We start from the raw sequence: 144,179 nt of genomic DNA, 5'->3' as shown, positions 1-144,179 counted from the left end.
ATGGATTGTCATCAGTACACTGATGAAACCCAGCTCTATATCCTCAGGGATGGCCACCCAGACCCCCCTCCCCCGGATCCTTTCGCCAGATGTTTGGAAGCCATGGTTGAATGGCTCGAGTAGAGTTGCCTGAAACTCAACCTCTCCAAGATGGAGGTCCTGTAGCTGGGATGTAGGGGGGCGGAAGGAGGAAGCGCATTTACTCTCCCTGGTGGGGGCGCAACTTAAGATCGTGCCCCAGGCCAGTAATTAGGGGGTGACCATTGATGCCTCACTAACTCTCGAGGCACACGTCAAGAGGGTAGCTAGCCAGGCATTTTTCCACCTTCACCAGGCTCAGCTACTAGCACCCTACCTGTCCTCCAAGCACTTGGCCACAGTGATCCATGCAACTGTCACCTAAAGAATAGATTTCTGTAATTTGCTCTACACTGGCCTTCCTATGGGCTTGATTGGGAAATTGCAGTGGGTGCAAAATGCACCTGCTAGGGTCCTCACAGGGACACCATGCAGGGCCCACATCCAGCCTGTGCTGAGGCAGCTGCACTGGCTCCAAGTTGTCATCCGGATCAGATTCAAGGTTCTGGTTTTGACCTTCAAGGCCATGTGTGGTCTGGGCCCAGCATATCCGAGGGACTGCCTCTTGCCCTGCAGGGCTTTACGTTCTGCAGGTACTAATCTACTGGCCGTTCCTGGCCCCAGGGAAGCGCGCCTGGCCGCAAACAGGGCCCTGACCTGGTGGAATGAACTCATGGAGGAGCTTGCAGGCCCTGGGGGAACTTTTGACATTCCGTAGGGCCTGCAAAACGGAGCTCTTCCACCAGGTCTATAGTTGAGGCCGGGCAGCAAAGAAGATCATGCCCCCCCTATAGGAGTGGCGGTAGCAATTTCTACCTGCACCCTTTGCTCACACTTCCCCTCCCTAACGCATTATGGGGATTGTTAGAACTGGGATAAGTTTTTTTGCCATAGCATCTTATCATGGGGCTTTGAATTTATGTCTGTTTTAAGGGGTTTTATTGGGCATTTATCCAGATATTGTAACCCACCTCAAGCCTTCAGGGAGAGGTGGGCAACATATTTAAATAATAAATAAATAAAATAAATACCCCAAAGTGATCTACAGTGGCTTTTCTTTCTGCTTCAACTACTCGGGGCAACTCTAAGATACATATCCCAATGGTAGCAGTCACTCTGCTTGCCAGGCCCAGGGAAGTGTACACAGGGCCCTGGAACTGGAAGGTCTTATTTGTTTCTCTTAAATTTCTGCCCTGATTGTGTGTGCTGACTGAAGCCTGTGCTATTACCATTCTGAACTTCTCAATTCACTCCAAGGGAAGTAACCCTTTACCCTGCAGAGAATCAACTTAGTAGTTTCCTTATTTTTTTATGGTCAGCAAAGTCTCATAAGTCTTAGAAGAGAACAAATTTGAGCCTTCAGAGGGAAGATCTTCAATCTTGCACTTTGTCTCGAAGGGCAAAGCTGTGGAATGCAACCAGGAATGACGGCGAAGAATCGTAGAGTTGGATCCAGGGTGTCACTAGATACTAACAGTTGGTCAGGTTTGGGTTTCGCCTTCCTTCCCTTTGCTTTTTTTGCAAGCGGCTCAGAAGATACCCGTTGCTCATGAGGAGACTTCGATACTGCCTGGGTTCGAGCAGACATTGAACTTGGGGGCGGGGCTGACTTCATGGAACCCGATGCTTTTGACGACCCCATTTTGGAGTGAGGATCAGAAGCCTGTAAGGCTTTCTCCCACAACACTGCCCAGAGCTTGAAAGCTCAATCCCCTATAGCTTTAGAGGTAAACTTTTGGCAGATCTTACAGGTGAGAACAGAATGCTCTTCCCCCAGACAGAACAGACTGACAATTGGTACACGATGCGAAAACGGGGTTTCACTTACCTGTAACCATTGTTCATTGAGGTCTTGTGTGCAGACACATATTGGGACTGCGCAAACGCAGGCCAGCCACGGAAGTCTTTTCCAGCTTTAGCCCTATAGGGGGCGCTACCACACTAACACGGTGTGCATGTGTGCAGCTTCCTGCCAGAATGCACATGTGATATGGGTGGAGTGCCCCCTCTTCCCTCAGTTCTGAACTGCCACTACAAGCCTAGGCCGGAACCTCACAGACAAGATCTCAAGACAAAAGCTCATAGCAGGTATGGAGGGAGGGAATGTGTGTCTGCACACAAGACAACAATGAACAACAGGTACAGGTAAGTGAAAACCCATTTTCATTTTCAGTCTTGTTGTGCAGCCCCACATTGGGACCTTCACAAGCTATTACCCTGATGGCGGGATGAGCCCTTAGGAGAACAAGAACACCGCTCTGCCAAACTCCAAATCTCTTCTGTCTTGGAGGTTGATGGCATAATGCTTTGCAAACATTTCTTCTCTTGCCCAGGTAGCTGCATGGCAGATGTCCACCAGAGGAACCTTCCTGTGAAAGGCAGCTTATGAACCCATGGCCCAAAGGGAATGAGCTCGTACACCAAGAGAGCAAGGAAACTTTGCAGCCAAATAAGCAGACTTGATGGCCAAAACCATCCATCTAGACACTGTATTTGGAGAGGCCCTGTTTCCCTTATTGTGACCCCAATAAAATACGAATAAAGAATTTGATTTTTCTAAATCCTTTTGTCCTGTCTAAGTAGTATAGCAGTGCCCATCTAACATCCAATGAATGGAGGGACCTCTCGGAGTTGGAGGCTGGGTTGGGAAAGAAACTTGGTAGGGTAATAACCTGGACCAAGTGAAAACTAGAGACCACCATCTGGAGAAATTGTGGATCAGGATGGAGGGTGACCTTAGTCGGGAAAACTTGCAGGAAATGAGAGTCAGCTCTCACAGTGCTGTAGGGGGTTTGGTGGTGTCTTCCATCCACACTCCTCTGGCAGCCCTTTCAGCCTTCCATGAAGAGGTTCAGGGAATTTCTCTATTTGCCCATAAGCTATCCCAGCATTTTCTTAAGGGCTTAACTAATTTGTTTCCCTCCACACTGAGAGTGACCCCTCAGTGGTCCTTATCACTGGTTCTGGCCACCCTCGTGCTTTTGAGCCTCTAGGGACAGCTTTCACAGTAGAAGAGACGGTCCTTGAAGTAAGCTGGCCTCAAATTTGGTAGGGCTTTAAATGTCAAAACCAACACTGAATGAATCCTGGACAGTGGTAGCCGATGCAGGGCCCAAAACAGGAATAATATACTCCCAATCACAAGCTGTAATCAACAGGAAAGCCATCCTGTTTGACACCAATTAGTGTATTTCCAGGGTATTCTTTGAGACCACCCCCAAAAGCATTGTTTACTGTAGGCGTCCATACAAATCAAGGAATTTCTCCAAACGCGGGCGGTAAATGCAATGAAACAGAAGGTATTTTATCTGGTATTCAAATAAATGTGCAAGATTAAATAATCGTCCTCAACTCTATACAGAAGTGGTCAAATCTAAACCCCACCCCATGAAAAGCAGGAAGAGCAATCTGTCAAAACTTTACTAACCAAAACTTTACTAATCATCCAACTTGCCTAGACTCAGCTTCAGTTTTATTCCCACGTCTCCACTATCAACAGAAACACATTTTAAAATGCATTCCAAAGCCATTTTGCTACTGCTTCCCTCTAAGGAACTTCATCTTACCTGCCGTATGCTCTGAAAAGCACCTGACCTCTAACAGAAACTTCAGTCCCAGAATGCCTTGAGGAAAACCATGACAATCAAGGCAATTTAAGTAGTGCACTGCAAACTTAAGAATAATGTTCTTTCATTTATTTCAGGAAGTAAATTATGAATGCCTCCCTCCAACCCTTTACATCAAGCTGGAGCAGTCACACTGGCCTCCAAACAGGTTCTAGACAGCAAGGCCAAACAGACACTGGAAGAACTTACAGATGCATTATTGAAGATAATCAATAATGTAACTGCAACATCCATCCTAATATAGCATGCACAGAATACAGTGAACCACCGACTTGAAGACAGATTAAGGTGGGTCACTGTCTTGATCTGAAGCAATAGAACAAAGCTTGAGTCAAGTAGCACCTTTTAGACTAAGAAAGTTTAATTCTGGGTACAAGCTTTTGTGAGCATGCACACTTCTTTGCATGTATCCTCAGAATTAAACTTTGTTGGTATTAAAGGTGCCACTCGACTGAAACTTTGCACCATCTTTAAGGTCACAGAACAATTCAGGACATGATATGTTTTACATGCCACACATACATGGGAATGTAACCCCCCCCCCCCCAAGCTGTTGCCAGTGTTGACAACCTATGATGAGTTTTCAGGATTCATTCCCTCCTTGCCCCTGGGCACTGCATGAGTGCTGAGCTGTCCATAATTTTTAGAAGAACAGTAACGTGCGCATGAAGGCAGAATTGAAGACCAGTGGCTGGGCACTAAGAGAAACCTCATATTTCTATAGACTGAAGGTGAAGGGCAGGCGGACACTGAGCAAAAGGTAAAATAAAGGCAGTGAAGAGATGAACTGGGCCTGGCTTGCTCAGCAGCTGTGGCTTATTTATTACATTTCTATTCTGCCTTTCATCATACAACACTGTCCACTGTATGCAGATTTTAAGGAAGTTTCCTATCCAGGATATGGCAATAGCCACACCTGATTAGCTTCAGGAAGGCTGCTGTATCACATGCTTTCCAACCATATCCAGATACGTTGAAACATTGACAGCATTATATTTATGTTAGAGGCTGAAGGAAAGCCAACATGAATGAAGTGGGGGGGGGGTGGGAACTTGCCTTCTGAATGGGAAGAACTAAGAAGAGAAGTAATCGGGGAACAACCTTGAAATATTAACTTTTGGACGGAAATTATTCCAAGCGGACTTGGTTGAGGAAAGTGAATGGTTTGCAGGGGAAAAGAAAATGTAAAGAAAGAAAATATTTTATGCATGTGGGTCAGATTTACATAAGAATCTAAAGATCCTACCAGCATGAGCAATCAAGAGCTGTCTAGTCCAGCTGTCTGTTTGCAACAAGAAAAGCTGAATCAAGGCATTTAATTTCTTTTTGTTTCCTCCAAAGCAATCAGGACAGTGCACATGTCTTGTGTTCCTCCAAACCAATCAGGACAGCCCACCCCTATATTATTTATTTATTTATTAGACTTGTATCCCACCGCTTTCTGAAGAACTGTGGCGGCTCACAATATAAAACCCCAATAAAACCCACATAAAACTCATTATCCCCAGGGCTCTAAGCTCTCTATAACAAAAAAAATTGGCAATTTTAAATCCTTCCCCCAAGCAGACCAACCTAGAGGTGGGCCTCAAACAAAGACCTGGAGGAAGAGCTCTATCTTACAGGCTCTGCGGAACTGTGATGGCTCCACCAGGGCCCTCAGCTCTTCCAGGAGTTCATTCCACTAGTTTGGGAAAATGTTCAGGAAATGGAGGGAAGGACAGAGCTCTAAAGAAGAGTACCTACAGGTTACTAGGCAACTCTGCTCTAACCATCCAGCAACAGCTTCCAAACATCTGGCAAATGAAATTGGGAGTCTGTGTGGCTGTCCATGAAGAGATAGAGCTGGGTGTCATCTGCATACTGGTGACAGCCAAGTCTATAGCTCTGGACCAACTGCACTAGAGGGCACATGAAGATGTTAAATAGTGTGGAGAAAAAAAACGTGACTTGGGAAACCCCACAAGGGAGCTGCTAAGAGTGCGACGATTCCTCCCCCACCGCCACCTTTTGTGTCTGGTTCCAGAGAAAGCAGCACGGCCACTGAAGGGATATCCCCCAAATTCCGGTGAGGAGGCAAGGCAACAACTGATGGTCAACCACATAAAACGCGGCCACCAAATCAAACATCACAAAAATGGCCAAGCCGCTCTGATACAGTTGGCCCTGGAGGTCATCCACCAAGTCAACCAACATCATCTCCATCCCATGACCAGGATGGAACCCCAACTGGTATGGGTTGAAGACCAAAGCTTCCTCCAAGTATGCCAGGAGCTGGTTCGCCATGGCCCTTTCAACTACCTTACCCAGGAACACAAGATGCAAAACTGGGTAATAGCTGACCAGGTGCCATAGATCCAACGATGGCTTCTTCAGTAGGGGTGAACCACTACTTCCTTTAGTGCCTCCAGAAATTCCCTCCTGGATAGGGAGAGGTTGATGATCTCTCCTAGAGGGCCTCTTATCCACTGGTCGCCCAATCTGAGCAACCATGATGGACATGGATACAAGGGGCAAGTGGTTGTCCTCAATGACCCTAGCAACTTGTCCACTTCAATTTCTGAGAGCCACCTGAAGCCATCAAACATATAACCCTGCATCGGCCAACGGGCCTCTAGTTCACTCTCTGTATTAAAGATGGCAGGAACATCCTGGCGGAGCGACAAGACCATATTCAGAAAAAGCTCGCTAAGCCCTCGCAGCCAAGTTCCAATTGAGTACTAATTTGGCAACCCTCCTCATGAGCAGTCAAAGACTGAACTACCCTAAATAACTGGGCTGGGCAATAGCTCGCATATGTAATAGCGACAGCATAATAGCGACAGCGCCGCAGGCGTGGCACCTCCGCACCTGCGCGTTTGTGCCTACGCCTCCCTCTCCCCCTCCGGTCCCCAGGCCTCCCTCTCGCCCCCCGGTCCCCAACCCGAAAAAATTTGGGGACCACTGGTGTACTGAATACCAACATCATAACAAGACACCAAATTCAAAATTGAAGATAATTACTCGTCGTATCTTCCTCAATTCCTCTTCTCCACAAAAAGTATTTCATTCTTCACTGCTGCAGCAGTATTCGAATAGCGTGGCTCAAACCAATATCGCCAGGCATGCTTCTGAATTAATTTCCTCCCAGAAAGCTACAAGGAGAAAATTCTCACTGGGTGATAAATTAAGTTGCCAAATGAAATGGATTAGCAATCAGCAATAGACTGTCAGATCAATTTCAGATTTAAATTCCTCCTCTCCTCTCACCTGTTCATTAAACCCCAGATTCATGGCAACTCCAGTGACTGATTACGCATTAACAAGCTGTTCATGTGTGGAGGTGTATCCCAGTTAGTCAACAGGCTACACTAACACATTCATTTACACATAATTCATGGGTAATATATTCCATTCACAGTTCCAATATATAAACACAGTACCCTTACCTTGAAGTTTAATTTTGGTCTGACAGCAATGTGATGCTTCATAAAATTAAGTTGCAGCAAAGCAAACCAGAAAGTCCCTCAAGGTCAACTGAAGCAACAGAAGTTAAGCAGTATAAATTACTGTTGTGTACGCTTTAAAATAGCAGCAAGAAAGAGAATATTTCACTCTGTATGTATAAAAGTTATTTCTTAATCCTCTACTTTAACGCCAGGAAATTTTATGCATTAGTACTACAATTACTTTTCTTATGAAATCCTTGATTATTGGGAAAAACAGCATTTGAGCTATAGACAGACGTTACGTGTAGGTATTGCAGAAACCATTTCTCTACTAGTTATTACTTTATCTCTTGACATGAGAATAGATTCTAATATGATATAAGAATAATGAAAGACGGTGTAATCACAGAACCAAACAGAGAGAAAAAGACCAGTTGGAGATGAACTGGGTGTGATTGTACCTTCTCCCTCTACCTTCCAAAACCATGTAAGTGGCACTACAGAGGTTGGCCTGGACTTCCCAATACAGTCTTTCATTTGAATGTATTCCATTACTAGTAGTTTTTGACTAGAATCCATTAGACTGTATATGCATACAGTATGTAACTCTGTATATTTTTATTTATTTATATGAAAATTCACTTCAACCTTTCAAGGGTTACTAAGGTGGGCTTTAGTCCTAAAAAGCTGTTCTAATTTTCTCTATGATGTTACAGAAGAAAACCACTAATGGAAAGAAAGAACTTGGGAGAGGGGAAGATCCTAAATATGACAGTCTCATCTTGTTTACTGCATGTGCAGGATGACTTTCAGAGAACTGAGTCACGTTTTCTGGGATCTACAGAACACGGGACTCCAATTTATGCTGTTCATGATGATATGGGAGGGATGAAGATGTCTTCTTTTTCCCTGCAGAGCAGAGCCCTTCACAGTGAGATTCAATGGTCATTTTCCCTCTGAGGGCCAAGGTTGAGATGGCTAGAGCAAGTGTGGAAGAAAACTCACAAAGAAGCTAAAAGAACATCTTATCTCATGCTTATGAGATGGTGGCTGTCCGGGCCCGCCCAGGAGGCCGGGTGGGAGTCCAGACGTTTCAAGCCCAAGAGCCCCTCCCCCATTCCCGCAAGCTGAAAAGCAGAACCCCATACAGATTGCAGAAGTCGATGCCCGGCCACCTCAAGAGCAAGCGGCTGTAGAGCCCGCACCGCAGCCACAACTCCTGCACCGAGACAGCCTACAAGGGAGGGATGAGTCACTGCCCCTCCCGACAGCCAAGGACTCCAGTGAACCCAACCCTGAGGGAGACGAATCAGCCATACTCCCACAGGGGCCTGGGAGAGCCCGCAGTAGACCAGAGGGACGCCCATGCTGGTTCGCGCAGCACGTCCAGACAGCAGAGAAGCCGAGGGATGGGGCTGATGAAGCCTCGGGGGCGGGGAAGGGAAAGGGGAACTGGGATAAAAGGCGGCAGGGAAAGGGGGCGGGGGTCGAACGAAGGAGAGAGGAGGAGAGGACGACTGTAAACAAATAAAGGATTGAATAGCAAAGGAACGTGTGTGAGTGTGACGGGGAGGGGGAATTGAGACGGAGCCTCTCTGCGCCTAAGGCTGACGGCACCACAGCTAAGTAGGAGGCCAAAGGTGGGTCTGACTCCAACAGCTCGGGTCCAGAGTGGGATAACCCCTCACCCCTGCCTCTCCGGCGGGGTGACTCCGATACCCTAGACGAAGCCCGAGCAGAGGGGCCGACATCAGGCACAGGAGCAGCGGGCACCAGCGCATCCGGGCCTGACAGTGGTGAAGGTAGAAAAACTGGAGTTTTCGTCACCTCTATTTTGTCTGCAAGCTCTCACCCAGCACAATTGTTTAGGGTGATTGGATCCCTTACCACTCTCGAGGAAGAGCACCAAAATAGTAGCAAATTGGATTTGAGCTGTAAGGCATTAGCGAGCTTTTTTGTTGATAAAGTCTTGTTGCTTCACCATGACCTTCCTACCACAATTCATACAGAATGTGAATTGGCCTCACAGCTCAAATCGCAGGGAAGGGTGTTTGATGGCTTCAGGCGATTCTCGTTAACCAAAGTGCTGAGGTAGCTACATTGGTTGCCAACTGCATTCCAAATCAAGTTCAAGGTTTTGGTATTAACTTTTAAGGCCATTTGCAGTCTGGGCCCTGCATATCTGAGAAACCACCTGCCTCCTTATGCCCCCCATGGGCCCTTCGCTCTCCGGGTTTGAATCTGCTGGTGGGCCCTGACAGAGCTGATGCAGTCCCACGGGGCCTGCAAGATGGAGCTCTTCCACCAGACATTTGGCTGAAGCCGGGCCACAGAACATCTAGGGTCCCTCCTCAGGATTCCTGGTACACCTAAGGCAAGAGGTGCTCCCTCTCCCTGAGGATGGCTGGGCAGGGAGTGTAGGCGGCCAGCAGTTTCAACCCACACTGCACTGGTGGGTTGGGAGGGATTTTATTATATTTTATTGTATTTTATGGAGGTTCTATTGTAAACCGCCAAAAGGTGACTTGGTCCGGGAGTGGCAGTCAATAAATTAAATCAATCAATAAAATAAGAACATCTTCTAGAACCTCCTGAAACTGTCCCTTCTGTGGGTAGGATCATCATCATGAGTAATTTGCTCTAAGGCTCTTCTTCCAAAATCTGTTTAAGACACACTGTAGGAATTAACCTTGTAGTGTTTAATAAATGTCGATATGGAGGACCATGTAACCACTTTGCGTATGTCCTCTATGGACACTCTGCTTCCTAGCACACCATTAGTTACCGCAGGGGCTGGAAGAGACTGAGGGGTGGCTTAGGCTCAGGGATTCCGGCGCAACCTTGACTGCCCCCTGGCTGCGATACTGTGGGTGGAGAACTGGAAGACTGGGAAAGGCCAGTTGCTGTCCTTAACAGCCTAGCCGGACTTCTGCAGGCCTCTCTGTGGCCTGCTCTAATCTAAACCAGCAGCGGAAGGCCCAAGAAATGGCCACCCACCAGACAAAAACACTGCAGGAGCTCTAAGAAGCCTATTTGGAACTTCAAGAGGAACTAAGAAAGAAAAGGGAAATGTTCAGAAAATAGAGGGAAGGAAGAGTACCTACAGGTTACTAGGCACTGTAGATCAATCAACAGAAAGGCCAAAGCTGAGAGTGAGCTAAGATTGGCCAGGGAAGCCCATTGTAACAAGAAAAGATCTTTCAGTTACATGAGGAGCAAACGTAAAGTAAAGGAGGCAATAGGCCCACTGTTGGGTGCAGATGGACAAATTCTAATGGAGGATGCAGAGAAAGCAGAAAGGCTCAGCGCCTATTTTATATCCGTTTTTCCCACAGGTCAAAGGGTTTAGGCACATCTAGAGAGGGCAGTAGCCAAGGGATAGTGTCTAGGTGGCAGATTGACATGGACAGAGAGGTTGTCGAGAGGCATTTAGCTGCTCTGGATGAGTTCAAATCCCCTGGGCCGGATGAAATACACCCAAGAGTGCTCAAAGAACTTTCCAGAGAACTTGCACAACCCTTGTCCATCATCTTCGGGACGTCTTTAACGGCTGGAGATGTCCCGGAGGACTGGAAGAGAGCAAACGTTATTCTGATCTTCAAAAAAGGGAGGAAGGATGACCCGGGAAACTACAGACCAGTGAGTCTGACCTGTGTTGTGGGGAAGATAATGGAGCAGATATTAAAGGGAGCGATATGCAAACATCTGGAGGACAATTTGGTGATCCAAGGAAGTCAGCCTGGATTTGTCTCCAACAGGCCTTGTCAGACCAACCTTGTTTCCTTTTTTTGACCAAGTAATAGGTTTGCTGGATCATGGAAATTTGGTTGATGTCATTTACTTGGATTTTAGTAAAGCTTTTGATAAGGTTCCCCATGATGTTCTGATGGATAAATTGAAGGACTGCAATCTGGATTTTCAGATAGTTAAGTGGATAGGGAATTGGTTAGAGAACTGCACTCAAAGAGTTGTTGTCAATGGTGTTTCATCACACTGGACAGAGGTGAGTAGCGGGGTACCTCAGGGCTCGGTGCTCAGTCCGGTCCTTTTAAACATATTTATTAATCATCTAGATGAGGGGGTGGAGGAACTACTCATCAAGTTTGCAGATGACACCAAATTGGGAGGACTGGTAAATACTCTGGAAGATAGAGATAGAGTTCAACGAGTGGGTCTAAACTACAAGTACAACGATATAGGCTAAATATCAGGAAAAGAAATTTGAAGTCAGAGTAGTTCAGCAGTGGAATAGGCTGCCTAGGGAGGTCCCCCTCACTGGCAGTCTTCAAGCAAAGGTTGGATACACACTTTTCTTGGATGCTTTAGGATGCTTTGGGCTGATCCTGCATTGAGCAGCGGGTTGAACTAGATGGCTTGCATGGCCCCTTCCAACTCTATCATTCTGTGATTCTATGTGGAGGGCTCACCATAGCTCTCCTGGCCCTGGGCTGCTGTGGAAGGACCTGGAAAGGCCCTCTGCAGGACCTATGACCCAGGGTTTGCTGCAGAGGCTTTAGCACATCATCCCCAGTTCTGGGAGCATCCTATAGTGAGAGACCTATGGACCTGCAAATGGTCTGGAAACAGGGGGCCTGAAAGGCTGCCCGAAGGAATCATAGGGCTCTGGGGTGCTCCTCCACATGCCCTAACAGGGTGGGATAGAAGGAATCTTCCTTCCTTTCTCTTTCACTCCCTTCCCCTCTTTTTCACTCCCCCTCCCTTTCCTTTCTGGCAGTCTGTATTGTGTTCTTCCTGTCCTTTTCTTTCTTTTTCTCTGCCTGCCTGCCTTGCCTGCCTTTCCTCCTTTTCCCACCAGGTGAGGTCCTAGCACCCATTCTATATGTGGATAGAAGGGGCTTTCCCCCTAGTTTTTCATAACACACAAGCCATCAGTTGCAAAAAAAAGTGAGAGTACAGCCTGCCAAAGGAAAAGGTCAGCCTTTTTAATACTTCAGCAGAGAGATTTGAGTTCCTATAGGCAAAGGATTTTCTTTCCTTACAGTTTCCAAATTAATTCCAGATAGCACTATATTAGCACCATCATTTTTAATAACAATAGTGTAAGACCACCTCTGGAATAAGGATTAGGCTCACCATGATTTAAATATTCTTGCCAATGTAATAACATAGTCACTAGTCTTAATGAATGGGTAAACACTCATGGATAATGGATTGAGCATACACGCTTTATAATCTAGCCTCCTTTACCTAGCTGGGCCTAAAATACAAAGACGCTTTCCAAGCTACTGCAGAACGTAGTTTGCTTAATATACTTGCAGAATGGTGTCCATTCTACAACTGTGCATAAAAGCAGGAATACCAACAAAATTGCACTGACCACAGAACATGGTACCTTGGGAATCTCTGATTCAAGAGGGAAAAAGTCTTGATCCTTATAACAACAAAAATAAAGACTTTATAGAACAGTTTAAAGATTAAGCAGGCTTAATATGTTTTAGAATTGTAATTTGAATATAAGCCATAGTTTGGCAGTTAGAATATAACAGAAGGCAGGAATCTCAAATCAGCTGGCTACATGCAAGGGGATGAGTTAAAGTATGCCTCAGACTTGTTAACAAAGGAACAAACCATGGCTTCCTGTTCTGTCTGTGTGGCCAATTCCCAGATGTGCTATTTGCAGATGAATCAATGCTTCCATTCTTTTCTACGATTTAGACCCCATGCAATTTTTCCTCAGAAACCACTGGATCACTGATTATTGGGAGGCATAAAAAGTAACTAAAGATGCACTGAACTGTAAGAACCTTCCAGATCCCAACACAAGATACACAGCTAATCCTCAAAAGACTGTCTTGAAAACCTTCAATTAGAGATTAACCACATATTTTTAATGAAACACACTAATAAATACACATGCAGAAGAATCCTGCCTAAACATACACTCCTCCCTATGGTACTAGCTTAAGAGTGAAATCTTTTCTGACCTGTAACACAAAATGTAATGTTGACACTACCTGATAAAACTGGAAGCAGTGGAAGGTTCAATATTATTTCTATGCTTAAAAAGAAAAAATGTCAAGCAATGTGTACTGGTAACATTTCACTTTTCTCAACACACAGTCTTCATATAGAAGCACACGTCACTTGTTTCATTTGCCTTTCTACAGCTGGGAACAGGATCAGTGTTTTGTTGGACAAGTAATAATTTAAAAGTTCAGCGTCAGACGAAATATTTTATACCTACCTGCATTAACTATGGCATCAACCTCAAGCAATGTAATATCACCTCTGTAGAGGGAGACCTTTTCACTTAGATTTTTCTTCATGGGCAAAGCTTCTTTAGTATTCTCATCTGTAAGGAAAAAAGACAACATTCAGAGTTCGTACACACCATGGAAAATGAAGATGGATTCAGTTGGGTAGCCATCCTGGTCTGAAGCAGCAGAACAAAGCTGGAGTCCAGGGACAGCTTTTAAGACCAACCAAGTTTTATTCAAAGTATAAACTTTCATGTGCAGGCAGAGTTCTTCAGACACCAAACTGCCATCTAGTCTCATACGACTGTCCATAACTCTGTGGAGCCTCTACCAGAGGATTTTCCCAGTATACCACTTTTTTTTCTTTTTCATAGAATCACAGAATCATAGAATCACAGAGTTGGAAGGGGCCATACAGGCCATCTAGTCCAACCCCCTGCTCAACGCAGGATCAGCCCAAAGCATCCTAAAGTATCCACAATAGTGACTGCAGGTTTGTTGACTGGCTTAACCAATATATTGGACATTGAGAGCATGTAACTTTGTACATACACAAGAGGTGGAGTTTTGGGGGCAACTTACTGGGGTTTTGTTCTCAGTCCTGTAGAACAGTGGTCCCCAACCTTTATTAGGCTGGGGACCAGCAGGGCATCGGGCCGCGCCCGTGGGGACCGCGCCTGCGCGGGCCACGCCCATGCATCGGGCCGCGCCCGCGGATCGGGCCGCGCCCGCAGGCCACGCCCGCGGATCGGGCCGCGCCCGCAAGCCACGCCCACGGATCGGGCCGCACCCACGAGCCGCGCCCGCGGATCGGGCTGCACCCGCGGGCCGCGCCCGCGGATCGGGCCACACCCGCGGGCCGCGCGGGCGCGGCGCGGCCCTGATTCCCTCTCCCCGCCCTCCCCGCAGTAAGAAGCTTCCTGGGCCGCAAGCTTGCGGCCTGGGAAGTTTTTTACTGCGGTGGGGGGGGGGCGTGGAGAGGGAGCCGCGGCCCGGCGCCATGGCCTTTGCGGCCCGGCGCCGGGCCGCAGCCCGCAGGTTGGGGACCACTGCTGTAGAAGAAGCCAAGATAGTGTAGACATAGAAATAATAGCTAGCAAGACTGTAGTTATTTTTCTCTCCCATGTAACTTTTTCCTTGTTATCTTTTAGTAAACCTCTTTATAGAAGCTAAGCACACTGGTCTCATGTATTCCTACAATTTTTCCAAAACTAAGCCCACATGTTTAAGAAAGCAACAGCTTTTGTAAGGAAAAATGAGGGAGGGGCAGGGTCTCCTGACATGACTTGGAATAACAAAGACTATCACGGGACTTGTTTCAGAAAATGTTCTGTTGGTCAATATGTTAGCAGCCAGGCCACCCCTCACAAGGCAGGCTAGTTGCTCCACAAACACTATCTAGCCTCAATTACCTACACTCAGCTGGTATCCTGCCTAGCAATGACATTTTGCTAACAGAAATGTTCAAATAAAATACAAAAATACACTCATGCAGAAAGTGTAGCCCGATGCCATGTGCTCCAGTAGCTGGCTGGAAAATCCTCAAGTCCAGGACATGCTGCTGCTGTCATTTCTCTTCCACCCCTAGAGGTAACTGCAATTTGTAGGTCAATACAGCACCGGAGGACACTACCTTTCACACCCTCTGAATACTCATCCCTTCTCATAACATCTAAGGGATCCCATCTTTCTTCTGGAATTCACTCAGCCAGAGGAGCTGTCCATCTTTGCTGTTCCTTAGAATCATAGAATCATAGAGTTGGAAGGGACCTCATGGGTTATCTAGTCCAACCCCCTGCACTATGCAGGACACTCACATCCCAATCGCTCATCTACTGTAACTTGCCACCCCCTTGAGCCTTCACAGAATCAGCCTTCTAATGGACTTCTCTTCAGAACAATAATTATAACTTTCCTTGTTCTCTCAACTTCAGGTTAGCTTCTGAAATGCACCAAGACAGCACATAGAACTGCAAGTCAGGTTGGGGGACCCTTGACCCAACATATTTTATCCCTTGCATAGCTAGACCCTTCAAGTATTACATTGCTTTGTCATATGACTTGCCTGGCTCAAGTCGATTAATTATTTTCTTACATCTGAAGTTGTATTCCTCAGAAGTGTTCCTCCCTATCTGCCACATCCGACTCTTCCCAGCAATCTGCATTTCAGAAGCTCTCAGTGGTGCAAATGCTAGTTCCCTGCTTGCTTCTCAGCACCTGGGTGTTAGCTAGACAAACCGTCTCCTATTTTCAGGCTGTAGCAAATCAAATGAAAATAATGTGGGAATGGGACTTCATGCCCAAAATCTGGGAGTGTGGGGTCTGAAGGTATAACTAGCTTGGTTTTCTTTTGTAACTTGTCTTTGACAATCCTTGCCTGCCTAATCTCTTCCTTTGAATGCTGCCTGTTTTTGTCAATAAAGACGAAACAGTTTATCAATGTCTGGGATTCCTGCATGTTTGTTATAAGAGAATTCTGTGGATTGCACTCCTGGGGTCATGACAGTTTGAAGGCAAGTTATTCTTCTGTTTTTCTCCCTGTATTTACTCTGTCATCACATCATGCCACTTCCACATTCACAGCACTGTAAAAATACAGCCCTTCCTCTCTGCCCCCACAGTAAAAACATAAAAATGTATGCAGAGCCTTTTCCTCCGTGGCCCCAACCTGTTTGAATACAGTCCCTAAAGAGATCAAGGCCTGAGAGGAACTCAAACAGCTCCACAGGGCATACAAAATGGAGCTCTTCCACCAGGTTTTTTGAGAAGACCGACAACGAGGATCCAGATCTGACACAACCACGAGGAAACTACACCACCAATGACCAAATGTTCCCATCAATTAGACCATTCTCTGTGATTTGTTATCAGTTATATTTCTGTCTCCCCATTCCCTGCTTCACCCGCACAGACAGCCACGGGTGAGTGGTGGGCCGCGCCACCTTCTCCCGGCCGGCGGAGCGGCCTCGCTGCGTTGTAGACGCAGCGAGGACGCTCCGCCAGCCGGGAGACAGCTCGAGAGAGCCTCGGGGGTGGGGGGGCCTGGAAGCCTTCTCCTGGGCGGCGGGGCGGCCTCGCTGCGTTGTAGACGCAGCGAGGCCGCTCCGCCGCCCGGGAGACGGCTCGAGAGAGCCTCAGGGGGCGGGGAGGCTTGGAAGCCTTCTCCCGGGCGGCGGAGCGGCCTCGCTGCGTCGCAGCGAGGCCACTCCGTCGCCCGGGAGATGGCTCGAGAGAGCCTCGGGGGGCGGGGAGGCTTGGAAGCCTTCTCCCGGGCGGCGGAGCGGCCTCGCTGCGTCGTAGACGCAGCGAGTCCGCTCCGCCGCTCGGGAGACGGCTCCAGAGAGCCTCGGGGGGCGGGGGGCCCTGGAAGCCTTCTTCCGACGGAGCAACGAAAATGGCCGCCGACGGAACCGCCAGCCAGCCGAGGATGCCCCGCCGCTGCCGCCCGCCACCGCCCGCCCTTAAAGACGGCTCCGGTAAGTTTCGCTCCCTTCCTACCTCCTGCCCTGTCCTTCCCATTCTAGCGCCCATTGTATTTGGGTTACAATGGGCTCTTTTCCTAGTTATTATTATATTTCATTTGGATTTTATTGACCTCTGAGGAAGATTTGCATAGGTCAAAATGCGTTAGGTCTTTGGATGTTAGGCTATAACTACCTTATATATGTGTGACCTATGAAAAAGTGGTACTCCCTGTTATTTTTATTACTTTTATATATTTGAGCTCCATCAATAAAATTCAAATGAAATACATTTATATTATTTAAAGGTGCAGTTTTCTTAGCCTTTTTAGGATCTGCAGTCAGAGCCTGGAGATGGCACAGTTTGGGTAAGGATTAGGAGCAAAGTAGGGATTAGATGCCATGGACTACCCTCCAAAGATGCCATTTTCTCCAGGGGGAAATGATCTTTGCAGTATAGAGAACAGTTAGAAATTCGGGGTAACTCCAGGCCCTTCTGGAAAATAGGCATCCCAATACAGAAGTCCCACAACCAAAATCAGCTTTTTATCAGCTACAAGGGAACATCTAAAAAAGACACTAAACCATACAACAGCTGCTGCAAACATCCAGGATGCCAACTCTGTGTCATGAACCCCTGGTTCCTGCCCCCCACTACTCTCTTCTTAGTCACTGGATCTCCAGGGTTCTCCTGGAAAACTCCTGCAGCTCCTGCCCCACTCAGCTCAGGCTGAGGAGTACTTCCGCCCTCCCTTTTTCCCAGCTAGGCATTTCAAAAGGCCCTTTCGGTTTTCACTTCTCTCCTATATCCTCCTTCACACTCCCCCCCCCCCTTTTTTATCCAAAGCTTTTCTAATCCTGCTTTCCCACGGTCCAGGTATAAAGGGTGACCACCCTGTTTCCCCAAGTGTCTCTGTCAAAGACCCTGTCTGTGAGCATATGCCAAGTATGGACTCTGAATGCTGACTCCTATAATAAAAGACTTTTGCTTAAAGTTTCGACTTGAAGTCCAATAGTGATGTCTTGGATGTGAGTTTGCTGGGTCTCTACGGCCTTGGTTCCTGACACTATGTCTCCAGAGACAAGCAAGCAACACTGTCCGAGATCTGTTGTTTATCCTCTAGTGCAGCCAGTTTTAGACAAAGCAAAATGAAGCGGTAATATTCTAAGATGGCAAAATTCAGATTATTGGAGAAGTGAGTTTAAGTAATCCCACATATACCAATTCTGCAAATGGATAATCGGATCAGAATTCAAAGTTCTACCTCAGCTTTTTACATGTAACAGACTTCCACTCACAAGGAATATTGAACACAGGTGGACACTGAAAAACATCATCTGTCACTCACAGTCTGAAGTGGTACAGTCAGTTCTGCCACCCAAGTGCTCTGCCACCTCATTCTGCTGCATGTGTGGACCAGCCCTGTCAGTAAAGCCCTTCTGCTCTCTATATCAGAGAGAAAAAGGTCAATTTCTACAGAAACATAGATTCGTCTGCCATTAAAACTACAGGATTCAGAAGCCAGCGCAAGAACATCTCAATCTCCCTAGACATGTTCAGTGATGTAAATGTCCCAATTTTCCAAACAAAAGAACTTCAAAAAGAAACTCTAACACAACTACATTGAATTAGATCTTTCACACCTCCCTCCCTCCCAGGCTTGAGCAGGTGCTTTGGATTTATAGCCCACAGGTTGTGGGCTGTAAATTATAGTTGTTAGCTGAAGACTGATCAAGATGGGTAGCCCTGTTTGTTTGTAGCAGGAGAAAAGAGCAAGAGTACAGAAACACTTTAAGAACTAACAACATTTGTGGCAGGGGAAACGTTTTTGCGCATCACTGCTCAGCACTGACTCATGAAAGCTCATGTCCTATCACAAATTTTGTTCATCTTTAAGGTGCTACTGGACTCTTGCTCCATTTTATGTTATATAGTTTGCCATAATTTACAATCTTTTTCATAACAATGACATTGCTATCTGGACTTCTTGTAATCTCATGTAATCTCATCTTTCCCTTCTCCATAATTCATTAAGGGCTAAGTGGGCGAGACCAGTGCGGGTGAGGACAGCAGTTCTGACCAGTGGAACAAAAAATCATTTCAGCAGTCCATGCAACAAATCTTTCCCATCAATAATAGCCTCACCTAGGATCATGCTATAGCTGCTTCAGAAATTCTATCTATTAATTCGGTGTGAATTTCTAGGACAGACTTACTCCATAGTAAACAGCAACTAAAAACATTCTAATAAAGATCTCAAAACACTTCTAGACAGCTAGAAGGCTAAAATGCCACCTTTTGGAGAGTGCTTCACCTTTCTCTTTTCAATTACACAAATACCCACCAAAAGGAAACAACTCTGCAAACCAGCATTTCTCGAATCTAACTGAAATTTAACTAGAGCAAAGGGCATTCTTCTCAATGCAGACCCAATAACACTAGATTCTGATCCCTCTAGTGGCTTGGGTGAAAGGGACACTGCTGGCTCTATGTAAACAGGGTTGGAATTTGGAGTTACTTCAAAACCAAACCTCACTATTTCCATCTAACCCAAAAGGGTTAGCCAGCCATACTGAACAAACAGGTATAAACTGTGATGATCAGTGTGATTTTATTACTGCTGAAGTTAAACTTACAAATGAAAATGAGAGTGAACCTTAATATAATCTCCACATTAATAGTCTAAAGTTCCCGGTGTCTCTACAAAGCTCCTCATGAGCTTATTTCAATCACCACAGTGTGTAACCCTATTCAATACTTTTGTCTTTTAGGAGCATCAGCCCTAGGCACCTTGACCCAGAATGAGGGACACCTGTCCTGGAATGGAGAGAGTCCCCGCCCTCTGTCCTGGACTCAGGGCGGCACTGTGCCCACTTGCGAGGCGGGGGTGGGGGTGGGGAAGCAGTGTGCCAGCAGCTGCAACAACCCACACCAGGGCAGAAGGGGGGAACAGGGAGAGAGCTGGTGAGGACTGTGGTGCTGTGATGGCCTTGGGGTGGTTTCCCACAGAGAGAACCATCAGCCCGGGAGAGGTGGCGGCCAACGCAGCTACGTCCAGGCTGATGGCGCTCCTAAGGAGTATTAGGAGTGCCAAGGGGGAACCCCAGGATTGGGGCCAGGAAGGGGGGAATGAGGGGTGCTGGTAGGAGACATGGAACTCCCAGGACTTATCTGCTCGGGGGGGGGGGGTGACAGCTCCAGTTGGGTACCCAGGTTGGGCAGGGACCCAGCCGGGTTAAGGAGCTGACACAGTGACATGGTTTTGCCAGCCCAGCCATGGCGGTGAGGAGGGCCCAGACGATTGCAGCACTCCAGCCTCCCACAACCCAACAGAGGGGCCAGCCAAGAAGGGACTGGTCCAGAAAGACCAGCATCAGTCTGAAAGAGAAGGGGGTAGGCAGCAATCATCTGCAGGGAGCTAGGATGCTGAGAGACCAGAAGAAGAGGAAAGAAGAGGAAAGGAAGGCACGTGAGGGGAACAGGGAAGGGATAAAAAGGAGGGAGTTAGGCACAGTGTTGGTGTGTGTGTGTAGGAGCAGTGGCACAGAGGGCGAATGAGTGGGAGAACACAAGCTGAACTGAACACTAAAACAATAAAGGGAGAATCCATCCTTGTCTTAATCACCTGGCTTTGGGGAATGTGGTCAGAGACCACAACAGCAGATGGCAGGAGCAAGATGAAGATTGCCCCTAGTGGCACCACAGCACCTCAAATCAAGAGCATGGAGCTACTTCACTGTTCCTATAACTACTAAACAGAGAACACAAAAATAGGAACCAACTAATAATGCACGCATGTCCAACTGCCATGGAGATCAAACTATGTGAACTGATAAGCAACACTTCCTGTGAAATATGTACCACCCCTGCCTTCCCTGTGCCATCTTCACAGCACACACACCAATCGAGCAACTTGAAAATCCTAAATTATTGAACTCCAAATCAAGAAGTTGGTTTTTACAGAAGTGATCTGCAATTCAATTGCATTTCTAATCCTGTCAGCTTCATAAGGTAAGGGAACAGCTTGCCCCAAGAGATACATGCAAGAGGAATGACTGTACATCATGATTGGTGGACAACAAGATAGTTGCCAGGGACGTTGTGGGACTGACTGCTGGCACTGTGGCTAGGGCTTGTTTTCTGGCATAACTTTGCTGCCAAGTTTGGTGTAGTGGTTAGGAGTACGGACTTCTAATCTGGCATGCCAGGTTCGATTCTGCGCTCCCCAACATGCATCCAGCTGGGTGACCTTGGGCTCACCACGGCACTGATAAAACTGTTCTGACCGAGCAGTGATATCAGGGCTCTCTCAGCCTCACCTACCCCACAGGGTGTCTGTTGTGGGGAGAGGGAAGGGGACTGTAAGCCACTTTGAACCTCCTTCGGATAGAGAAAAGCGGCATATAAGAACCAACTCTTCTTCTTCATCATATATTTTATTTATATCCCATTTTTATTATATTATGTCTGAAGCTTAATGACTCCAATGAGCACACAAAAGTTACTGAATAAATGGTCATTGTTGGGAGGTCCATAACACCAAACACTGTAACTGTAGTTCACCAGGAGTGGTGGGCAGCAGCAGCAGCAGCAACAACAGTAGTAGTAGTAGTAGTAGTAGTAGTAGTAGTAGTAGTAGTAGTAGTAGTAGTAGTAGTAGTAGTAGTAGTAGTAGTAGCAGCAGGTTGAATCCAAGGGAGCATTTCCACAGACAAAAAGATTTCTACCCACAGAAGCACAATAAAATCAGAGTCCAGGAGCACCTTTAAGACCAACAAAGATTTATTCAAGGCGTGAGCTTTCGAGTGCAAGCACCCTTCCTCAGACTATGAACTGACCATCATGACAATGGGAATATATAAGCATGCAATATAAGAAGGTTAACTTTGTTGCATCCCACTGCAGCCCAAGATATTAAATTGCTGTTTCCAAGAACAAGAGACTTGACTGCTCTACAGCAGGATTTCTAAACCAGGGTTTTGTGAAACCCTGCGGTTCCATGACAGCCCTGAAAGGGTTTCCCAAATGGGTGGGAACTAATCAATTTTTAATATACTTTAATTTGTTACATTTATTGGGCGATATGACCATATATGGTCGTGTTGAGCTGTTTCCCCCCCCCCCCATGGCCAATGATGGGCCTGGAGGGGATGGGAAAGTGGAGGGGCCCTGGGTGGGCATGTACATTGCTATGTTTCCCAACCATATGCTTCACAATTGTGCCACTTCTGAGGTTTCTTGAAGCCTAAGGAATGTTTCAGGGGTTTCTCAACAGTAGACAAACAGATAAATTTATTTGCATATAGCCATATAGCCATAGGCCTTTACAAAATATGTTGTTGTTATTGTTTTTAGTTGCAAAGTCGTGTCCCCATGGACAATGATCCTCCAGGCCTTCCTGTCCTCTACCATTCTACCAGTCCATTTAAGCTCACACCGACTGGTTCAGTGACTCCGTCCAGCCACCTCATTCTCTGTCGTCCCCTTCTTCTTTTGCCCTCAGTCGCTCTCAGCATTAGGCTCTTCTCCAGTTACAAAATATAAGATACACATTTATAGAAAATAAAATAGAATAAAAGTAACTGTATAAAAATATAAAATTTAAGACCAAAGAACTACGAAAGAGCATACAAAGCTATAGAGATGCAAGAGTATTAAGAGTCTGCCATAACGTTAACAACATCGGCTCTTATTTTCCTTGTTGACAAAGCAAATAGTGAGGTATTTCTCAACAGTAAAAAAAAATGTTGAGAAAGGCTGTACTAGAGAGAAAAGGGAGAGGCTCAATTCACACTTATGGAATAATTACTCCTACTTGAACAAGAAGATGCATGAAGTACACTGAAATAATTTTTGAAACCATGCAATGGCCTGTCTCCTTAATACCGCCTTTCATATTAAAAGGGCTGCCCATTTCTGACAGTACCTCCCTATGCCTTTCAGAACTTATCAGTCAAGTTATTTGACTGTTCCAAATTAATGTGGACAAGTCAGGAAGGAAAAGGTAAACTCTAATGTGACAGGGGACTATTACAGAAGAATTAAACCTTCTTACTTTTACAAGCAGACCACTAGAGGGAGTGTTCATCAAGAAAATGAAGGAAAAGGATATACCTATTAAGAAAGCAATCCCTCTTAGTATTCTAAAAAGAAGAGAATATGGCATCATCATCATCATCAAATTTATATCCTGACACTTCTCCAAAGATTCATGGCAAGTTACAGAATAAAAACTGTTTAAAACTCATTCAACAGCAACAATTACCCCCCCCCCCCCCATGGAACAAGAAGATAGATGGAAAACTGACTCCAAAAAGTCACCCTAGATGGGTTTCCCAGATGGTAGTGCACGAACCTCATCCCAAGGAGGGGCCCGAATGATCTTAGGTCCTGGCCTCACCCAAAAATGTGGGGGGGGGGGACCTCCATTTTACAGGCCCCGTGAAACCATGCAAGCTCCGACAGGGCCCTCAGCTCTTCCGGAAGCTCATTCCATGAGGTAGGGGCCACAACCAAAAAGGCCCTGGCCCGGGATGAGACCAGGCAAACTACTCTAGGGCCAGGGACCTCCAACAGATTAGCACCTGCAGAGTGAAGACACCTGCAAGGGGCACAAGAAGACAACCGGTCCCTCAGATAGGTAGGGCCCAAGCCATTAATGGCCTTAAATATTAACACCAAAACCTTGAACTTGATCCAAGCCAGAACTGGTAACCAATGAAGTGGCCTCAGCACAGGCTAGATATGGGCCCTCCAAGGTGTCCCTGTTAGGACCATAGCAGCTGTGTTCTGCATCAGCTGGAGTTTCTGGATCAAGAACACGGGCAGGCCAACATAGTCAAGTCACAGAAATCCAGCCTAGAGGTGACGTCATGTGGATCACCATGGCCAGACAGTCTGGGGACAAATAGGGAATTAGTAGCCTTAATGGGTAAAGATGGACAAACGCTATATGGGCTAGTCCTGCGACCTGGGACTGCAGAGAAATGAAGACATCCAGAATCATCCCCAGATTCCTTGTGAGATAGTGAGCTGAACCCTGGCCAAGGTAGATAAACGTGCTTCCTGACCCACCCCTTTCCTGCTCAGCCACAAGACCTCCATGTTGGAGAGGTTGTGTTTCAGGTGACTCTGCTCTATCCAGCAACAGCTTCCAAACAAATGACAAATGTAGTAAAGGGGAGTCCAGAAGGAGATAGAGCTGGGTGTCATCCGCATATTGATGACAGCCCAGCCTATAGCTCTGGACCAGCTGAGCCAGAGGGTGCTTCAAGATGTTAAAAAGCATGGGGGAGAGTACTGCCCGTGTGGGACCCTGCAATGGAGTCAATAGGGGCGCAATAATACCTCCCCCATGGCAACCCACTCTATCCAGTTCTGGAAAAAGGAGTGCAGCCCCTGGAGCGCTGTCCCCTGAATCCCTGTCCCAGCAAAGCAGTAGGCTAACTACTCTTGGTCAACCATGTCAAAAACTGCCAATAAATCTAATAATACAAAGATAGTCAAACTGTCTTGAACCAGTCGGTGCTGGAGACCATCCATCAAGGTGACCAGCACTGTCTCCACCCCATGGAAAGGACGGAAGCCCAACTGGTATGAGTCAAGTACCAAAGCATCATCCAAAAATGACAGAAGCTGATCCATGGCAGCCTGCTCAACTACCTTTCCCAAAAACGCAAGATGTGAGACTGGGTATTAGTTGGCAGGGGCACGCAACGGTTTCTTCAGCAGGGGGGAAACCACCACTGCCTTCAACCCCCCAGGGAACTTCCCAGATGTCCTGGAGAGATTTATAATATCTCTCAGGGGGGCTACTATCCACTGGTCTCTCAATTTGAGCAACCAGGATGGGCAGGGACCGAGTGGGCAGGTGGTCACCCTCACTGACCCCAGCACTCGTCCACTTCGGTTTCCAAGAGCTGCCTGAAGCCATCAATGTATCCCCCCCTTAGCAGCCAACGGCTCCCTTGTTCCCATTCTGTAATAAAGGTGGCAGGAAAGTCCTAGCGGAGCAACAAGACCTTATTTGCAAAAATAGCTTACTAATGCCTCACAGCCAAGTGCCAGTCGTCTAGTATTTTGGTACCCCTCTTTTATGGTGGTCAAAAATCAAACTACACTAAATAATTAGGCTGGGCAAGAGCTTGTGGACGTTATAGAGGCATCATAAAACTCACGTTTAACCAACCTAACCAATATATGCCCTCATAAGTATGTGATAAGATGTTCTTGCTGCTTAATAGCAAGTTTTCCTCCACACTTGCTCTAGCTGTCTCACTTCCTCTTTCTTAGCTCCTCTGTATACCAGGGAGCCAGTTTGAGGCAAAGGCTGAAATGGCACCAGTAAGCAATCTCATCAATGGCAGTAGTCAAGCGGTACTGCCAGTCCTCCCACAAACATTGCCAGCAAGTTGCTAGGAGGCATCAGATCCTGCAGAGCATTCAGTAATCCAATCCATGTCTCCGCAAGCGGGCTACACAGGGAGGTGGTGGGATGCTGAGTTGGGCCTTCAGGGCATATTTTTCCAACAATGGGATGGGGTCAACCCCCATGAGATCCACTTATATCCCAGAACCGAAGCAGATCAACTGTGTGTGGGTGAGTGAGTCAAGTAACAAACTGGGAGAACCCTAGCGTTGTCATGGCTCACACTGTCACAAACCGTGGCTGACCCACTCAATCAGAAGCAACCACCTCAAATAGAACTGCTCTGAACACAGGTGGTGCTAAGAAGCTACTCTTTATTGAAAGGATACATAAGATGATGCGAAGTACAGCATGGTAGGTGCAGGGGATACACTGACAGAGACAGGGATGGGTCACCCCCGTAGGGGCATTTATAGGAGGGTAATTCAGGCGGGAAGAGAAGTTCACTTAGGAAGAGGCTTCTGATCTAAAACAGCGTGAATAGCTGGAGACATCTGGTCTGCCCTTACAGTTGTTCTCAACAGTAAATTTCCAGCATCCCCCAAACACATTAAGGACAGTGGGGTGATAAGACAGAGTTCTCACAGCGGGGGAGGGAGAGCCTCCCTGAGCAATAAAGTCTGGCCAAAAGACAAGAGAAAGTTCAAAGAAAGACCTGGAATCTCACCCGGGGAGTGGGGGTGGAGCTCAATAAACTTCTAACTCAACTCTCCTGGATCCAGCAGAAGAGTGGATATGACAGACACTAGATCCGAACCCAATCCGGAAGCCGGCAATCCACCATGAACATTGAAGTCCTCCAGGATTAAAAGCCTCGGGTACTGCAAAGCCCAGGCTGTCACCACCTCCTGGAAGATCTGGTTAAGAACGGAATAACTTTTAAATGGAAAGAAATAGAATGAATCTCCTTCAACCGTAAGACAACAAAATATAGACTGACAACTTTACAACTGGCAAAAGAATTTTGGCAGAAATTTGAAAGACTTATCAAAAGGAGAGGAAGAAAAGACGGAAGAGGAAAATCAAGAATTGGGAAGATAAGACTTAAAATGTACAATTTTGTTATCTTAAATATTGAGTGATGAGTTATAGAATTTGGTCTTAGAACATTAATGCTTTAAATATACTATAGAAAAGCAAAAAAGTTTGTTATTACTTGAAGAACCAAAAGGAGACATCATATGTTTGTTAGAGACACATATTAGGAAGAATAATAATTTGTGAATTAATAAATTGTTGAGGAAGAAGAAGAGTTGATTCTTATATGCTACTTTTCTCAGAACATCTGTATCAGTGCTGTGGTGAGCCCAAGGTCAACCAGATAGTTGCATGTTGCGGAGCATGGAATAAAACCTGGCTGGCCAGATTAGAAGTCCACACTCCAAGCTGATGAATTTATAGCTTCAAATAATTTTTAAAAGGATGGCATTGTGATGTATATTAATCCATTATTATCTCCACAAAAATTATTAAGGATGACAAAGGAAGATATTTAGCGGTGGTCTCAGCATATCTGAGGGACCACCTGTCGCCCTATGCCCCCCACAGGACATTACGTTCTGCAGGTGCTAATTTATTGGTCGTACCCGGCCCCAAGGAGGTGTGCCTGGCCTCGACCCAGGTCAGGGCCTTTTCAGTCCTGACCCCAACCTGGTGGAATGAGCTCCTGGAGGAGCTGCGGGCCCTGCAGGAGCTTCCATCTTTCCGCAGGGCCTGTGAAACGGAGCTCTTTCTCCAGGTTGTTGGTTGAGGCCGGGCACAAGGGAAATCCGGGCCACCTTATGGGATCGAAGTAGCAGTAGTGAATGCCAACAGCGCCCACTTTCTCCCTCCCAGTTTGGTGTAGTGGTTAGGAGAGAGCCAGATTAGTGTAGTGGTTAAGAGTGCGGATTTCTAATCTGGCATGCCAGGTTCGATTTTGTGCTCCCCCACATGCAACCAGCTGGGTGACCTTGGGCTCACCACGGCACTGATAAAACTGTTCTGACCGAGCAGTGATATCAGGGCTCTCTCAGCCTCACCCACCCCACAGGGTGTCTGTTGTGGGGAGAGGAATGGGAAGGCGACTGTAAGCCGCTTTGAACCTCCTTCGGGTAGGGAAAAGCAGCATATAAGAACCAACTCTTCTTCATCTTCCCCCCCAGTGCAGCTTCTTCGGGGTGGATTGTATTTCGTTACTGTTTTTACTGGCACAGCTTTGTATTATGTTTTATTGTGTATGTGGATTTTTATTGGTTTTTTTATGTGGATTTTTATTGTAACTCGCCTCGAGCCTTTGGGGAGAGGCAACTAATAAATTTAATAAATAATAATAATAATTTAAAGATTAGCTGAATAGCTATGAAGGCAATATTGTTAGCAATATATGTGCCAAATAAGAGAAAATAGAAATTTGATCATGACTTAACATAAATAATCAGAAATCTACAATTTTGGCTCTCAATATGCAAAATAAGGATCAAATGGCTTTAGAGACAAGAACTAGTATTAAAATACAGAAGAAAATTAGGTACTTAGGAGTAGTAATTTCTGGTAAAAATAATACATAATTTGATTATAATTATAGAAAAACCTCATTTGATAAAAAAGGGATTTGGATAAATTGAGGAATATATCACTGTCCCAGTTACGTAGAATTGCAGCTGTTAAAATGAGTATTTTACCTAGGATATTATTTTTATTTCAAGTAATCCCTATAATATCCTATGAGAAAACATTTAGAAACTGGCAAAAAACTATCAAATTTTATTTGGCAGGGAAGGGAATCAAGGATAAAGTTATCAAATGTGTTTGATAGTAAAGAAAAAGGAGGGTTGAATTTGCCAAATTTAGAATTGTATTATTATGCTGCAAGTTTTGTTTGGATCAAGCACTGGTTAACGCTAAGAAATAATTATATTTTGAAGTTAGAAGGCCAAATCGAAAATTTGGTCATTTATATCTTCAGTATCGGAAAGCAGACATACACCAAACATTTAAGAACCGTTCTGTTTAGAGTTTGGTCTATATATAGGAATTAATTGTGGCCCAAAATTCCATAATGGATATCGTCACATGAGCATTATACAGAAGAGAACAATGGCATTCAAAGGATTATTTAAAATATAAAGATCTGTTAGATTACTCTGAACAGCAAATAAAATTAAAACAGAGGGAAGGTATAGCAGTAGCAAGTAGTACCTGTAACTGGTTACTATATAGACAATTATATGAACTAGATGTAAAGCCCATTGTATATAGAAATACAATGGGCACTAGCATGAGTGCTGGTGGCGCTGGTGGCCTTACAAGGCTCCTGTCAGGCCCCTCCGCTGCGCTGGACCTACCGCCTCCCCCCCCCCCCCCGAGGACCAGGCTTCGGCGCGGTGAAAGGAGCAGGCCCTGCTTCTCTCCACACGACAAAGCCTTTCTTTCCCCCCTCCCCCCCCCAAGGTCCCGGCTTCGGCGTGGCGAAAGGAGCAAGCCCACCGCATCTTTGACAAGGTGGCCCTGCTCCTTTCCCGGCAGCGAAGCCTCTTTCCCCGGCGCCCTAATCTCTGAGTCCAGGACGGCTCCCAATTGGCCCCTTCGAGTTTTTATCACCGACTCGGCCCGCCCCTTTCTCTTCCCACAATGCTGTTACTGAATTATTCTTACCACTCTGTGGAGCGGTTTAAAGATATTTAAGATTAGAATCATAGAATCACAGAGTTGGAAGCAACCTCCTGTATCATCTAGTTCAACCCCCACAACTCTGCAGGATACTCACAACCCTATCACTCATCCACTGTAACCTGCCACCCCCTTGAGCCTTCACAAAATCAGCCTCTCTGTCAGATGGCTATCTAGCCTCTGTTTAAAAATGTTCAAAGATGGTGAGAACACACAACCTCCCTAGGAAGTCTGTTCCACTTAGAAACCTCTCTGTCAGGAACTTCTTCCAGATGTTTAGATGGAATTTCTTTTGAAATAATTTCATCCCATTGGATCTTTTCCATCCCTCTGGGGCAACAGAAAACAAACAAATACTGTGAGGCGCTCTTGGGACCCCCTCCTGGCTTCCTCTTTCTCTGCCGTGATGTGGGCCTTTCTTCATCGCTTTTGGTAAAGACACGCAGCTCACACAGCTCTCCACAGCAACAGTTTATTTGGCATCAGTTCACACACCCAAGTGTTTCCTCCAAACTGCACGAGCCAGCACCCTTTCCTTTTCCCCTCCTTATATTCCCCTGTGCTGACTCCACCCCTTATTTAGTCACCCTCACTCCCTTCTGACCTCTCTCACCTGGCTCTAAGCCCCACTGTGTGTCTTTCCCTCAGCTGTGTTCACCCTTTCTTTCCCCTCTAGCAGTCTTCTTTCTCCTGCTGGTCATTCAGGTAAGTTAATTTTACTGTCTTCCAGGTTCCATCGCACTCAGGACCTCGGTCTGGCCCTTTGCGAGAGTGGCAGAGCTGGGGGGTCTACTGTAGTTTTCTCCAGCTCTTCAACCTGCTTGTGGGCTCTTCCCAAGCCTTCCTACAGCTCTCCAGAACAGCCTGTTTCCCTTGGTAAGTATTCTGTGCTCTGCTTTTATCTCTCTCTCTCCCTCATTCTCCCTCTTAGTCTTCCCAACTTCCCCTATATCTGTCTCTTTGAGTACGGGAGGCCTTTGGAGCTTTGGTTGCACAATGGAGTTTTTCTCTCTGGCTACACCTGTCCCACCCAGACATACCCCCCCCCCCCTTAGAGGTGTCATCAGGCTGTCTTTGTCTTCAAAAAGTCTGGATAGGAAATCCACATTTGCACTCAACTTCCCCGGTCGATGGACCACCTGGAATGAGAAAGGTGCAAGAGACATATACCATCTCATAATATGGGCATTGTGATCCTTGGCCTTGTCCATCCACTTCAACGGCTCATGATCTGTCACCAACACGAATGGATTGTCCGTCAAGTAGAATTTTAAGGAGCCTACAGCCCAAAATACGGCTAACACTTCTCGTTCTATCGTGGAGTATTTAGATTCAGCCGCTGTCAGCTTCCGACTTAAGAACCAGATGGGTCTTTCTTCTCCGTCCTGTTCTTGTGCCAAAACTGCTCCTAAACCCGAACTGGAAGCATCCGTTTGTACAATAAAAGATTTATCAAAATCTGGATTGTGAAGAACAGCCCCATGCGACAAACAGGCACACAAATCTCTAAAGGCCTCTTCTCTCCGTTTAGTCCATAGAATAGTATTGGGTTGAGTCTTAGCCAGCGTATCTATCAAAGGAGCTGCTCTGCTTGAAAAGTGGGGTACAAATCTCTAATAATAGCCCACAAAACCTAGAAATTGCCTCATCTGGCATTTGTTTTTAGGTTTGCCATACGTTTCTAGTTTTACCACCTTTTCAGGTATTGGCTGGAGTTGTCTATTACCGACAATAAATCCTAAGTATTTTAGGTTTTTGAATCCCAACTTACTCTTTTTTGGATTCACCACTAACCCGGCCTCTGTTAACGCATAAAATACTGCTGACAAATGGCGCACATGGGTCTCCCAATCAACTACAAATGATTATATCATCTATAGAAGGTGAAGGCAAAATCGGAATACCTATCCAATGCAATATCTACCAAACGTTGAAATTTTGCAGCAGCTCCATGAAGTCCAAATGGCATGACCGTAAATTGATACAACCCCCTAGGAGTCGCAAAGGCTGTCTTCTCCCTGTCTTCTTTCCTGAGGGGTACCTGCCAAAAACCTTTGGTTGTCTAAGGCAGATATTACTTGGGCTTTGTCTAATTGGTTAACTAAATATTCAGCTCTTGGCATTGGATACGCCTCAAACTTTGCCTTTTGATTCACTGCCCTAAAGTCTACACAAAATCTTACAGACCCATCTGGTTTTGGGACCTTCACAATAGGACTTCGCCAGCCACTTCTAGAGGGTTCAATGACCCCTAACGACAACATCTCTTCTACCTCCTTTTGAACCACTGGCCACTTCTTAAAAGGTATAAGCCACCAAGGGACTCCGACTACCTCTCCCGGTTCAGTAACAATAGCATGCTCTAACAAGTGGGTCTTCCCTGGTACGTTGTCAAACAGCTTAGGGCATTGTTGGATTAACTTTTCTAAGTCTCATTTTTGCTTGTCTGTCAAGGAGGGGTCCATAGGAGGATTTTCCCTTCTCCTTTTTCTCCTTCCACAGGGGACTCCCATCTGATAATTGTTCAGCATCCATTTCTAACGCACACTCCTCTCCCTCCTGGACATACCAGGGTTTTAAATGATTCACATGAATCTTCCGGGGATTACCTCTGCCCAAGGAAGAAGTTACTTCAAAGGTTACCGGCCCCAAAACTCTCTTGATCTTATAAAGGTCTTCGCCACCTATCCCCTCCAGACGCCTCTAGCCCCCGTCTATGGATCAACACTAAATCCTCCTCTTTAAAGTATCTTTCCCTAGTCTTCTGGTCGTAATACTGTTTTTGATATTGATGTGCCGCTGACAAACTATTACGCGCTTCCTCTCTCATAGCGGCCAATTGATTCTGTAACCCCTGTAGGGTTACAAGAACCCTCTTGGCCTGCTCTTGGAATCTCCTGCACCCACTTTTGCCCTATCAAATCTACCACTCCCCGGTGTTGCCGACCAGATACTAACTCAAAGGAGGAATACCCAGTAGACGTCTGCCTTGTTTCTCGTACTGCAAATAAAAGGGGATCCACATACAAGTCCCATGTTTTTGGTTTTCTGTATGCTAGGGCTCTTAGCTTATACTTTAAGGTCTGATTCATCCTCTCTGTCGGCCCATCAGTTTGAGGGTGATAAACTGTCGTGAACACTTGAGCAATCCCTAGGGTTTGGCAGACCTTCTGCATACAGTTGGAAGTGAATGGAGACCCTTGGTCTGTTAAAATTTCTTTTGGTAACCCGACCTGACCAAAGAACTGCATGAGTGGCCAAGCTACCCCTTCACTTTTCATAGTCCGCATAGGAATAGCTTCCAGGTAACGAGTGGAATAGTCCATGATGACTAACACATAACGGAACCCTCGGGGGGTACGCGGTAAGTCCATTCCAATTCTCTCGAATGGGGTCACAATGAGGGGCAGAGGCTGCAACGGGGCCTTAGGAGGGGCCACGCCTGTAGTACGTTGACAGGCTTCGAATGAGCGGCAGTGGTTTAGAACGTCCTTAGCCACATTAGGCCAAAAAAGCCTCCGCAAAACCCGCTTCAGAGTGGCTTTACTCCCCTGGTGTTCCGCCCAGGGATGCTCATGAGCTGTCTCTAGCACTTCCCTATTGTAGACCTTTGGTACCACCAACTGCCCTATTAGTCTCCCTTTATCTTTCTGGTACCGGAACCAGATCCCTCCTTCTTTGATTATTTGAGGCCATCTGAGGCTTCTACGAGAGTCTCTTACCTCCCCTTCCACCACAGCTACTCGGGATCGTGGTTCCTCCAGGGAGTCGTCATCTTCTTGTAGCGTGAGGATTTCAGGGTCATTTTGTAGGTTTTCCTGTAAATCTCCACTGGGATCCACCGACCTTCCTCCCTCCTGAGTGTTCTCCTGCTGCTCCGCTGGACACCCGACATTACCGGTACTTCTCATGACCCATACTAGTGCTCCCTGGAATTGGGCTGCATCCCTTCCCAACAGGGGTGCATAAATTAGGCACCCGAGCCATTTCGAGTTCCCAGCATCTTCCTAGGTAACTAATGGTTACTGTTACCACCGGAAACTGCTCAACATGCCCATGACAACAGGTAATTCTCACCCATCATAGTACCTTCCTAACCCCTGGCAAAGAGCCTCTTGTGGCGCAGAGTGGTAAGGCAGCCGTCTGAAAGCTTTGCCCATGAGGCTGGGAGTTCAATCCCAGCAGCCGGCTCAAGGTTGACTCAGCCTTCCATCCTTCCGAGGTCAGTAAAATAAGTACCCAGCTTGCTTGCTGATCCCTGGACTATTATTTAATTTATTTATAATCACATTTATTTTCTGCCCTCTCTCCGAGATCTCAGGGCGGATCACAGCCGAATACAGTTACACAGATAAAATACAAAATTAGGAATTTTCTCTACTAGGAGTCTCAAACAGTAATGACTGGGGAAGGCACTGGCAAACCACCCCGTATTGAGTCTGCCATGAAAACGCTAGAGGGCGTCACCCCAAGGGTCAGACATGACTCGGTGCTTGCACAGGGGAGACCTTTACCTTTAACCCCTGGCAACTGATTCCCTTTTATCATCGAAATGGAGCTTCCACTATCTACTAAGGCTCCTCTCTCTCTTCCTTACACTATAACAGGCAACAATATAGGCGACCTCGATTTTGAGGGTACCGTCCCTTGCATGGCGATATCCCACCCAGGGTCACACTCCATGAGGGGGAAATCTCGACTAAAATACCCCCACTTGTCTACAAGTCAAACAAGGCCCCTTATCGGCTCCGTCTCGCGATTTACACTCCGTCTTATTCCCTCCAGGATTGGTGGGAACTGGGTGTGAAGGTGTCGTCCCAGGGCTACCCCATGCTTCCCAGCCACCCTTACAGGTCCACAAAGGTCTTGGGGAAGGGTTGGCCGAGCTCAGCCCAGTTTGGAATTCTGATTTCCTGTGCTCATGGACCCTGGAGTAGGGGACCTACCTGTAGTTACTAATGCTCGGCTTCCCACCCTCCTTCGTCCCTCCTGGTGTCCCACAGCTATAAAGGCCTCCAATAACTCTGTGGCCTGAGCAAAGGACGTAGGCTTTTGGCACGCTAACCAATGCCTAGTACGCCCTGGCTGTCATGGCCCCGTCTCCAGAGAGTGCCTCTGCACCACTGCCTGAGCTCATTTTGCCAGCTCCCTTGGAGGAAGAAGTGAAGGAGCTGGAGCAAAGCAGCAGGGTGCTGCTCAGAGAGGCAAGTCCCGATGGGGAGCCACAACCAGGTCCCAGCCAGACAAGCACCATGCCCTCTGCACCAACATTACCTCAGCCTGCAGCAACACCCCTGAACAGCCCAGACTCATCTCCAGAGCGCAGGAGGGAATGCAGGAGGACAAAGTTGGCAACACGCAGGCAAAGTGCTCGGCTTAGATTACAGCAACAGGCTAGGTTGGGCTCATTCATCGGAGGACGGCTGTGCCAGGTGTAGCCACTTGGTGTGACAGTTCAGCTTGTTCTTAAGCACAGCCGAACTGCTTCCCAGTGTGGCTGCAATTTTGTGCACATGGCCACCCGTTGCCTTGACAGGTTTCCTGCTCCCCGACGCTTCGGCGAAGCTCTGTTTGACTGATTCCCGGCTTGACCTTGGTAAAGATAAATGACACCTCTTTCGGTTCTCCTTTGGACTTCGTTAATTTTTTTTTAATTTTTTTTAATTTCTTTGGACTTCGTTAGCTAACAATTCCTGATAAGACCCGGACTGGACTTTTGACTACTCTTTGCTTTGAACTTGCTTGACTTGGTAACTGTGCTTGCCCTTGCACTAACCCTGCATGTGCCCGGCTAGGGCAGCACACTGGCAATATCTGGAATAAGTGTTCCAAAACGACCTATTCCATTAAATTCCTTTCTCCTTCAGTTGTAGGGAGCAGCCACCTCTTGACAGTGTCTCTTAGCTTGTTCACAATCACTCGTGGATGAATCCTTGGAGTAAAGGTAACAGCCCAAAACGTTTGCCTATACGTTTCAGGAGAAATCGCAAACCTATCCAAAATGGCCTTTTTTAAAACATCATAATCAGCCGACTCCTCCTTCGCCATATCTTTGAGTGCGGCTTGAGCTTCTCCGGTAAGATAAGGCCCAATAATATATGACCATTGGTCTCGTGGTCACTGAGCCACTTCGACAGTTCTTTCGAAAGCATCTAAGTAGGCTTCCACGTCGTCATCATTCTCCAATTTTGCCAAGGACGGCCACAGAACACTCCCCAGGGGATTCGCCTCAGGTCTAGAGCCCCCTCCTCCAGGTCTCTCCTCCCAGGCGCGCCGCATTTCTTGCATACACTCCTGTGTGGCTGCCTGCCAATCCATTACCTCTTGCCAGGCACAGGACTGGTGTTTGACCAACCACTTTCCAAATTGCTCGAGGTCCATTTTGCCCTCTTCTGACTTCCTCTCCACCATGGACCCTGTATAAGAGGTGTCAGAGATTTCCTCTTCAGAGCTGCTTAAGGGTAGCAGGGAGGCAGGGACAACCGGGCTGCTGCGGTATCTCACAGGCGGCGTCAAACCAGGCGGGGTTGACAATGAAGGCGCACTGCCCGCATTGCCCCATTCTCCACCACTGTGAGGCGCTCTTGGGACCCCCTCCCGGCTTCCTCTTTCTCTGCCGTGATGTGGGCCTTTCTTCGTCGCTTTTGGTAAAGACACGCAGCTCACACAAGTCTCCACAGCAACAGTTTATTTGGCATCAGTTCACGCACCCAAGTGTTTCCTCCAAACTGCACCAGCCAGCACCCTTTCCTTTCCCCCACCTTATATTCCCCTATACTGACACCACCCCTTATTTAGTCACCCTTCTGACCTCTCGCACCTGGCTCTAAGCCCCACTGTGTGTCTTTCCAGCTGTGTTCACCCTTTCTTTCTCCTCTAGCAGTCTTCTCTCTCCTGCTGGGCATTCAGGTAAGTTAATTTTACTGTCTTTACTGCACTTGGGACCTCGGTCTGGCTCTTTGCGAGAGTGGAAGAGCTGGGGGGTCTACTGTAGTTTTCTCTAGCTCTTCACCCTGCTTGTGGGCTAACGGAGAAACCTCTTCCCAAGCTTTCCTACAGCTCTCTAGAACAGCCTGTTTCCCTTGGTAAGTATCCTTTGCTCTGCCTTTATCTCTCTCTCCCTCATTCTCCCTCTTAGCCTTCCCAACTTCAACTCTATCTGACTCTTTGAATCCGGGCAGGCTTTGGAGCTTTGGTTGCACAATGGGGTTTTTCTCTCTGGCTATGCCCGTCCCGCCCAGACAAATACTTGAAGATCCAGCAAGGTAGTCACTTTCTCAAAAAAAAAAAAGAGATAAAGTTGGTCTAACATGACTTGTTCTTGAGATACCCATGCTGACTCTTAGAAATCACAGCTCTCAGTTCCAACTGCTCAAGGACCAAGTGTTTGATTATTAAATTATTGGTTAAATTATTAAATGTTGCCAGCTACAGATGTCAAGCTGATGGGTCGATAATTACCTGGATCCTTTTTCCCTTTCTTGAAGATGGAGACAACAGTTGCCCGCCTCCAATCATTTAGCACCTCACCCGTTCTCAAAGAAGTGTCAAAATAATAAACAGAGATGTCTATTAGATAGAGATGACATCTAATAGATAGAGATGACATCTGCAAGTTCTTTTAGTACCCTTGGATGCAGTTCACCTGGCCCAGAAGATTTTGTTTCATTTAAAGAAACTAGGTATTTGTGGACTGTTCCAACAGTGATCCTAGGCCACCATTCCCATCCCCCTGTGTTGTGTTACATTTTTGCCACATTGATCACTATTTCCCTCACAAGAGAAGACTGAGGAGGAACAGGAGTTAAGCAGTTCAGCCCTCTCTTCATCATCTGTACACCGCCCGTGGCGCCGCGGGCGCCACGGACTAAATAAAACAGTAAGGGGTTCTGGGGCGGGATGTGTCCGGGATGAGGAAGGGTCCGGATTGGACCCTTCCTCATGACAGACAACCGGAGGGACCAAACGGCAGGCGCGAAGCGCCTGCCGATTGGTCCCTCCGATTCCCAGCCCCAGCAACTGCGAGCCGCGCTCAGCGCGGCTCGCAGTTGCTCCCGGCCTGACGTGGTGAGAGGCGCGAAGCGTCTCTCACCGCGTCAGGCCGGCCCCAAGGAAGCCCCCGCCGCAAACACAACACAAGACTCCAGCCGCCGAGAAGCTGCAGAAAAAAAAGAAACACCCCCGGAGGAGCCTTTCGCCGCTAGCGCGACGAGAGGCAGCAGAAAAAAAAAACCCTGTAGGAGCTCCAAGCCGCCGCGCCGACGAGAGGCAGCAGAAAAAAATTAACCCTGTAGGAGCCTTTCGCAGCTCCACGCAGCAGGAAAAAAAACCCTGTAGGAGCCTTTCGCAGATCCAAGCAGCAGAAAACAAAACCCTGAAGGAGCCTTTCCCAGCTCCAAGCAGCAGAAAAAAAAAACCCTGTAGGAGCTCCAAGCCGGCACGCCCACGAGAGCTAGCAGAAAAAAAAAACCCTGCAGGAGCCTTTCACAGCTCCAAGCAGCAGAAAAAAAAACCCTGTAGGAGCCTTTCGCAGATCCAAGCAGCAGAAAACAAAACCCTGAAGGAGCCTTTCCCAGCTCCAAGCAGCAGGAAAAAAAAACCCTGTAGGAGCTCCAAGCCGGCACGCCCACGAGAGCTAGCAGAAAAAAAAAACCCTGTAGGAGCCTTTCACAGCTCCAAGCAGCAGGAAAAAAAACCCTGTAGGAGCCTTTCGCAGATCCAAGCAGCAGAAAAAAAAACCCTGTAGGAGCCTTTCGCAGATCCAAGCAGCAGAAAAAAAAACCCTGTAGGAGCCTTTCGCAGATCCAAGCAGCAGAAAACAAAACCCTGAAGGAGCCTTTCCCAGCTCCAAGCAGCAGGAAAAAAAACCCCTGTAGGAGCTCCAAGCCGGCACGCCCACGAGAGCTAGCAGAAAAAAAAAACCCTGCAGGAGCCTTTCACAGCTCCAAGCAGCAGAAAAAAAAACCCTGTAGGAGCCTTTCGCAGATCCAAGCAGCAGAAAACAAAACCCTGTAGGAGCCTTTCCCAGCTCCAAGCAGCAGAAAAAAAAAAAACCCTGTAGGAGCCTTTCACAGCTCCACGCAGCAGGAAAAAAAAGCACCTCCTGGTGTCCCCTGGGTCCTAGCGCCCATTGCATTCCTGGTTGCAATGGGCTTTCTTGCTAGTCTGTTATAATTTCACTTTTTTGTCCTCGCAGTTTCTATGGTATCCCTATTCTTTTTCTTGCTTAAAATATAACTAAAGAAGCCTTTTTTGTTCTGTTTAGCATTTCTTGCTAGCCTAAGTTCATATTGAGCATTAGCTTTTCTAACACTCCCCCTACAATTATTGGTTATTTGTGTATACTCATCCTTGGTAATAAGGCCTTCCATTTCCTAAATGACTCTTTTTTATACCTCAATTCTTTTGACAACTGCTTATCGAGCCAACTTGTCTTGCTTAGGTTCCTTCCATCTTTTGTTCTCTAGGGAATTGTTTGTGATTGAGCTGTGCTAAGTCTTAGAAATCACAGATCTCAGTTACAGCTGTTCAAGGACCAAGTGTTTGATCAGTTGTTCAAAATTTTACAAGCTACAGATGTCAAGCTGATGGGTAGATAATTACCCGGATCCTCCTTTTTCCCTTTCTTGAAGATGGGGACAACATTTGCCCGGCTCCAATCGTCGGGCACCTCACCCATTCTCCAAGAAGTGTCAAAAATAATGGACAGAGGTTCAGAAAGGACATCTGCAAGTTCTTTTAGTACCCTTGGATGCAGTTCATCTGAAGACTTCGTTTCATTTAAAGAAACTAGGTGTTTGTGGACTGCTCCACCAGTGATCCTAGGCCAGCATTCCCATCCCCTGTGTTGTGTTACATGTTTGCCATATCAATCACTATTTCCCTCACAAGAGAAGACTGCGAACATGAAACAGAAACTTGATAACAAACATGGGTGAGGAAATGATGGGAAGTGTCAGGATCAGTCCCTGCTCTCTGCCATGATTGATGTTCAGTGAACCTGTCTGACTCCATCTTGTATGCTGTGTCTGTGCTGTGCCTTTGCTGGAACGTTCCCATGTAACCAAAACGTTCCCATGTATCCAAAACCCCTGCTTGTAGTTTTCCTTTGATTCCCCATTGCTTTGATCCTTGCATTTTTACACTGCATATTCCCCCTACTGTGAAACAATGTTACCCGGTTCCTGTAAACGGCTTATCAGCTAGCCTGAGGCGCTGGCCTGACCAAGGCTGCGCTAACTTCAACACCTTGGCAGGAAGCCTGGGATGGCACCTGGGTGAGGGGTTACCCCTTCCCTTGGGAACGCTTAAGTTCTGGGCAGGAGAAAAGTATTGATAAGTGCCTGCTGTTCTTGTATCAAACAGATTTGACTTCAAATGTTATGGTGTTCTAATCTACTGCCAATTAAAGCTTTCTTCTTATAGAAGTTTTGGTTGTGAGTTTTGTCAGCGCTTGACAGTAAGTCAAATCTCACAATGCCTTTCCTTCTACATGATGGCTGTGCACGGAGGAGGCACGTTCCTAAGCGAAATTCAGGACGAGGAGGACGAGACTGCCGGTGGCACCGAGGTAAACCTTGGGATGCTTGATCCACTCGACCTAGGGGACTCCTCAGCCCGAGGAGGCCAGATGCTGACGCTCCTGGGCACCAGAGCCCGATCTACCACACACACGCTGGTGTAATCCGGAATGACTAAGGCGCTGGGAAATTTCAGTCCCGCGCCCCAGTTTTTCCTAGAACGGCATGTCACCGAGTGACGGCGGATGTCCCGATTTGATGACCCTACGGGCCGGGAACAATGGGCCCCGATGCTGCCAAGAGAGCCGCAACATGGCTGACGCGCTGGAGGTGCTGGATCTACGTGACCAAATGGGTCGCATGGGAGCCTGTCTCACGACCGTGACCAGCGAGCTGGAGGAAGACTCCCAGCGGATGGCTCGCTGTTTCCTGGCGGAGCTCCGAATTACCTCTGCTCTCCCCGTGGAGAGGGCAGCTATCGCCCAACCGGCACCCCCGCTGCGGAAAGAGCAAGGGTGGGCCGCAGAGGCAACAAGTGGTGCAGACAAACCCCTATTCCGGGACCCACCAGGAACGGGGGGCGAGGAGCCGCATGAGCCGGAACCACTGGCAGGCGGTGAAGAGAACCCCGGGGTCCCAGGCCAGACCTGGGAGCAGGAGAAAGGCCCGAGTCCCAGACCCGCGCACGCAGAGACAGACCCGAGGGGGCGCCCGCGCCCTCGCGGCCCGGCCGAGGAGTGGATGGAGACGTCCGCTGGCAGACAACAATTGCCACCACAAGTGCGAGGAGCTGAAATTCGCAGCCTCTACCAATTCAAGACCCGCTTCACCAGCGACCCCGAAACCTTCCCTGGCTTCCTGGTGCACCTGCAAGCCCACATGATGGAAGTTGGATTTACTTTCCAGGATGATGCGGAGCGCATTCATTTCGTGGGCGACTGCATGGATGGCAAAGCGGCCAAATGGTTCATAGACCTGTAACGGTATGCCCCCACGGAGGTGCGCAACTACGACCGGTTCACGCGCTGCATGAGAGCGCGGTTTGAAGACCCCTTTGAATGCAAGACGGCAGAGGCGGGCCTGAAATCCATCAAGCAGGGTTCCATGTCGGTGAGCCAGTACACCCGGGAGTTCCGGAAACAGGCGCCGTTGGTTCCCCGCTGGACCCGAGCCCCAATGTGTCCATGCCATGTGAAGGGATGAATGACAGCCTGGCCCGAAAATGCCTGCATCTGGATGATCCGGAAACGGTAATGGACTGGGTCCGCCTGGCAGGAGAAGTGGAGCGGCGGCTGAGGGCGGCTTTGGAGCTGGGTGGTGGGAAAAACAAACCGCCCCAGAAGACATCAACCCCAAGAAAGACAGCCGTCTCCAAGGCGCCCAAGACTGACACGGCAGAACGCACCCGGCGTAGAGAGAAGGGTCTTTGCTTGGGCTGTGGTAAGCAAGGCCACTTCCTGGCATAGTCCCCTTCGAAGAAACAGCCACAGGTGGCAGGAGACAAGGCTCCCAGCAACCCGCCCGCTACGATGGCCAAATCAACCTCCGGGGCCCCAAAGCGTAAAGGAACCACCAAGAAAACTGTGCGTTCGCTACTCGCCCCGCTCGGAGGAGCCGTGCCAGGATCTGGGGTCAGCGACAGTGGGACGGAAGAGGACGCGTCCTCCAACGAGCTGTTGGGAAACAAGGACGACCTGCTGTGAAGAAGCCCCGCCAGCAGGTCCCGGGCAGGGGCAAACGTTCGATGAGCACTCCCCCTTTAGTCTTCCTCTCTGTGACTTTGACTGTGCCCAAATCGGGGAAGCAGGTAGGGGGTTAGTGTATCATGGACTCTGGATGTAACAAGACTTTAATTAACCCCCCATTGGCCAAGTCGTTGGGGGTAGGGGAGGTCTCGTTGGCCAAACCTCTCCGCATCGCCCAGTTGGATGGGAAATGTGATCTGGGGAGGAGACGGTGAGCAAGACGTTCCCGCTGTAAATGGACATTGCTGAACACTGGGAGAAGATACAACCAGTGGCGGCGCCCAGTTCGGCGTTCCCGTGTGTTCTAGGGCTGGACTGGCTGCGCAAACACGACCCGTTGGTAAGCTGGAGCAAGGGCACGGTCAATTTCCTGGCGCAAGGGTGAGAGTCGCACTGACGCGGCAAGCTACGCAAGCCCCCTGAAATAGCTGCGGTGGCTAACACGGGACCTGAGGGTTTGCCCAAGGTGTACTGAGATTTACAAGATGTTTTTGCAGAAAGGGAGTGTGATCAATTGCCCATAAAACTGATTGTGCAATTGAACTCAAGCCTGGTGAGCCGCTCCCTAGGGCTAAACTTTATTCTATGAGCCCTCGAGAAATGCAGGAGCTGAGAGCTTTCTTGGACAAGAATTTGGTGTGCGGGTTCATCTGCCCCGCCACCTCGTCCCTGGCTGCCCCCGTTCTATTTGTGAAAAAGGATGGCTCCCTGCGCCTTTGTACAGATTACATAGGGCTGAATGCAGTCTCTACCTGCAATGCTTACCCATTGCCTTTGATTAAAGACTTGTTGGGACACTTGGGGAGGGCCCGCATTTTTACAAAGCTAGATTTGAGGGAAGCCTACTACCGAGTACGAATCAAGAAGTGGCACGAGTATTTGACGGTGTTCAACACCCCCTTGGGACAATTTGAGTATACTGTTATGCCGTTCGGCCTCACCGGCGCTCCGGGCATGTTCATGAACATGATTAACGAAGTCATGCATAACCTACTGCACAAGGGAGCCCTGGTTTATCTGGATGATATTTTGGTGTATTCAGAGGACCCAACTGAACACGTGTCGTTGGTCCGTGAAGTGCTGTGCCGGCTGCGGGCGCACCACCTGTACGCTAAGCTTTCTAAATTCGAGTTCCACCAGGAGGCAGTGGAATTCCTGGGCTTCCGCATCTCCCATAGCGGGATTGAAATGGACCCTGGGAAAGTCTGGGACTTATTGGCTTGGGAACCCCCTCGAACGAGAAAAGAGCTCCAAAGTTTCTTGGGGTTCACAGTTTCTTAGGGTTTTACCGTTCCTTCATTCCCAACTTTACAAAAGTTGCCCTCCCTCTGACTGATCTTCTAAAGACGAAAGGGGGGGGGGGAGATGGCGGCGCGTCCCGGCGCACCTTTGGTGTGGTCACCGGACTGCCAAGCGGCTTTCGACAAACTGAAGGCGCTGTTCACCTCGGAACCAGGGCTGGCCCACGCAGACCCCCAAAAGCAATTCACTGTGCAAGTGGATTCCTCGGATGTAGCCATGGGGGAAGTTATCCTCCAGGAGGGGGAAGATAGCAAACTGCACCCCCTTGCCTACATTTTGAGAAAATTCTCAGGCCCAGAAAAGAAATGGGCAATTTGGGAAAAAGAGGCAGCGGCAGTCAAATTGGCTTTGGTGACTTGGAAGCATTGGCTGGAGGGAGCGATCCACCTGTTCATAGTTTGGATGGATCATAAAAACTTGCAAGCGCTCAAACAGCCCCGCTCTCTATCCACCAAACAGATGCGATAGGCGGAGTTTTTCTCCCGGTTCAACTTCACCCTCAAGTATCTACCAGGCAAAATGAACTTTCTTGCTGACGCTCTCTTGCGCCTCCCCCAATATGACTGCAAACGTGACCAATTGGTCGACATGGTGTTCACCCTGCCCAACTCGGTCTGACGGTCATGACACGTAGCAAGGTGAAGGGCGGGGGGCCGTACCCAGGGGGCTGGGTCCAGAAAGACGTCAGGCTAGACACAGAGTTCAAATGACTCCGCCCCTCCCTGGTTGAGAAAGAAGGGTTGTTTTTTAAGGAGGATCGTTTGTTTGTCCCCTTTGCCGCTCGTAAGGAAGTGCTGAAACTCTGCCATGACTCTAAACCCGCTGGGCACTTTGGGTTTCTAAAGACTCTCCACCTGGCCCAGTGGCATTATTGGTGGCCGTCTCTGCGGAAAGATGTGGAACTTTATGTTCAAGGTTGCCCTGTGTGTCTGACCGCTAAGCCCATGGGGGGGGAAAAGAAGGGTCTTCTGCAGCCCTTGCCTACCCTATCACGACCGTGGACAGATGTTACCATGGACTTTATTACGGACCTTCCCCTCAGTCAAGGGAAGATTGTGATTTGGGTGGTGGTAGATGCTTTCTCTAAGCAAGCCCATTTTGTCCCCTGCACCGGGGTTCCCTTGGCGGTGAAACTGGCTTCTTTGTTCATCACCCACGTATATCACCTGCACGGGATCCCAAGCAGGCTGCTCACGGATCAGGGCCCCCAGTTCGTTGCCAAGTTCTGACAGGAGCTTTTGGGGGTAGAGCAAGCTCTCACGTCCGATTACCACCCAGAGACTAATGGACAAACTGAGAGGGTGAACCAAATCCTGGAGCAGTACCTCCACTGCTTTATCAACCATTAGCAGGACGATTGGGTCTCCCTCCTCCCCCTGGCCGAATTCGCATACAACAACGGGGTGCATGGGTCTACGGGGGTGACTCCCTTCAAAGCTGTCTATGGGGCTGATTTATCTGCTGTGCCCACCTGGGACATTTCTTCCCCAGACGCCCCTGACGTCCAAAAATGGGCAAGCGGAATTTCCCGGGCATGGCCCTCCATTGTTGATTGCAATATATGTGGCAGTGTGTCCAGGCTATTTACAACCAAATAGACAAGAGTCCGTTTTACTGTACAGTCAGTAAAACAAGACCAGAAGCCGATTGTGGTTCAGATCATCAGCTTCTTGTTGCAAAATTTAGGCTTAAATTGAAGAAAGTAGGGGAAAGCATTAGGCCACTCAGGTATGAACTAAATCATATCCCTGACGAATGTACAGTAGAGGTGAAAAATAGATTTAAGGAATTAGATCTGATAGACAGAGTGCCTGAGGAACAATGGACAGAAGTTGTGGCAAGTTCTTAAAGAGATGGGAATACCAGCGCATCTTATCTGTCTCTTGAGAAACCTATATGCAGGTCAAGAAGCAACAGTGAGAACTGGGCATGGAATCACTGATTGGTTCAAAATTGAGAAAGGAGTTCAGCAAGGCTGCATACTGTCGCCTTGCCTATTTAACTTATATGCAAAACACATCATGAGAAAGATGAGTCACAAATTGGGATCAAGATTGCAGGGAGAAATATCAATAACCTCAGATATGCAGATGATACCACTCTAATGGCAGAAAGCGAAGAGGAACTAAAGAGCCTCTTGATGCGGGTGAAGGAGGAGAGTGCAAAAGTTGGCTTGAAACTCAACATCAAGAAAGCTATGGCAAATCTAGACAGCATCCTAAAAAGCAGAGACATCACCCTGCCAACAGAAGTGCGTCTAGTCAAGGCTATGGTCTTCCCAGTTGTAATGTTAAGAAGAAGAAGAAGAGGAAGAGGAAGAAGGAGAGTTGGTTCTTATATGCCGCTTTTCACTACCCGAACGAGGCTCAAAGCGGCTTACAGTCACCTTCCCATTCCTCTCCCCACAACAGACACCCTGTGGGGTGGGTGAGGCTGAGAGAGCACTGATATCACTGCTCGGTCAGAACAGTTTTATCAGTGCGTGGCGAGCCCAAGGTCACCCAGCTAGTTTCATGTGGGAAGCGCAGAATCGAACCTGGCATGCCAGATTAGAATCCATATTCCTAACCAATATACCAAACTGGCTCTCTTTGAAAGTTGGACCATAAGGAAGGCCGAGCGTCAAAAAATTGAGGCTGTTGAACTCTTGTGCTGGAGAAGACTCTTGCAAGCCCCTTGGACTGCAAAGCAAACAAACCAGTCAGTCCTAGCAGAGCTCAGCCCTGACTGCTCCTTAGAAGGTCAGATCCTGAGGATGAAGATGAAGGACTTCCTGGAGAAGAGCCTAATACTGGGAGTGATTGAGGGCAAAAGAAGAAGGGGACGACAGAGAATGAGGTGGCCGGATAGAGTCACTGAAGCAATTGGTGTGAGCTTAAATGGAATGGTGGCCTGGAGGATCATTGTCCATGGAGTCGCGATGGGTCGGACACAACTTCGCACCTAACAACAACACCATATTGCATTTTCTGCTCATATTTAATATACAGTCCACAAGTACCCCAAGATCTCATTCACACATACAGCTACCAAGAACTGTGTCTCCTATTCAATATGCATGCTCCTCAATTTTGTGACCCAGATAGAGAATTCTACACTTAGGGAATTCAATCTCGATCTCATTTGCCCACTTTTCCACCATGTTTAGATCTCACTGAATTCGAACTTTGGGGTTGCAGCAGAGAACACATTCCTTTGCAAACTACCAGAATACATTTCAGAAAAAAGCACCGCCTTTAACATTCTTAAGACACAGTAGGTATCTTTCTGGACATCATACTTCTATTCATTTAAGTTACTCTAAGGAGCACTCCTACAGAAGAACACTAGAAGCTGTCCCAAGTAAACCAGTTAGTTCTAAGTTACATACACATTTATTTATTATATTTATATATACTGCCCTCCCCTCGTGGCTCAGGGCAGTTTACAGAAAACTTGGAAATTATAATACATTTAAACATTTGTAAACCGCTCCATGGGAGTGGTAAAAATAAAACGGTAAGGGCTATGTGGGAGGAGAAAGGGGCAGGGCGGTTCCGGGATAAAAATTTGTGGCTCCCGATTAGCCCCATCCGAATGTCAGTCCAGGGCCAAGGGGCCAATCATGAGCCTCGATTGACCCCTTGGCCCATCCCAGACGTCTCCGACGTGGCGGGCCTGCTCCTTTCCCCGCACCGAAGTCGGGGCCTCGGGGGGGAGGGAGGCGGGGGAACAGCTTCAACATGCAGAAAGCAGCAGGCCCGCCGCGTCAGAGACATGGCGGGCCTGCTCCTTTCCCCACACCGAGCTCGGGGGGAGGGGGCTGGGGTCAGCGGGGTGAGAGGGCTGGCAGGTGGGCTGCAAGGGGGCTGGGGACAGGAGACAGCGTGCTAGTGCCCATTGTATTTAAGAATTTAAGAATACAATGGGCTTTAAATCTAGCAGTTCAATAACTATAACAGGACAACAGTAGTAATAGTGGGTGATAATTATTTTTTTCTTAATTGGAACATTAACGATAACATTTCCAGCTAACTGAAACCCATAGGTTGGTTTGTCCAGGGTTGCCCTTTGTTTGTTCTAGGAGGGGTTCTAGGAGCCCAGTAGCTGCTGTTGCTTCTGTTGGACCTCAACCAAATGCCTGGCAGAAGAGCTCCATTTTGCATGCAGGCCCTGTGGAGTTTGTTTCCAAGACCATCCTAACTCATTTGTAAAATCATATAACTCATTAAATCCTATTGTTGAAGTCTACAGGCCAGATCTGTTATATCTACAATATTTGCACACAAACAAACTTACCTTAATTTGAACATGTCCTTATGGAATATTATTACTGAACATGGAGAAAATTAACAAGGAATGATTCATCAAGCATAAGCAATCTGCCATTGCCTTAAATTCCATTTTGGCTGTTTGCCCCAATTCTATTCTCAATAGTAAGGAAGAACTATATGCAGAACAAAGCTACGTTCTAGTTGCTGACCAAAGATAGACAACCTAGTTGAAATCCTAAAAAGTGCTTCATAAAAATGTATCTTTAGCAATAGTATCTTCTCTTCTTTATGCTCCCACCCTAAGACAGCCACATGACAAACTGTTTACAAATCGAGGGGATTTTCCAAAAAAGTAACTAGTTCAACACACCAGCTAGCTTAACCATTTTGTAGCAACAGAACATAATACATTTTTCATATATTACATTCCAGCTCAATACATATGTGAGAACCCCACATCTTTAAACCGCTCCGGCGGAGCAGATTAAATAAAAGGGTAAGGGCTGTCTGGGAGGAGTTAGGGCGGGCCCTGTCTGGGATAAAAACTCGGAGGGCCCAATCAGGAGCCTGGAAGGGCCCGGGGCATACGAGGCCCGCGTGTGGGCGTCGGAGACGGGCCGGCAGGGCGCCTTCCCCGCTCAGTCCTCCGCGCAGCAAGCCGGTGTCCAGGAGACGCCGCTGCGGGGACACGGTCCCAGGGAGCGGAGTTATCCCGGCAGGGCAAGGACCCAGGAGCTGCTCCGCCGCCTACCTGGAGAGTCCTCAGCGTGGTGAGGCAGTCTCCAGAAGACGCGCAGAGGGAACACGGTCCCAGGGAGTGGCGCCATCCGGGCGCACCGGCTGATGCGAGGCAGAGCCGCGGCGGCAAGGTGGATGCGATCCATGCAGGAACAGCAGGTCCGTGTTGAGGGCGGAGCAAGCTTTGTGCGCCTCCTGATTGGGCCGTTGGAGGCGGACTGACAAGCGGAGTGGCCAATTGCTTCGCGGTTCCCAATTGGCCTCTCCACTTGTCAGTCCGGGGGCAAGGGGCCAATCTGGGAGTTTTGACCCTGGACTTGGCCCACTCCAATCCCTCTTACTGTTTTATTAAGAGGGACGGATTATTCTTCTGTATGATATCCTGAGGCTATGGCATGGTATAAATGCAAAAATAATTAATTAATTAATACCTTGCTTTCTACCCAATGGGGACCTAAAGTGACTTAGATTATTCTTCATTTTATCCCTGTGAGGAAGGTAAAGCGACAGTACGTGACTGCCTCAAGGTCATCCAGTAAGGTTCAATGGCAGAGTACAGGGTTGGGTCTCCCTAGACCTCCAATCTAACCACTATACCACACTGACCCTCAAGTGCAGAAACATTGTATAATGCAGTAATTTGCTATGTATTCCAACTCAAAGCTGATGGCACGCAGAGCTAAGTTAAGCACACTGGTAAACTATCACATCTTGAACACTAATGATTCAAGCAACTATAATAATTACATGTGGTATTTCAGGAATTCTTGCACACACAAGACTTTGTTCCCAATGCATACGTTCAGTTACAAATTTAAATGCAATATAAAATTGACTTACCATCATTTTGACTCTTATTCATTTCTTCCATCCATGTTGGGATATCCTTCAGCAAAACATACTCCCGTAAGTATTCTTTACGCCTTTCTTCCAGTGCCATCTTCAATAAGCGTTCTATTTTAAAAGCATGTGTTAATATTAGTAGCGCTATGCCACATCTGCAGGACTGCAGTATTAACATTTATTTTTTTCAAAGATGCAGGTGACACAATACAAATGTGGGGGAGGCTTCGGCGAGGCCCTCGGAGCGGGCCCACCATGGTGCCCCTGAGCCAAGGGCCACGCTGAAGCTGGGGAATCGTGGGGGAGGGGGTGGGCAGGGGAAGCTTCAGCGTGGCCCTTGGAGTGGGCCGCACCGAAGCTGGGGAGTCCCAGGGGAGGCAGGCGGCTGGGGGAGGCCTTGGCGGGGAGCAGGGGAGAGCACTTCAGCGCAGGGAAAGGAGTTGGGCCACTGCATCCAAGACGCGGCAGCCCAGCTCCTTTCCCTGCGCCGAAGCTGGGGCGTCGGCCGGGCGGAAGGCCCTGCCTCGGATGGGAAGGGTCTCGGGGGGAGCGGCCGGCAGGGATGCCAAGAGTGCTGCTAGTGCCTGCTGTATTTTGGTTACAGCGGGCTTACATTCTAGTGATTTAATGAGCTGGAAAGAGGGTGATAGACCCATGAAGTACACATCTACAGAAAGAGGCTGGTCTCCCTCAAAAGCTGTCACTGGATGATATTCTAACACAACAGAAGGTAAATGACATGTGCACTAAGCAACAACTTTACTGAATTGCATGAGCCAAATAGTATATTGACTTCACATCTACTCTTCCCCCCTCATATAAACATACACACACACACAGAAAAGACTTCAGTAGCAGCCAGGACAGCTCTCTGGATGCATAGTTAATTCTGTTATACGGTTGCAAGTCCCAAAATATTCCTAGCAGCAGCTGGCACCAACAAGGAAAACCTTCAAGCACAGGAAGCAGCTCACGTTGTGAGAAGCCCTCATGCACTATGGGCAGAGCCCTGCAGAAGTTTTTCTAGTGACATCCACAATTCAAGAGTCAGTCTAAAGATTCTGCCTCAATTTTTAGAGTTCCGGAGTATTCATACTGACTTGCTTTGATTGGTGATGAAATTGAAAGGGGCATCTTAGCTAAGAAGCCACCAGCTGCCAAGGTTTGTGTAGTCAATCTGTAATAATTTGATTTTCCACAAGCATTTGCAGGGAAACATTTAAAGATTATACATAGAGACTAAGTGTGTGCATTCAGTATACCTGAGAGAGAAAAACAGCCAAAAGATACCCTGTCAGTATTTTCCGGCAATTCTTTCAGCCAGATATAGACTGGGGCTGAATTATGCCTATCCAAAATGGATAAACATCTCAAAGATATTCTAAAACATCTCAAGGATATTCTGGGATTTTTCAGGGCAGCCATAAAGTTGAATTTAAAGAGATTGTAGTCCCTTTAATGCCCTTAAAATTCACTTCCAGGTGAACGCTGTTTGTGTTTAAAGGAACAGTGAGCTTACAGCTTGCAAAAGGCATTTAAATGGATTACACACCCTTTAAATCCTTTTTTTCCACCATCCATTAAAAGCAACAGAGGATGGAAGCACCTTCTTTGGAGGCGCATAGAACTGGACCCCCTGGTCCAATCTTTTTTGAAACTTGGAGGTAGGGGTTTGAGAAGAGGCACCAGTAGCTATGCTGCAATTTTTTTGCCTCTACCTCAAAAAACAGCCTCCCCCCAAATAGCCCAATACCCCCAGATTTATTCTCCATTGTATCTTATGGGGACCATTGACTATAATGATCCCCATTTGTATAACGAGTAAAAAATCCCTCAGGATTCCCAACTATTTATGAAAATTTGAATACTATACAGTATAGGGATATGAGAATATCAAGAAATACCAATATTTTCCCGGTTCAACACACCTGAACCCAAAAAAATACCAAGGTTTTTTGTTTTGTTTTGCAGACCCCTAATCACGATCAGGCAGGCAGGTTTTGAACCATGGGCGTATTGTTAAGGAGACCTGAATTAGATACACTCCCAATTACAAAATAACAGGTGTGTGGCAAATTTAGACATGAGATTCATTAAAGCACTTATTTTTGGGTTTACAGGTTTTCAAAAGTAAACTAGGTAAGATTAGCCTGCCTGGTCTTACAAATAACTTACATTTCAGAAAACTGTGCCAAGTTTTGTTGAGGGGAAGAGAACTGGTTTTGCACTGCTATTTGGAATCCTCATCTGCCTAAAATCTAAGAATCCATGAAAGAAACTTCAGTGCAATTTTAGCAGCCAGAGGACAATCAGTAGAAGAACAGGTGCTTCCAACACTGACCTAAAAACAATGTTACAGTAGTGAGAAAGCAATGCTGAATATTCCTAACACACTCCTGCCTAGTTTAGTAATGAAAGAATATAAAACCTGCACATGTACAGACGTCAACTTCATTGCTAGTGAAACTTGCTTCAGAACTTCTGCCCTGAGGAGGTGTGGCTAAAGATGTCGTCCTGAGAGGGTGGCAGGGCATCTGCTCTGCTATCTCTGAAGCCTGACAGGGGTCAATTGTGCAAGCAATTGGCAGAAAAGAGGAGGGGTACGCAAACCCCACCTCACCTTTCTACCCAGGAAGTTCTTGGGGCCGTCTCCAATCCTTTAGGGAGTATATCTCCCTGGATTATAGGCTGTCAGCGTTCCAGGTCCAGAGGACAACTGCCATTTTCTCTCGGACTTTCTTTTCTTTCTTTAATCTTAAAGTATCTGCTTCAACCCTACACGATGATTTACCACAAATGAACGTTTTGAACTGAGGGGAGGACATCGGCTGAGTTCCAAAACATCATTTACTGCAAGTATCTCTCGTTTTTTTTTTCTCCGTCTCTCTTCCTGCATCAAAGCCCTTTGTTTCCCCCCTCCTCTTACTCTGCTCTGCCCGAAGCCACCTCGTTATGAGGCAGGCTAATTCTCCTAACTAAGCAGAAGAAGGACTCAAATCAACTCGAATTAATTGGCAAAAGCTCTTATTGTAATTGTTTTGGTTTTCGGAGATAAGAGATAAGAGCTGTGAATGGGAAGATCTCATGAGAACTCTGTGCCAGCACGAGAATATCTGCCTTAACTGACTTCAATACGTCACATGCCAGAGGATAAAACAGAGGACCTCTACTGGCCACTTGTAAAATTGTTTGAGGCCGGGTTTTTTTTAAAGTCAAAAACATGTCTATGTTAAAAAGATTGGCTCATCTAATAGAGATACAAACCCAAGATTTCAAAGTATTTATAGATGGATTGGTCAAAAATATCTCCAAGGAGATCCAAGATGGCAAGGAAGAAGTCTCCAATAGGAACGATGGATCAATAACAGTGGCTGATGACAGCTTTAAACAAGGTGGAAAACCAACAGCAGAAGAGAAATCTGAAATTCATATCTTCAAGGAGATCCAAGATGCCAAGGAAGAAGTCTTTAACAGGAATGATGGATCAATAACAGTGGCTGATGACAGCTCTAAACAAGGTGGAAAACCAACAGTAGAAGAGAAATCTGAAATTCTGGAGACGGAAAAGGGGATGCCGGAGTTCTGCAGCCCAGATAAGGACACCCTTTTTAAAAAGACATACAGCCATCTCAAAGCAACAGTGTACAAAAATCAATCAAAAGAAATATGGATCTGCAGTGAAAGTAACCGATTTAAAGGAGCTCTTTGGGGGAAAAAATTGTATTGATACTGGAGTCCAGGAGGTGCAACAGCCTCAAGATTTATCGATGCATATTCTGCGGGAAAGAGTAAAACTGCACTTTCTACGCCAAAGGCCAATGGGACAGAATATAAGTCTACGGGAATGACAAGATGTAGCAAGCCTCGAGATGAGACCCCCTTAAGAAGACCGAAAGCTCATATTGTTTTATGTTTAATGTTATACTGTATTCTATATTTCTATTTTTATGAAAAAGGGGAAGCAGTGTCTCTTTCTCTCTTGTTTCTTTTCCTTTGTAGGCATATAGGTAATATAATCATTAGTGTTGGAAATATAAAATGGGGTTCTCCCCCCTTATTTTTTCTTTCTTCTATTAGTGTATTGTTCTAGGGCCAAAGCCTACACTGACCTGTAGAAAATGTTTAATGTTAAGCTTTCAACTTAAATCTGAAAATATACCTGTCAGGATGGCTCTTAGAATGGGTCAAGTATAAATTGTTTTGTAGATGTATCAGAATTAAGGATAAGGAGAAGCTATAGAAGACTGAAAGCTTATATTGTTCTATGTTTAATGTTAAGCATTTAATCTAAACCTGGAAATCTTATTATTCTCTGTATTAACAACATATACTGTATCCTACATTGCTATTTTTATGAAAAAGGGGAAGCAGTGCCTTTTTTCTCTCTTGTTTCTTTTCCTTAGTAGGCATATAGGTAATATAATCGTTAGTGTTGGAAATATAAAATGGGGCTTTCCCCTCTTTTTTTTTTTTATTGGTGTATTGTTATAGGGCCAAAGCTCATATTGATCTGTAGAAAATGCAAAGCTCTCAACTTATACCTGTCAGGATGGCTCTTAGAATGGGTCAAGTATAAATGGTTTTGTAGATGTATCTGTATTAAGGATAAGGAGAAATTATGAAAACCTTTTGTAATTTTTTTTCTTTGTACATCTTTAAGGCAAAGCCCTACTTTCCTCTCCCTTCATCAGGGTATTGATACAGGGCCAAAACTCATACTGTTCTATAAGAAATGTTTAATGTTAAGCATCTAACTTAAACCTAGAAATATCTGCCAGGATAGCTCTTAGATTGTATCAAGCAGTTAACGTGAGGTCTACGATCTCTCAAGTAAGTTGATTAATAATAACTTTTCTTTTGTATATCTAAACAGGCCTTCTTTTTGTATATCTAAACAGGCCTTCTTTTTTTTTAATGTAGTGGAAATGTGGATGGCTCTTAGACTCATGGCTCTTAGAGTTTGTGGAGTCAATGTGGGGTCGTATATTTTCAAATGATTATATTTTATTTACTGCTTTTTGTATCAATAACTCGTGTTGCATCCTATATTTCTATCTTTATGAAAATAAAAAAAATCATTACAATAAAAAAAAGAACTTCTGCCCTGAAGTCTTAAATTCTAGTTTTGTAGACCTCTTTTTTCCTTATGTGTGTGCCACTGCAGCTTCATCAATTACTAGGGGCCAAGTCTGCTGCATTCAGGAATACAATGGGCACTAGATTAGGGGGGTGGAGTGGAAGAACTCTGCAGATGGCCTCCTCTCCTCAGGACTGCAAATCCAGAGCTGCCTGCTATGGAACTCAACCAGCAGGGGCAGCTCTCACACTGTGGGGATCTACAGCCTCCAAGCCTAAGAGGGAAGTGGAAGGAGGAAGGGATGGGGGACGTAAGGCAATTGGCTGGCCACTGGGCAGACAGGCAAGCCAGTTGGAGGAGAAGGCACAGGGGCGGGACATCTGAGCCAGTTTGGTGTACTGGTTAGGAGTGCGGACTTCTAATCTGGCAAGCCGGGTTCGATTCTGTACTCCCCCACATGCAGCCAGCTGGGTGACCTTGGGCTCACCATGGCACTGATAAAACTGTTCTGACCGAGCATGATGTCAGGGCTCTCTCAGCCTCACCCACCTCACAGGGTGTCTGTTGTGAGGAGAGGAACAGGAAGGCGACTGTAAGCCACTTTGAGTCTCCTTCGGGTAGAGAAAAGCGGCATATAAGAACTCTTCTTCTTCAGCGCTGAGTGGCACTTAAGCCATGAGACACGCTCCTCCTCCAAGGCTTTACCAGAAATATATAGTGGAACAGATTGGCAAAATTAGATCCAAGGCAAATGCTATAACTAATCTGTCTGCATGCATAACTAATCTGTCTGTTCATCAAATCAACACTGAAGTTTTGAATTATGGCAGAAACATGAAGACTGAATCCCATGTAAACAGCAGTGGGTTTTTTATCACCAATACATACATTTCTTAGCTGTTTCCCAAGTGTCTTATCTTCAAGCTGAATTAGATTGCCAGCCAGATCCTATCTATGTTTACCGAGAAACAGGACAGCATTAGCTTTAAGAACAAACTTAAAAAGCCAGGCTACACCTACCAGAAGAACACAGCAAGAAGTCTTCCTTTAGTAAATCTAAGAAGGAATTTCTTTAAAATTAACACACTGTCAAACTGCTAATGGATTCCGGGTGAACAGGACTCATGAACTATGAAGTACATTTATTTCATTATCCCCTGTTGGAAATCTCAAAAAGTAAAGAAATATCATTCATAAATTATAGATCACATGTAACATAAAACAATCTGCTTAACTTAAAAAAAAACCTAACTTCACAGCAATGAATTAGCAGACTCATAACGTTCCCGGAGCCTAACCCTGACACAACCTAGTGTGGCCACTATTTGCATCTGTGGCTTTAAAGTATTTTTTCCACACTGCACTTCAGTCAGGAGATAGATACAGACTACCCCATGCCAACTTTCCCTGCTCTTAAAGAGTTAACCCCGTGCCTCTGTTATCAACATTAGTGCCAAGAGGCAGGATAAGACATTTGTGGTATCAAACTTGTACTAGACAATATTGGGAGTTGATTTTCTGCCAGCAGAAGAAACTGATGGCACCTTACACATTTCAGTCTGAAGGGTTTAGCAATGGGCTAAACTACATAATACTTGGTTCAAAGTATTTCCTTTAGGAGAAGCTCCAGAAGAGTACTGTTGTTTAACTTCAGTTATCTTCCCAGTCCACTGCCCTAGGACTTGCTTCAGAGTCTACCTTTCTATTTGTTTTAGTCTGCAAGGTTTAAAGCCTGATGTTGCAAGCAAGAAGCAAGGCTCTAATCCACACTTTCGTTTCCTAATTGGCACAGACAAATGACAGTTCAAGTCTCAGCAGGTAATTCCTTTTAAAAAATATGTTTTAAAATCAGGTTTCTTGCAATTGTTTTTTTTTTAAATATATGTGCATGCACTCCTCCATACCTTGTATGGCAACCTGCAGAAAGGCATGATAGAAATATTTTAATTGATTAACAAATAATTAGTCTACAGATCTGTCCTGTAGAAGAATTGACAGATACATACAGAGATGAGCCAGGAGAAATTGGGGTGTGGGTGGAGTGAGCAGGAGACTCACACCCGCAAAAGTATGACCAGGCAGGAACAACTGGAGACAGGCACCTCCAAAGAAAGGCACCTCCAAAGAAAGCTGCCATGGACTCTTGCTCTTTTCTTCTGCTACAGACAAACCCAGCTACCCATGTTGATCTTTCTCCATGGCTGCAACCCTAAGCACCCTTATGTAAACAGTCAAGTCCCCTGTAAGTACACCAGGGACTGCACTAACAAAAGGAGGCAACCTGATGTGGAGGTGAGGACACAAGCCCCAAGGGACAGGGAAATGAGGAAGCACAGTTAACAGTAGAGTGCAGCAGCACCTTAAGAGACCCATGAGACTTTCAGGGTGAAAGCATTTGAGAGTCCCCCCAAGCTAATGAGGTAATCAAAGTTCTCTCAGAACTCTCTGAGCCCTACTTGCCTCCCAAGGTGCCTGCTGTGGGAGAGGAAGGGCAGGCGATTGTCAGCCACTTTTCTCTACCTAATGGTAGTGAAAAGTGAGGTATAAAAGCCAGCACTTATTCTTGCAGTTTAAAGGAGACAAGAATCCAGCACAGCAGTGAAGATTAATGAAATTTGTGGCAGGGAGCTTTTGTGAGCCGCTGCTCACTTCTTCGGACAGACCCTCCTTCCGCTTCTTCTTCAGGAATGGTGCAGCAGTTTGCAAGATTTGCCAGACAACGACGACTTAAGTTTATACCTAAGCCTATGACACAATTTTTATCATTATACCTATCCCTCTTTAACTTGTCCATCCTACCTGGGGTTCCGCTGCGTTGGTCTGAAAGGTGCCCCTGGACGCCAAGGGGGCACGCTGGCGCTCCGGACCAACGCAGGGACCCCCCGCCCCCCCCCCCCCCCGCAGCCGAAGTTAAGGATTCCCCGGCCCAGCCCCAGGGCCCTTTTCATCGAGATTTGGGGACAGGGGCCGTCCTGGTCAGGGCAAGGTCACCGGCCCGGCGAGACGAGGGAGCCCCTCAGGGGCCAGGCAGGCAGGCTCGGGGCGAAGCAGGTCCAACAACAACCCCCCCCCCGTCGCCTCCTCCCCCCCCCCTGGGAGCAGGACGGCCGGCGTCCCCTTCGCCCCGCGAGCTGCCTGTCCGCGGAGGGGTCACCTGAGGACCTGAAGGAGGACGCGGGGGGGGGAGGGGGCGGGGCTCCAGGTGTGCGGGCCGGGGGGGGGCGGCGCAGCCTCCTGCTCCTCCGCCGGGCTCCTGAGGGGGGCGGGGGGGTGGGTGGGGGCGCTCACCTTTCTCCTCCCTCCAGCCCTTTTTCCGCTTGTTCCCGGCGTACATGGTGCTGGGGCTGGCGGCGGCTTTGAGCTGCAGGTTCCCCAGGCTCACGGGCGGCGCGGGGCTCGGGGTGGGGTGGGGGCTCCGTGAGGCGGCGGCGGCGGCGGCGACGCGCTCCGTCCGCTCCGACCCTGCCGCCTCCTCCTCCTCCTTCCCCTCCTCCTCCCCTCCTGGCCGCGCGCGTCAGGCAACTGGGTCACGCCTCGCTCTAACCCGACCGACGCCCCCGCCCGCCTGCTTGCCTGCCAGCCTGCCAGCGCCCCCGCCTCCGCCGCGCCCGCGGCCATTGGCTGCGCCGCACGCCGCTCGCCGCAGGACTCCGCCCACCCCTCGGTGCCGGCTCTGCTCGCGCGGCCCCCTCCCGTCGTGCGCCCGTTAACGGCCGCAACGGCTGACGGAGGGGCGGGGCGGCGCTTAAAGGGACAGGCGGAGCGCGCCGGAAAGGACCTCTCCAGCCCCGATGAGCTCCCTCCTGCTGCACCTCTCCGGGGCGGCCGGCTCTCGGCTGTCGGTCGCAGGTTGGATCGAGGCTGGAGCTGCAGAGCGGAGTGGCCGGCCGGAAGCGGGGTGACCCCAGGGCCAGGCAGCCACGCCCAGCCCCAGCCCACCTCGCAGGGCGGTTGGAGGACAGGAAGACAAAGCCGGGCCGCGCAGGGATACACGAAGCCAGCGATGCATTTTAGACCAGCGCTCCTTCAAGGGCAATGAAAGCGGATGCGGCTCTAGTATTATTTATATTTCACCCTCAGGCCGCAGCCAGATGATGGTAACCCCCAGGGGGTCTTCAGCGGTCCTTGGCCATTGCCTGCTTCTGCCCCCCCCCCATCCAAATACTAAGCAGGATTGAGCCTGAAGCTGGCCTTCTTCATAAGCATAGTCAGGAGGGTTGCCCAGTTGGGCTGAAGCAGTAGAACAAATGTAAGAGTCCCGTCAGGCACCTTTAAACAACAAAGTTTTATTTCAAGTGTGTACGCACACTTCCTCCTATGACAACAGGTAATAAAATAAAATAAGCAGTCCTAGTTTAAACTAAAAACAGATGTAGACAAACATGTATCGGGAACACTAACAGGCTATCTGAGATTGGGAAAATAATAGGAAATGAAGAGAGTTCAGGGAAGCAGTTCATGGGAGGAGATATTTACTGATCTTGAAGGAGGCGGGGAGAGCAAGGTGACACTATGAGCCAGCAAAGTGAAAAGCCATCTGGATGGATCCAGGAACCCAGAGTGGCAAGTCCCAGGCGTGATTTGGGATTCTTACACCGTTTGAGAGGTGAACATGCTTGAAACTGCACGTACACAAGGTGGGCCATCTCTGGGTTGAAAGAATATTGTATATTGTATCTGAGGAAGTGTGCATGCATACTTGTTTCAATAAAACTTCGTTGGTCATAAAGGTGCCACTGGACTCTAAATTTCTTCTTCATAAGCAGGAAGGCTCCCCCCACACACACCCCTGCAACATTTCATTTCAGCATCAGTTTTGTTGCATTAGGGTATGCACTCTTACAGGTGCAAGGAAGCTAAATCCACACAGTTGGTCTACAGAAAGAGAATTTAATTTTTATTACAGCATCAGCTTGGATGGGCTAGAACTCACAGCTTGGGATGCAAGGAATGGTTGCTGTCACTTTATGCCATGTGAAAAACACAGTGGACTCAAAGAGGCAGGAAAAGCAAGAAACACAAAGTGAGGTGTCCTAAAACAGGGGTCCTCAACCCCCGGTCCACGGCCCGGTACCAGGCCGCAAAGGCCATGGTACCGGGCCGCCAGCGGCTGCGCCTTCCTCCCCCCCCCCCGCAGTGGGAGGGGGGGAAGAAGCAGGCACGGCCACCGGCACGCCAGCAACGCAAACGCGCATGCGCGGAGCTGCCGCGCATGCGTGTTTGCACTCCCTGCTGGCAAAAACGCGTATGCGCGGCAGCTCTGCGCATGCGCATTAGCGCCAACTAGTGGCAAAAACGTGCATGTGCAACAACTGCGCATGCGCGTTTGTGAGCAGCGGCAGCAGCCGGGACGCCGGCTCTCTCCAACCCTCGGAGGCGGTCCACGACTACTAGAAGGTTGGGGACCGCTGTCCTAAAACACAAAGATTAGGCTTTACTAGCTTTGTTAATTTAATTATTGAGACGAGAATATGGAGGGGGAGGAGGTGTCTAGTAGGGTTTAAATCCCAGAGACATACCAGGAATCCTCTTAAGGGAAGAAGAACGTGCAGTCTACTCACAGGCAACCTATGGCAATCCCATAGGCTTTTTGCGGCAACAGACATTCAGAGGTGGCTAACCATTGCCTGCCTCTGCATAGCAACTTTGGCCTTACTTGGTGGTCTCCCATTCAAGTACTAACTAGAGTCAACCCTGTTTATTTTCCAGGGTCTGATGACATCAGGCTACACTAGGCTATGCAGGTCAGTTGGAGGGAGAAAATAAACACAACACCAAGAATACTGAACAGTTTAATCTGCCAAAAAAGTGAGAAGTGTGTGCCCAATGAAAGTGAAGGTACAGAAAGAAACACTGGTCAATCACTTCTATTTATTAATAAGACTGGGTCTTCCCCGCCCTTTTTTTCTTGAGCAATCGGTACCCCCCCCCCCCCGGGCCAACATCGCCTGATGACATTAATAGAACATTGTGACTGTAAATGGAAAGCTGAGACGTGTGGGAAGGGGGGGTTGAGTAACAATTGCTGTAGCCACCATCTTTGTAGACTTGTTGCTGGGATAATGGATTATTTCAAATGTATTTTGGTGTTTTTATAGTAAACACCCACGAGCCGGCTGGGATGAGAATGGCGGTATATACGTTTAATAAATAAATATTTATTTAACTTCCTATCTTGCCTTTCTCCCAAATGAGGACCAATATTTACCCTCCCCCAAGTTCCATGGCGCTGACTGAGTAAGGCTGCACATGTAATACAAATATACTTCTCAATCTGGAGCGCTTCAGAGAATTCCTACAATGGTGGTTAGTATATATCTAGCAGTAAATTGGTTGGCCCCTGGATAGAGAAGGGAAAACTGCACAACAGGTGCAATTAGAATGGGGACGGACTAGAAGGTCTTCTAAGTATGCAGAAAAAGATGAATGTTTCAACCAAAAGGGATGGACTTCCAAGAGAACACCCTGATGAGAACTGAAAATGCCCTAGAAGAGATGAAATGCTCATAAAAGATATGTCGGTGGAGTAAACTTTTCAAGTCAATGAGAACTTAAGAGAATCCTGTGCTTTGGAGGAACTGGGAGGAGAACATTATCTCATTAGCTAACTCAGGAGCTGACTGCTAGCTCTGCCCTCTGCTAAGTAGGCCTTTCTGATATAAAACGCTATAGCTTACCAGAGGCGCACACCAAAGGCAAAGGCACGCGCAACACAAACAAAACCCAAAAGACTCTTGGGGTCTGGATTAAACCATAATACTCTGTGAGGAGCCAAGAGCAAGAGCTAAAGGACTCTTTACGCCTGAGGCTTTACGCCTGAGGATCAAGGTTTGTGAAGTATAGACTGTTTGTGGAGCAGTTCAGATGAATCAAGGTGGCATGAAGACTGAATAAGGTTGTGTAGTGACATGTACCATCTGCGGAATATTCCTCTTTTTACCTCAGGGGGACAATTTTTACAATTGCAGCAAGTGCAAATTAGTGGCTCTGCTGGAGGAGAAGGTCCGGGGATTAGAGAAACGATTGATAACGCTGCAGGAGGAGGGAAATCTATCAAAACAAAATCAGGAGCATCTAATACAAGAGGGTAATAATTGGAAGAATGTTACACATAGGGGTAGAAGAATAAGGAGAAAGTCTGACCCACTGATGCTCAGCAATCGGTTCCAAGGTCTGTCTGAAAAAGTTGATTCAGGAACCCAGGGGCATGTGCAATCCCCCATGAAGAACAAGCCCCAACGTAGACCAGGAAAAAAGTCACAGTCCCCCACAGGTGAGAGTTCTAGGTCTTCTCCCTCGCCGACCCCACAAAGCTCAGGAAAAACTTCACAGTCCTCCACAAGAAAGAGTTTTAATTCTACTCCCAAGGGTACGAAGAAACAAGTACTGGTAATTGGGGATTCCTTGCTAAGAGGTGTAGAGGCCGAAGTTTGTGGACCAGACTTGTTGTCTCAAGACAGGCTAATCAAGCCTACATATAATTACCCCTTCCTTCTCATCCATGTAGGAACAAATAATACTGCCCAGCAAAACATGGAACATATTAGAAAAGACTATTGATCTGGGGGGAAAGGTAAAGGACCTGGGAGCACAGGTTGTGTTTTCATCAGTCCTTCCTGTAAGTGGCCGAGGCACAGGAAGAGAGAGAAAAATTAGGCAAGTACATGACTAGTTACGTCAATGGTATCAACGGGAACAATTTGGATTTCTGGATCATGGTCAACGATGTCGGTATGAGGGGCTATTATCAGGAGATGGTGTGCACCTCACAAGGGACGGGGAAAGTATTTTTGGGAGAACCCTTGCACACCTGGTGAAGAGGGCTTTAAACTAGACAAAAGGGAGTGAGACATAAATTCAGAACTTGGTTTGATGGCAAGATCTGAACATGAGAAGACCTCAAATCTACAGGGAATGTTACATAAGCAGGGAACTAATACAAAGAAATTCAAAAACCAAAGCCATGAGGCTCACAAAGGATGGATTATGATGTTTCTACACTAATGCACAGAGTATGGGAAACAAGCAGGGGGAACTAGTAGTTGTAATAGAAGAAGGGGGCTATGACCTAATAGGAATCACAGAAACTTGGTGGGATAACTGGAAAACTAAAATTGAGGGGTATAATCTATTCAGAAGGGACAGACAAGAAAAGAATGGGGGAGGTGTAGCAATATATGTTAAGAATCTTTATACTTGTGAAGAAATACAGGTACCCGAGCATGAAAGTTGAGTGTATTTGGGTAAATATAAAAGGAGTAGGAAATGAGAGTGGTATTATTGTGGGTGTCTGCTATAGACCACCAAGCCAGTCAGAGGATTTGAATGAGATACTGCTAGACCAAATTACACAATTTTCAAAAAAGGGGAAAACAATGGTCATGGGTGACTTCAATTACCCATATATCTGTTGGAAAACCAACACTGCTAAAAATGCAAACTCTTGTCTTGTCAACAGCTTCATTTCCCAGAAAGAAAAGAGGGGAACCAGGGGCTCTGCTATTTTAGACTTGATTCTCATCAATAGCGAAGAACTGGTAGATGAGGTGGAAGTAGTGGGCACACTTGGAAGCAGTGACCATGTGCTTTTGGAATTTTCAATTGTGGGGAAGAGAAAACCTTTACATATATATAGATTGGACTTCAAGAAAGCTGATTTTCACAGACCTAAAGGAATGTTGCATAGAGTCCCGTGGTCAGAAAGACTTAAAAAGATGGGAGTCCAAGAGGGCTGGGAGTTTCTTAAAAGTGAAATACTGAAGGATCAATCATAAACAATTCCCTTGAGAACAAAAGATGGAAGGAACCTAAGCAAGCCAAGTTGGCTCCATAGCAGTTGTCAAAAGATTTGAGGAATAAAAAAGAGTCATTTAGGAAATGGAAGGAAGGTCTTATTACGAAGGATGAGTATAAACAAATAACCAATAATTGTAGGGGGAGTGTTAGAAAAGCTAAAGTTCAATATGAGTTTAGGCTAGCAAGAAATGCTAAACATAAAAAAAAAGCTTCTTTAGTTATATTTTAAGGAAGAAAAAGAATAGGGACACCATAGGAATACTGCAAGGACAAGAAAGTGAAATTATAACAGATGATGAAGAGAGGGCTGAACTGCTTAACTCCTATTCCTCCTCAGTCTTCTCTTCTGAGGGAAATAGTGATCAATGTGGCAAAAATGTAACACAACATGGGGGACAGGAATGGTGGCCTAAGATCACTGTTGGAGTAGTCCACAAACACCTAGTTTCTTTAAATGAAACAAAGTCTTCTGGGCCAGATGAACTGCATCCAAGGATACTAAAAGAACTTGCAGATGTCCTCTCTGAACCTCTGTCCATTATTTTTGACACTTCTTGGAGAACAGGTGAGGTGCCCGACGATTGGAGGCGGGCAAATGTTGTCCCCCTCTTCAAGAAAGGGAAAAAGGAGGATCCGGGTAATTATCGACCCGTCAGCTTGACATCTGTAGCTGGCAAAATTTAATCAATAATTTAACCAATCTTTAACCGCTCCTGCGGAGCGGAATATATAAAAGAGGGGGAGGAGAAAGGGCAGGCTCTGTCCGGGATAAAAACTCAGAGGGCCCAATCAGAAGCCGCAAAGTGGCTCCTGATTGGGCCCTCCGAGTGTCACTCCATGGCCAAGCAGCCAATGGGGAGCCGCGCTTAGCTGCTTGGCCCAGCCTCACCTTGCCCGCCTGGAGACTCACCGCACAGGAGGAGAAGCAACCTTCCCCAACGGTGAGTCCTCCCGGTGGCTTCCCCTCGCCCTTGCGAAAGGAGCAGAGACGCTGCCCCTTTCCCGCCTGGGGTCCCTTCCCAATGGCTATTCCCCACCGCTGCTTTCCGCCCCCCATCGCCCTGCCACCACTTTCCCGCCCCCACAGACACACAGGCATGCACACACACACACACACACACACACACACATAAAACCCCCTGATCAGCCCCCTTCGCTCCGCAGCCGCTTCCTCGCCCCCACAGACACACACACAGACACAGCCACCAACCCACCACGCTCTGCCACCCCTTCCCCCACCCACACATCCATGCACACATTCCTCTCTTCCCCCTCTTCCCTCACCACGTCCCCCTCCCGATTCCCCCCAACCTTCATACCTCCCCTGTCCCCTCTTTCACCTACCTCTGTCTGCCTTCCTTTCTTCCTTCTTGCTTCCTGACTTCCTCTCCCCCACCCGACACCCACGCACACACTCCTTTCTAACCCCCTCTTTCCTCCCCCTCTCGATTCACCCCCATTCGCCCCCCTGTCCCCTCCCATTTCACCTACATCTCTGCCTGCCTTCCTTTCTTCCTGACTTCCTCTATCTTCTTCCGTTCTTTCTGTCTTTCCCTCTCACTTGCTTCCTGTCTCTCTCCTTCACTTTCTTTCTCCCTTCTACCTATCCCTTCAACCACCCCTTGCCCTTTTTTCTCCCTCCCCTTCCTCCTTTCCTCTTCTTTCCTTCCCCACAGTCTGTTCTCCCCCTCTGCTAGGGCCCGCTGTATTTCTTTGACAGCGGGCTTATTTTCTAGTAATTTAACAATCAAACACTCGGTCCTTGAGCAGCTGGAACTGGAGCTGTGATTTCTAAGACTCAACATGGGTATCACAAGAACAAGTCATATCAGACCAACATCTCTTTTTTTGAGAAAGTGACTACCTTGCTGGACCAGGGGAATGTGGTGGACATAGTTTATCTGGATTTCAGTAAAGCTTTTGATAAGGTTCCACATGATATTCTTGTTCACGTTGGTAAAATGCGGTATGGATCCTAATTCTATCAGGTGGATCAATAACTGATTGACAAATTGTACCCAGAAGGTACTTGTTAATGGTTCAGCATCTTCTTGGAAAAGAGTGACAAGTGGAGTACCCCAAGGATCTGTCCTGGGGCCTGTGTTGTTCAACATATCTTTACACCGCCCGTGGCGCCACGGGCGCCACGGACTAAATAAAGCCGTAAGGGCTGTGTAGGAGGAGTTAGGGCGGGCTCGGTCCGGGATGAGGAAGGGTGCCGATTGGCCCCTTCCTCTTGACGGACCATCGGCCGAGCCAATCGGCAGGCGCTTTGCGCCTGCCGATTGGCTCGGTCGATTCCCACCCCACTCACAAGGAAGCAACTGTGAGCCGCGCTTCGCGCGGCTCGCAGTTGCTCCCTGGCCGGCGGCTTGGCGCGGCGAGAGGCACAAAGCGCCTCTCGCCGCGTCAAGCCGCCGCTCAAGGAAGCAACTGCGAGCCGCGCGAAGCGCAGCTCGCAGTTGCTTCCTTGCTGGCGGGCTGACGCGTCGGAGGCGCAAAGCGCCTCCGACGCGTCAGCCCGCCGGCCAGGGAGCCCCCGGCAGTCGTGCGAAGCGCGGCTGCCGGGGGCTCCCTGCCCGGCGGCTTGGCGCGGCGAGAGGCGCGAAGCGCCTCTCGCCGCGTCAAGCCGCCGCTCAAGCCTTCGCTGTCAAGCCGCCTCCGCCCTCAAGCCTCTGCTGCCGCCGATCAAGCCCTCGCCTCCGCCCTTAAGCCGCTGCCGCCGCCGCCATCAAGCCTCCGCTCAAAATGGCCGCCAGCCTTCGCTGTAAAGCCGCCTCCGCCCTCAAGCCTCTGCTGCCGCCGATCAAGCCCTCGCCTCCGCCCTTAAGCCGCTTCCGCCGCCGCCGATCAAGCCGCCGCCGCCATCAAGCCGCCGCTCGAAATGGCCGCCAGCCTTCGCTGTAAAGCCGCCTCCGCCCTCAAGCCTCTGCTGCCGCCGATCAAGCCCTCGCCTCCGCCCTTAAGCCGCTGCCGCCGCCGCCATCAAGCCTCCGCTCAAAATGGCCGCCAGCCTTCGCTGTAAAGCCGCCTCCGCCCTCAAGCCTCTGCTGCCGCCGATCAAGCCCTCGCCTCCGCCCTTAAGCCGCTTCCGCCGCCGCCGATCAAGCCGCCGCCGCCATCAAGCCGCCGCTCGAAATGGCCGCCAGCCTTCGCTGTAAAGCCGCCTCCGCCCTCAAGCCTCTGCTGCCGCCGATCAAGCCCTCGCCTCCGCCCTTAAGCCGCCTCCGCCGCCGCCGATCAAGCCGCCCCCGCCTCCATCAAGCCGCCGCTAAAAATGGCCGCCAGTCAGAAAACCCAGCGCCGGGTAAGAAATCTTTTACTCTCCCACTGCCTCCTAGCGCCCATTGTATTTAGGATACAATGGGCTCTTTTACTAGTTTATAAATGATTTGGATGAGGGATTAGAGGGGATACCTATTACATTTGCAGATGATACTGAACAGGGAGGGGTAGCAAATACAACTGAAGACAGCAACAGAATACAGGATGATCTTGATAGGCTTGAGAAGAGGGCTAAACTGAATAAAATGAAGTTAAATAGGGACAAATGTAAAGTTCTGCACTTAGGTAGGAAAAACCAAATACACCAATATAAGATGGGGGAGACTTGTCTTGGCAGTAGCATGTGCAAAAAAGATCTAGGAGTCTTAGTAGACCATACATTGAACATGAGTCAGTAGTGTGTCTCGGTGGCTAAAAAGGCAAATGGGATTTTGGGCTGTATCAAACGGAGTATCGTGTCGAGATCACAGGAGGTGATGGTACCACTTTACTCTGCTCTGCTTCAGCGTCACTTGGAGTACTGTGTTCAGAGGAGGGCAACGAAGATGGTGGGGGGTTTGGAGACCAAGACATATGAAGAAAGGCTGAGGGAGCTTGGTCTGTTTAGCCTAGAGAGGAGATGACTGAGAGGGGATGTGATACCCATCTTCAAGTATTTAAAAGTGTGCCATATGGAAGATGGAGTAGAATTGTTCTCTCTTGCCCCAGAGGGACAGACGAGAATGAATAGGATCAAATTAATTCAAAAGAAATTCCATCTAAACATCCGGAAGAAGTTCCTGACAGTGGGACAGGCTTCCTCGGGAGGTGGTGGGTTCTGCATCTTTGGAAATTTTTAAACAGAGGTTACATAGCCATCTGACGGAGAGACTGATTCTGTGAAGGCAAAGTGCTATCAGGTTACTGTAGATGAACAATAGGGATGTGAGTGTCCTGCATAGTGCAGGGGTTTGGACTAGATGACCCATGAGGTTCCTTCCAACTCTATTATTCTATGATCCTGGAGGAGGAAAAGCTTTACGGTGATTTCTGATTTGTTTTCCCCTTCCTGAATTTCCTTATAAAAGGCAAGAAAGTAACTGACATAATCTGAAATTGGAGACCCTACCCCTTAGTCTAAGGTTGTCAACTCTGGGTTCAGAAATACCTGGATTTAAGGGTGGATCTTTTGGGAGTGGAAGAACCTCCATAGGCTATAATGCCATACAGCCCCCCTTCCAAAGCAGCCATTGTTTCCAAGAGAAGCGGACTAAATGTTTTAAATAAGTAAATAAATATACAATCTATGTAGTCTGGAGATCCCATATTATTCTGGGAGAACTCCAGCCGCCACCTGGAGGCTATCCTCAGCTGGTTGTGTTGTTCTCAGGAATACTTCAGTGCATGCAGAAAATCACACAGATTTTATCCTGTCAATTGTTCTGGGACTGAGGACCCAGCATGCCAAAATTTAAAAGAGAAAAAATCTAGGAGGCTGGGTGACCAGGTCAGAGTTCTGGCCTTGCCATACCAATAGTCTGGCTCAGCAATTTCATGTGTCCAAAACAACACCAAATCTAGAGCTGCTCTGGTTCTCACTTCAGTCAGCTGGTGTGGCTCACAGTCTTCCATACTCACCCCCAAAGCAAGCCAATGCCTGTATAAAACCAGTGAGCAAGGTATAGATCCGCACTCTTTCCTAACCGTATACTGTTGATTACTATTCATGGGCATAGCACCCCAACACTCCCCATACAACTTCTTGCATGCACAGATACACTTCCTTGATTAGAATCACATTCCCTATCATTTGCCATACAGAGGGATGCCAGATCAAGGCTACCCTAGGGTGGAAGGCTTCAGGAGAAAAAGGAGGAGTTGACAGTATCAATGAAGAAGATAGATGAAACATCCAAAGAAGTGAGCAGTAACCCATGGACCATTTATGCACTGGGGGTTTCATGCCAGGCTGCAGGCTGGAGTTTTCATTGTGGCAAGTTGCCCAACCTCTTCCTGCACTGACACGGGGGGAGCATTTGGCGTGGTTCACCTCATCTGCTCCCCTGCAGGGGAGCTGGGGCAGTGAAGTTCCCAGTGCGTAAACGGTCATGGAGGCTTATCCCCAGCTACCAATCGTGTTAGCCTTGGAGGTGCTCCTGGACTCTGGCTTTCTCCCCCCCCCCCCCCCTGGACACGGCCTGCCGTTGTCCTTTGCCTGCTAATGTCCTTCAGCATCTGAAATCCCTCCTCTCCCCAAGAGCGAGGCGCAGAGGGACTCAGATTCCAGCCGCATCTGAAGAAGGGAGCGGAGCCCCGCGAGAGCTCCCCCCTCCCTCCCTCCCCCCCCCCAGACTCTGTTAATCTTTCAGGTGCTCCTGGACTGTTGTTAGTTTTTGGGGTGCGGCTGAACTCGTTTCGATTGCAAAGGCAAATTCCTTTTCTGGGTGTGTTTTTCTTTCTCTTCATTGCACGCATGTTCTCCTGCAGCTACGCGTTTCTTTGCACGTGGGAAAAGCACTCCCTCCAGTCCTCCCCGGCCACGCGCGGCCGTCCTCCCCGGCGCTCCTTAGCACCTGGCCGCCACTTCCTCCCCCCTCCCCCCCCGGCACGGTTTCCTTCCGGGTAGGAGGTCGCGCGTCGCACGAGCGGCGTGATTGGCCGGCGGCTCAGGGCAACGGTCGCTAGGCAACCGCGTCTGGGTTGGGCCTGGCGCCGCTGCGGGGAGGGGGTGGGGGCCTCTCTTGCCAGCCCTGCGAGGTCGGCCAGCCAGACGGATGACCCCCCCACCAGTCAAGGGGGCGCTGCGGGTGCGGCTCGGAGATGAGGGCGCTGCTGGTGGCGCTGCTGGTGGCGCCCTTCTGGGTGGCCGTGCACAGTAGGTGTCTCGGGGCCGGGAAGGCGCCTCGTCGGGCAGCAGAGTTCACCTCTCCCTGGAGAACATGGAGTCCCCCCCAAATCTCCAGGAATTTCCCACCCCAGGGTTGGCAACCCTGGGCTCCTTGTGGGGATACGGCTGTTGTGGAGGGGAGCCGCTGCTGTGGCATCATGTCCTGCCGAGGCCACTCTCTACTGCAGGGGTAGTCAAACTGCGGCCCTCCAGATGTCCATGGACTACAATTCCCAGGAGCCCCTGCCAGCATTCGCTGGCAGGGGGCTCCTGGGAATTGTAGTCCATGGGCATCTGGAGGGCCGCAGTTTGACTACCCCTGCTCTACTGTAAATCGCTCTCTCGCAGGGATGCCAGCCTCGAGGGGGGACCTAGGGATCCCCCGGAAATACAGCTCATCCCCAGAGGGCAGGGGGAAAACGGCCACTTTGGACTCTTCGGCACAGTACTCCGCTGAGGTCCCTGTCTCCTCAGGCTCCACCCCCAAATCTTCAGTAGTTCCCCAACCTGGATCTGGCAACCCTACCAGTGGCCAGGGTGGACCAGATAACACTATGGGTAACAATAGTAAAGGTAAAGGTATCCCCTGTGCAAGCACTGGGTCATGTCTGACCCTTGGGGTGACGCCCTCCAGCGTTTTCATGGCAGTCTCAATACAGGGTGGTTTGCCAGTGCCTTCCCCAGTCATTACCGTTTACTCCCCAGCAAGCTGGGTACTCATTTTACCGACCTCGGAAGGATGGAAGGCTGAGTCAACCTTGAGCCGGCTTCTGGGATTGAACTCCCAACCTCATGGGCAGAGCTTCAGACTGCATGACTGCTGCCTTACCACTCTGCGCCACAAGAGGCTCTATAGTATGGGTTACCAATAGTACTTGCTAAGGAATGCCAACCTCCAGGTTAGGACTGGATGTCTTCTGGAAGCAAACTTTCTCTCCATAGCACAAATATCGGGAGGGTGGGCTCAAGGACATTGAATCCCTCCCCTCCCCAACCCCTCCCTTCCCATGTTCTAAGCAAGAATCCAGCAGCACCTTCAAGACTTAACAGAATTTGTGGAAGGGGAGGAACTCTCAGGAGTCATGGCTCACTTCATCAGGTAGATCAAAAAGGGTGGCTTGTGTCAGTCTGTCTGCAGCAGGAGAAAAGAGCAAGAGTCCAGGAGCACCTTCAAGACTAACAGAAGTTGTGGCAGGGGATCCTCTTTCATGAGTCAATGCTCAGAAGGAGAAACAATCATCCTCTGCCACAAATGTTGTTAGAATTAAGGTGGTCCTGGACTTGCTCTTCTCTGCTCCTTCAGATAGACTAATAAGGTTACAAATGTAAAAGGACATACAAAGGGACATACAAAGAAATTCTCACTGGACAATCCTTCTCATATTGATGCCAACTATTCATCAGTTGGCTTTGTTATTATGAAAAGGTGGGGGAACCTAAAAGTATAATTTGATATTACCTTATGAAATCAGTGCAGTATGAAACATTTGGAATAAATGAAATACTTACAACTCTAATTGTTTCATGCTGTGCTGTATCATAAAATCTTTTAATGCAGTGGTTCTGAACCTGGGGGTCGAGACCCCTTTGGGGGTCAAACGACCCTCTCACAGGGGTTGCAGCAGGGCAAGCAGCCTGGCCAGACAGGCGCCCATCCACACAACAGCCTTGCGGGGTAGATCGAGATAGAGCGTTCGTCTGTCTGGAGCAGTGGAAAAGTGTGAAATCGGCATGGTGGGACAAGAGGTAGAACTGAACTGAGAAACCCCAGAAAAAAAAAAACAATTTATATACAATCATGAACAATGGATCTTCATGCCATTGGTCAGTTTTGGTTTAATTTCTGTGAAAGAACACTGGCATAATTTTATGGTTGGGGGTCACCACAACATGAGGAATTTTATTAAAGCATTAGGAAGGTTGAGAACCACTGTTTTAATGCAAAACAAATTGCATACCAGCAGAATGCAGGAAATTCACAGTTATCACCCTCCAGAAGAAGGCATGCCTTGACACATATTCTCAGTTTGTTGACTGACAGTAGAAAAGAGCAAGAGGCCAGTAGCCCATTAAAGTCCAACAAAATCTGTTTCACCAAAATATAAGAACAGAGACTCACATTCTATCTGTATCTGTAGAAGTAAGCAGTGACTCACAAAAGCTCATCTGCTACAAATTGTGATGGTCTTTAAGGTGCTACTGAACTCTTACTCTTTTTTACAGCTATCTTAGGCATTGCATCTATTTTAGGCTTCTCTGTTAAAACTCTTCTCTGTTAAAAAATTGCAGTCTCCCTGAAGTTCTTGATACCAGGTTAAGTTTAAAGGTTCAAATTAATTTCTGGAACCACAGAACTGGCCTGATTCAACTTCATTGGAAGGGACTTGCACAGAAGGGATGCCACTGTTGAAAAGGCCCTGCCCTATGTCCTGACCATTCAAGCTCAAATAAAAAAGGATAACTCTCTGAATCAGTGAGGAGGATGGGTGACACAGTTGCCAAAGTTTTTAAAACACCATCACCATCATCGTGATTAAATGCTAAAGGATGGCTATTGAACCACAAGAGAAGTCATGTAGGCTCTTTAATCCAGATGAAGAAACAGTGAAAACTTACTATTTCCTCACAGTTCAAAGACACTTATAATGATTCCCCCTTTGAAATTTATATAGGCTATACCAGAAGTTGCCCTAATCTGGATGGCCCAGGACAGCCCACTCTCATCAGATCTAAGAACCTGAGCAGGGCAGGGCCAAGGAAATCTGGGACTGCTAAAGAGAAGCAGGCATTGGCAAACGACCTCTGGTCATCTCTTGTTTTGGAAACCCAGCGAGGTCACCAGTAATCAGCTACAACGTGATGGCAAAAGGGCAAAAAACAAAATCAGGAGGTACCCTGATATGGACAGTCCAGGCTAGCCTGATCACATCAGACCTTGGAAGCAAAGCAGGGTAGGCCTTGGCCAGTACTTGGAAGGGAGGCCATCATGGAAGTCCAGAGCCACTGCACAGAGACAAGAAATGGCACAACACCTCTGTTCTTCTCTTGCCCGTAGGGGTTGCCATAAGTCGGCTGCAACTTGATGGCACTTTCTGCCACCGCCAAACCAAAGGTTCTTTCGTAATCCAGACTAGTGAAGAACCACCATGACTGCAATCAGGAATTACAAGAATGGATTCAGAAAGGTTCCCAAAACAAAAAGGTTTATTTCTCATTCACGACATTTGTCCACCTGTCATACTTGTTGTTAGGTGCAAAGTTGTGTCCGGCCCATCGGAACCCCATGGACAATGATCCTCCAGGCCTGTCACACTACAGCACCACTAAGAGAAAAGTTGCTCCTACCACTCTACAGAAATACTCATTCTTAGATTAGATGTCAGTGCAACATTTCAGCTGAGCAGATAAGACCCAAACATTATCCTGTAGAACAAAATGTTTCTAGTTGAGCCATATAAATAGAGCCAGTACAGGTGAATTAGGTTTGCAAAGACCTATGTTCAGATCCCCATTCAGCCATGAAACTCAGTGGGTGAACTCTGGCCTGTCCTTTCTCCCTCCCCTACTCCCTCACTCTCACTATCTCTCTTTCTTAGCTTTCCCTACCTCAGGCTTTCTCAGCCAGGGCTACATGAAACCCTGGGGTTTAATTTTGTTAAATGTTTGTTTGGTGACATGACCTTATATGGTCGTCAACCTGCCCCCCCCCACACCAATGGCCAATGATGGGCTTGGAGGGAGTGGGAAGAGGAGGGACCCCGATGGGCATATACAGAGCTCTGCTTCCCAACCATATTCTGCATTATCAAGCTACTTCTGGGGTTCTCAAAGCCTAAAGAATGTTTCAGGAGTTTCTCAATGGTAAAAAAGTTGGAAAAGGCTGATTTACCTTATAGGGTTGTTGTTAAAATTTAATGGAGGTGTGGAGGGCTTCGTATGCCATGTTGAGGAAATGTGTGGTAAAGCCGAATGTTTGGTGGGAAAGGGCCAGCAGCAGCAAGACTTGTTCACCATTATTTATTTATTTATTTATTTAGATTTATATACCGCCCTCCCCGAAGGTTCAGGGCGGTTTACATTAAAACTAGTCAACGATACATGAAACAGTCTTTGTTAAAACATACAGTAATTAATAACAGTGGTTGTAACCATATAACAGAATAATGCCTGGTCTCAACCAAATGCCTGGCGGAGGAGCTCCTTTTTGCAGACCCTGCGGAACTGTTTAAGCTCCGTCAGGGCCCTGATCTCCTCCGGGAGCTCGTTCCACTAGGTGGGGGCCAGGACAGAGAATGCTCTGGCCCTGGTCGAAACCAGGCGGACTTCTTTAGGGCCAGGGACCGTGCTTCTCAGCCTCTCAAATCAGAAACAGACAAATGCCACAGGCATACAACTGGGATCCTTGGAATCGAGAATATTTTTGGTTGCCACTGCCTCACCTTCCTCTCCTTTGCCAAAGGCAAACAAGGGGCCTTCAGTTCAAAGTGAGATGAATTCTGCTTCCTCAAACTAGTATTGCCAACGTCCAGGTGGTGGCTGGAGATCTCCCAATATTACAACTGATCTCCAGACAACAGAGTTCAGTTCCCCAGAAGAAAATTTGGAAAGTGAATTCTATGGTACTCTATTCCATTGAAGTCCTTCTCCAAACACCTGCCTTTCAGGCTCCACCCACCAAAAGTCCAGGTATTTTCTAACCTAAAGAGGGCAATCCTATGACTAAACTACAGGTGTCAGGGAGGCCTAAGCAGAAAAAGAGAGAGGTTGATTCTCATTTTCCCTCAAGGTTGGTAAACAGCCAAGAACAATCATTCTCCTCAGTTCTTCAACCTACTGGTGGACTTTCAAGTGGGCTTAGGATCCCCCACCCCACACTTCTCTCATTTCCTGCTTGGCTTCCAGGAGAAAGAAAGATGATCTTAGCTGTCATCCCTCCAAAACTAAATGTATGCCCCCCTTTGTAGAACTCATGAGTGAGATTGAATTCCACTGGACCACATCATTTTGTGAGTTGTCATAAATTTTACTCTTCATTAAATCTCATTTCTAGCTTAAGCAATTTCAAAGTCTGTGCTCAGTAGACAATCCTTAGGGTGAAAATGGGACTTTGAACATTTGCTTACAAGACAAAGAGGGTGGCCAATGGGATTTAAAAACACCAGAATGTATAACTCACGAGAATGCATCTTCACAGCTTCAATATATCCTCCTTTCCATTTTTTGATTTGTCTCCCCAAAACAATTGAATATAAAGTTTACTTGGATTCTGCCATGTTGTGATGAGCATTATTCAGAAGTGCAGAGTTAGGAATGAGCCAGCTTCTGATTACAGTCAAGCTGATATCACTAACTAGGAGGGTGGGAAGGAAACGTCAACCATTTTTGATTGGCTGAAAACAATATAAGGGATGCACACAGGGCCCAATATGTCCTCCAGTCCCCTGAAAAGCTGCTTCTGAAGGTTAATGGGCTATCTGGTGCAGGGTTGCCCAACCTTTCTGAGCCCATGGGCACATCCAGAATCCTGAGAGCATGGTGGGCACAGTCTACAGTGGTCAACCTCCAGGTAGCTCCTGATTTCCCACTATTACAACTGATCTCCAGGTGACAGAGATCAGTTCACCTGGAGAAAATGACTGAATGGAATTTAGGCCTACCAACTTCCAGGTGGCAGCCTATTTCACAGTTCCCTCTTTTTGTAGACTTTTCTCCTTAGCCTGTTTGAAGGCATCCCCTTGAAGAGAGCTAACTGGTTGATTTAGGGAAATATCATGTGAATTGTATGTCCCTGTGGAGTTGTAAGGGAGGTTTGGGGGGGGGTCCCCTTCTAACCTTTGTGGGTCCTACCAATTGCAGAGAGTCAATAAACACACTGAGGCCAAATGGTTGATAAAGGAAAGGGGGTCTACTTGAAAACATTTCAGAGATACATAAAACTAGAGCATCAAAACAGATACCTTGTGTGACAGAAAGCAAAGTTTGGCCCTGTCTCCATCCACCTCCCCTTAGAGCTGGGAGGTGGACAAGGTTCAGGTTAGTTCTAATTCTCTTTGAAGGTACCTTATGCACCCTCTGGATTGGCTGCCTGGCTTGATTGGCAGTATAAATCGCATTGCTCTCTTGCGCCATTTCCAGCAGCACTTGTGGAGGGGGAGAAGTGCGAAATGACGGCAGAGAAGAACGAGATAGCAGGAAAGGAGAGGAGGGGCCAGGAGACGTGATTATATGTAGCGTTATGCCACTCAGCTGGTGTAACGCTATTTTTAACCATGTGCAGAAATGCTCTTACTGTAGCCAAAATTTGTGTTGGAGCATATTGGAACAAGGTCAAACCACCTCTAATGTCAGAATGTGGGAAAGATTTCTGATGTCCACATTAACACATACCATAAATTATGTTCAGCTACTAGTAAACAGATACGTTTCTGGAGAGAATGTTGCTGTTTGTGATTTTCTGAGATAATAAATGTCAGGACAGTGTTTGTACAGGCATACTAATGCTTCCTTGGGCACATGGAACTAAGTGGATTCTGGCCAAACAGAGCAAGCTTTCATTGGGTCTTTGTAAAAATTTCCAATCTCTCTGATGATTCTGATTGTTTTGCAGAAACAGGAGAAAGTCTAGCTAATCAGAGAGGAAAACCCATTTCAAAAGAGGTAAATTAATATTTACTGTATTTTAATGCATTGTTCAAAATAATTTAAGTAGTCAACAAGTTCAATCTTCCAATTGGAGGCTGATTTCTGTCCTGACAAGGCTGGGGTGAGTGAAGATCCCCAGTGTGCCAGTTGAGATCTTCTTGTCGAGTTCTGCGGAGGTGAGGAGGGCACCAATCACAGACGGTGTCTTTCCACTGAGTGTCCTGGCATCACATCCGGGTACAACCAGAAGTGACCTCCTGGACTGGTTCCAGGTTTGGAGGGGCCCTGGGCAGCACTACCTCCCCACTTTTACTGGGGTTGTCAGCTTCCTGGTGGCACCTAGAGACCTCCTGCTATTACATTTTATCTCCAGTCAATCACAAATGGAGAAAATCACAAATGGAGAAAATGGGGACTTTGTATGGCATCATATCCTGCTGAGGTCCCCCCCCTCTTTGAGCCCCATTCCCCCAGGCTCCCCCCCCCCAGATCTCTTTCTGTGTGTCTCTCTCTCCCTCTCCTTTGCGCTGCCTGTATCCGTGTGCCTCATATTAGGAGGCATAGCAGGTAATCAATTTTGTAGGAGGGAAGGAGGGCTGGTGTGCAGTTTGGGGCAGCTCTCTCTGTCTCTCTCCCTCTGTCTCTCTGTGTGTCTGTCAGCAGCTTGGGGCAGCTCTCTCGGTGTGTCTCTCTGCCTCCCTCGCAGCAGGAGCAATAGGAGGGAATGAGGGCTCATGTTCGGTCTTGCAGGGCTCTGTGTGTTTCTTTCTGTCTTTGGCGCGTCTGAGAGGAACGTGTCTCGCGTCCAGGGAGAGAGGGCGGGAACTGTAGGGGCAGAGCCAATCAGGCTGATTGGCCCTGTAGGGGCAGGGCCAATCAGGCCAATCACCCTGATTGGCCCTATTCCAACTTGGACAGCCAGACACGTTCCACCCCCCAGGCTGTTTCACAAATATATAGAGAAACCATGGAAGAGGAACCATGGATAAGGATGAGATGCATGCAGTGCCAGAATTCAAGTCATTTAAACCTACTTATTAATTTCGAAAACATACTTCTGAAGTTGCTTTGAACAAAAAACAGTTTCCATCCTTGCTTTTGTTGTTGTTCTTCTTGATTTGTCATTTTCAACAGTTCACTAGCTTGCCACTTTAGCATGCCTTTTGTACCAGTAGATGTTAACTGCAAAGAAGTTTGCTGCCCAAGGTCAGCTATAAGCCTATTCAGTTTGAGCCCTGTTTTGAAATCATAAACTGAATCTGAGTAGTCATCTAGGGCCCCCACTTGTCTTGTGCATATCTAGAGAATACAAGTAAAATTAGCAAGCACCACATGATGTGCAGCTAGTGCAAGCAATTTCAGACACTCTGAGCAGACTAAGCTTTATTTCAGCCTTGAAAAGACAACATGTTTGTCATCTTTTACAGGAGACACTGAACAAGAGTAAAAGATTAACAATACAAGACTCTTTTGCATCACAAGGTAACGGTTTTAGTTCAGAGCCTAAGTGTCTTTTGACTTCCACCATTAGCTTTAAAAAATTAAATCCCTTATGAATGTTGGGGGGAAATCTTGGACCCTCCAGAGGAAGGGAAGTTGAGCAAAATATTCAAAACTCAGGATTTAAGAACTCTTCATAGAAATATAGAGCCGCAAGGGATCTCAAAAGTCATCTAGTCCAACCTGCTGCCCAGTGTAGGAAATGCACAACTATCTCTCCATCACCATTGCAACAGTGACCCCTGCTCTATGCCCAGAGGAAGGCAAAAAACCTCCAAGATCCCTGGATCACTCTGACCTGGAGGCGATCGACAGTACCCTGGGAATCTAAGAAAGGGCCACAAGAGCTGAACACTGTCTCATCCTTTCATGCCCGCCTTCTCAAAATCTGCCTAAGTTCCATTTCACATGTGAAAAAGCAAGCATAAGCAAACTGGTTTAATTTGCATAAAGTATCCCAATTCCAGAATGAATCTTTTATTGTTGCAAAATTTGCAATCCCTTGGAAAAATTATTTATTTATTTCCACTGGAGCGGGAACAAGCGCTTTGTTGCCTACCATTTTTTTAATGAAGTGATGCAGTCAGAGAAGGGCAAATGAGCATTCAAAACATCACGTGTCTTTGTCAACACAAAACATCACGTGTCTTTGCGAATAATGTCAGTGACAATTGCTTATGCTGTATCATGGTGTATTCTATTCCCATGATCTAGGTTTTTAGTCAAAGCCTGGAGAGATGGAAGTCAGGAATGGTGTCCAGTGGTTATGTGAATGCTAGCATCTCATGCAGAACTCCTTGTTTTGGATGCTCATTTTCATTTATTTTAATTCTATCAGCAACATGCAGAAAACAAGTTGATGCTGAGATATGTGTCTGGTGTTAGCATTCACACAACCAGCTCAAAGATGTGGAACCTGCACTTTGGAGTCATGGCAGCCAGCCAAGAACCAAGAGGGTTATGAAAAGCAGACCTGGCAAAAGGGACCTCACCCCCTCATAAAATAATCTGAGGAGTGGGGCATTGGTGTGGGATTCTTCAAAACAAAGCTGGGGCCAAATTTGATATTTTACTGCATAATCCTAAGTAGTGATGGGCAAGAGTGGTTTCAGGATTTGTGGGGCCCACAGCACCAAACCAGTTTAAGGATTCATTGGGCCCTAGCGGAGAACAATTGTGGTGGGAGCAACCAGACTTGGGGGAGGAAGAGGTCAGGGCCCTTAGCTATGAGGCCCCTGGAAGTGCGAGGACTGTAGCATGTATGACGTGTGCTACATGGATAAACCAGCCCTGGGGATGGGCATAAATCTAAAAATTCCGGTTTCGAGTTCGGGGCAAACTAAAGGGAACAAAATGCTTGAAGGAGCAAAACAGATGCGGAGTGGAGAGAAACAAAGCTGGAACAACAGGAACAGACAAGCAAGGAAAAGTAAGTTGGGAGAAAGCCCAGTTTCTTTCCTCCGCTTTATATTCCCAAACAACAACAGCCATGAGAGGTAGGTTAAAGTCACTCAGCTAGCTGACATAGCAGAGCAGGGATTCACATTGTGGGAAGGTCTGGCATTCTAAACCTCCTTCTTTCCTAACAACAGAAATTGAGTCCAATAGCACCTTCAAGACCAACAAACATTTATTCAAGGTGTGAGCTTTCAGTCTTCCTCAGACAAAATGGAACAAGGATCATGAGAGTACAGATATAAAGAAAAGCTACATTAGTGGCAAATTAGTAGTGAGATTAAAAAAAACTATCTCCTTGTTGAGTCCTGGGTATTCCATTGTTTTAAGTGTTGTACTAACTTGCATTTCTGCAGTCTCCCTTTCTAGTGTGTTCTTGAAGTTCCTTTGCAATAAAATACCTACTTTGAGGTCCCTTATGGAATGTTCTGGACTCAACAAGGACATACGTTTTTTTATCTCACTGTGCTAATCTTATTCAGTCCTTATATCTACATTCCATACAATCCCCTCTTTTTTAAAATTTTATTTGGGACAATGTAACTGTTATGTAATGTAAGTAGTACGTAATGTAATCCAGAATCTAACTCTCCGGTCTCAAGACAGAATACCAAACTGAGCACCTTGTCACTTATAGGGATGCTTCCATGCTTGGGTGGAGACAGGTGGGGCAAGCAACTAGTCTCTTTTAAATATTTCTTTTTCACAACTGGGAAAGAGCCTTACGTTCTGCCACCTCCAACTGGGTGATGATCCCTGGCCCCAGAGAAGCACGTCGGACCTCAACAAGGGCAGAGCCTTCTCAATCCTGTTCCCCACCAGGTACAACAAGCTCCCTGAAGAGATCAGGACCCTGTCCAAACTCCACCAGGCATTTGCTTGAGGCTGACCAGCCTAAAAACATCCACTGCCCCCCGACACTCCCAAGAGCAAAAAATCTGACCTACCCAAACCTGTGTCAGTGTTCCTGTTTAAATATTGTTGGTTGACATGTTAGAATCATAATCATACAGTAGAAAGGGGCCATACAGGCCATTTGGTTCAACCCCCTGCTCAACGCAGGATCATCCCAAAGCATCTTAAAGCATCCAAGAAAAGTGTGAATCCAACCTTTGCTTGAAGACTGCCAGTGAGGCGGAGCTCACCACCTCCTTAGGCAGCCTATTCCACTGCTGAACTACTCTGTCTGTGAATTTTTCCCCCTGATATCTAGCCTATATCGTTGTTCTTGTAGTTTAAACCCATTACTGCGTGTCCTTCCCTCTGCAGCCAATGGGAACAGCATCGTGCCCTCCTCCAAATGACAACCTTTCAAATACTTAAAGAGAGTTATCATGTCCCCTCTCAACCTCCTTTTCTCCAGGCTGAAAATTCCCAAGTCCTTCAACCTATCTTCATAGGGCTTGGCCCCAGATCATCTTTGTCGCTCTTCTCTGTACCCTTTCAATTTTATCTACGTCCTTCTTGAAGTGAGGTCTCCAGAACTGCACACAGTACTCCAGGTGTGGTCTGACCAGTGCCATATAAAATGGGACTATGATATCTTGTAATTTTGATGTGATTCCCCTGTTGATTCAGCCCAAAACGGCATTTGCCTTTTTTACCACTGCATAACACTGCCTGCTCATATTTAGTTTACAATCCACAAGTACCCCAAGGTCTCGTTCACACACAGTAGGCATGCTTTTCATTTTTCTGACCCAGATGCAGAACTTTACACTTATCCTTATTAATTGCATCTTATTCTCATTTTCCCATTTTCCCATTGTGTTCAGATCTCGTTGAATTCTGTCTCTATCTTCTGGAGTATTTGCCAGACCTCCCAATTTGGTGTCATCTGCAAACTGATGAGTAGTCCCTCCACCCCCTCATCTAGTTCATTAATAAATATGTTAAAAAGTACCGGACCAAGCACCGAGCCCTGAGGTACCCTGCTACTCACCTCCCTCCAGTCTGATGAAACACCATTGACAACAACTCTTTGAGTGTGGTTCTCTCACCAATTCCCTATCCACCTAACTATCTGAAAATCCAGATTGCAGTCCTTCAATTTATCCATCAGAACATCATGGGGAACCTTATCAAAAGCTTTACTAAAATCCAAGTAAACGACATCAACCAAATTTCCACGATCCAAAAACCTGTTACTTGGTCAAAAAAGGAAACCAGGTTGGTCTGACAGGACCTGTTGGAGACAAATCCATGCTGACTTCCTTGGATCACCAAATTGTCCTCCAGATGTTTGCAGATTGCTCCCTTTAATATCTGCTCCATTATCTTACCCACAACAGAGGTCAGACTCACTGGTCTGTAGTTTCCCGGGTCATACTTCCTCCATTTTTTGAAGATCGGAATAACATTTACTCTCTACCAGTCCTCCGGGACATCTCCAGTCCTTAAAGTGGTCCCGAAGATGATGGACAAGGGTTGTGCAAGATCTCCAGAAAGTTCTTTGAGCACTCTCGGGTGCATTTCATCCGGCCCAGAGGATTTGAAGTCATCCAGTGCAGCGAAATGCCTCTCGACAACTTCTCTGTCCATGTCAACCTGCCACCCAAACACTATCCCTTGGCTACGGCCATCTCTAGATGTGCCTAAACCCTTTGACCTGTGGGAAAAAACAGATGTAAAATAGGCGCTGAGCCTTTCTGCTTTCTTTGCATCCTCCATTAAAGATTGTCCATCCGCACCCAACAGTGGGCCTATGCCTCCTTTACTTTACATTTGCTCCTCACATAACTGAAAAATCTTTTCTTGTTACAGTGGGCTTCCCTGGCCAATCTTAGCTCTCAGCTTTGGCCTTTCTGATGATTGATCTACAGTGCCTAGTAACCTGTAGGTACTCTTCTTTAGAGCTCTGTCCTTCCCTCCATTTCCTGAAAATTTCCCTTTTCTTTCTTAGTTCCTCTTGAAGTTCTCTGTTCATCCAAATAGGCTTCTTAGAGCTCCTGCAGTGTTTTTGACTTTCTGGGATAGTCATTGATTGAGCATGCAATAGCTCTTGTTTGAGTAGTGCCCACCCTTCACTTGCTCCCTTCCAGCATTCTCATCCATGGTATGACACTCATCATGTCTCTGAGTTTATTAAAGTTTGCCCTACAAAAATCTAACATCCCTGTCTGGCTACAAGCTTCCTTGCCTCCCCATCTCAAAAGGAATTCTATGAGGACATGGTCACTTCCCCCTAGGGCCCCCACCTCCTTCACCTCATTCACCAACTCTTGCCTGTTGGTCATTATTAAGTCCAGTATGGCTGAACCTCTTGTGGGTTCATCTACCATTTGATAAGTGAAATTGTCAGCCAGGCAGGTCAGAAACTTGCATGACTGAGGACACTTTGCAGAGTTTGTTTCCCAGCACACATCTAGGAAATTGAAGTCACCCATGACAAGGTCCTGCCGCTTGGATATTTTCTCAAGCTGCTCACAAAGTGCAGCATCCACATCCTCTCGTTGGTCAGGCGGTCGGTAACAGATACCAACCACCACACTGTTTGTTTTCCCCTCGCTTATTTTCACCCAGATGCTTTCCACTGTAGATATGCTCTCCTTCACTAGAATTTCTTGACAGGTAAGCCCTTTCCTCACATACAGTGCCACTCTTCCACCTCTTCGATCTATTCTGTTTTTTCTGAACAGTTCATATCCATCCACCATTACATTCCAGTCATGAGAATCATTCCAACAAGTTTCTGTGATGCCTACTAGATCATACCTTTCCATCAGCATGAGAAGTTCCAGCTCTTCCTTTTTATCGCCCATGCTTCGTGCGTTAGTATTAAGACATCTGAATCCTTTTACTTTTGGTTCCCTATGAGCTGGCCTTGCTGGTTCGGCTGCCTCCAATCATTTTCCTTCCATACACTCCCTATGTTGATTGTCTCCTTCCCCTAGTGGCTTTAGTTTAAAGCTCTCCAGATGAATCTCCCCAGGTTCCTGCCAAACACATTCTTCCCCAGTTTCGATAAGTGCAGTCCATCAGGTGCTAGTAGGCCTTCCTCAAGAAAGCCTATCCCATGGTCCCAGAAACCAAATCTCTCCTGCCGGCACCAACTATGCAGCCAGTGATTCACCTCCATTATCTTCCTCTCCCGATGCATTCCTCTTCCCTTGACAGGCAAGATTGAAGAGAATACCACTTGTGCCCTCATTTGCTTGAGCTTCCTCCCCAGATCTTGATAGTCTTTTTTAATAGGAGCGATGGTATTCAGGGACATGTCATTCGTTCCCACATGGACCATCACAAATGGGTAGCGATCCGTATATTTGAGGAGTTTGGGCAGCCGTTCTGAAACATCTTTAATTTTCGCCCCTGGCAAGCAACACACCTCTCGGGTTAGGGGGTCGGGCCCAGCCACATGGTGATCCATTCCTCTTAGCAGGGAGTCTCCAATTACCAGTACTCTCCTTTTTTTTTTTTCTCAACTCCATTTCCTTCTGTCCCCGTGGCCTCTTCCCTTTGTCTTGGACTTCGTTTTGGGACCCCTTCCCTTGTTGACCCTTGCACCTCCTCTGCAAGGGCCTGAAATCTATTCTGGAGCTCCAAAGGCCCCGAGAACTGTCTCGCTCTTCGCCGTTGAGTCTTTTTCCGAACTGTCTGCAGAGGCTCCCTATTGTGGTCAATGTCCTTATCCTCTTCAGGACTAGTTGTATTCTCTTTATTCCGAGTTGCAGGGCTCTGGTCTATGAACTCCTCCCCTTTCGTACTTTGGGTCAGAGTAATAATTCTGTTTTCTAATCCCCTAATCTTTTCCTTCAAAAGTCTTACCAGTTTACACTTGGGGCAGCTGTAGTCCATCTTGTCTTCTGGGAGGAAGGCAATCATGTCACACTCACTGCAGATGATGGGATGAGTGTCCTGGAGGTCCATTGTAATGTCTAGGTAGTGCAAGTACTAGAGAAATATAATCTACTGATATAATCTACTGATTCTAATTGCTCGGCCAAGAACCCCAGGCTAAGAGCCACAGGCCAAGAGCCCTTTGTCTCTCGCCCTTTGTCTCTCGTGCCTCTGGCGAGGAGCAGCCCTTTTTAATCCTCCCAACAATTACCCAGCAATCACCTCACCCAGGCAGCACAATAGCCTCACCTGATCAGCAGCAACTCTCCCCAGTAGCTCTCTCCACGTTCTCTCAGTTGTCTATATATTAAACACAATATATATTAAACACAAAGGACTGCTGATGTAATATGAACACACATGAAATAGTCCTATACTGAATCAGACCCTTGGTCATCAAGGCCAGTAACATGTACCAAGATGGGCAGAAGTTCTCGAGGGTCTTTGGTGGGGGCTTTCACTTCACTTACTACCTGGTCCTTTGAACCAAAGATACCAGGAATTGAACCCAGGGCCTTCTGCATGTCAAGCAGAGGCTGTTGAACCACAGCTCAGGTGGTTTTGATCCTGTCTATCCACTAGGTCTTTTCTGTTTGCCCTCCACAGCAATTGGCTTAAGTGGCTTTCCAATACTTTTCTTCTGGAGATCTAGTTTTTGCTGGCCGTCACACTACCATAAAACATAATTTTATAGCAAGCTCAAAGGTACTCATTATTTGAAACAGTTAAGCAGAAGATTAATAGCTAGGGAAAATTTAGGAATGTAACATAGCTATCAAATTCTTGTTATCGCCAGTGACACTGTCCTGTTTTATAGGTGCTCAAGATCCATAAAAGAATCTCTTAACGTGTTACACAGTACCATGGCTTTTAAAGAGATGTACTAATAAATGTTTAATGCATTTTCTAGAACACACAAGTCTATATTTTGACAGCTGAACACTACTTCCTTGTAATCCTATTTGAGCTCAATCACAGGGGCCCTAACTTTCGGATCCAAGGATTTAATGACTGTTTCATTCCTTCTGCATTTCACTCACAGTCTGAGGGCTATCTATGTGCAGGTTAGGGAGCACCATGGATTTCAACCACCAAGCCACCAGGCAGCTCGATTACAACAGCAGAGAATTCCTATTCCATCACAACTCTGGGAAACACTAATGATCTGTGTGATGCTGTACTTGCCACCGAAGACGAGGACGGCTGAGACATGGTCCAGAAATGCCGTAATTTGAAAACCCTTTTTGAAAACTCCCCCAGCATCATCCCTCCAGGACAGACATGTGACTTGTAACTGCACATATTTCACAATATGAATGTATTTTCATAGACAGTGTACTGAATGAGCACGGGGAAAAGGAATGCTATAGCACTTGTTAGAATGTATGTATGTAAGTATGTATGTATGTGTGATTTGGATTTTTTTCCTGATGCAATTGGACAACATCTTTTGGCAGTTTACAGTCATAAAAACCCCACATAAAAAGTAAAACAATATAAAATCCCACAATAACTGACAGCAAGATAAAAACCCGACTTTCCACCCAGCAACTCAGAGGTCTACGTGTAGACGTAGCTCTCAGAAATTTGCAATTCTGCATGGCATCCATTGTGACAACGTTATACACAAAAACCATGTTGGAATGGGAAATGTAGCGAGTATTGTAGAAAGCCAGGGCAGGAGGAGGATTCAAGTGGCTTGCCATGTTGATCTGAAATAGCACAACAAAAATTGTCCAGTAGTACCTTTAAGACCAACAAAATTTATTCAAGGCATGAGCTTTCGAGTGCATACACTCTTCCTCAGACAAAATAGAACAAGGATCATGAGAGTACAGATATAAAGAAAAGGTAAATTAGTGGAAAATTAGTAAACTGTGTCATAATATCCAAATTATGCCATCTGAAAATTCTTTGCTAAAAGAGTTAATCAGTCCTTTTGAGTTAAGTTGTAGTTCACAAAAACATTGGAGAAATAAAAATGGAGGTTGAGAGGGGACATCTTTAAGTATTTGAAAGGTTGTCACTTGGAGGAGGGCAGGATGCTGTTTCTGTTGGCTGCAGAGGAGAGGACACATAGTAATGGGTTTAAACTACAAGTACAACGATATAGGCTAGATATCAGGAAAAAATTCTCACAGTTAGAGTAGTTCGGCAGTGGAATAGGCTGCCTAAGGAGGTGGTGAGCTCCCCCTCACTGGCAGTCTTCAAGCAAAGGTTGGATACACACTTTTCTTGGATGCTTTAGGATGTTTAGGGCAGGGGGTTGGACTAGATGGCCTGTATGGCCCCTTCCAACTCTATGATTCTATATTACTAGACAGAAAGGCCATTTTATACTGAAATAAAATGGGCGCTAGATGGCTCCGGGATAAGGCGGGTGGCGATTTAGGCTCTGTCCCAATGTCCAGGGTCCCTGGGGTGGGAAAGGAGCAGGGACGCCGTGTCTGCGATGCGGCGTCCCTGCTCCTTTCTGAAGATGGAGTGGCAGGGCCAGAGGACTGAGCTCGCGGGCTGCGAGGGCAATCTGCGAGGCAAGTCCCCAGCTGGTCAGGCGAGGCCGGGCTGAGCCGGCAATCGCACGGCTCCCCATTGGCAGCTTGGCCATGGATGGACACTCGGAGGGCCCAATAAGGAGCCACTTCGCGGCTTCTGATTGGGCCCTCAGAGTTTTTTTCCTGGACAGGGCCCGCCCTAACTCCTCCCCAACAGCCTTTACTCTTTTATTTAATCCGCTCTGCAGGAGCGGATTACAGATTGTTACCCTTTTATTGTATACTAAAAATTAAGCCCGCTGTAAACACAATACATTGGGCGCTAGCCCTCCCCCCCGGTTGCAGCCGTTCCCCGACAGCCAGGCAGAGAGCCGGCGATTGCCCTGGCCGGCCAGCTGGGAAGGACTTTCTCCCTGCTGACCACCAGTGGTGAATGGTGGCGGTGGGGAGAACGCTGGACATGGCAGGGAGTGGGCAGGTTGGGAGGCGTGAAGTCAGGTCTGGGGCCAGTGGCCAATCACCAGCCACGCTATGCACCCTGGTTGTCACTCCGGGCACCCCGGTTGGCACCCCGCTTGTCACTCCGGGGGAAGGGGCCAATGGCCACCCTTCCCCATCCCGGACAGGGCCCTCCTCAAGGGCCCTTACTGCTTTATTTATACCACTCCTGCGGAGCGGTTACAGATTTTGCAATGATCAGATGTTTCCTGTCAGTTTGGCTTGTTTCATATGTCAAGTACCAGATGGTACTTTACTTAAATAAGCCAGAGTCCATTTTGTGTGTTGTTCAGGTTTAATATGAATCCAAAGTACCTGATTTGAGTCATGGCGAGAAATCAATTTTAGGTTGACTGATCAGAGGGTTAAATCCTATTTTGGCCTTCCCCCCTGTAAACTGAGACTATACAGTTATGGAGTAGAGAGGGCTCTTTTGTCCTGAATTTTCAAAACTCCCCACATTCCAGAGATAAAAAAAATAATGCCTTATTGTCTGATGGGGTTAGTGCCATTCCTGAATTATTTCTGTTCCATGTTTTACAATGCAATTCTGAACAGAGGTCAGAGCTTAAGTTCACCGGCCAAGGCTCCCCAACATGGTGTCCCTGTGTGCTATGACGTCCACAGGCACCTTTCCTGGCACCTGCCAAGTGTGCTGCCCTATCTGGCCACACCCAGCAGCAGCCTGGAGGAATATGCCGCTGGCAGGGAAGCCAAATCCAAATCACAAACCATTTAGCAGAGTCAGAGTCCACTTTTCAAAGTGATTAATGAAGTACAGTAGATTTCCTGTTTGCCTTTGCATTGGAAACAATGTCAGTGTCCAATGGAAGTCTTCAGTCCTGTGCTATTTGTGTGCTTCTGAGTTCTGCAAAGTGACCCCCCCCCACACACACACACACCTCTAGCTCTTGGTATAGCCCATCTCTTGATGGAACACTCAAGGCTGCAGTTTATTGTCTTTGATGCCTAAGAGACAACCCTAATCCATTGGAAGCTGTTTTAGACCACATTTGTTAGAGGTTTATATATGGGAGTTTTTGCATTTCTAATCTGATTGGAAAAAGAGATAAACAATTGAGGTTGTGTCTCTAGCTAGCAAGAGGCTAGCTCTTAGGGGGTCTGATGAACAGGCCAGGTTTCACCTCTCTCTAAGAGCAGTTGGGGAGAGATGGTGGAATGCTGAAAGAGAGGGACTTGGATAACGGCAGTTGAGAATGGCAGTTAGGAATTCATAGCAGAGAAGTTCACAGCTTAGGAGCTGGAGGGAGATCTCTAACAGGGTAGAACTGTGTAGAAGAGCTGCTTAGAGGAGGCTAAAAATGGTAAATTTGTAACTCAAGGATCCCAGTTGTAGGAAAGAAAGCTATACATTATTATTTACACTTGACTGTCCTCAATCTTTTGTTCATACCATAAGAAGAAGAGATGATCTTTTGTACCCTGCTTTTTAGTACCCGGAGGAGTCTCAAAGTGGCTTACAACCACCTACCCTTCCTCTCCCTACAACAGATACCCGTGAGGACTAGAGTTTTGGAGGTGGAGCCAGAGGAAGTAGGGTTTGGGGAGGATCTTCAATGAGGTATAATGTCATAGAGTCCACCTTCCAAAGTGGCCATTTTCTCCAGGAGAACAAAACTCTGTCACCTGGAAATCAGTTGAAATAGTGGGAGATCTCTAGCCACTCCCCTGGAGGTTGGCCACTTCTGGGTAGGAGGGTCTTGTGTCATTGGCCTTATCCATATGGTACTTGGCTTTCATGGACCAGCCATCTCCAGCACAGTCAAGTGATGAAGAGGACTCCTCAGAGGAAGAGTCAGCCAGCAGACCTGACCTAGAACCACAGCCAGAACCAGGGACACTGCAGGAGAAGGCAGTATCTGAGGAGCCTGACATGAATCCACAACCTGCCAATGGTCTTGTTGGCAACAGAGAGTCATCTGTTGGCCATTTCACCTCTCTTGTCACTGGAGCCTCAGGAACAACATAGGAGGAAGATAAGAGGGGAGCTGCAGGACAGACGGTGAAGTGCCAGATTGGATGGGCAGCACTGGGTTCCTAGTAGCATTGAGAATAATAAGTGGTTGCAGGAGCAGAGCTGAGATGGCTGGCAGGTGCTGAGTATGTTGTTAAAAGCTGCCAGCAAGGGAGTGGTTCTCTGGAAGCAACATGTCCATTAGTCACTGAACTTTCAGCCTGTATCTTGAATTTATTCTGCCTTTGGCCTAAATTTTTCTTTTAGCTCTCCCCCCTACCCCCAGATTTGGCACCATGTATTTGCTAACTGGCATTTGGACCTTGGACTGGCATTCTGACAAACTCTTGACAGCTAGTTACTGTCTATGTCTACATGTTGTGTCTGTAGTAGAACATTGGCCTTGAAATCACATGTCATTTCCACAGAACGAAGCCGTGGGACAGCAGATTCTGCAGTAGTGTTATAATACTTCCAGGGCACATTAGGTCATACTGATGCAGAAAGCCTGTGACTGGAATTCGGCTTTCAAAGAAATGTTATGGCATAAGGTCCATTCTCCACATATGTCATTTTCTCCAGGAGAACTGGTCTCTATAGTATGCAGAGCAGTTATGGGGTTACCAGATCCATCTTGCAACTGGTGGGCAATGGGGGGGCACTTACTGGGAGCTGGTGGGAGGCCAATCCAACCCTGCAGTGATGCTTCTATGTCACTTCTGATGCTTTGCGGGTACAGTCTGCTATTTGGACAAAATTCTATGGTATAACCTGCTTCTACCAGTGAGGTTTTTCCCCCAAATACCAGAGTATTGCCCACATGAGGATGTCCCTTCCAGGCCACATCAGAAGTGACACAGACACATTGCTGCAACATCAAGTGGGCCTCTCTCTTTTCTGGGTAAGTCCCTCCCCCTCACTGTCCAGCTGATTGGCAGCAGGGGAGTGGGGCCTCACAGTAGACACCCCAGCCAGTTTAATTAGGGTCAGTTGTAATTAGAGTTGCCAAACTCCAGGTAATAGCTGGAGATCTCCCAGTATTGCAGCTGTTCTCCAAGTAAAAGAAATTGGTTCACATGGAGCAAATGCTTTAGAGCAAATGCTTTAGGATGCTTAGGGCTGATCCTGCGTTGAGCTGGGGGTTGGACTTGATGGCCTGTATGGCCCCTTCCAACTTTATGATTTTATGATTCTAAATGGTTACCTTAGAAGATGGACGCTATGGAATTGTATCCTGGTAAGACCCCTCTCCTCCCCAAACCATGCTGTCCTTAGACTTCACTCCCCCCCCCCAAAAAAAGAAAATTTCCAGGTATTTCTCATCCTGGAGTTGGCAATCCTAGTTGTAGTTCCAGGAAGACTCCAGGCCCTATCTTGAGGCTGGCAACCCTAGATGGCCTCACAAAGATGCTTACATGAGTGACTGCATACCTGACAGACAGCAGCGTTTTGTTGAAGAAGCTGTATGCAAAGGAAAGGATCAGTGATCCTTCTGGGTGGGTAGGAAGGAGAGTTAAGGAGCAATTAAGCAATTGGTGAGATTTGAGAAATCCAATACTACTCATTATCAGTTAAAGGACTCCAGTTTTTCATATGTAAGGAACTGATGGATTATGAGCCCAGAGTTTTCAGCAGAGGGGATTCAGGAATCATTAACAGGGCTCTGCAGTATAAAAGCAGTTAAATATATGCTTGTACTTCCTGGAACATACCCTGCTTGCAAGATATTTCACTTCCATGTGCAAATCAGGTTTGAATCCAGTGTTTGTTGTCTGTGGTGCCTCAGCTAGAATAAGGTCATTAGAAAAGAGAAACTGCTTTTCTCAACTCGGTCAAGAGAACAAATAACAAATAACACCGTACTTTCTTTTTTTCCTCGTCCCATTTCTAGCACAGGAGCAGGCTACAAAAAAGGACAAAAGTCAACAGTTTTTTAAGAAGAGCCTCAGCATTTTGAAGCACTTGAAAAGTGACAGAGATAAGGAAGAGTAAGTGTCTGCTCTGCAGTTTTGTGGTTACAGACTCAGGGGGAAGCATAAATAAGTATAGAGGGGAATGTACAAGTGTGTACAGACCTCTCTGTGTTTCTGTTTCATCTATTATCATGGCAAACCTACAATAATATAGAGGTCTTTCACGCCTTGACAGGTGATCACGGGGATTAGTACAGGGAAATGGAAACATGGGCCCTAATATCCTTATAAGCTTCAAACATAGTAGTGCATGCCAAGAAAACATCACAAATAGTCTTGCTGTAGACATGCCGCAACTTCAACATAGGAAGGAACCCATTGTGAGGTTTCAGCCAATTGCTTTCAGTAAGAAAACATCTGTAGGAAGGTTTCTTTATTGTAAAGTACAATGATGCTTACATCCCAAAAGTCCTTGTTAAGTCTAACATTAAGTCTTAATATACTGCTGTGTTGTAACCCCCAGCCCCCTTTGCTCCCCCTCCCCCTTAGACCTTTTGGACATGAAGAGTCTGAGATGGTGTTCTTCTGCTAGCCCAGGAGACACAACCATATTCCAAGGACTTGCTAGAGATAGTGTTGTCATAGTGATCGAGCAAAGCAGAGAGTCCCCCACAACTAACCCTCTGCCATGATATTTCACGCCTAAGACTTCTAAGGTAATCGGAGAACAGAACCAGCAATAAAAAGAATTGGGATACATGGCCAAAAGGCTAAATGGCAAAAACAGGCATGCTTTTGATACTCACCCGTCTTACAGATCAGCATGTTGCCGCACATTAGTTAAGTCCACGCCTTTCTCAGTCAATACTCACCAGACATTGGATTTTGAAGGCAATGGAACAGGAAGACACTGACCTGCATAAAAATGTTTTGCATCTTGATGAGGCTAAGGCTTTGGTGATCTCCAGTGAACGGTATTTCCATGGGAGAGTCAACAGCCCAGCAGCTGGACCTTGGCTTCGATCCACCAGGATATTTCTGTGGATAGAATTTAAACCCACAGAGTGTGACTTTCTTGCCCCTCCCCCTTCTGCTGCAGTCCACAGGATCGCTGAAAGCCTAATTTTTATTTATTTTGTTTTATTACATTTTTAAAGCACCCTCCCTTGTGGCTCAGGGTGGGTTACAACAAATCCCATTGTAATACTGGTACAGTACAAGGAAGCTGGACTTAACATGTGTTAACATTATAAAAAGTATAAATGCTTCAACTGTTAACTGCATAGCTGTTAACGCTCGACGGGGTTGCCAGGCTAGGGGTCGCCTTGTGTTGTGTCTGATGGGCGTATCTGGTAGGGGGAGGGAATTCTAGGTGGGGGCCTAATCGATGGTGTTTCATTGACCTCGACCGAAGAGCTTGGCGGGAGAGCTCTATTTTGCAGGCTCTGCAGAATTGTGCTAGTTCCAGCACGGCCTTGAAAGGGGAGCACTGAAGCTCCCCCACAATGACCCAATGGGACCCACAAGATAATTTGCCTTCTCTGGGTTTGAGGGGGAAGTTTTTTGTTTAAAGAGTATGGATGGCTCTGCATTGGAATAACTTGATACTTTTAAAAAACCTCTTGTAAATTATCCATGTTTTTGCAAAGGCACCTTTAGACAATCTCCCCCCCCCCCCTCACTCCAAAGTCAGGCTGAGGTGCTGCTGCTGCTCTCCTTTTATGCTAATTTATATGCAGTTGCTGCAAGGGACTGGCTCTTACCATCAACAAGCACGAAAAATGCAATTGAGTGGCACTTCACAGGACATCTGCAGTTGTGCAGTTTCCCTTTCAGTTTGAAGAAACAGTTCGTATAAACACCCAGTTCTGTTATAAACACCCATTTTAATAGGAATGAAATGAAATAGGGTTGTGTGTGTAAGGAATGATAAAGGCCGATAAAGGTTTATATGTGACAATTTATGTGGAAACATTTTTTGGGAAAAAAAAACATCAGAATTGGGTGGCTGAAATGTGGCAAATCTTTCGTGTGAAAGCAGCCGACAGTCAGGGAATGGGAATGGGACAGGGAAAAACTAGATGGGATTATGCACCTTTAAAAAAAAACAGTGTGCTCTTGCACATTTATTTATTCATATATTTATTACAGTTTTGCAAGTAGATTTTGCCATTTCACACAGTAGAATCCAGTTGCATTGAAAGTGCCTTATTTAGTGTGTGTGAAAGGACCCCAAGAGTTACCAAGGAGGAAGCACCTATCTGTAATGCAGTTAGCTGCTTGCCTCAGCCCCCTTATCATCATCCATTATGTGTAGCAGCCTGACATGTTCCAGTCCCTTACACGGAGCTCTGTCCCTGAAATAACAATGATAGAATGCACACCAAGTTTCTATCTGCCCCAACTCCCCTCCACTTCTGGCATTTTTCCATATGAGAGCTTGCAAAACAATTTCCTTCCAATATACACCAGAAGCAGTGATCTGTGGCTCACGGAAACATAAATGTTATTTAGCAGACTTCTATTTTATATGTAACTGAATCCTGGTGGTTTCCTGCCCCAAATCACAGCTATTTCATTGTGATCTCAGTTTAGGTGTCTCATTTTTGTCCTATTCATATACTTCATTTAAGCCTCCTCTTGAGAAAGAAGATGAAAACCCAAGAGTTCTGTCAAAGTTACCGTTCCTGTTGAAATATTGTTCTAGTTGATACGTTATGATTGTTATATTTGTTATGATGTTCTATGACATTTTATGCAAACCTCCCAGGGCCGTATCGAAGGGTGGTATAAAAATATGGATGAATGAATGAATGAATGAATGAATGAATGAATGAATGAATGAATGAATGCGATGACTCCTTTCCCCTGTGGGGTAGGTTAGGCTGAGAGAGAATGGCTGACGCGAGGTCACCCAGCAAGCTGCCATGGCACAAGTGGAAATTCACACCTGGTTCTCCCAGATCCTGGGTTCCACTACAAGAGGGGTTCCCCAACCTTTTGGCACATGGGGACCGCAATAACATGCCCAGTGCCTAAAGAGGGCCACATCTTAAAGCAAAATATAACAAAATTATTAACCTACTTATTTAGATCAGAAGTAAAAAAAGGTAAATGAAGAAATGTTAACTTCAATGCAATCAGTTTTGGAACAATATTTTACTGTGGAATCCTTTTATTTAGTTAAACATGTTTTACCTAGTCAGTGTGATTTTTGTGGCTGTTTTCTGTTAGCCGAGTCAAGGTTTGTGACACTCTTAAAATGTCATGTAAATTTTCTTCTATAAACCTACACTTCAATTTCACAATTTTCATCTTGGAAAAGATTTGTTCACAGATGTATGTGGTGCCAAAGACTGTGAACATGCCTGCAGCAAAAAAAAATTCAGTTGATAACTATATCAGGTAGACCAGAATAGAAATCTAACAGAATGTTTTTATCTATCTATCTATCTATCTATCTATCTATCTATCTATCTATCTATCTATCTATCTATCTATCTATCTATCTATCTATCTATCTATCTATCTATCTATCTATCTATCTATCTATCTATCTATCTATCTATCTATCTATCTATCGCCCTCCCCGGGGGCTCAGGGCGGTTTACATAATAACATAAGAATAATACATGGAACAAACAAACTTTTCTTTGTAAATGTCTCTGAGATTATCACTAACTTGCAAATCAATGGGTTCCATCTGAAAAAAGTTACCGTATTTGCCGGCGTATAAGACGACTGGGCGTATAAGACGACCCCCCAACATTTCCACTCAAAATATAGAGTTTGTTACATTACATTACAGTACTATAGGCCACTATGGGCAGCTATGTCTATCCCAACTGAAGTGCACCCGGCGTATAGGACGACCCCCCCACTTGGAGGCATGTTTTTCAGGGGGGAAAAGTAGTCTTATACGCCAGCAAATACTGTACTTGCAAATGGATTCTGAAAAATTCTTATTTCCTTTCCAAGCTTATGGCAATCAGTGAATCTGTTCTGAAATTACACCTGCAATAGGTTCAGCATTTTGAAGTGTCTTTCAACATTGAATTGTAAAGTCCCATACTCTCAAATTTTAGTCCATTGTAGCCTGAGAAGTTTGAAGTTACCTTCACTAACTTGCTTCATGAAAATGTTCAGTTTTGCTTCAAAAGTTTTCAATATATATGTCACAAACAAGCTTTTCTTTCCCATGCAACCTTAGATTCAATGTGTTCAGATGCTCTGTGATATCCATTAAGAAAGCCAAAGACCTTTTCCTTTCTCTTTAAGAAAGACATCATTTTCATGAGGAAGACTGAAAAACATTTGAGGACTTTGCTTCTGCTAACCCACCTGACTTCTCCATGGTTCCTAGACTGTGTATACATCCCAGTTTTGATTTTTTTCCCCCATTGGCATTAGATGAGAGTGATGACATTATAAATACTGCTCAACTACTAATTTTTATCAGGGGAATAGATTCCAACTCAGAATTACAAAAGAGGTGTGTGCACAACAGAGTTTGAAAGTTACTGCAACTGCAGAAATCAGTAGAAAATCTTGGTCTGAGTTGGGATGAATTGAAAAGCATCATAAATGATGGTGCAAGAAATATGGTGGGAAGTAAAACTGGTGTAGTTACAAAAATCATTGAAGAGATACTGAAATTAAACAGTGCACTTCCCATGCAATTTCACTGCATCACCCATCAGCAAGCCATTTTTCTCAGAGATAAATACAGAATATGGGCTTGCTTCCTACCATATTGGCTTACAATCGCCTTCCCTTCATCTCCCCACAACAGACACCCCATGGAGTAGGTGGAGCTGAGAGACTTCTGACAGGACTGCTCTATGAGAACACCACTATCAGGACTATGATGAGCCCAAGGTCACCCAGCTGGCTGCATGTGGAGGAGAAGTGGGGAATCAAACCTTACTCACCAGATTAGAAGCCACTGCTCTTAACCATGAATACCAATACTGATTTCAACAATTTCAACTGGGTCCAATTTTTAGAAACTATTATATTAATAGTCAGTCCTAGAGGAGATCAGCCCTGACTGCTCCTTAGAAGGCCAGATCCTGAAGATGAAACTCCAATACTTTGGCCACCTCATGAGAAGGAAGGACTCCCTGGAAAAGAGCCTAATGCTGGGAGCGATTGAGGGCAAAAGAAGAAGGGGACGACAGAGAATGAGGTGGCTGGATGGAGTCACTGAAGCAGTAGGTGCAAACTTAAATGGACTCTGGGAAATGGTAGAGGACAGGAAGGCCTGGAGGATCATTGTCCATGGGGTCATGATGGGTCGGACACGACTTTGCACCTAACAACAAGAATTGTATTAATACTGAAATGTCTGGAGCCATTGTGTAATTAGTATGGTTGACCACTGGTCATTTGGCTAAAATGCATCTGGTCATGGTCGCATTTGGTTTATGTTTGATATAATTGCATGACTTAATTCTGATTTAAGGCTATAAGTGCTTTTAATTTATAGTAATACTTGTATTTTCCTATATAGAATCATCTTTAACCGCTCCTCACAGAGTGGAAGAAATAAAACAGTAAGGGCCCCGAGGGCGGGCCCTGTCTGGGATGAGGAAGGGTGCCGATTGCCCCCTTCTCCTGGACTGACAAGTGGAGGGTCCAATCAGGAGGCGTGAAGCACCTCCCGATTGGGCCCTCTGCTTGTCAGTCCAGCCCCAAACTGCCAATCGCGTGGCTGTTGATTGGCTGTTTACCCGGCCAACAACCAATTGGGAGGATTTCCTACAGCCACTGCTTGCTCACTGTTGCCATAACCCGCCCCACCCCCCACAAGAGCGAACCTTCGCTCCACGGCGATCATTACTCAGCTGCCCGCCGAGAGCGAAGGTAGGCCCGCTGGCCCCTGCCCTCTTCCCCAGAACGGCTCCCCAGGCCCCAGGGAGCACGATCCATGCCTCAGCAAGGTGTGGATCGCCCTCCCCGGGGCCTGGGGAGCCTTTTTGCAAGTCCAGCCGCCTGTAAGAACGCTCCCCAGGCCCCGGGGAAGGTGATCCGCCATCCCCAGGGCCTGGGGAGTGTTTTTCCAAGTTGTGGGGGGGGGGAGGGAAAAAGCTCCCCAGGCCCCGGGGAAGGCGTCCTCTCCGGAGCCCGGGGAGAACTTTTGCACCAATGCAAACTCTGGACCCAGCCTGGAGCTGCCTTTCCCCCAGCCCTCCACATGCCCATTTTAAAAAATGGGCTTTGTTCCTAGTAGAATCATAGAGTTGGAAGGGGCCACACAGGCCATCTAATCCAACCTCCTGCTAAACACAGGATCAGCCCAAAGCTTCCTAAAGCATACAATAAAAGTGTGTATTCAACCTTTGTTTGAAGACTGCCAGTGAAGGGGAGCTCACCACCTTAGGCAGCCTATTCCACTGCTGAACTACTCTGACTGTGAAGAGTTTTTCCTGATATCTAGCCTATATCATTGTACTTGTAGTTTAAACCCATTACTGTGCATCGTTTCCTCTGCAGCCAACAGAAACAGCATCCTGCCCTCCTCTAAGTGACATCCTTTCAAATACTTAAAGAGGGCTATCATGTCCCCTCTCAACCTCCTTTTCTCCAGGCTAAACATTCCCAAGTCCCTCAACCTATCTTCATAGGGCTTGGTCCCTTGGCCCTAGATCATCCTCGTTGCTCTCCTCTGTACCCTCCTCAATTTTATCCACGTCCTTCTTGAAGTGAGGCCTCCAGAACTGCACACAGAACTCCGGGTGTGGTCTGACCAGTACCGTATACAATGGGACTGACATCCTGTGAGTTTGATACAGCCCAAAATGGTAGTCGCCTTTGTTAGCTTACAATCCACAAGTACCCCAAGGTCTCGTTCACACACAGTGTTACCTAGAAGCGTATCCCCCATCCAGTAGGCATGCTTTTCATTTTTCTGACCCATATGTAGAACTTTACCCTTATCTTTATTAAATTGCATCTTGTTCTCATTTGCCCATTTTTCCATTGGGTTCAGATCTCGTTGAACTCTCTCTGTCTTCTGGAGTATTTGGTGTCATCTGCAAACTTGACGAGTAGTCCCTCCACCCCCTCATCTAGATCATTAATAAATATGTTAAAAAGTACCGGACCGAGTACCAAGCACTGAGGTACCCCGCTACACACCTCCCTCCAGTCTGACGAAACACCATTGACAACAACTCTTTGCGTGCGGTTCTCTAACCAATTCCCTATCCACCTAACTATCTGAAAATCCAGATTGCAGTCCTTCAGTTTATCCATCAGAACATCATGAAGAACCTTATCAAAACTTTACTAAAATCCAAGTAAACGACATCCAAATTTCCGCAATCCAGCAAACCTGTTACTTGGTCAAAGAAGGAAACCAGGTTGGTCTGACAGGACCTGTTCGAGACAAATCCAGGCTGACTTTCTTGGATCACCGAATTGTCTTACAGATGTTTGCAGATCGCTCCCTTTAATATCTGCTCCATTATCTTCCCCACAACAGAGGTCAGACTCACTGGTCTGTAGTTTCCCGGGTCTTCCTTCCCCCCTTTTTTGAAGATCGGAATAACGTTTGCTCCCTTCCAGACCTCCAGGACATCTCCAGTCCTTAAATAGGTCCCGAAGATGATGAACAAGGGCTCTGCAAGTTCTCCGGAAAATTCTTTAAGCACTCTTGGGTGTATTTCATCCAGCCCAGGGAATTTGAACTCATCCAATGCAGCTAAATGCCTCTCTACAATCTCTCTGACCATGTCAACCTGCAACCCAGACGCTGTTTCTTGGCTCCTTCCTACTCTAGGGGTCATTCCGCACGACTTAAATGTAGCAGAAGTCTTAGCTTTGGTAAACGCTACTAATTCAATGTTCTGCAGGACGTCACACACAATCTTCAACACTCATGCAAAAATCGCTTTCTTGTAGCGCTTTTCGGGAAATCGGGAAAAGTGGATTCTCCCTGAAAAAATTGCTACACTTCTGAGCACAAGCTGCAACACATCAGTGAAAGACATGTGCGTTCTCAATGTAGCGGTAGAATGAATGTCCCTCCCCCTGCTCTCGCCCCCGATCTGTGTGAAGCAATGATAGAACACATATTCGTTGCAACGGGTGTGTTTGTGTTTTGAAAAAGGAGTTCTTAAAGGGAAAGGGTTTTTTCGGGAGCATGAACACAACAGGCTGTTCCATTTGATTGATGCCCAGGGGCGGGAATAAGCACAAAAAAATCTCGCTTCCTTTATTGAGATTCCAGCGAGACCAGAAACCTGTGGGGAATGAATACAACGCTGCTGGTACTTCTATATTCCACTAAATTTAAAGGTATGCGGAATGACAAAATTCCACTATTTAATATAGTGTTTCTGCATTCTGAAAACATTTGGCAAAATTGGTCCTTGTGCAGAAAGCCCCTAGATGTGCCTAAACCCTTTGACCTGTGGGAAAAAGAGATGTAAAATAGGCCCTGAGCCTTTCAACTTTCTCTGCATCCTCCATTAGTTTGTCCATCCGCACCCAACAGTGGGCCTATTGCCTCCTTTACGTTTGTTCCTCACATAACTGAAAAATCTTTTCTTGTTACAATGGGCTTCCCTGGCCAATCTTAGCTCATTGTTAGCTTTGGCCTTTCTTTTTGGCTCCTGCAGTGTTTTCTTCTTTCTGGGATAGTCATGGATTCGGCATGCAATAGCTCCTGTTTGAATAGCGCCCACCCTTCACATGCTCCCTTCCCTTCCAGCATTCTCGTCCATGGTATGACACTCATCATGTCTCTGAGTTTATTAAAGTTTGCCCTACAAAAATCCAACATCCGCGTCTGGCTACAAGCTTCCCTGCCCCCCCCATCTCCCCACCTCCTTCACCCCATCCACCAATTCTTGCCTGTTGGTAAGTATTAAGTCCAGTATGGCTAAACCTCTTGTAGGTTCATCTACCATTTGATTGATGAAGTTGTCAGCCAGGCAGGTCAGAAAGTTGCATGACTGAGGATGCTTCAGAGAGTTTGTTTCCTAGCACACATCTGGGAAATTGAAGTCACCCATGATTACAAGGTCCTGCCGCTTGGATATTTTCCCAAGCTGCTCAGCATCCACATCCTCTCGTTGGTCAGGCGGTCGGTAGCAGACACCAACCACCACACTGTTTGTTTTCCCCTCATTTATTTTCACCCAGATGCTTTCCACTGGAGATATACTCTACTTCACTAGAATTTCTTGATAGGTAAGCCCTTTCCTCACATACAGTGCCACTCCTCCACCTCTTCATTCTATTCTGTCTCTTCTGAACAATTCATATCCATCCACCATTACATTCCAGTCATGAGAATCATTTCACCAAGTTTCTGTGATGCCTACTAGATCATCAGCATGAGAAGTTCCAGCTCTTCCTTCTTATTGCCCATGCTTCGGGCGTTAGTATAAAGGCATCTGAATCCTTTTACGTTTGGTTCCCTATGAGCTGGCCTCCCTGGTTGGGCTGCCCCCGATCGGTCTCCTTCCTTACACTCCCTATGCTGAACATCTTCTTCCCCAACTTGGATAAGTGCAGTCCATCAGGTGCTAGTAGGCCTTCTTCAAGAAAGCCTATCCCATGGTCCCAGAAACCAAATCTCTCCTGCCGGCACCAACAACGCAGCAACTGATTCACCTCCATTATCTTCCTCTCCCGACGCATTCCTCTTCCCTTGACAGGCAAGATTGAAGAGAATGCCACTTGTACCCCCATTTGCTTGAGCTTCCTCCCTAGATCTTGATATTCTGTTTTAATAGGAGCGATGGTATTCACGGATATGTCATTCGTTCCCATGTTGACTATCACAAATGGGTAGCGATCCGTAAATTTGAGGAGTTTGGGCAGCCGTTCTGAAATGTCTTTAATTTTCGCCCCTGGCTTTGATAACGTGTATATTGAGATACAGAATTACTAGGCCCTTACATTTCTTTTACTTTTAGGGGCTGAATTCAATACTTGGGTTAAGTTTATTCTCCTCCTTTCTTTGTCTTGTGTTGTCTCCAGATTCTAGCCCAGAACCGTGCTACACCACAATGTCTCTCCAATGCCTTTCTGTGCTGAAGGCAGTGCCATTAATGCAATAAATTGCACTCAAATGCAGTTCTGAACACAAATACACGTATGTGTAACTTATATGTATCTTGATGATTAACTCTGATTTTTGTGTCTTTAAATCAGAGCCTACAAGCTCCTTGCCAAGGCAGCAGAAATGGGAAACCAGAAGGCAGTGGAGAAACTGGCTGCCAATATGCTGTTTGGATATGATGGCCCTCAAAATATAAAAGCTGCTGTATCATTATATAAGATTTTAGCTGAAGAAGGATCTCATAAAGGCCAGACCGTAAGTGTTCTTTAGCTTATTTATTTATTTTTATAATTATATCCTGCCTCTCCTGGCAGCTGCCAGCCCAAGGAGGCTCACAATACAACAACAGATATCAACAATTAAAACATCCCCAACCACAATTAAAATAGCCTAACATTAAAACAACAAGTTGTTGGAAAATACAGAAAGAACCCCATAGCTCTGCCGCTCCAGCCACCATTGCCAATCACAGTTCTCATTTGGTGAGATCTTCCATAGCAGCCAACCATAGGGCAGGACCCCAGAGTGTAACTCCGGGCACCCTTTCCCGGCCTCAACCAAACGCCTGGCGGAAGAGCTCTACCAGGACCCTTAGCTCTCCTGGGAACTCATACTACCAGGTTGGGGCCAAGGCCAAAAAGGCCCTGGTCAAGGCCAGATGGATTTCCCGGGGGGCCAGGACAACTAGTAGGTTCATACCTGCAGAGCAAAGTGCTCTACAGGGGGAATAGGCAGACAGGTGGTCCCGCAGATAGGTAGGACCCAAGCCACGTAAGGCTTCGAAGGTTGAAACAGACACTCTTTAAGAGTCCATAAAATTTGAAAGGAATAGAAGAAAAAGAAAAGGAAGAGTTGGTTCTTATATGCTGCTTTTCTCTACCCAAAGGAGTCTCAAAGCGGCTTACAGTTACCTTCCCTTTCCTCTCCCCACAAAAGACACCCTGTGAGGTGGCTGAGGCCGAGAGAGCCCTGATATCACTGCTCGATCAGAACAGCTTTATCAGTGCCGTGCCGAGCCCAAGGTCACCCAGCTGGCTGCATGTGGGGAGCGCAGAATCAAACCCGGCTCGCCAGATTAGAAGTCCGTACTCCTAACCAAACTGGCTGTATATAGATTTGTTTTGAATTGAGAAATACTAACAAGGTGGGTGTATAAGCCTCTTGTGGCGCAGAGTGGTAAGGCAGCCGTCTGAAAGCTTTGCCCATGAGGCTGGGAGTTCAATCCCAGCAGCCGGCTCAAGGTTGACTCAGCCTTCCATCCTTCCAAGGTCGGTAAAATGAGTACCCAGCTTGCTGGGGGGTAAACGGTAATGACTGGGGAAGGCACTGGCAAACCACCCCGTATTGAGTCTGCCATGAAAACGCTGGAGGGCGTCACCCCAAGGGTCAGACATGACTCGGTGCTTGCACAGGGGATACCTTTACCTTTACCTTTACCTAACAAGGTGGGTGACATAAAGTTAACAACATCGGACTGTATGATTTAAAGAAGATAATTGGTTGTATTCAAGAAACATCTTTCAAAACTTCTTGACCAATAAAATTTGAGCAGGGCTGGTTATCTGTCCAGACTAGGGAGATAGAACAAGAGGAATACAGATGGATCACGGGGGTGTGGCACATTTCTGGCTACCAGCAGTATGGGAGGAGACCGGGGTCCCTTCTTGGAACTGCACTGCCCATAAACCAGCCTCAGGGTCAGAGGCCCCTGTGGCACTGCGGCAGTGATTTGGCTTGTATCCAGTTGGTGGTAGCACAAGCTTGGGGAGGGGAGGATGAATGTACCAAGTTTACAGTGACAAAATGCCTTGAATGCCCCCTGAATTTCAAATGCTCACATCTTTATTCCAGTGAGGATACTGGAGTCAAGATTTCATGTTAAATTTAGAATGGAAGATATTTCCAAACGTCTAATATCATCAATATATATAATTGGGAGGGGGGATGAAAGCTGAACTGACATTAATTTTTCCTTCTCACCTGGGGAAGGTGCCATGGTTTAGCAGTAGAGATTTTGTTTGGCATGCAGAAAATATCAGGCTCAATCCCTGGCATAGCCAGTTCAAAGGCCTAGCTGGAGCCCCTGGAGGGCCAATTCCAGTTTGCGTAGTAAGTACTGACTTTTATTGACCAATGGTCTGATGCAGTACAAGCCAGCCTCGTGTGTTCATGGATATCACCAAATCTTAGTGAAAAAATCATAGGAAGAATTTATGAATGGCATAGGACTCTGACAAGCAAACAGAGCTGATATGCCCCCAAAGGGTTGGTATTTCATGGATTTCTGTTTGTGTACAGCTCAGACTGATGTGTTACCAAGTCAACTAATGATGCCTGCATTGGCAAGGCTCTCTTTCCTTTTTCCTTCTTCACCCAAAGAGTAATCAATATATGGAATTCACTGCCACAGGAAATGGGAGCAGCTACCAGAATAGACAGCTTCAAGAGGCGATTGGATAAAAAGACGGAGCAAGGGTCCCTGGGTGGCTATTAGCCACAATGTACACTCTGTCTCGGGCAAAGGTGCTCTGCTTGGGGGACAAGAGTGGGAGGGCTTTTAGAGTTATGGTGGATCATGGCATATGGTATACCATAGAGCTTGCTCTCCTAAGGAGCCATGTTCTGTAAAGGAACTGTGGTCACTGTACCTCTGGGTACAGGACCAAGCTTGGGGTCCGAGGCAGGATCTTAACCCTGCACACAATCAGCCAATGCACGGCTAGATTCCAACTTTTGGATCCAGTCAGTTTGAACTGGAACTGACCTATAACACGCACTGGCAGGAAGATCCATTGTGTTGTATCAGGGAGCTTTCTGCTTTCCTGAGGGCCTGCAAAACGGAGCTCTTCCACCAGGTTTATGGTCAGGGCCAGTACTATTGAAAATGCTATGGGTCCCCTCTCCTGCTGGCATCTACCATCTTGGCGCCAAACACCTGGCTCCCCCATGCTGCCTTTGAAAGTATTGTGTTAGGGAATAATGTTTTTTGCACTGGTTACCAGTCTGTTTCTGGGTCAAGTTCAAGGTATTGGTGTTGACCTTAAGGCTACACGTGGCCTGGGTCCCACTTATCTGTGGGACTGCTTGGTTGCTTATGCCCCCACAGGGCTCTTTGCTCTGTGGGCATGAATCTACTGCTTGTCCTGGGCACCCGGGACATCCGCCTGACCTCGACCAGGGCCAGGGCCTTTTTGGTCCTGGCTCCAACCTGGTGAAACGATATCCCGGAAGAGCTGAGGGCCCTGCTGGAGTTACCAGCTTTCTGCAGGGCCTGCAAGAGCTCTTCCGCCAGGCATATGGTTGAGGCCAGGGCGGAGTCTCAGCATTACCACCTGAGGATCCCCTGATGTAACATAATACAAGATTAGATACGGCTCCCCACACCCACCAGAAGAGAACTTGGCTGTTGGGTTGACCGGGGGAGGGGATTGGGAGATTTGAAGTCTCTTTAGGAAGTGATCACCATCTGTATAATTGTTTACTTGTAATAAGAAGTGTTTTTATGGGCTTTTACAGAGAATGAGGTGGCTGGATGGAGTCACTGAAGCAGTAGGTGCAAACTTAAATGGACTCTGGGGATTGGTAGAGGACAGGAAGGCCTGGAGGATCATTGTCCATGGGGTGGCGATGGGTCGGACACAACTTCGCACCTAACAACAACAACAAATAGAATTTTCTCTATTTTATTATCTTATGAACCACCGCGAGACCTTTGGAGAGTGATGGTATAAAAATTGAAAAATAAACAAACAAGTAATTATGTAGGCTAGCGAAGGCCATCTGTATAACTTTCCCAGCAACTTTAGTTAAACCCCTCAGAACTATCAGGCATTAAAGGGATGAATTTGTGTAGCAAATATACTTTGAATCATTGTCTGGAAAATAAAATCCCTCCTCCCCCGGGCTGCATTTCCAATAGAATTTGGCTAGTTTAAATTGTAGCAGTATAGTCAATGTCCTGTCTGAAACTGTCTGCTGGGGGGGAGGCTAGGCTGGCGCTCACCTGGCAGCAGGACTAATCCCCTCTTCCACATGAGATTGGCCTGAATCAGGTGCTCCATTGCCCCATGGCAAGGGACCGCAGTTATTTCTGCGTTCCCTTTCTCACCGAGGACACCCCTGGGGCCTATCCCATGCCAGGTCCATATGGAAGGAGAAGAATCGGGCCTTATAGGCCCGTCTCTTCCCCCTCTTACTACATCCCAGAATGGACAAACAATGCCCCAGTCAGCTCTATGGTGCTTTGTGGCAGTGTGGACCCAAATGGGGCCTTTTAAATTTTTTCATAAAGGTGGAATAGCACTGCAATGCAATCCTACCTTTGTGAAAATATTTTTTTAATCCCTCATGTGGAGGCGGTAATCCAGGGTGGACTGGGTTTGGCAAAGAGGACCCAGAAAACAGCAAGGCAAAGTGCCCTGTTTCAAATATCTGGTGACAGCACAGCATGGCTGCAGCCTCACCTCCCTGGCAGGGTGTCTATTGCGTGGGGAGGAAAAGGAAGGGGATTGTAAACCCATTTGAGACTCCTGGTAGAGAAAAGCAGCATAGAAGAACCAACTCTTCTTCTTTTGTTTGATTTCTATCCTGCCTCTCCACCAAGGAAGATGTTCCCCTCCCCTTTTATTCTCACAAAAATTCTATGGCATAGGTGGGGCAAAGGTTTAATGACTACCTGAAGATCAGTCCGGTATTTAGCCATGGTGATCTGAAGCAACAGAACAAAGTTAGAATCCAGGGGTACCTTTAAGACCAATGAAGTTTTATTCTGGGTAGAAGCTTTCACGTGCACACACACTGTACCTTGTGTACATGCAGACAGAATATTCACTGTATACAATTGACTTGAGGAAACCATCACCAAATAATGTCAATACATTCCTAAAAACAAAAGAAATGGTCCAAAGGTGGAATTTATGTCTGCTTTCACTTGTTCCTACAGGCATTAGGATTTTTACTGTCATATGGCATAGGAGTGGAACATAATCAAGCAAAGGTAATGAAACTCTAAGCTAATTCTACCAAATTGTCATTGTAATAGCTTGTTTCTTGATCCCTAGCATTATATTTTCCTTCATTTTCCCTAGGCACTTCTATACTACACCTTTGCAAGTATTGGAGGAAATCTGATATCCAAGACTATATTGGTTTGTAAAACAAAGTGTAGTCTATTTCCAATTCTAGATTGCTGAATAATCTAAATTTAAATAATTATGGCTTGTTTTTCTCCTCAGGCTTATCGATTTTGGCTAGGAATCAATGTTCCAAGGAACTGTGAGGCAGCACTTATCAACTACAGGAAAGTTGCACGTTTCAGTAAGTAGTGATTTACTGTGTCTTGTCCTGGGCAGAGTCTGCACTTACTTTGTTTATTCCATTGTCAATCCTGTTGAATTCAGATTGATTTGAACTCGAGTCTTCCTCTTCCCCTCCTCCCCATTGAAACAGGAAAGTGTTCTGCACATGGTTAGGGAGGCTCAGAAGAGGGGGGAGAGGCAAATGGAGACTCTTCCTTTGTTTTCTTGAAAGGGAGAGAGGATCCAAGAAGTCAGAGGAGTGAGGAAAAAATCCTTTCTTTTCTTGAAGGGGGGGAGGAGGATCAAAGAAGGCAGGAAAAAAATCCAAGGCTGACAGAAGTTGGGAGAAATTAGGGGCTTCTCCTTTAAGGCAAGTTTGTCACATGACCACCTGTGGCCAATCATGGGTTCTCTACCACGGAGGAGAGCCCAGATTCAAAACAATGCGATTTTAAAATATATTTAACATTAAAAACACTCTAAGATAACGCACAATAAAGGTAGTCACTCCGGATCAATCCTTCTTGCTGCAGAAGAAAAATTTAAATTGCCCCAAATCAAAATTGAAATCGCATTCTGTGTAGAGGGCAGGGACTGAATTGACCTGGGGTTGGAATAAAAGGTCTGTGCAGTTCACACCCTGGTTTGAAATGGCTGAGGTACTTAGGATTTAAGTTCCACATTGAAAATAGGCCAAGCTGCTAACCTATTTTGTGTGTTGAGGTCTTGAAATCCAGGGCTCTTTTCTATTCTATTTTTCCTAACTTGTGTGTTTCTGTTGCTTTGGGGGAAGGTGTCTGTTCTATGCATGTTTAGATCCCTCAAATGCTCAGGGCCATTCCGCACCGGGATACATGTAGCAAATTGTTTGCTGAACGAAATATCGCCATTTTAAATCGTGGAATTCGTTGTTATGCATACCTGCCTTTGTAGTGGAATCCAGTTGCGTTTCTATCGTTTCCCACAGGCTTCCAGTCTTGGCAAAAATCGCTAGAAAGGAAGCGCTATTGCCGAGCTCGTCCTGCCCCTGGCCGTCAAGCAGCCAATGGGCGACCGTTAGCATGCTCCCAAACAGCCACTTTCCCTTTAAGAAAGGTTTAAAAAAAAAAAAAACACCCGTTGCAACGAATATGCATTGATTCGTTGCAACGGAGAGACCCATCCAGCTGGCAGGTGGTGTTTGAGCTGCCGTTTCATTGTTGCCACGCTCCCCCCGAGTGAAAAAAAAAATCCCCCCCCTCACGGGCGCGATTTTCGGCCGAAAACAGTGTCAAGAATAAAGGGAAAATAAACCAGCAAACGGGCTTCTGTGTTGCTTGTGCTTAGTGACTTTAAACAGAGGGACTGCAGCCAGGGAAGCCTCGCTGGGTAAACGAAGGCTCGCTGGTGCGTTGATCTCCGCTCGCTCGGAGAAAAAAGAATGGCGATCGCTTCGCTGGAAGACCAGAGAAGAGGGCCAGGGGGAGGGACTTTGCAGAAACCACAACAATGGTAATGCACAGAACTTACCCGCTAGTGTTGCAGATTGGTTGCAGGAGTGTAGTGCTTTCCGGAGGGTGAATCCACTTTTTGGAATTTCCCTGAAAGCGCTACAACGAAGCGCTTTTTGCAGATCGGTTTCAGGAGTGTTGCAGATTGTCAACGACGTTGTGCATAATGGCAAATCAGTAGCGATTTCAATTGGCAACCATTGTGCAATTTTGAAGGAGTGCGGAAAGCCCCTCAGTTTGATAGTATATTGCTTTATATCCAGCATATCTCCCTGGACACTACACAAAAAATGTGACTAGGGAAATCCCCTAGTCACAAGGTTGATCAGGTTATGGTGGACTAACAGGAATAAACACTTCACTCTGCTACTTTAAGTGTAAAGTTCTGCATCTGGGTCAGAAAAATGAAAAGCATACGTACTGGATGGGGGATACGCTTCTAGGTAACACTGTGTGTGAGCGAGACCTTGGAGTACTTGTGGATTGTAAACTAAACATGAGCAGGCAGTGTGATGCAGCGGTAAAAAAGGCAAATGCCATTTTGGGCTGTATCAACAAGGGCATCACATTAAAATCATAAGATGTCATAGTCCCATTGTATACGGCACTGGTCAGACCACACCTGGAGTACTGTGTGCAGTTCTGGAGACCTTACTTCAAGAAGGACGTCAATAAAATTGAAAGGGTACAGAGGAGAGCGACGAGGATGATCTGGAGCCAAGGGACCAAGCCCTATGAAGATAGGTTGAGGGACTTGAGAATGTTCAGCCTGGAGAAAAGAGGTTGAGAGGGGACATGATAGCCCTCTTTAAGTATTTGAAAGGTTGTCATTTGGAGGAGGGCAGGATGCTGTTCCCATTGGCTGCAGAGGAGAGGACACGCAGTAATGGGTTTAAACTACAAGTACAACGATATAGGCTAGATATCAGGAAAACATTTTTCACAGTCAGAGTAGTTCAGCAGTGGAATAGGCTGCCTAAGGAGGTGGTGAGCTCCCCCTCACTGGCAGTCTTCAAGCAAAGGTTGGATACACACTTTTCTTGGATGCTTTAGGATGCTTTGGGCTGATCTTGCATTGAGCAGGGGGTTGGACTAGATGGCCTGTAGGGCCCCTTCCAACTCTATGATTCTATGATTCTCTGAGAAGGACATCATGCCAGCAGAAAATCCTTATGTTCAGAACTAGAGGTGGGCACAGACTGCAATACAAACTTTGAAAATGCACGAAAGTGGGTCAGTTTGGTGTTCCTGGTCTGGCATTTACAAAACCATGTTCCCACCAGTGCACCAGCCCATATGGGTTTTTTTGCCTTTGCCGGGCTTGGTGATTTGTGTAGGTGGAGTTTGCTTTTTCACGCAGATGTCTCACGTGCTAGAAAAGCTGATGTATCATGAGGAGGGTGTGTTTACCTTTGGCCATGGAAATACCAGTCTCTCTCCTCTGTACTTGACAGGCATCCATGGCAACCATTAGGATCCCTCCCATTCTTGCCTATGGGAGCAGCAAGCTCTATGTGTTTCCAGCATTCACATTGCGAACTGGGTGGCACGCAGGAGAGCTGTAGAACAAACAAAGGTGGGAGAGAGATTTGCTGGATAGATCGTGGGTCTGGTGGAAGGGGGAGAGAGGACAAACACCTTCTACACTACCACGTTTTCAGCTGCAGGACATTGCCTGGTGATGTCTCAGTGTTTTTACAAGGGGTGACCCTCTTCTCCGATGAGGCCAATTGCCATTTCAGCTGCAAATCCCCCCCCCCCCCAATGTTGGGTGAAGCCTTGCTGCAGTCTGGTTTTTTTTTCCTTGTCTTGTTTGGCTTTGAGGAAATGTGCACTGTTAGGGCATTTTGGGGGGGGGGGGGAACACTTTGTGGAAGTTTGAGGTTTGTGACAGGTTTTCAGGTTTGCTCCCACCTCTGTTCAGGACAACCATCTCTAACAATCCTATCTGGTCTACCTACCTTGGATAAGACGCCTCAATCTATGTACATTCGCTTATTCCATTGATGTATTTTTTATTCACAGTTGCTAAACAATTAGAGAAAAATGAAGAGTTGCCCGTGGAAAAAGTAAGACTGATGGAAAAGCCAGAAAATCAGAGTTCTAATGCAGAATTCTTGGACTGGGATGTTTATCAGTACTACAAGTTTTTGGCTGAAAGAGGAGACACACAGATACAAGTAAGATGTGTTGGCTTCCATTGGCAATGACTGGGTTGTGTACAGAGGTGTGTGTGTGCTGAGGGAGCCTGACAAGGAAAGTTTAAGATATGGGAAGACTCCATATGTTATTAAGTCAAAATTGAACGTCAATCTCTAGGGAACACAAGAGTTCGGCAGCACAGATTTGACTGTAAGGTCAGCGCTTTCAACTGCAAAGTCATCAAACATACACTGTGCTCTAAGAGATTGCAATTCCTATCCAAACGTTTCTGGGTAACAATATTTTATCAGTTGTCAAATTGTCTGTCCTTATATATTCAAGAATGATTAGATAACAGTGTGTATTGTATATTTAGGGTTGCCAGACTCTGGGAGAATGCTGGAGGTCTCCTAGAACGACAAATGGTCTCTGAAGTAATGAGATCAGTTCCGTTGGAGAAAATGGCTTTGGAGAGCATCAGATCCTATCTGATCTACCTACCCTTCCCACTCTGCCTTCTTCAAGCACCATCCTGAAATCACTCAGCCTGGAGCTGGCAACCCTAATTGTCCATTAACTTTTGCAGGGGGGAAGACTATTTTACATGGTGAGCCCAGTTTCCCCCCTCCCATAGATTGACGATTACCAGTAAATCTACTACTAATTAAATTAACTGCCCTGCCCAAATGTTTTAAACCATTGGGTATACATTTACCAAACAATGTGAAGCAGAACCAACACCCATGAACTTAGTAGGGTGTGACTCTCCTTAGGATTGCACTATTGATGAGTTCAATGGTCTTTCATCTCACATCACAATTGAACAAGAAAATAAGTGAGTTTTCTCCAAGCTTTTCCAGAGCAGGTCCAATAATGTAGGTTTTTATGCAGCCATTTTTTATGCCCAAAGCATCCTAAAGCATCCAAGAAAAGTGTGTATCCAACCTTTGCTTGAAGACTGCCAGTGAGGGGGAGCTCACCACCTCCTTAGGCAGCCTATTCCACTGCTGAACTACTCTGACTGTGGAATTTCCCCCCCTGATATCTAGCCTATATCGTTGTACTTGTAGTTTAAACCCATTAATGCGTGTCCTTCCCTCTGCAGCCAACAGAAACAGCATCCTGCCCTCCTCCAAGTGACAACCTTTCAAATACTTAAAGAGGGCTATCATGTCCCCTCTCAACCTCCTTTTCTCCAGGCTGAACATTCCCAAGTCCCTCAACCTATCTTCATAGGGCTTGGTCCCTTGGCCCCAGATCATCCTCGTCACTCTCCTCTGTACCCTTTCAATTTTATCTACATCCTTCTTGAAGTGAGGCCTCCAGAACTGCATATAGTACTCCAGGTGTGGTCTGACCAGTACCGTATACAATGGGACTATGACATCTTGTGATTTTGATGTGATGCCCCTGTTGATATAGCCCAAAATTGCATTTGCCTTTTTTACCACTGCATCACACTGCCTGCTCATGTTTAGTTTACAATCCACAAGTACCCCAAGGTCTCGTTCACACACATGGTGTTTCCGCACAAGGACCAATGTCGCCAATTGGTCACACAAAGTGGAAACGCTATTTTTAAAAGTGCAATCCCGGCATTACGCATACCTGCTTTTTTAGTGGAATCCAGTAGCGTTTCATTCGTTTCCCACAGGTTTCCGGTCTTGCAAAAATCGCTAGACAGGAAGCGATTTTTCCTGTGCTTTGTCCCGCCCCTGGCCGTCAGTCAAACGAACAGCCAATGGGCGGTTGTTATCATGCTCCAGGAAAGCCCCTTTTCCTTTAAGAAAAGTTAAAAAACACACACACACGTTGCAACGAATATGCGTTAATTTGTTGCAACGGAGAGACCCATCTAGCTGGCAGCTAGCGTGTGAGCTGGCGATGATGAGTGTCATACCATGGACGAGAATGCTGGAAGGGAAGGGAGCATGTGAAGGGTGCATGCCGAATCCATGACTATCCCAGAAAGATGAAAACACTGCAGGAGCTCTAAGAAGCTTATTTGGATGATGCCTATTTGAGGGACTTGGGAATGTTCAGCCTGGAGAAAAGGAGGTTGAGAGGGGACATGATAGCCCTCTTTAAGTATTTGAAAGGTTGTCACTTGGAAGAGGGTAGGATGCTGTTTCCGTTGGCTGCAGAGGAAAGGACACGCATTAATAGATTTAAACTATAAGTACAACGGTAAACTACAAGTACAACGACAAGTACATTCGTGAGTGCAACAGACTTGGCTCCTAGTACATCAGTTACTATTGCTAACCCATACTATAGAGCCTCTTGTGGTGCAGAGTGGTAAGGCAGCAGACATGCAGTCTGAAAGCTTTGCCCATGAGGCTGGGAGTTCAAGCCCAGCAGCCGGCTCAAGGTTGACTCAGCCTTCCATCCTTCCGAGGTCGGTAAAATGAGTACCCAGCTAGCTGGGGGGTAAACAGTAATGATTGGGGAAGGCACTGGCAAACCACTCTGTATTGAGTCTGCCATGAAAACGCTAGAGGGCGTCATGCTAGAGGTCAGACATGACTTGGTGCTTGCACAGAGGATACCTTTACCTTTACCTTTACAACAATATAGGTTAGATATCAGGAAAAACAATTTCACAGTCAGAGTAGTTCAACAGTGGAATAGGCTGCCTAAGGAGGTGGTGTGCTCCCCCTCACTGGCAGTCTTCAAGCAAAGGTTGGATACACACTTTTCTTGGATGCTTTAGGATGCTTTGGGCTGATCCTGCGTTGAGCAGGAGGTTGGACTAGATGGCCTGCGTGGCCCCTTCCAACTCTATGATTCTATGATTCTACAGAGATTACTTGAGCAATACTTTAGTAAATACTTGTATTTGATGGTATTGTATTATGTAGGAGAGACAGTGTCTACTATATATGCTATACTTGAAACAATCCTCTGACCATCAGGTTATTTGCCGAGAACTTTTTAAGTTAAACACACTTTCAAATGACTTCTAGGTGTTTCTTGGACAATTGCACCTTTTGGGAAGAAAAGGACTTAAGAGAGATCATGGTGTAAGTATACTCAAATATAGATTGAAAAGTAGTATTGTTATCCTGATCTTAAGCCCCTGTATTTAGAAATGTGTTTTGCCTGTTTCAGTAAGGTGTTTCCAAATGAATGTTCTAAAGATAGCAGGTTAATGATGTCATCCAGAAGGGAGTGCATGGACATCTTTGTTATCTATTTTTAGAGCCAGTTTAGTGTAGTGGTTCCTTCGGGTAGAGAAATGCGGCAGATAAGAACTAACTCATCATCTTCTTCTTCTATTAGTTCCATTTATTCACTGCCACTCCCAGACCATATAGCTCATGGCGGTTTACAACAATAAAATCAAGGACAATAAAAATAATATAACCCCATATCCCAGCCACCTCCTCAACCCAATCAGGGGTTGCTGTCCACAGAGTTCTTCCACTCCACCTCCTCAGTCTAATGTCCGTTGTATTCGTGACTGCAACAGACTTGGCTCCTAGTACATCATAAAACATAATAAGAGTCTGATAGATACATCATGAGAAGCAAGTCCCAATGCAGACAGCATGGGAGGAACATGTGAACTAGAAAACAGGATCTTGACAGCTGCTGCCAATCTGAGTAGATGGGGCTGATTTTGATGGACCAAGGGTCTGATTCAGTATAAGACAGGTCAATGAGTCTGTGTGTGCTCTTCAAAAAAACTCAGCTCCAAAGCACCAAGGAGCATGCAGAGCTGAATGAGTTCTTCTTTTGAACCGACCTATGAAATGATACATCCATATCTGAAGATGGAGGAAAACATGTTGAATTCAGACTACATTCTCCACTAGTGGAAGGCCCTTCCTACATTAGGCAGACTTCTGCTTTCTCTCTCCTGCTGCAGCCTGCTGATCTTTCTCAAATGCTGCTGGTGGTGAGCAAGGGACAGCATGAGGGACAAAGCAGCGAGAAAGGGACATTGGAAGGAATTACATCTTCCCTTCCACAGGTGGAAAATTTAAGGCAGAATATCTGTTTTTGTTTCTGGAAGAATACTGATAGAGCTTTTGCTAAACATATGTACGTAAACATACGTTTGTCTCATTGCTTTCCCATGTATCCTGATACCTTTAAAAATAACATAAAGTCATGATTCACCTATGCAAATATTTCTGGGATGCAGGGTGTAAATGCATCAGCTAGAATTGGTGTGTCTTGCATCTGATGAAAAATACATGTGCCTTCAAGTTGATTATAGCTTTTAAATCTATATTGGAGATAATGTGAAGTAAACTGTAACTTTTTTTTGTTTGCTACTTTTCTTTAGAAAGCTTTATACTATTTCCTAAAAGCAGCAGACGCAGGGGACCCAAATGGTATGGCATTCTTGGGAAAGGTACGTATATTTGCTTCTTGGGATTAATTTTATAGTTGAAGAACCTTATCCCTTGTTCCATCATTATTATTATTATTATTTCGATTTATTATCTTTCGATTTATTGCCCGCCACTCCCTTACGGCTCATAATATCTTCCTTTCCCAGAACGGAAGGTTTTGTACATGGAAGCCATTCTCAGACATCAATAAGGGAGGGGTTTTGGCTCAGTGGTGGAGCATCTGCTTAGCATGCAGAAGGTCCCAGGTTCAATCCCTGACATCTCTAGTAAAAGTCAGGTTGTGGGTACTGTGAAAAACCTCAGCCTGAGACCCTAGAAGAGCTACTGCTAACCAGTACTGACTTGATGGGACCAATGATCTGTAATAAGGCAGTTTTATGTGTTTGTACTAGCAAGAAAGCCCATTGCAACCAGGAATCCACACCCCGTAAGCACATTTCTTGGGACTTGGGAATGTTCAGCCTGGAGAAAAGGAGGTTGAGAGGGGACATGATAGCCCTCTTTAAGTATTTGAAAGGTTGTCACTTGGAGGAGGGCAGGATGCTGTTTCTGCTGGCTGCAGAGGAGAGGACACGCAGTAATGGGTTTAAACTTCAAGTACAACGATATAGGCTAGATATCAGGAAAAAAAATTTCACAGTCAGAGTAGTTCAGCAGTGGAATAGGCTGCCTAAGGAGGTGGTGAGCTCCCCCTGACTGGCAGTCTTCAAGCAAAGGTTGGATACACACTTTTCTTGGATGCTTTAGGATGCTTAGGGCTAATCCTGCGTTGAGCAGGGGGTTGGACTAGATGGCCTGTATGGCCCCTTCCAACTCTATGGTTCTATGATTCTATAATACCGCACCATTGCACTCATTTCTCATGCTACCAAAGTTATGCTCAAAATTTTACAAGCTAGGCTCCAGCAATATGTGGACCGAGAACTTCTAGAAGTACAGGCAGGATTTCAAAGAGGCAGAGGAACTAGAGACCAAATTGCTAACGTACGCTGGATTATGGAGAAAGCTAGGGAGTTCCAGAAGAACTACTTCTGCTTCACTCATCTCAGTTCCTGGCAAATAGACGGGGAAGAAATGGAGACAGTGACAGATTTTATTTTTCTGGGCTCCAAGATCACTGCAGATGGGGACTGCAGCAAAGAAATGAAAAGACGCTTGCTCCTGGGGAGGAAAGCTATGGCAAATCTAGACAGCATCCTAAAAAGCAGAGACATCACCCTGCCAACAAAAGTGCGTTTAGTCAAGGCTATGGTATTCCCAGTTGCAATGTATGGCTGCGAAAGTTGGACCATAAGGAAGGCTGAGCGTCAAAGAATTGAGGCTTTTGAACTCTGGTGCTGGATAATACTCTTGCGAGTCCCTTGGACTGCAAGGCAAACAAACCGGTCAGTCCTAGAGGAGATCAGCCCTGCTTGCTCCTTAGAAGGCCAGATCCCGAAGATGAAACTCAAATACTTTGGCCACCTCATGAGAAGGAAGGACTCCCTGGAGAAGAGCCTAATGCTGGGAGTGATCGAGGGCAAAAGAAGAAGGGGACGACAGAGAATGAGGTGGATGGATGGAGTCACTGAAGCAGTAGGTGCAAACTTAAATGGACTCCGGGGAATGGTAGAGGACAGGAAGGCCTGGAGGATCATTGTCCATGGGGTCGCGATGGGTCGGACACGACTTTGCACCTAACCGCAACCACAAAACAAGTATTGGGTGATATCTATGGTCATGTCGTTATGTTGTCCTGCTCCCCACTCCCAGGATGGCCAATGATGGGCCTGAAGGGGGGGCCCTGGGTGGGTGTGATGTATAGGAGCATGAAATCATATTTTAAAAAATATTATTCAATAAAGAAAAGCTTAGTGTACCAAACTGTTTTGTAAAAGAAGGCCCAGAAAACTTATTCTTGTTCTTGATTGTATTATGGAATGTTACCAAGGCTGATATGTTCTATCCTCAAGGCCAGAGACATGCCATTGTTTACCAGAGGATTGAGAAAGAATGGGAAATTACCTTTTGTAACCTTTTCCCCATGACTTAGTATAATAGCAATGGGTGGTCCTGTGAGATGTGCAAGGGGGTGGAGACCCCAGGTTTGACCTGAAAAGCATCATCTTTCCCTGCCTTCAATGGAATATTATAACATCTCATGTAATCCTTTGTTCGACACACAGGCATTTTTGGGACAACCCCCCTGTCTCATTTTGTTCTGCTGCAGTTGAATAAAATTATTAAAAGGTTTTCCAGTCTAGTGGCCACTTTGTTTGGGTGCTGCACACTAGGCAAATAATCCCAAAATGCCCAGACCAGGCCCTGGGCTATCAGGTGTGTACACAGCTCTGCTTCCCAACCATATTCTTCATGATTGCGCCACTTCTGGGGTTTCTGAAGTCTGAAGAATGTTTCAGGGGTTTCTCTGTAAAAGAATTGAGAAAGGCTGGAGCAGAGAGAAGCCTAATCTAAATACTCCCCTGTCAAAAGGCCAGCTTGTCTGGAATCATGTGTGGGAATATGAGGCGTTGTTTCTGCAGGAGACATCTCCAGAGACGTGTGTCTCCATGGAAGGCCATGTAAAAAGAGTGAGAGGAGAAAGGGAGAGGAGGAGGAGGGGGTCAGAGCGTAGCTCCCACGTCAAGACAAAAACTGGCATCACATTCAAGGAAATAACACCTAGACACGCTTAGAGTTATGTAGCACCTCCCAATAACCAGGCATACTGTGTCACCCACTCCAACAGCGAGGAAGCTGCTATTATCACAGATGAGAAAACAGCTACAGGAAAAGGGGGGGAGTGTCCCAAAAGCAAAAGGAGAAGACCCTCTGGATTGTGTCGCTGGTTGGATGTCCATCTCCCTGAATGGCTGCATCCCCTGCTCCGAGATGAAGACCAGCAGTAGAAGATCAGTAGCTTGGCCACAGCCCTCAGGACACTCTTCTGTGGTCACACTGATCTAACTGCAGCTGTCTTTTCTGGCTACTCCACTGCTGTCACATTGTCTTATTTACGGAGTTTGTTGCTTTCTTCGGCCAGTGAGCAGCACTCATCTCTATTGGTATGAGCCCACTTTGGAGACAATTGCCATAAAAGTGGGATAGAAATATAATAAAGTCAATAAATATTCCCCCCATCTATATCTCTGCTATTACCTAAAGAAATATCCTCTTTTTTATTACGATCTAGATGTATTTAGAAGGAAGCACTGCAGTTGCTCAGGATAATGTAGCTGCCTTGAGATACTTCAGAACTGCAGCAGACAAGGTATTGTAAGCATTTTCTGTCTTCTAATGCTATTTTTTCTCAATCAATACACACAGAATTTGAATAAGCTGCAATAATTTTCATGCCATATAGCTAGGCTGCCTTAAACCTTCTTAAACCCATCTCACTTTTGTGTACTGTCAGTTAAAAACAATACGGTGATTAGCTGTCTCTCTCCCTCCTTGTATTCATTCATTCATTCATTCATTCATTCATTCATTCATTCATTCATTCATTCATTCATTCATTCATTCATTCCATTTATATACCACTCTCCCCTTAGGCTCAGGGCGGTTTACATAGAACATAGCAGAACACAACAGTACAGAGAAATTAGTAGCCAAGGTAATAGCAATAACACTAATAACAATAGAACAAATAGTACAGTTGAACAATATAACAGTAATGAAACTACAACTAAATATTTGAATTGGGGAATATGATTTTTCTTTTTGTGTTTGTGCAAAATGTTTATTAGAAACTAGGTAGTCAGTTCATAGAATCATAGAATCATAGAGTTGGAAGGTACCTCATGGGTCATCTAGTCCAACCCCCTGCACTATGCAGGGCACTCACATCCCAATCGTTCATCTACTGTAACCTGCCACCCCTTTGCCTTCACAGAATCAGCCTCTCCATCAGATGGCTATCTAGCCTCTGTTTATAAATTTCCAAAGATGGAGAACCCACCACCTCCTGAGGAAGCCTGTTCTAAAGTAATTTCATGGTATTTCCCCAACCCCCGTCCACATACCATGTAAATTAGTCACTCACAGTATTTTGATTGCACACACAATTACTGGCTTTATGTGATTATCACATATAGCCAATCAGAGTGGAGTGGCTGGAGATCTCCTGGGATTACAACTGGTCTCCAGGCAAGAGAGGTCAGTTAACCAGGAGAAAATGGTAACCCCTCCCCAAACTCTGCCCTGCCCAGGCTCTGCCCCTTGAATTTCCAGGTGTTTTCCAATCTGTGACTGGCAACCCTAATGATATCCAATTATATATGTTCATTTTATAAGCTAACTAATCTTTGGGTTTTTAAAAACTTAATATTTAGCTATCTGAATTAGAATGTTTACTCATAGAATCATAGAATCATAGAATCATAGAGTCATGTGCTCTCCTCGGTTCCTCTGTTTTCAAATACATGTCTCTATTGTCCAGGAAGCCCAGATATTCTGCCTTCTATGGTACTCCTCACTGCCACTCAGCTGACTAGCTGAAGAAAAAATGGTGGAAGAGAGTGAAGAGTAATCAGCATTGCCAGCAATGCCATGGTGTCACTTTTGGTGTGACCAGGAAGTGATGTCATCACATCAAGTGATGTTCTAGCATAATTGCCCCCATGTGATGACCCCACTGTTGCATCACACCAAAAGGGATATCACCATGTGGCTGGCGAGGTCATTGCTAGCTAGGCCTCCCCAACAAAGTTATCCTGCTACTTGCCAGCCTGCCAAGCAAAACTGTCCTCTCTTTTACCTGTACAAGCAACAGGCAAAATAAAATACACAAAGTAAGGAATGAGCTGTAAAGCAGAGATTAGATGTCACACTCAAGAATAGGCATACGAAGAAAGAAATGAAGCATCAAGTTGTAGTTTGTTTTCCTCTCAGTTTAGAAAAGCAGATATCTGGCACAGAAAATATTAGTCATCCAGACACACACGTTACTGCTGATTATTTGAAATATTTTATTTAAGTAATTTACTGAGGAGCCTAAAACAAATATTCCCAATTCATCTTTTGCTCAGGGCAATCCTCTTGGGTTATGTGGACTGGGTCTTCTTTATTTCCGGGGCAAAGGTGTCCAGGTGGTGAGTATCCGTTGCACTATGAACAGTAGCCCAAGAAATGATGAGCTGTATCAAATGTTGTATGAATCTACATCCCTATGCTATAAAATGTATATTTCCAGAAACCTTTCCATCATCTTTCAAATAATCCCTACCTCTTGACTACCAGTGCAACAGTTGAAGATTCAGAGTTGGAATTAAATCCTGACTAATAAACCAGTCCTTCACATTTACGTTACTCACAAGATCCTGTTTCCTTGGAGGGTTAGGGTGTTTCTGTGCTGCATTTCTACAGAGAGGCCTCATGGGGCAATTCTTCAATTTTGTTGTATGTGTCTCCCTGTTGCTTTGGAGATATTACATCACTGTTGTTAAGTTTCTGCAGATTGCCCAATACACAAATCTTTGACTTGGTGCAAAATATCGAGTTTATTCAGAGCAAGCAAGTTAACCCAAACAATACCTTGTCAGAATTGATGTAGAACAAAGCAGGATCAGTCAACCTGTCAATCCCCTGTCAATCAGTCAACAGTCAACCCCCTCCCATGAAACCTTCAAAGCTCAAACAAAGACCTGATAGTGATGCACTCCAAAGCCAGGCTGCTGTGTTCCCAGTGCCAGGCAGAGATGGATGGGGGGGGGGGAGGTGTGAAAATGAAAGGAAAGAGAGCTGGACATAGAAGCAATTAAACTAGGCATGCATTCCTAACATACATATCTAACAGATGCAAAAAGTTATGGAAGAAGCCTGACACTTCTGACATCCTGCCCCTCCACAATTAGCCCCCACCCACCACAGACTCTAGAGAAGGATTATGGGGGTGGGAAGACCAGCCTGGGTGCCTGAACAATGACGGTGCCCGCCCACTTCCTATCCACCACTGGGAGTTCCTTCCAATCCCCCGGATACTACAACTTTCCCCAATGCACACAGGGTTGCACACAGAGTCCAGGGTTGTGGTTGATTTCATAGTGGATGTGTTCATCCACATAGACAGGCACTGGAATGTCGGGTGCTACATGCCATTTGTCAGGATCAGGAGCACAGCGAAGCATGCTGCAATGGAAAACAGAATTAACATTTTTGTTAATCCGTGGAAGAGACAGGTCAACTGTGACGTCATTGATTAGGCAGGTAATAGTGAAGGGTCCCACAAATGTCAAACCCAGTTTGTGGGAGGGCTGCTGCCAGTGCAGGTGCTTAGTAGATAGGTATGCATGAACCCCCACTTTCCACAGGGGTTCAGGGAGCTATTTCCTATCTGCATGGAGCTTGTACTTATTCTTGGCCACTTCAAGTCTGAATGTGAGTGGCCCATACCTTTATATCTGGAGGGCTGTTGGGACCAGGAGCCCAGCTGGGAGCTGCCTGGATGTTGTTGCCATAACCACCTCAAAGGTGCGGGTGTGGGCTGAATTATTATATGCAAACTCTTTGAATGGAATTAGGTCAGTACAATCATCCTGTTGATAGCTAATGAAGTACCGGAGGTATTGCTCAGGAATCTGATTCACTCTTTCTGTTTGCGCCTGTCATCTGCCCTCTCCCTTTCCCTTCTTAGTGGGTGTGGAATTGGGTTAGTTATATTGAATTTTGCCGCCATTCTTGTCAACTTTTGTATTAATTGTATTATGTTTTATTGTGCTCTTATTGTTTTAGGGGATTGGTTTTTATGTGATCCGCCTCGAGCCTCCGGGAGGAGGCGGGATATAAATTTAATAATAATAATAATAATAATAATAATAATAATAATAATAATAATAATAATAATAATAATAATAATAATTTGCCCATTAGTTTCAGGGTGGTAATCTGAGTTTAGGGTTTGATCCACCCCCAACAGCTTTAGGATCTCCCTTCAGAATCTGGCAACAAACTGTGGGCTGCGGACCACATGTGGTCCTTTGACTAATTGGAGGTGGGCCCCGAAAGACGCCTTCTCCCCCCACCCCGGCCCTTTACTTCATCCCCCCCAGCCCTTTACAACACACTTCGTTATTGTGGCGTGTCTGTATCTTATTTTGAAGGGATGTTTAAACATTACCACAGCAATCAGAGAGCGCTAGGGCAGTGGTTGAGAGTAGAGGAGTAAACTACACCCCCACCAGGCCTCAGTAAAAGGCGTTGAGTGGTCCCCGGTGATAAAAAGGGGACCACTGCTCTATCAGACACAGCTTTGCAGGGCAAGCCATATGTAAACCGCCCAGAGCTGCAAATAAATGGGCAGTATAGAAATCTAAATAAATAAATGTGATCTGTACACGTGTTGGACAGAGAGAGAGGTGAGCTTCCGGGCTGTAGGAAGAGACAGGCAAGCTTCAAAATGGGCTTGCTTGGAAAGAAGGTCAACCACTACCCAAAGCACTGTTTTTCCCCAGCTGGTAGATCTGTGATAAAGTCAATGGAAATGTCATGCTAGGAAGTGGCTGGGGTCCCCAGTGGCCGAAGCAAGCCCTGCAGTTTCCCCACCACCCTTTTTGCTGTAAGAGAGATTATTTGCACCTTACCTGTCCCTGGAACACCTGGCCACAGTGATCCATGCAATGGTAGTCTCCAGGCTAGATTTCTGTAACTTGTGGTACGTGGTCTTCCCCTTGCCTTTGATCCAGAAGTTTCAGCTGGTGCAAAATGCAGCTTCTTGGATCCTCATGAGAACACCAGAGCTGATGCAGCTGCATTGGTTGCTATTTAAGTACCAGATCAGATTCAAAGTGCTAGTTTTAAACTTTAAGGCCATACACAGTGTACTTGAGGGACCATTTGTCTCCCTATGACCCCTCGCAAGGCCCTTTGCTCTGCAGGTACAAATAGATTGGTGACCCTGATCCACGTGAAATTCGCTTGGCCTTGATCAGGGCCAGGGCCTTTTCAGCCCTGACCCCGATCTGTTGGAATGATCTCCTGGAAGAGCTGAGAACCCTGTCAGAACTGATTGACTCCCACAGGGCCTATATGGAGCTCTTACACCAGGCCTTTGGTTGAGGCCAGGGTGACAAAAGATCTTGCCTCTCCTCTGTGACATCATACATGGGAGATTTGGGCTTCAATTTTCTTATTGTATGGTGGAATTGGATATGGCAAAGTGGCCAGGATTCTGGGAATTTATAGATTCTAGTTTTGGATTCTATTGTATACTAGCAGATAAGCCTGCTGCATGTTAAAGACAACAGGCTCTAGGCCCCCCCGCCCCCAAGCAGTGCCAGCAGTGCAAAGAGTGCGCCGGTGGCAGTGGAACATTTGTGGGGGGGGGAAGGAAGCGGCCATTCCCCCCTCCCCCCGCTCCCCTCCTGAGCGCCATGTTGTGGCATGGAGGCAGCCGTGGGTCTTTGGAGGGCGGGAAATATTAAGAGAACAAATGGATAAGGATTTTTATTGTTGGCTACCATGAGACGGTAGGCCAGGAGCAGCGGCATACAAATATAATGGCTGGCTGGCTTCCCGGCTGCTCTGATGTCATATAAATACAATCCTCCCAAATTAGCCTCAGTAACTTACATCAACTTTCTGAACATTTAAACCAGGGGTAGTCAAACTGCGGCCCTCCAGATGTCCATGGACTACAATTCCCAGGAGCCCCTGCCAGCAAACGCTGGCAGGGGCTCCTGGGAATTGTAGTCCATGGACATCTGGAGGGCCGCAGTTTGACTACCCCTGATTTAAACCATTAACCCTTTTAAAATCTTTAGCCATAACTTAACAGAATGCCCGGGCTATAGCTTGCCTCATGGGATGGACCCACGTAGCTGGGAGCCCAAAGGTCCCTTGGAATCCCCAGTGGGAGGGGTCACTCCTCAAGGAGAAGGAGGAGGGGCCTTGGAAGGCTCCAAGGGAGAGAATTCTCAAAGGGCAGCTGGTCAGTGAGTGGGCGTGGAAGAAGTCAGGGAGGGAGGCTTAGCATTGGACAGGAGTCTGAAGTGCAGATTTGGGATCCTTGTATCTGAAGTCTGTGTCCCATTGGCTGTACTGGGCAAAAGAATGACTGTCAGAGGGCCCATTCTGTTCTGTTTCTTTCTCGTGTTTTTTAAACTGGCTGCATCATGAACTGTTTCTCAGCTTCTTGCTAGCCCCCACAGAGGCATCCACAGCTGAGCAGGGTGGGGATAGAACAAGTAGAAAGATTTGCTTGAAGGTCAATGTGCACCTCTTCAAGGAAGCACACATGTCTTTAAACTTATGTCAGCTTAGCATTCCACATGCCTTTTCAGAAGCCCTACAGCCTGACCTAAGAAAAAGTAATGAAAACATGCCAGTGGAGATGGAACATTGGTGAGGGAAGGAGGCAAGGAGCAGAGCGGGAGCACTGATGGCCATGTGGGTGGTGGCGGAGTGGAGGATTGGCCACCCAGGGGCGGGAAGAGGGTGGGCACAAAACATCTGATGGGATATGTATGTTTTTGAATTAACTTTCCCTTGGGTGGTGAAGAAAATCATGGCAAATAAATACACCAGTGAAATGGCAAATGGAATGCAAACAGAATGCAACCTGATTGCTGAAGGATGGAAAAGCAATGCAGAACAGGAAAAACTAACAATGCACGTCCACTTGGAAAATGGGCTGATGCTGGGAGGGGGGACCATGATGGGAATGCACTATGTTAGTGAAGAAAAACACCAGTGCACCAGTGTATTCAGATCCAAACTGAAAAAGACCAGTAAAAAAATTACCAGTCTGATTCTGGGGCTGCAGGAGAAGGTGGCACAGAGCTGTAGCTGCAGGAAGCTATCAGCTCTTTGCAGGGACATTGATCCTGGTCTTCCCTCTTCTGCTGGCCAGTTTAAACCGATCTACAGGGGAAGGTAGCACTGAGCTGCACCTGCAGGTAGTTATTGGCTTCCCACCCCTGTGATCCCAGCAGTTACGTTAAACTTGGCAGCAGGAGAAGGCAGTGCAGAGCTGTGCCGCATTTCCAGTCCTGCTGACCTTGGGCTGGCTGCAAGAGAAGCCAGCCTCTACTGAGGCAGTGGGAAACTCTTAGCTCCTCCCCACCCCTGCTGTTTCTTGGGCCTCTCTGGCAAACAGCAGATTGCTCCCATCTCCTCCTCACTGTTTTTAGATTTACCTGAAATTTCCAAATATATCTGGGATTTTTTCAGGTCCAAACCCCCCCCCCCCCCAGTATTCCAAGAAAACCTGGATACATTTGGGAATCATAAATATACCAGGAAAATATCGATAAGATATTTTTCCAGGCATATTTTGTGCTCAGATCCGAATGCATACCCTATTCCTAACTCCCAACTGCTCTCATAACTGCTGTTTCCCAGCTATGTCTTCTACAAAGTCTGTCTACGCTCATTGGTTACTCTTAGGGAGAGGCGGAGCATATTCCTTCTATTACAGCATATGCTATTTTCACTTCAGCTGTTGAAGAGAATATCTAGATTTAATACTAATAGTTGGGCGGGGAGGCAGCGTGCTAGAGCTCGATCTTTTCAGGCCTGGGAAGATAACCAGGGTGGGTACTTGAAGGGGGGACCACCAAGGCAGATGCCACAGGGGTTCTTGCCTTGAAAGGCCCCTACTGGGATTGCCATAAGTCAGTTGGAACTTGACAGCACAGGTGTACATAGTACTGATAGTTACTTGAGCTGGACTCAACTTTTGAGGATACAGCTTCTGAGGATATGTGATGCCCATTCTGAGAACTGAGTACTGGAACATGATGTTAAATTGTATTTTTGAAATAATGACTTTTAGAATTTTTCAAAAAACAAATGATATTCCACCTTAATTATCATGACTGTATTAACATCACAAAAATAGTTTTTACAAGACACTGGAAGCTGCTTGGGATTCTGGAATAGCAAAAGTACATTGAAAAATGTATTTTACTTGTGGCTGAAACGGAGAAGTTAAAGTATATATTTGAGTGAAAGGGCATGTGATATTACTTTATTTCAGCAAAAGGTGGATAAAATATTACAGAAACAGATTGTGACATTCTCACAATATTCAATATATTGCAAATATTTTGCTATATTAAGATTTGATGAGATTAACATTATTCTAATATGCGGCAGTGTATACATTTTATTCATCTTTTGTTTGCTTTTTAGAGAAAGCTGATTAAAAGGGGAGCAAGTTTTTTATTTTTATTTATATTTATTTATATTTTGATTTTTAGCCTGCCACTCCAGGGGTGGCTCATGGTGGGTTACAGCAGATAAAAATTCCCAATAAAATACCCCTAAAAATCTACAGACAATATCCTATCCAATATCCAACATCCAAGGCATATGTGGCGATATAAAAACAACTAAAATACCCCCCTAATACCAATTCCGGGGGTGGGCATGGGGAGCAGATCTCAAGCTGCCCGTAAGATGGTCTAAGAGGAGGTCCAGATCTTCCTGGTGCGCTGGCCTCAACCATAAACCTGGTGAAAGAACTCCATCTTACAGGGCCTGTGGAACCCCAAAATATCCCGCAGGGACCGCAGCTCTTTCAGGATTCCACCAGGTAGGGGCCAGGGCCAAAAAGGCCCTGGTCGAGGCCAAGTGCACTTTCATGGGGCTGGGTATGACCAGTAAGTTTGTTCCCTCAGAGTGTAAGGCTTTGCGGGGGGCATAGGGCAGAAGGCGGTCCCTAAGGTATCTGGGGCCCAGACCGCAAAGGGCCTTAAAGGTAAGAACCAAAACCTTGAACTAGATCTGGGCAGCAACTGGAAGCCAATGCTGCTTCAGCACAAGCTGGATATGGGCTCTCCAAGGTGTTCTTGTGAGGACCCTAGCAGCTGCATTCTGTACCAGCTGCAATTTCCAGATGAGGTCCAAGGGCAGGCACACGTAGAGCGAGTTACAGAAATCTATTATGAAGGTGACCGTCACACTTCTCCACGGTGGCCAAGTGTTCAGGGGACAGGTAGGGTGCTAGCAGCCTAGTGTGGCGCAGATGGAAAAAGGCCTGGCTGGCTACTTTTTTGACCTGAGCCTCCAATGTCAATGAGGCATCGAAAGTCACACCCAAATTCCTGGCCTAGGATGTGACGACCAGTTGCGTCCCTGCCAGGGAGGGTAAACGCGCTTCCCGCCTCCCTATGACCAAGCTAAAGGACTTCCGTCTTGGCGGAGTTGAGTATCAGATGACTCTGCTTGAGCCACCCAGCCACGGCTTCCAAACATCTGGCAAATGGTTCCAGGGGAGAGTTCGAATAGCCGTCCATCAGGAGATACAGCTGGGTGTCATCCGCATATTGATGACAACCCAAGCCATAACTCCGCACTAGTTGGGCCAGAGGGTGCATAAATATGTTAAACAACGTGGGGGAGAGGATTGAGCCCTGAGGGACCCCACAGGGGAGCTGAACTGGGCCCGACAACTCCTCTCCCACTGCCACTCTGGGTCCGGTTTAGGAGAAAGGAGCATATCGAGCTCAAGGCTGAGCCCCGTATCCCTGTCCCGGGGATTTTCCTTCTGTTTCACAGAACCAGATTCTGGTTTGATGAAAACTTTACTTTGTAAATATAATTCACTTTCAGAATTACACAGAAGCATTTAAATACTTCCAAAAAGCAGCGGAGAAAGGATGTCCCAGCGCCCAACTTCAGCTAGGAGTCATGCACCACAGTAAGTTCTAATCACAACATTCTTTGAGATGGATATATACACACACTTTTCAGTTGTTTCATTTGATGAAAATTAAATTGCTCCATCTTAAACTTGATTTGCAGCTGGAGCAGGAGTCAGAAAAGATTTTGAACTTGCCTTCCAATATTTTTACTTGGCGTCTCAAAATGGAGAACCCCTTGCGGTTTATCATTTGGCTGAAATGTATACGACAGGAAGTGGTGTGCTTAGATCATGCCAAACTGCTGTTGAAGTAAGTGTCAACTTCTGTTTGAAAGTATGTGCTTGTAAATGACAGCACTGATTACTTTTTCTCATATAATGCTTCATTGTGCAAAAATCAACATTTGCCATCAGAAAAAAAGATAGCATGACATACGTGTATGCTGCAGTAGATTACTCTAGAGTAAATTTGGATAAACAAAACCAGCGTGCCAGTGAAGTCACATCATATATGGTTTCCAGGCCATAGCTGGCAACCCCAGGTAGAAATTGGATACCACTATCGTTCCAGCATGCTGATGTCACCACCACCACCATGGAAGTAATGTCTAAGTGGGATGAAAACACTCAGATCTCCATTCCTACTCCTATCTGACCAGAATTTCTTGTAAACCTTGTAGATCAAGAAGCTTTTGTGAGTCACTGCTCACTTCTTCAAACAGATTGAAATGGGTGGTTTGTTAGTCTGTCTGCAGCAGCACAAAAAAAATCCAGACTCCAAGAGCATCTTGAACTAACAACATTTGTGGTTGGGGAGGAGCTTTCATGAGTCCCTGCTCACTTCTTTGGATAGCTCAAGACAAGTGGCTGAGTTAGTCTGTCTGCAGCAGCAGAAAAGAGCAAGAGTCCAGGAGCACCTTCAAGACTAACAGAATTTGTGGCAGGAGAGGAGCTCTCATGAGTCACTTCTGACTTCTTCACATACTTCATGTATCTGAAAACCAGTTTCTCCGGAAGTGGTAGCATGGCACATGAGACACCGCTTCAAGCCTGGCAACCTTTTCTACAAGGTACTTCAGTAGATTGCACATACTAAATTCTCATTTTCCACACAAAGTAAGAGCTTGAGGTGGTGCCATTGTTTCATGTGCCCCATCATCACTTCAAGAGAAATTGGTTTTCCCAGCAATGCCTAGAGCGACGTGACATCATTTCCGGGTTTCCCCTGGAAATGATGTCATAATGCATGTGATCTTGGCATTTAAAAAAGAATTCCTGCTCAGTGTTTCAGGGGCAACACACTGTTGTTGAAGGTCTCTAGCCAAAGTGGGAAGCCTGAGAAATTTAAATATATCTAATGCAGGTTTTCTCAGCCAGGGTTTTGTGAAACCCTGGGGTTTCTTGATGGCCCTGGAAGGATCTCCTGAATGGATGGTACTTAATTAATTTTTAATATATTTTTTAAATTAGTTAGAAAACATTATTGGGTGATATGACCAAATATGGTATTCTGGTCTAATGGAAAAAGAAGGAAATCTTACCCCCTTTTCAATCTAGCCATCTGAGCCTATTGGCTGTTAATTAGGGATGCCAATCTCTAAGTGGAGCCTCAAGTTCTCCCAGAATTATAAATCATCTCCACACTACAGGGATTGTTCCCCTAGAGAAAGTGTGCAAACTTTACAGTGTACCATAGAATCGAGATGCAATTCTTCCCCATTTTCTCCCCTCCATAGATCCCACATCCCAATGTCCAGGAATTTCCCAGGCTGGAGTTCACATCCCTAGCTCCATGTGGATTCCACAACCCTACAAATAAATTTTCCAGGGCTGGAAAGAACTGCTGGGTAGGAGGGAGCAAGTGGCTTGCCTGCTTCTGACAGATCACTGAATCCAGAGAATTTTTTTAATTTCCCCCACTAGGTCTCTCTTCACTCGTAAGGTGAAAGGAATTATTTGATGATGTAGACACAATAGTGTCATTATTGCAAATAACTAAACCTTACTTCTTATTCTAGTAGATTCTGTTCACATTCAGGTTGTAGTAAAAAACTGAGAGAGAAGCATCGTCTGCATAGGAGTAGGAGGTTGCTGTATCTACAGGAGGGACCTGTATTACTCCCTGAAAAGCTGTGTGCAGAATGGGAAGAAAAAAGGACCCAGAGAGAGAGAGAGGATGGGTCGAGGGCAACTCCCAGGTTAAGACAAAGAGAGGCATCCCATTCAAGGAGATTACACTTATATACTTCGTATGCAGTATCACTGTTAGCAGAATTAAGTTCAGCTGTTCTGGAAGACAAAGTAATTTCATGGTATTTCCCCAACCCCGATCCACATACCATGTAAATTAGTCACTCACAGTATTTTGATTGCACACACAATTACTGGCTTTATGTGATTATCACATATAGCCAATCAGAGTGGAGTGGCTGGAGATCTCCTGGGATTACAACTGGTCTCCAGGCAAGAGAGGTCAGTTAACCTGGAGAAAATGGTCACCCCTCCCCAAACCCTGCCCTCCCCAGGCTCTGCCCCTTGAATTGCCAGATGTTTTCCAATCTGTGACTGGCAACCCTAATAATATACAATTATATATGTTCATTTTATAAGCTAACTAATTTTTGGGTTTTTAAAAAAATATTTAGCTATCTGAATTGGAATGTTTACTCATAGAATCATAGAATCATAGAGTTGGAAGGGACCTGCTGGGTCATCTAGTCCAACCTCCTGCAATATGCAGGGCACTCACATCCCAATCGCTCATCCACTGTAACCTGCCACCCCCTTGAGCTTTCACAGAATCAGCCTCTCCATCAGATGGTTATCTAGCCTCTGTTTAGCATTTTCCAAAGATGGAGAACCCAGCACCTCCCGAGGAAGCCTGTTCCACTGAGAAACCGCTCTAACAGTCATGAACTTCTTCCGGATGTTTAGATGGAATTTCTTTTTAATTAATTTCATCCCATTCGTTCTGGTCTGTCCCTCTGGGGAAAGAGAGAACAATTCTGCTCCATCCTCCATATGGCAGCCTTTTAAATACCTGAAGATGGTTATCAGATCCCCTCTCAGTCTTCTTCTCTCCAGGCTAAATAGACCAAGCTCCCCCAGCATTTCTTCATATGTCTTGGTCTCCACTATATACTACTACTACTACTACTATCTCTTTCTACAAGAATAATAATTAGCATGTAATTACTTTAATAATCTTTGGATTCAGCACAGGGCTACAAACATCCGGTGGTATTCATACCTTTTCTCCCCTGTCCGTTTGCCATTCAGCTTTACAGGACTGTATGTGAGCTAGGACGATGGTCAGAAAAATTCCTGACAGCGTATTTTGCTTACCAGGCTGGTCAGATGGATCTATCTCTGATGCACTACTTATTCCTAGCTGAAATGGGTTATGAGATTGCGCAGATCAATTCAGCATACATTATTGAATCTGGTAAGAGAAACATCATGCTGCAGCTGCTTGTGGAGCCAGTGTGGCGGTATGGTTAAGAGCAGCAGATTCTAATCTGGTGAGCCAGGTTTGATTCTACACTCCTCCACATGCAGCCAGCTGGGTGACCTTGGGCTTGCCACGGTGCTGATAAAACTGTTCTGACCGAGCAATGATATCAGGGCTCTCTCATCCTTACCCACCTCACAGGGTGTCTGTTGTGGGGAGAGGAAAGGGAAGGCGAATGTAAGCAACTTTGAGCCTCCTTCGGGTAGAGAAAAGTGGCATATAAGAAACAATTCTTCTTCTTCAGTAATATCAGGGCTCTCTCAGCTTCACCCGCCTCACAGGGCAGTTGTGGGGAGAAGAAGGGAAGTCGATTTTAAGCTGCTTTGAGACTCCTTCATGCAGTGAAAAACAGCGTATAAAAAACTTTTGTTCTTATATTTTGAACTTGAGGGAATGCATTGGGGTAAGCAATGTAACTTTCTTGTTACAGAAAAGATTAAAATATTCCACCAAAACCAGATATCTCCACTGGCTCTTCTTTTATGGAACCGGGCTGCGTCTCAAGGTACAAAGAGCATTAAAAATAACTTGTACCAAGCTTTCCTCTCTTATTAATGTGATTTTTCTCCAGTTCTACTCTTGCAGTTGAAAACTCGGGCCATTCCGCACAACTTGAATGTAGACAAAGTATAACCTTTATTAAACGCTATTAATTTAATGTTACGCATGATGTCGTAAACAAACCGCCAAACTCCCGCCAAACTCCCGCAACAATCGGAATTTTATAGAGTTTAGGGAAAATCCAGAAAAGGGGATTCCTCCTGAAAAAACCGCTACACTTCTGAGCACAAGCCTCAACACATCAGCGAAAGACATGTGCATTCTAAAAATAGCGGTAGGAAGAATGTCCCTCCCTCGCTCTCACCCCCGAGCTTCCGGAGACGCGATCGCCATTTTTTCCTCCTTAAACCAGCGAAAGCTGTGAATAAGTGAGGCTTCTTCAGCTGAAGTCCCTCCACGAGCAATTCAGAAGTGCTTAACAGTAAAACAACACTCCCTTCTGTAATTGTCTTTAAAGTCCGAGCACAATACAGCCCCCTGTTCGACACTGCCTGAAATTTTGGCCAGAAATTGCACCCATCGGAGGGTGGGTATTTTTTTTTTATTTGAAGAGCTTGTAAATGATTAAGCGCCAGCTCCTATGCCAGGGAAAAAGGTCTTTCTGAGCCATTGAATTAACAAATATTTGTTGCTACTGGTGTTTTCGGATTTTTAAAAAGCACGAACACAACAGTTCTGTTTAATTGATGGCTAGGGGCGGGAAAAAGCACGGAAAAATATCTCCTCCTTTGTTGCGATTCCAGCGAGACCAGAAACCTGTGGGGAATGAATAGAACGCTACTGAGACTTCAGTATTCTGCTAGAATTTAAGGTGTGCAGAATGACGAAATTCCACTATTAAATATAGCGTTTCTGCATAATGCAAACATTTAACAACCTTGGTCGTTGTGCGGGATGGCCCCAAGTAAGGATGATGCTACAGAGTCATGGATCTTGCATATTTATTTTCTCACTGGTTAATTAATAACTAAAACCATATTCCCATGGACATTTCTTTATGAAGCTTTGTATTTGCCAATATTAACTATCAACTGTGTTCCTTTTAAAAATATTTTGGTCCTTTTCACATGCTAATGTTGTTCTTTCCGCCCCTACTCAACTGTAGGCCCAGTTTTTAAAATAGAGGGTTTAAAAAAGGCAAGCATATGTCTTAATTATGAAAGCCCCACTAATTTTATTGTCCTAAACTTTAAAATTGTATTTTGACACAAAGGAGTGTAGAAAAGCTTAAATGTGCATTTTACATGACGGTTCTTTTATATAGATCTTCCATGTTCATTCTTCCATTTTTGTCAGAGGAAAGGACAAACGATCCAAGGTCATGATTGTTAGGATATAGAACTAATTATTTTTTAGAGTTCTGTGACACACCTGTCCAAGTCTGTAAGCAGTCTGCAGAGCATAGAAATAAACGCACTGAGCAGTAAAGACATAGCTATGGTGAACCTTTAACTTTCACTCAAGCAAGACAACTCTGCCTTATCCTCCGTGCCCTGAAGGTGACTGGATTCTCTGTCACTTACACACTCAGCGGGTTAACATATCCTGACCTGTGTCTGAGAGTTGCATCTCTCGACCTTCATTCTGGCTACGGCCTCCCTTGCAGTGTGGTTCTCTGATCTGGAAAAATGAACAACATTTTAGTACAGCATTTTAATACAGGAGTGAGGCCCTAAAATAATAGGTCTCTCTGTTACAAAACTTGATAATGAAACTCGGAGACTGCCAAGCAACAGTCACCACAACAGTACCCATTTAGGGTTTTGTGCGGCGTGTCCAAATCGGCTGTTCCAGGCCAACGTAGCCAGCGCCGTGCCATAGGGGGGGGGAGGCACAGATGCCAGTGTACAACTCAGTGCACACACGCAGGAGCACATCTGTGTGTGCACACCAAGTTATGCACCAACACCCGTGCCTTCCCTTCCCCCCTGCGTTGCGGCGCTGACTGCGTTGGCCTGGAACGGCCAATTCGGACACACCACACACAACCCTAGTACCCATATGTAAAGCACAACAAAGTTTGAGTCTAGTGCCATCTTTCAGACCAATAAGTTTCTTTCTGGGTGTTGGATCCATGTGTCAAGGGGCACAGAGGCACTGGAAGCGTTTCAGCTCTTTATTGGTGACAGCACAATAATATTGGTGATACAAAGGAGTACCAAGACATCACTGAACCCCCCCTGCCAAACACACCCCACATAAGTTAAAGCCCCCCCCCTCAAAAAAACGCAGGTGGCCAATGACTGTCATGCATTTCACCCTCCATACCTTCTTTCAGCTGGTTGGTAGCTTGCACATTATAGGGTGGTGAATTCACTTTTCTGGATTCCCAAAATTGTGCGTTAAAAAAGGTGAAATTGCAAGCCTGTTGTCCAGCCTCTGGATGTAGGTGACATCATGTGGAGGGGCCAGAATATGCCGCCTACATTCAGAGGCTGTACAGCTACATTTCTTTCATGCAGAAATGCCATGAATCTTGATCCTGCCTCAAATCTCAAGCTTGGTATAGCTTCTAGGTAACACTGTGTGTGAACGAGACCTTGGAGTACTTGTGGATTGTAAACTAAACATGAGCAGCAGTGATGCAGCGGTAAAAAAGGTGAATGCCATTTTGGGCTGTATCAACAGGGGCATCACATCAAAATCACAAGATGTCATAGTCCCATTGTATACGGCACTGGTCAGACCACACCTGGAGTACTGTGTGCAGTTCTGGAGGCCTCACTTCAAGAAGGACGTAGATAAAATTGAAAGGGTACAGAGGAGAGCGACAAAGATGATCTGTGGCCAAGGGACCAAGCCCTATGAAGATAGGCTGAGGGACTTGGGAATGTTCAGCCTGGAGAAAAGGAGGTTGAGAGGGGACATGATAGCCCTCTTTAAGTATTTGAAAGGTTGTCACTTGGAGGAGGGCAGGATGCTGTTTCTGTTGGCTGCAGAGGAGAGGACACGCAGTAATGGGTTTAAACTTCAAGTACAACGATATAGGCTAGATATCAGGAAAAAAATTTTCACATCAGAGTAGTTCAGCAGTGGAATAGGCTGCCTAAGGAGGTGGTGAACTCCCCCTCACTGGCAGTCCTCAAGCAAATGCTGGATACACACTTTTCTTGGATGCTTTAGGATGCTTAGGGCTGATTCTGCTTTGAGCAGGGAGTTGGACTAGATGGCTTGTATGGCCCCTTCCGACTCTATGATTCTATGATTCTAACTTTATGTGTGCATGCACAGTTCTTCAGCTACACTGAACCATTGCATATAGGCAGAGGGTGTTGCCAGGAAGAGCTAATTAGAGTCAAGATGCATACATAACTGAGCAGTAAATATCACTAAGATTTGGATGCAGGCAAATGGTAATTTATTTATTTAATTTCTACACATACACCCTTCTCCCAAAGTTGGCTTGGGGCAGTTAAAAAGAACTCTCCACCCTCACAAACACCTTCCACCAGCCACCTGGACTGGAAATGGTAAGAAATGGGGTGGGGGGGGGAGAAGGAATAGCATCAAATTCTTGCTGAGTTACAGGTTAATGGAACTCCCAGGACTTAACAGAAATATCAGTTTCTTATCTCTATACACATGCTAATGTCATTCAGTTCTCATACTTGTTTTTAAATTATTTTATTATGCTGAATGTTACTTTGTTGCTACTTATAGGTCTTATCAATTGCCTGCCTCCAGTCTTAGCTATACTTATTGCTCTCTTATGCTTCTTGAATCTAATTAGCCCTTCCTGGCAACACCTTCCCCTCCATCTACTGATAAAGGCTAAAGGTGCTACTGTTGATTCAGACCAACACACTTACCTGCCTGGATCGTATGTGAAACAGTCCTTATTCAAGCAGAAATGCTAAAATTACTCTGCATTGTTCACCTGTGCTAAGTGAAACATTATTGTACCTCTGCTATTTTTTTTTCCTGCAGGCAAAAAAACATAGAATCATAGAGTTGGAAGGGGCCATACAGGCCATCTAGTCCAACCCCCTGCTCAACGCAGGATCAGCCCTAAGCATCCTAAAGCATCCAAGAAAAGTGTGTATCCAACCTTTGCTTGAAGACTTCCAGTGAGGGGGAGCTCACCACCTCCTTAGGCAGCCTATTCCACTGCTGAACTACTCTGACTGTGACTGTGACTATCTAGCCTATATCGTTGTAGTTTAAATCCATTACTGCATGTCCTTTCCTCTGCAGCCAACGGGAACAGCATCCTGCCCTCTTCCAAATGACAACCTTTCAAATACTTAAAGAGGGCTATCATGTCCCCTGTCAACCTCCTTTTCTCCAGGCTGAACATTCCCAAGTCCCTCAACCTATCTTCATAGGGCTTGGTCCCTTGGCCACAGATCATCTTCGTCGCTCTCCTTTGTACCCTTTCAATTTTATCTACGTTCTTCTTGAAGTGAGGCCTTCAGAACTGCACACAGTACTCCAGGTGTGGTCTGACCAGTGCCATATACAATGGGACTATGACATCTTGTGATTTTGATGTGATGCCCCTGTTGGTACAGCCAAAAATGGCATTTGCCTTTTTTACTGCTGCATCACACTGCCTGCTCATGTTTAGTTTACAATCCACAAGTATCCCAAGGTCTCGTTCACACACAGTGTTACCTAGAAGCATATCCCGCATCCAGTAGGTATGATTTTGACTTTTCTGACCCAGGTACAGAACTTTACACTTATCTTTATTAAATTGCATCTTGTTCTCATTTGCCCATTTTTCCATTGTGTTCAGATCTCGTTGAACTCTGTCTCTATCTTCTGGAGTATTTGCCAGTCCTCCCAATTTGGTGTCATCTGCAAACTTGATGAGTAGTCCCTCCACCTCTCATCTAGATCATTAATAAATATATTAAAAAGTACCGGACCGAGCACCGAGCCCTGAGGTACCACGCTACTCACCTCCCTCCAGTCTGATGAAACACCATTGACAACAACTCTTTGAGTGTAGTCTGTAACCAATTCACTATCCACCTAACTATCTGAAAATCCAGATTGCAGTCCTTCAACTTATCCATCAGAACATCATGGGGAACCTTATCAAAAGCTTTACTAAAATCCAAGTAAACGACATCAACTGAATTTCCACGATCCAGCAAACCTGTAACTTGGTCAAAAAAGGAAACCAGGTTGGTCTGACAGGACCTGTTGGAGACAAATCCATGCTGACTTCCTTGGATCACCAAATTGTCCTCCAGATGTTTGCAGATCGCTCCCTTTAATATGTGCTCCATTATCTTCCCCACAACAGAAGTCAAACTCACTGGTCTGTAGTTTCCCGGGTCATCCTTCCTCCCTTTTTGGGAGGAAGATAATATAATGCAAGATATTTCTTCTCATGCAGTTTTGAAAATTTTGCTCACTCGTTGCAAGATCAAAGCCATTAACCATGAGCCTGAATACAACCAGCTTTTCCTCTCATGGAAAACAATAAAAGAAGTTTCCTCAGGTCATGAAAATGACCTTCCTTGGGATAATGGGACCTGTGTGGATAAAAGTCACTTAGGATGGGGGCTGTAAAAAGGTCAGGGACTGGGTGAGATGGAGCGAACAAGCTGACTGGATCCAACCCATTGTCATCTTTATGTTTTTGAGGACAAACTCACCCTATACCGAATAACAGTTCAAAGTGTCCAATGCAATCCTACTAAGCCAGAATCAGATTTTCCAGACCCAATAGAATTTATGCCACTCCTCTACCAGTTTTACCCACCCTAGCAGGGGTGCCACTTACCATCGTGCCCCAAGCTAGGAATTTGGGTGTGACCATTGATGCCTCCCTGACTATGGAGGCTCAGGTCAAGAGAGTAGCGGGCCAGGCATTTTTCTATCTTTGCCAGGCCCGGCTACTAGCGCCCTACCTGTCCCCTGACTACTTGGCCACAGTGATCCATGTGACAGTCACCTCCAGAATAGATTTCTGTAACTTGCTCTACGCAGTCCTACCCTTGTCCCTGACCCGGAAACTACAGCTGGTACAAAATGCAGCTGCCAGGGTCCTCACTGGAACATCTTGAAGGGCCCACATCCAGCCAGTGCTGAGGCAGCTGCATTGGCTGCCAATTGCTGCCCAGATCTGGTTCAAGGTTTTGGTTTTAACCTTCAAGGCCATACGCGGGTTGGGACCCACATACCTGAGGGACCGACTACCGCTCTATGCCCCCCGCAGGACCTTACGCTCTGTGGGTGAGAACCTGTTGGTCATCCCTGGCCCGAAGGAAGCGCGCCTAGCCTCGACCAGGGCAGGGCTTTTTCAGTCCTGGCCCCTACCTGGTGGAATGAGCTCCCGGGTGATCTGCGGGCCCTGCGGGATTCGTCAGCTTTCCGCAGGGCCTGTAAAACGGAGCTCTTCCACCAGGTCTATGGTTGAGGCTGCGGTCAGTGAATCAGGGGCATCGCTCCCCCCCTAGGAGTTGGAGTGTACGCTACTCCCCTATCCTTTCCTCTTCACCTCTTTGATAATTGGGGGGAGGGATGGGATTTTTAGCCGTCATGTTAGTAGATTGATGTTTTAATGGGAATTTTAATGGGGTTAGTTGTTGTGACCCGCCTTGAGCCTGTCGGGAGAGGCTGGAAATAAATATAACAACAACAACAAGAACCCTGGCTTCCCAAAGGACAGCCCTAACCATGCATGGATCCCAAAGGATATTTGATCTGTGGATGCATTTTGCTACAGCAGCAAAGAGGTCCTGCTGTCCCTGTGATTTCAACAAGATGCTGTCATGGAACATGGGGGACTGTAGTTAAGTATGAGAGAGGGCGGCTTCTAACTTGTCAAGGATCCATATTCTTATGGACTTTCCGTGTCCAAGGTAGCCCTGTGGGTCCTATGTCTGAAGGCACTCAAAACAGGTGAACACGAGCACTGACTTAATGGGGCTGCTGCACATCCAACTTTCCTCCGAGGAGTCTTCTTGCAGCTTCAGTGGCTCAACTGGAGGAAGGCTTCCAAATTGGTTCAGGGGTGGACGCGCTCCACCATATGCTGTCAGGCCCCCTACACATATACCTTTAGGTAGGCCATTTTGAATGACATCCTATGCCATTTACAGAACAGTCTTTGTGAGCGGGGAGTCAGCACTAGGGAATTGAACATTAAGAAACATTTTTAAAATCTGTCTTGGGATGATAACAGCAGGATGCAATTAAAAACTAAAACCCAAACTATGTCTTTGTTTTCCAGGCAACATATTTGCCAGAGTTAAAACAGGAGACTATCACTACTACGGTTTTGGAACAAAGAGAGACTACATCACAGCAGCAGTGCATTACAGCCTGGCAGCCGATCAATACAGTGCTCAAGCCATGTTCAATCTGGGATATATGTGTGAGCATGGCTTAGGAGTTCCAAAGGTAATGTTACCGGGCCCTACCTCATTAACACTGCAGAGTTTAATTGTGAACATTCTGCTTAACAGAAAGAAGTGATGAAGCATGTTTCCCTTAGGGGTTACATATCTGACCTGCCAAAGGAAATGTGACGCCTTGATTCAGCTCGGGGGCCCCAACCATTTTGAGTCTGTGGTCATTTTGGAAACTCTGACACAGGGAAACGGGGGCAACCACAAAATGGCTGTTGCAGGAGATGGAGCCGGCCACAAAATGGCAGCCACGGTAGGCGCAGAGTGTGGAAAAAAGGGCATAATCTTAAAATATATATTGGGGAAGACTGCAGGGCTTGGACTAGATGACCCATGGGGTTCCTTCCAACTCTATTATTCTATGATTCTATTTCTATAAAACCAACACTGTGGTGGCAACATCTGCTGAAATAACTTTGCTTTAATCTGCACTGCCTAGCAGCGCCCTCCTGGACAAGAGCCCCAACTGGCCTCCCCAATTTCGAAAATGAATGGTGAGTGCCAGGAAAAATCTTGGAGGGTGCCATACTGCCCTTGGGCACCATGTAGGGGACCCATGGATTATACAATGGCCCAGAGGCTTTTAAAAACACTGGTATTTTAGGAAGGGCAAAGGCCCATGACATTTGACTGCACAACTGGCAATGACAAGTCGACAAAGCACAAGGATGGGGACATTAGCGAGATACGATATGTGCCATTTAAATTATTTTGACCCGCCCCCACACGTCTCCCAAGGCTTCCCCCACTCTTCGGAGGGTGGGAGCAGCATCGGAAGGCCAGCACACTCCAGCACTGAGGTGCGCCAGCTGCCACCAGCACCGCCAGTCTCTGGAGAGGGCAGGAGCAACCTCAGAAGACTGGCAGCAGCAGTGACGCCAGAGCTATGAGAGCGCCTCACTACTCTGCCGCCACCACCGCTGCTGCGGTCCATCTAGTACCATGCTCCTTAAGGCAGGAGGATGGACTGTCTCTATTTACATTTGAGGGAGTGGGCCCGTAGATATTCCACATCAAAAATGATGCATAGGATGGAGAGAGGGAGAAGGAGAAAAATTTCTTTTTGTCAACTCCCCCTCCCCCATGCATCATCTTGAAACCTCTATCATGTCCCCCGTCCGTGTTCTCTTTTTCCAAAGTCCCCATCTCTTCAGCCTTTCTTCCCAGGGAAGGTGATTCAACCCTCTAATCATCTTGGTCGCCTTCCTCTGCACTTTCACCAGCTCCCAGTGGGATCCAGAGTGACATTTCTACAGGTGCAGGAAATTCTGCCCATCTTCTCCCCTCTCCACAGGTTTGCCCTCGACAGGTTCACCCCCCTCAGACACATCGGCTCAGATCCAAGACCTGGCAGAACGCTTTTGGCTATTGCAAATGCAAAGGCCTCTTTTTGGCCCTCTGTCCTTTCCTCAGCCAGTTTGGTCTAATGGTTAGGAGTGCGGACTTCTAATCTGATGAGCCAGGTTCAATTCTGCGCTCCCCCACATGCAGCCAGCTGGATGACCTTGGGCTCACCACAGCACTGATAAAACTGTTCTGACCGGGCAGTGATATCAGTGCTCCCTCAACCTCACCCACTTCACAGGGTGTCTGTGGAAGGGAGAGGAAAGGGAAGGCGACTGTAAGCCGCTTTGAGCCTCCGTCGGGTAGAGAAAAGCGGCATATGAGAACTAACTTTTCTTCTTCAGTAATATCAGGGCTCTCTCAACCTCACCCACTTCAAAGGGTGTCTGTTGTGGGGAAAGGAAAAGGAAGGTAATTGTAAGCCGCTTTGAACCTCCTTCGGGTAGAGAAAAAGTGGCATATAAAAACCAACTCTTTTTCAGTAATATCAAGGCTCTCTCAGCCTCACCCACTTTAAAGGGTGTCTGTTGTGGGGAGAGGAAAGGTAAGGTAATGGTAAGCCACTTCGAGACTCCTTCGGGTAGAGAAAAGCGGCATATAAGTACCAACTCTTCTTCTTCCTCATCTGTGGAGTGGGGGGGGGGTCTTTGGAGAGGCTTTTCTGAATACAGGAACAAGCTATATTGCTAGAGCATTGTTAGGACAATCCGTTGTTGCAAACATACTTGTTTCACTGAATTCTCCACTGAATTGTCATAAGAATGTATCTAAATACATTTGTAAAAAGTACTTAATGTGTTCTTTGATGGGTCAATAATTGGAATTTCAAGAGCCTGTTGATTCCTTTATTTCCGAAAGTAAACTCCAGATGGCTACCTTGTTAGTCTGCAGGAAGGTACCATCATTTGAAGACGCTTTAGTTGCATCAACTGCCAAAATGGCTTCCTACTTTTAGGATATACATTTAGCTAGAAGATGGTACAGCCTTGCAGCAAAGTCAAGCCCCGATGCTTTGATACCGGTGTTCCTGGCAAGTGTTAAACTAGAAGCTACCCATCTGCTCAGCAAACCACTTCTCAATGTAAGTAACATTTGTACAACTCAGTCTGTTGTTGGCTTTCAGGGCCTGCCATTCGTCCACTCAGCAGTTTGGAGGGCTGCCAGCTCTGGGTTGGGAAACACCAGATTTTGGGGATGGAGACGTTTACAGAAGGGAGTGACCTCAGCAGGGACTAATGCCCTGGAGTACAAAGCAGCCTTTTCTCCAGGATCTTGGCCTTGTGGATCTTGGCCATCTGGCGAGTGGTTCTAACAGTGGGAGATCTTCAGTTGCTGCCTGGAGTTTGGCAACCTTATGTGTTGAGAGGGGCTACATCATTAAAGCAGCAAATGGGCAGATGCATTGTTGTTTCCAGGTTTTCTAAGACCTATCGTAGAATTTTTTTCAGTTTGGGATGCTGAAACTCTCACTTCCTAATCCACTCCTGCAACCAGGGAGGGGACAGTGTACACTAGTGTCGGTGGTTGCCCCCCCCCCAATATGAATGTATTGATTTTTTAAAAAATGTCTGCCCACATGCTCATCTCCATCTAGTCAGCAGGAGTGATCTGAAAGTGACTTTGTCTCCTTCACCGTTATTTCTGTAAATGTCCCTGAAAAGGCCTCTTAAGTGCTAGCTAGCTGAATTCAGTAAGTTATGTCATTTTGTGAGAATACCCAGTATTAATGTGCCATGTTCCTGACTCTGCAAAAGGCCTTGCTGAAACAATACTGGTCGACATTATGGTTTAATATAACACTGATGTGTGAGGTGACATGCAACATGAAGAAGCAAGTCCCTTTCTATTCCGTTCGATGGGCCACAGCAGAAGGGGATGAGATCCTTACAGTGAACAGTGGAAAACAGGTCAAGAGCAAGAGGGAGAGAATTCAAAAAGGGTTTCTTCAGTAAATGGGTTGAGGAAAGGAGAACAAAGAAAAGATTGCCCCAGGCACTGGCAGGGGGACAAAGAAATATGCATGTGAGTTCGTGTATCTGGGCTATGTTCCTAAGACAGCATGTTGGAGGGAGCTGCAAAAAGATACATAATACAGAACTATAACAGAGACCACAGAACACATTAAAAATGCAGACCCTCCCAGTGTGGGATCTGCTGCAGGGCAATACTTTCTTATTAATAGTATTACCCAAACTGGGCCCAAAGAAGGGGAAATTAGCTTTAAAGGGGTTCCAGGAAGGAATGATACAGGACACTGGTCTGAGTGTGCGAGTGAACACAATGGAAAAATGGGCAAAAAAAATGGGCAAATGAGAACAAGATGCAATTTAATAAAGATAAGTGTAAAGTTCTGCATCTGGGTCAGAAAAATGAAAAGCATGCCTATTGGATGGGGGATACGCTTCTAGGTAGCACTGTGTGTGAATGAGACCTTGGGGTACTTGTGGATTGTAAACTAAACATGAGCAGGCAGTGTGATGCAGCGGTAAAAAAGGCAAATGCCATTTTGGGCTGTATCAACAGGGGCATCACATCAAAATCACAAGATGTCATAGTCCCATTGTATACGGCACTGGTCAGACCACACTTGGAGTACTGTGTGCAGTTCTGGAGGCTTCACTTCAAGAAGGACGTAGATAAAATTGAAAGGGTACAAAGGAGAGCGAAGAAGATGATCTGGGGCCAAGGGACCAAGCCCTATGAAGATAGGTTGAGGGACTTGGGAATGTTCAGCCTGGAGAAAAGGAGGTTGAGAGGGGACATGATAGCCCTCTTAATTTGAATACTTGATTTGAATACTTAATTTGAAAAGTTGTCACTTGGAGGAGGGCAGGATGCTGTTTCCGTTGGCTGCAGAGGAGAGGACGCACAGTAATGGGTTTAAACTTCAAGTACAACGATATAGGCTAGATATCAGGAAAAAAATGTTCACAGTCAGAGTAGTTCAGCAGTGGAATAGGCTGCCTAAGGAGGTGGTGAGCTCCCCCTCACTGGCAGTCTTCAAGCAAAGGTTGGATACACACTTTTCTTGGATGCTTTAGGATGCTTTGGGCTGATCCTGCATTGAGCAGGGGGTTGGACTAGATGGCCTGTAGGGCCCCTTCCAACTCTATGATTCTGTGATATTGTGAATTTAATCACAAATGGTTTATTGTAAACAAAATTAAAAGAATAAAAATGTAAAGAAACCTATTTCCTTGAGTAACACTCTTCCCCCAAGAGGGCAATTTTATAAATCACAGGAGGCAGGAATGTCTTAGGAAGGGCATCTGCTTGGAAATCCTGGGCTTGAGGTCTGGTGAGGTCCAGTGTCAAATGCAGCTGAACTCCAAGGAGCAGGGGGGGGGGAAGGGGGTGTTCAGATAATGGGAAAACCTGGGACCTTTTCCGTGGACCTGGGATAGTTGTTTGTTTGTTTTGTTTTAATGGGGAAGGGTCCCATAGGTAGACCCATTTCCCCTGGAACATGGCTGGTCCAAGATATGATGCTCAAAGATTACTGCTGTCAGAATCTAGCAGGACAATGTGTAGGGAATGACCTGACCTTCTGAGATGGGGTTTTAGCATACTGACAAAAAACCAGGAGTAAATGATGGGTTTAGATGTCATCCTGAGGACCCTTCCTGGGTGAACTGGCTGCTAGGCTGCCTTCAACAATGGCTGCATTGGATTAGATCGATTCAGGTAGGTGGTTGTGTTGGTCTAAAGTAGCAGTCCAGGGGCACCTTAAAAAACTAACAAAGTTTTATTAATGATACAAACTTTTGTATGCATGCATGCTTCTTCAGATACCTAGATACAGAGGACTTTGGGATACAGGTCTCTGGGTCCCCATAAAGCTCTCCTTGTGATCAAAGCAAAGATAAAATGTCAGCAGGCACAGGGGTAGCCAGAAAGAAAGAACATAGCTCTCTCCCCTCCCCCAAGAGCTGATATTTTTGTAAAAACATTTTCCCCCTCTCACAATAGCTTGCTGAAAACTGGAAACTGCCAGAACTGGACAGAATCCTGAGCCTGCACTGGGACCTCTTTTTGATACTATTCATTGTTATTTTACTTATAGTGGTAATAAACAGTAGGCAAAACTAATTAGTAGTGGTCAAAAAGACTGTTTTCTTTAGATGATCTCTAACTCATGGGCTGTATCTATACCAGGGCTGCCAACTCTGGGTTGAGAAATTCTGTAGATTTGGGGTGGGGGGGGGGGGTAGAGCCTTCAGGCGGGCAGTGTCTGCAGACAAAAAAAAGCAGCCATTTCCTCCAGGGGAGCTGATTTCTGGCACCAGACCAGCTATCCTTCTGGGAGATCTCCAAGCCCCACCTGGAGGTTGGCCTATCTCCAGAAGGCTAGAATTAGGCAACACCTGTTCAGAAAGCAGCATGCCAAAGTGGCTGGGATTTGTTAAAGGGGGAAAGGCTGCTTGAAATGGATCTATTACTTCTTTGTACTTCTAGGGACCAGAAATCTTGTCCGGAAATAGAATTGTCTGCTTCTAATAAGCACATGGTTACTATGCTGGGGATGCCACTTTTGGACTCTTCATTCTTGAAATTTCTGGAAAGGCTATGCATACAAGCACCTCAGTCATACTTCCTTAGTGCCACAGAATAAGAACATCAGAAGAGCCCTGCTGGATCAGACCAGTGTCCCTTCCAGTCCAGCATCTTCTGTTACGCAGTGGCCAACCAGTTCCTCTGGAGGGCCAACAACAGGACATTGAGGCTGGAAGTTTTTAAGCAAATGCTAGACAGACACCTGACAGAAATGCAGATTCTGTGAACTTAGGCAGATTGTATGTGGGTGGTCAGAAGGGATTGTGTCAGTGCTTGGCTCTTGGCCCTTTCTTGCACGCCCAGAGAAATGCTGATTGCCACTTTGGGACCCAGCAAATTTCTTCCAGGCCACACTGGCCAATGATTCAGGGGGCTTTTGGGGGGGGCATCATCTGGGCATGTAATCTGGGTCTTTGTGGGTGGGCAGGTAGTTGTGAATTTCCTGCGTTCTTCAGAGGATTGGACTGGATGACCCTAGAGGTTCCTTCCAACTCCATGATTCTGGGACATCAGAAGATTCCTGCTGGTTCAGACCACTGGTCCATCTAGGCTCACATCCTGTCTTACACAGTGGCAAACCAGATGGTCAACAACAGGGCATGAAGGCCCAGGCCTGCCCCTGTTGTTGTCTCCTGGCTCAAGGATTCAGAGGCTTAGTGTCTCTGAATGTTGATGTTCCTCTCAGTTGCCTTGGATAAGAGCCACCAGCATGTTACCATTCAGTCTTTGAGAAAGGCCCACAAGGTTTACAAGGCCCTTCTAATGCAGAGTTACAGGTTTCCAAGTTTTTCAAAATCAGTGGGCATACAAAGGTGTACCTGCGCAAAGGACTGTGCCATTAACCAGCGTCTGATGTTTTGATTTCAGTATTGCCGTCTCTTTCGAGTTGGCTGGCAGGTGCATTCATAGTACCTAATTCTAAATAGTATTTATTACTTGTTAGCAATTTTGGAAAAGACAAGGGACAAAAAGAGCCTTTAGGATGTTGAAAGTCCAGAAAAAAAGCCTCAATCATAAAAGTAATAGTCATGGAAGGGGCAAGATTGCAACATTCAATAAGAAACCTGTTGTGATTAAGCAGTGGCCGTTATCCTGACTGACAGCACAGAAGTCGGAAAAGGGCCAGGTATTCTACTCCCAGTACTCATCAGGGGCTTCATGACCCTCCTGTCAGAATTCTAGACGTAGACAAGAAAACCTCTATTTTGGAAAGTCTCTTTCTTCTCAAGCATTAGAATCCAACAACAAAATAGGCAGAACTGAGGTTAGAAGCAGGAATTCA

The 144,179-nt window shown here is 46.4% G+C and overlaps 2 protein-coding genes across 14 annotated transcripts in view; one reads left to right on the top strand and one right to left on the bottom strand.

Moving 5' to 3' along the window:
• The window catches only part of MACROD2 (mono-ADP ribosylhydrolase 2), a 1,296,381-nt gene extending 1,239,299 nt beyond the window's left edge, over nucleotides 1-57,082 (bottom strand). For 2 of the 5 annotated variants that reach the window (XM_077316428.1, XM_077316439.1), the window contains exons 1-3: nucleotides 56,655-56,922; nucleotides 48,287-48,400; nucleotides 13,335-13,442 (exon numbers count right to left, since the gene is read on the bottom strand). In XM_077316428.1, the coding sequence (XP_077172543.1) occupies nucleotides 13,335-13,442; nucleotides 48,287-48,400; nucleotides 56,655-56,700 (268 nt within the window). In that variant the 5' untranslated portion in view covers nucleotides 56,701-56,922. The other 3 variants (XM_077316450.1, XM_077316459.1, XM_077316417.1) reach the window with 3 other exon arrangements.
• Nucleotides 57,083-68,119: 11,037 nt separating this feature from the next.
• SEL1L2 (SEL1L2 adaptor subunit of SYVN1 ubiquitin ligase) lies at nucleotides 68,120-142,432 on the top strand. Of its 9 annotated transcripts, none has more exons than XM_077316327.1 (20): nucleotides 68,120-68,301; nucleotides 74,921-74,970; nucleotides 76,383-76,437; nucleotides 89,609-89,705; nucleotides 99,798-99,960; nucleotides 104,648-104,701; nucleotides 104,793-104,852; nucleotides 104,940-105,021; nucleotides 108,518-108,672; nucleotides 111,601-111,657; nucleotides 112,929-112,997; nucleotides 116,171-116,248; nucleotides 118,008-118,070; nucleotides 125,530-125,617; nucleotides 125,722-125,870; nucleotides 128,909-129,005; nucleotides 129,502-129,576; nucleotides 136,822-136,991; nucleotides 139,299-139,424; nucleotides 142,313-142,432. In XM_077316327.1, the coding sequence occupies exons 1-20, from the start codon at nucleotides 68,247-68,249 to the stop codon at nucleotides 142,430-142,432; spliced, it is 1,863 nt and encodes a 620-aa protein (XP_077172442.1). In that variant the 5' UTR covers nucleotides 68,120-68,246. The 9 variants fall into 9 exon arrangements, with proteins under 9 accessions (XP_077172442.1, XP_077172421.1, XP_077172431.1 ...); XM_077316306.1 differs by having other exon boundaries at nucleotides 128,840-129,005; XM_077316316.1 differs by lacking the exon at nucleotides 76,383-76,437 and having other exon boundaries at nucleotides 89,614-89,705; nucleotides 128,840-129,005.
• Nucleotides 142,433-144,179: the final 1,747 nt, after the last annotated feature.

The sequence above is a fragment of the Paroedura picta genome, chromosome 1 (assembly GCF_049243985.1).
Source record: "Paroedura picta isolate Pp20150507F chromosome 1, Ppicta_v3.0, whole genome shotgun sequence".
NCBI classification, from domain to species: Eukaryota; Metazoa; Chordata; class Lepidosauria; order Squamata; family Gekkonidae; genus Paroedura; species Paroedura picta.
Note: the sequence above shows the minus strand (reverse complement) of the source record. Positions and strands in the feature narration are given on the sequence as shown.

Coding starts and splice junctions, on each gene's coding strand:
- SEL1L2 (XM_077316306.1), top strand. CDS start 68,247: ATGAGGGCGCTGCTGGTGGCGCTGCTGGTGGCGCCCTTCTGGGTGGCC. Junction 74,971..76,382: donor GAAAACCCATTTCAAAAGAG/GTAAATTAATAT, acceptor CATCTTTTACAG/GAGACACTGAACAAGAGTAA. Junction 76,438..89,608: donor AGACTCTTTTGCATCACAAG/GTAACGGTTTTA, acceptor TCCCATTTCTAG/CACAGGAGCAGGCTACAAAA.